This window comes from Phyllostomus discolor, chromosome 1 (genome assembly GCF_004126475.2).
Source record: "Phyllostomus discolor isolate MPI-MPIP mPhyDis1 chromosome 1, mPhyDis1.pri.v3, whole genome shotgun sequence".
Lineage (NCBI taxonomy): Eukaryota > Metazoa > Chordata > Mammalia > Chiroptera > Phyllostomidae > Phyllostomus > Phyllostomus discolor.
The window spans coordinates 42617100-42761278 of NC_040903.2; the positions used below are offsets into that span (position 1 = coordinate 42617100).

The following is a 144179-nucleotide window of genomic DNA, read 5'->3' on the forward strand; positions in this document are numbered from 1 at the left end:
CAGATTTCAATAAGTGATTAAACAGACTCCCACCCAAGATGGAGGCATAGGTGGATGGCACCATACCTCCATGCACAACCAAAATAGGGACAACAACAATTTAGAAATAGAATAACATCCAGAAATGACAGAAAATCGATCTGAATGGAAGTCCGACATCCAAGAAGTTGAATTTGACCTGTGGATCAAGATGGGTAGGAGGGCTGAGATGAGCAGCTAGGCACAGGTCTTGGTGGGGAGAGCAGAGAGTGGTGGGACAGGGTACGTTAGGCATCCGGGGGTGTGTAAGGCATCTGGAGTATGCAAGACCACAGCGGGTGGACCCTGAGTGCACAGGTAGCAGCCCGCAGACCCCGGCCGAGGGGTGGCAACCAGCAGACCAGTGAGGTAGCAATTGTAAAGCAAGGCAGTGCGCACAACCCAGGATCACAGGGCTGGGAAATAGAGCCTCAGGACACTGATTGAGGACACCTGTGGGAGTTGAGGCACACGGAGAGACACCCAGCCTCACAGAGGAGGTCCTTAGAGGGTCCCACGGCATACACAAGCTCACCCACGTGGGAATTGGCCCCAGAGGGGCCCAGTTTGCTTGGGGGAAGCAGCAGAGGGGACTGAGGTCCCACGGAGAATGGAGCAACTGCCATTGTTCCCTCTCGACCCTGCCCCCACATACAAAGTCACAACCCAGTGACTGGGGTGCACTGCCCAGGTGAACACCTAAGGCTCCATCCCTTACTGTAACACATGTGACCAGACCAAAAAAAAAGAGAGAGAGAGAGAGAGAGATGGCTCAAACAGAAGAACAAATCGAAGCCACCAAACCCACCATTTTAAGCGACTGAGAGATGGCCAACCTATCAGATGCACAGTTCAAAACACTGGTGATCAGGATGCTCACAGAATTGGTTGATTTTGGTTGCAAATTAGATGAACAAATGCAGGCTACAATAAGAGAAATAAAGGAAAATGCACAGGGAACCAATAGTGATGGGAAGGAAACTGGGACTCAAAACAATAGAGTGGACCAGAAGGAAGAAAGAAACAACCAAACAGGAAAGAATGGAGAAATAAGAATTCAAAAAAATGAGGGGAAGCTTAGAAACATCCAGGGCTGTGGATGATATTGGCCTGCAGTATCCATCTCAGCTGCAGATGCTCGTCAAAACATGCTAAAAACATACACAGAGACAACCAGGTCCTGTGGGGGAATAGGAACAGCAGGGCCACTCCTCACTTGGGGAGTGCCTTGGCCACCCTCTTTCCCAGAGGGCACCGCTTGGCCACCCTCCCTGGTGGGGAGAGCACCCCATTCCCCCTCCAGAGAGGCTTCTTATTGGTTTTGTTTGCATAAGAATTCAGGTAAAAGCTCATTACTCATTGCTAGGAAGTAAGGATCAAACAATAGAAAACAAGGAAGTCTGAGGGTCTATTTTGAGTCAGGGTCAAAGAGCTGTAAAACTTTAAAGAACAAACTTACTTCTTCCTTGGACCTTTATTGTTCAACTGAGAGCATTCTAAACAAAGAAGGTTTCACAGGAATTTACATATTCTTTCTTAGGCCTGATCACCCAGGCAACACACCCTTTTCAGCACAGAGCTGTACCACCCTGTCATTGTTTCAGGCTTAGGTGGAGCAAGGGAAGTAAGGCAACCAAGAGATAAGGAGATTTTCTCCCAGATGATGAGGACTCAGGCTGTGTCGAAGCCGAGGAGTGAGGGTCCATCACCCCCTTTTGCTGTAGCCCCCAAAGTCCTTTCTTGGGGGCATCCCATGTGATCGTGCCTGTCTTAGATCATTGCCCCCTTGGGGAATATTACCTGTCATTGGCTAATCGACCAAGCTTCGGGGTTCAGTTATAGATGAAGGAGCAGAAGCAGCGCTCCTGCCAGGGAGATAAGCTTTTGTCTCCTTACTGGCTTACAGTCCAAGGCCACTCCCTCAGCCTTAGCCTTGGCGGGGTTACAGCTTCTGATACCAGGCAGGGCAGTTCCCAACACAGGACATCTTTAAATGTTCCAACATCCAAATTATAGGGGTACCAGAAGGAGAAGAGGAAAAGCCAGAAATTAAAAACTTATTTGAACAAATAATAAAGGAGAACTTCCCCATTCTGGCAAAGGAAATAGACTTCCAGGAAATCCAGGAAGCTCAGAGAGTCCCACAGAAGTTGGACCCAAGAAGGAGCACACCAAGACACATCATAATTACATTAGCCAAGGTAAAAATGAAGGAGAGAATCCTAGAAGCAGCAAGAGATAAGGAGACAGTAACCTACAAAGGAGTTCCCATCAGACTGTCAGCTGATTTTCAAAAGAGACCTTTCAGGCAAGAAGGGGCTGGAAAGAAGTATTCCAAGTCATGAAAGGTGAGGACCTACATCCCAGATTGCTCTATCCAGTAAAGCTTTCATTTAGAATGGAAGGGGAGATAAAGTGCTTCTCAGATAAGGTCCAGTTAAAGGTGTTCATCATCACCAAGCCCTTATTTTATGAAATATTAAAGGGACTTATATAAGAAAAGAAGATAAAAAAAACATGTATAGTAAAATGACAGCAAACTCACAATTATTAACAACTACACCTAAAAAAAAAAACACAAAAGAAATTAAACAGACAACTAGAACAGGAACAGAACCACAGAAAGGGAGATCACATGGAGGGTTAGCAACAAGGGAGTGGGAGGAGGAGAGAGGGGGAAAAGGTACAGAGAATAAGTAGCATAGATGATAGGTAGAAAATAGACAGGGGGAAGGCAAGAATAGTATGGGAAATGTAGAAGCTAAAGAACTTATGACACATTGACATGAACTGAAGTGGGGGAATGTGGGTGGGAGAGGGTGAACAAGGTGGAGGGGAGTGAAGAGGGGAAATGGGACAATTGTAATAGCATAATCAATAAAATATATTAAAAATAGGTGATTAAACAATATTACTGAATAATATATCTTAAAATTAGTTTTAAAAAGATTATATTTGAGATTGATACAGAATTCAGTTGCAGGCAGTATAGAAAAGCTACTTTTGATGTCCAAGTATAAGACCTAACTTTTTCCTGTATAGTTCCTTTCATGATTAATATGCCGATATGCTGATTGAAAGCCCAGATTAACGTGTTCCAAGGACATTTGAGCTTATTAATGTGATCTATAATGAGCAATGATAATATCAATCACATAGAATTATGAGCAATTATAATTTAGTATATGAAAATCATGTAACATTTGTCCTGGTAAATTGCAGTGTATATGTAATGAAAGATATTATTAAATCACTGATATAGTATCAGTAGCATATTTGTACATAATAAAGTAAAATATAAGAAATAATAATGTTGAAACTTAGTAGTGCTATTGTTTTTTTCTGGAAAGCAGAAAATGGGGAAAACCCAAATAGATTTCAAAGAGACATTGGTCACTCACCAATAAGATCTTTTGAAATGTAGAAAAAACTACAGTGGATATGAGGGGGAAGTGGAGAGCAAGACATTGATAATATAGGCTCCTTACCTTCACTTATCACAGGAAGTTATTTCTTAGAAAGAAATACTAAATAAACTCATTCCTGAACTGGCCAATAGATGATGTGGTTGGACTAGATAAGATGAACAAAATCAGGCCCAGTGAACATGGAAACAAGAGTGTAGCTGAGTTCATTTGTACCAATTAATGACATGGAAGCAAGGTGGTACCACTGTTTTGCATACTATTAATACTTTGGAAGTAGTCTCTATAAAATGTTAGTTATTTGCACAAATTTGGTTAAACTTATTAGTAAGTTTTAAAGTCACAGGCATTTGATATTTCATTTAGATAGCAACAGAATGGCCAATGTTTGATTGACTAAACCGTCCCCCAATTTATGTAAATCATGCATCTCAAGTAAAATGATAACCATGTTCTGTGCTCATCTGGACCTTAATCAGTGTTTCCCACACTCTACTGCTTATTGAATCACCTAGGAAGTACTCACAAATATTAAATTTCAGCCCAAACACCAGAAGTTCTGCTTTTGTTTGTATGGAAATGGGCATTACATTAGTATTGTTCAAAGCATCCAAAGTGGTTCTAACATGCAGAAAATTTTGGGAACCACTCAGTACCCTAATCAATTTGATGTACAGAAAACTCATTTTATATTGATATCCATTATCTATCTATCTATCTATCATCTATCATCTTAAAAATGTAAATCCTCCTGCTATCCCCACTGATAATGTATGAAAACAAAATGTATTATTAAAAAGTCTTTCCTTCTCTCTTCCCTTCTCTTTTGCTGAAAACTTGAGGCTAGGAGCTCTGTACAGGAGAGAGGCCATTTAGGTAGACTCCTGGTGACAAGAGGAGGTGGTGAAGGTTAGAAAGTAAATATTTGATTAATTTACATTTCTTGAAGATAGTGACAAGAAATAATATCATAATCTTACTTTTAGATTAAATATTTATTTTCTTCATAGTAAATTATACCTTTTATTATAAACAGTGATTATAAATTAGTAATTTTGAATATAAGGAAATGATATTTAAATTCATTTTACCCAGTGTACTGTTGACTAACATTTTATAAAATTAGTAAAATAGTTTTTCTATATTTTTAACAATTACTTCTAAAATAATGTTTACCTTTAGCATATTGTTGATATTTTTTTTCTCTTTGGGAAAACACTGATTCCAGTCACTGTCTGAAGGCAGGAGCAGCGGGAGGGAATACAAGATATAGTGGTGGCCCAAAAGTAGAATGTTCTCCAGGGTTATCTGGCAGAGCTCAAGGAAAATATAGGAAACCCTTCCTACCACTGTGATATCGATTCATGCCTTTATCAATTCCAGCAATTCTGGGCATGTGGAAGGGGTCATTTTTATTGATAAATGGAAATTATTATTTGTCCTAACAAGATAATCTAGGATACTTTCCTGATTTATATGTTCTATTGCAACTTGTGAATTTTGCTCCTCTGAATTCCTTACATCCATTGAATTTAGCCCAAATTTTTGCACTTCCCAGGAATTAGTATGTCACTTAAGGTAAGAAAATGTGAATAATGATATCATAAGTATAGCATTTTACTTATGGTGGTCCTGTACCAGGAGTGTGAGAGGAGGATAAAGACATGAGGGACTTCTAGATTTCTGTCTTCCATGCGATGTGGACTCCACCTGTATAATTTGTAAAAGCGGCTCTGTACTTCACCCAGTTCCAAGATAAAATTATTAGTAACTTTACCGAACATTTTAAATTGGTATTGTGAGAAGCCATGTAAACAATTATGGTAGTAGGATCCTTGTGTGTATGGCATGGAAGATTACACTTTCTTTTCTGAAATATTTTTTTTGTATTATTTTCTAAGTGCTATACTCTAGATAAAGATTATTTTCAAAAGAATATATTATTCATTGCAATAAAATTGAGCAACTGGTTCTTCTCTCTTAATAGAAAAATAATAACATCTTTTTGATCATTGTTCTTACTTAATAGTAAGAGGAACTTCTATTTTTTTATGACAGAATGAAAGAATTAGAGTTGTATATTGTGACTATATGAAGGGTTGGATTCCAAAAATTCCATTTTCTTTTAGAATCTCCCTATTTTATTGGATCCAGGAGATAAAAGAGTTGGTGAGTGTGCTATACCTGAAATAAATTCATTAAATGTAACAGAAAACATGTTAAGAAAGTTAAACATTGGCTATTTTATCAACAAATTGCTCAATTACCACAGCTGCAAAGTTACACAACTTCATTAGTCAGAGGTGGGGGAAGGCATTAGGGGTTACATCGCTGTTTCTTATGTAATGTGTGATACTTATTCTCCAAATGAACAAATCCAAAGGATAACACAGAGCCTTATACTTTATAGTCTCTTATGTAGTAATATTTGCCATCCCATGGCTTGTGTAAATACTTTACTTGCTTTTCCAGTGGCTAAGTGGTAGGAAACAGGTAAGAACAAACAAAATCTCAATATGGACTACAATTAAGAAGATGGAAAAGGAAGGTGTTATGAGTTTTAAAAATGAGTTTATTTTTTATTTTTAATTTTTTTTGGACAAAGCCAAGGGGATTCAGATTAAGGACATGAAGTGGGGATGACTGGGGTGAGGGAAAGTGGTGGGGAGAAAATGGAGACAGCTGCACTTGAACAACAATAAAAAATGTGAAAAATAAATAAATAAAAGGTACATGCTAAAAATGGGTTTATTTTGACAATATTCTCAGGATTATCCTAAGAAAACATGAGATTGCATTGACATTTTAGGGAAGCAGTACGAAAACATAGGATTATGGGAGAAAGTTTGTGTTTCAGTACTCTGACATGTTGCTTGGTGCTCATCCTTGGAACAATAAAACAAAAATAATCCCCGTTTCTTAGGGCTTTTTGTTGTATACAGTATGTAGTCACTGCTACTGAAACAAACCTCTCCCATCACCAGTGAGGGTGGCTCAATATGAAAGAGCAGTGTGACCAAAGATGGAGAAAAGGGACTATGGAGTGAATCACAAAGCCTGGACACACTCCTAATTAAGCAGGGGGGACACAGAGTATACAAGAAAACAAAAGATAAACTGTGAATAGTAACTCCTTCTATATCAATTATCACCCCAAAAGTAAGTGGAGGGAACTTTCCAATCAAAAGACAGAGTGGTTTGATGGATTAGAAAACAAAAGCCAACTTTATGCGCTTTCAGGAGACCTATCTCAGCTCCAAAGACATAGACTCAAAGTAAATGACGGAAAATGATACTCCAAGCAAGTAATATCCAGAGAAAATGGGTGTACCCATACTTATATCAGACAAAATAGACTTTGAGTCAAAAAAGGTGACAAGAGACAAAGTTGTACACTTTTTTTAAATTTTATTTTAATCATTGTTTAAATACAGTTTTCTCCCTTTTCCTCCAATTCCAGCCCACCCACCCAACCCTCCCCACTTCCCTCCCATTACTACCCTCCCCCTAGCTTTTGTTCATGTGTCCTTTAAATTTGTTCCTGTAAACCCTTCCCTTTCTCTCCTAAAATTCCCTCTTCTCTCCCCTCTGGTCACTGTCAGTCTGTCTCCCATTTCAGTGTCTTTGGCTATATTTTGCTTGTTTCTTTGTTTTGTTGTTTAGGTTCCAGTTAAAGGTGAGATCATATGGTATTTGTCTTTCACTGCCTGGCTTGTTTCTCTTAGCATAATGCTTTCCAGCTCCATCCAAGCTGTTGCAAAGGGTAGGAGCTCCTTCTTTCTTTCTGCTGCATAGAATTCCATTGTGTATATGTACCATAGATTTGATCCATTCGTTTACTGATGGGCATCTAGGTTGCTTCCAGCACCTAGTTATTGTAAATTGTGCTGCTATGAACATTGGGGTTCAAATGTTCTTTTCTATTGGTGTTTTAGTGTTCTTAGGATATAGTCCTAGCAGTGGAATTGCAGGGTCAAAAGGCAGATCCATTTTTAGTTTTCAGAGGAAGTTCCATACTGCTTTCCATAGTGGTTGTACCAGTCTGCAGTCCCACCAACAGTGCACTAGGGTCCCCTTTTCTCCACAACCTCTCCAACACTTGTTGTTTGTTGCTTTGTTTATAATGGCCATTCTGACTGGTGTGAAGTGGTATCTCATTGTGGTTTTAATTTTCATCTCTCTGATAGCTAGCAATATTGAACATTGTTTCATGTGTCTTTGGATCTTCTGTATGTCCTCCTTGGAGAAGTGCCCGTTCAAGTCCTCTTCCCATTTTTTTTTTAAAGATTTTATTTATTAATTTTTAGAGAGGGAAGGGAGGGAGATAGAGATAGAGATAGAGAGAGAGAGAGAAACATCAATGTGCGGTTGCTAGGGGTTATGGCCTGCAACCCAGGCATGTACCCTGGCTGGGAATCGAACCTGGGACACTTTGGTTCCCAGCCGGTACTCAACTCTGCCCATTTTTTAATTGGGTTACTTGTCTTCTTAGAGTGGAGTTGTGTAAGTTCTTTATATATTTTGGAGATTAAACCCTTGTCTGAGGTGTCATTGGCAAATATGTTTTCCCATAGAGTTGGTTCTCTTTTTATTTTGATACTGTTTTCTTCAGCTGTGCAAAACCTTTTTATTTTGATGAGGTCCCATTTGTTTATTCTTTCCTTTATGTCCCTTGCTCTAGGAGACAAGTCAGTAAAAAAGTTTCTGCGTGAAATATCTGAGATTTTCCTACCTATGTTCTCTTCTAGGACTTTAATAGTATCACGGTTTATATTTAAGTCTTTTATCCACCTTGAATCTATTTTTGTATAAGGTGTAAGTTGGTGCTCCAGTTTCATTTTTTTGCACATAGCTGTCCAGTCCTCCCAACACCATTTGTTGAAGAGGCTATTTTTTATTCCATTTTATGTTGCTGCTTCCTTTGTCAAATATTAATTGACCATAGAAACTTGGGGTTATTTCTGGGCTCTTTTTTCTGTTCCATTGGTCCATGTGCCTGTTTTTATGCCAGTACCAGGCTGTTTTGATTACAGTGGCCTTGTAGTATAGTTTAGTGTCAAGTATTGTGATCCCTCCTGCTTTACTCTTCTTTCTCAAAATTGCAGCAGCTATTCGGGGTCTTTTATGGTTCCATATAAATTGTTGAAGTGTTTGTTCTATGTCTGTGAAATAAGCCATTGGTACTTTAATAGGTATTGCATTCAATGTGTAAATTGCTTTTGGTATTATGGACATTTTGATGATATTAATTCTTCCAATCCATGAACATGGTATATGTTTCCATTTGTTTGTGGCTTCCTTGATTTCTTTTCTTAGTGTTATGTAGTTTTCTGAATACAGGTCTTTTACCCTTTAGTTAGGTTTATTCTTAGGTATTTTATTTATTTATTTATTTTTGCTATTTCAAATGGGATTTTTTTCTTGATTTGTGCTTCTGCTGTTTCATTGTTGGTGTACAGAAATGCCTTTGATTTCTGGATATTGACTTTGTATCCTGCTGTTTTGCCAAATTCATTTATTAGGTCAAGTAGTTTTTTGGTGGAGTCTACAGGGTTTTCAATGTAACACTATCATATCATCTGCAAAGTGACAGTTTTACTTTCTCCTTTCCAATTTGGATGCCTTTTATTTCTTTTTCTTGTCTGATCGCTGTGGCTAAAACTTCCAGTACTATATTGAGTAGAAGTGGTGAAAGTGGACATCTTTGTCTTGTTCCTGATCTTAGTTGGAAAGCTTTTAGTTTTTCCCCATTGAGTATGATGTTGGCTGTAGATCTCTCATATATGGCCTTTATTATGTTGAGGAATGCTCCCTCTATTCTCACTTGACTGAGTGTTTTTATCATAAATGGGTGCTGTACCTTATCAAATCCTTTTTCTGCATATATTGATATGATCATGTGGTTTTTGTCTTTGTTTTGTTTATGTGATGTATTACATTTACTGATTTGCAAATATTGTACCATCCTTGAATCCCTGGAATGAATCCCACTTGGTCATAGTCTATGATCTTTTTAATGTATTGTTGGATGAGGTTTGCCAGTATTTTGTTGAGGATTTTAGCGTCAATGTTCATCAGTGATATTGGCCTGAAGTTTTCTTTCTTTGTTGTGTCTTTATCTGGTTTTCAAATTAGGATGATGTTGGCTTCATAAAAAGAGTTTGGGAGTCTTCCATCTTTTTGGATCTTTTGAAATAGTCTGTGAAGGATAGGGGTTAGTTCTTCCTTAAATGCTTTGTAGAATTCTCCTGTGAAACCATCTGGTCCAGGGCTTTTTTGTGTTGGGAGATTTTTGATTACTGCTTCAATTTCTTTTGCTGCTATTGGTCTATTCATTCTTTTTGCTTCTTTTCCATTGAGTTTTTGAAGATTATATTTTTCTAAAGATTTGTCCATTTCATCCAGGTTTTCAAATTTCTTGGCATGCAGTTCTTTGTAGTAATTTCTTACAATCCTTTGTATTTCTGTGGTATCTGTTGTAATCTCTCCTCTTTCATTTCTGATTGTGTTTATTTGGGTTTTCTCCTTTTTTTTCTTGATGAGTCTGCTTAAAGGCTTGTCTATTTTGTTTATCTTTTCAAAGAACCAATCTTGGATTCATTGATCCTTAGAATTGTGCTGTTAGTCTCTATATCATTTAACTCTGCTCTAATCTTTGTTATTTCCTTCCTTCTGCTTACTCTGGGTTCTCTTTGTTGTTGTTCCTCGAGTTCTTATAGATGTAGGGTTAGGTTGTTTGATTGGAATGTTTCTAACTTTTTTAGGTTGGCCTTTATCATTAAGCAGTTCCCTCTCAGGACTGCCTTGGCTGTGTTCCATAAGTTTTGGGTTGTTTTGAGTTCATCTTCATTTGTTTCCAGAAACCTTTTGATTTCTTCCCTAATTTCATTCTTGACCCATTCATTGTTTAATAGCATGCTATTTAATCTCCATGATTTTGAGTGTTTTGGGTTTTTTTCCTTGGGGTTGGTTTCTAGCTTCAGTCCCTTGTGATCCGAGAAAATGCTCGGTATGATTTCAATTTTTTTGAAATTGTTGAGGCTTGTTTTGTGTCCTGTTATGTGGTCAATCTTTGAAAATGTTTAGTGTACATTTGAAAAGAATGTGTATTTAGCTTCTTTGGTATGGAGGGCTCTGTATATATCAGTAAAGCCCATTTCATCTAGGGTATTGTTCAATGCCACAATATCTTTGTTGATATTTTGTTTGGAAGATCTGTCTATTTTTGACAGTGGGGTGTTAAAATCCCCTACTGTATTTGTGTTGCTGTCCCTATCTTTCTTGAAGTCTTCTAAGATTTTCTTTATGTATTTGGATGCTCCTATGTTGGGTGCATATATATTTACAATATTTATGTCTTCTTGGTGGATTCTTCCCTTGAGTATTATGAAATGACCTTCTGGGTCTCTCTTTATAGTCCTTTTTTGAAAGTCTATTTTGTCAGTTATGAGTATTGCTACCCTGGCTTTTTTTTCTGTCCATTTGCTTGGAAAATTTGTTTCCAGCCCTTCACTTTCAGCCTGTGCAGGTCCTTAAACCTGAGGTGGGTCTCTTGTAGGCAGCATATGTGTGGGTCATGTTTTCTTATCCAGTCAGCTATTCTAGGTCTTTTGATTGGAACATTTAATCCATTTACATTTAAGGTTATTATTGATAGTTACTTATTCATTGCCTTTTATGTATGTGTGTTCCTCTCTCACTCTTTCTTTTCCTTTCTTTCCTTAAAGCAGTCCCTTTGGCATCTCTTGAGGAGCTGGTTTAGTGGACGTGTATTCTTTTAGACTTCTTTTGTCTGAGAAGCTTCTTATTTGGCCTTCTATGTTGATTGAGAGCCTTGCTGGGTAAAGTAGCCTTGGTTGCAAACCTCTGGTTCTCATTACTTGGAATATTTCTTGCCATTCTCTTCTGGCTTTGAGTGTTTTCATTGAGAAGTCAGCTGTTAGCCTTATTGGGGCTCCCTTGTATGTTACTTCCTGTTTCTCCCTTGCTGCCTTTAAGATTCTCTCTTTGTCTTGAAATTTTTCCATTTCAATGATGATGTTTCTTGAGGTGGGCCTCTTTGGGTTCCTCTTGATTGGGACTCTCTGTGTTTCCTGGATTTGTGTGACTTTTTCTCTCATCAGATTAGGGAAGTTTTCCATTATTACTTTTTCAAATAGGTTTTCTATCCCTTGTTCTTCTTCTTCTCCTTCTGGTATCCCTATTATACGGATATTATTACGTTTCATATTGCCTTGCATTTCTTTTAATCCCTCTTCATTCTTTCTGAGCCTCTTTTCCTTTTCTTTCTCTTTCTGGGTGTTTTCTTCTATTTTGTCTTCTAGCTTGCTGATCCAATCTTCTGCTTCATTGATTCTGCTTTTCATTCCTTCTACTGTGTTCTTCAGTTCAGAAATTGCATTCTTCATTTCCTCTTGGCCCTTGTTGAGAGTTTCTATTTCCTTTTTCATGGTGATGTAGTTTTCAGTGAGTTCATTGTAGCTTCCCTGTAGTTTCTGGTAGCTCATTGTGAGCTCATTTAGCTTCCTGATGATCATTGCTTTGAACTCAAAATCTGAAAGTTGAATTGCCTCTATTTCATTTAGCATTCTTTCTGAGGCTTCCTCCTTTCCTTTCATTTGGGGATTATTTCTGTGTCTTCCCATTGTTTGTGAGACTCTTATTGTTAGCTTCAGCTTCTTAAATTGATCTGTTCTGGCTCCCTGGGTTTGTGGTGTGAACTTCTGTAGTAGAATAGCAGTGAGTTTCAGTGGTGCTGTTTCCTTGATTTCCCAAGCTCACTGGTCTTGGGCTGTCATTTAAGTTGGCTTTGTGTTTGCCTTTGGGTTTTGATTGTTGTTGAGTTTTTCTTTGATGGTTCCTTCCCAGCAGCTGGTTAAATGACAGTCACTCTGTCCACCACGTCTTGTATTTTGTTGTGCTGGTGAGGGCAGGTTGTGTTGAAGCTGGTTCTTCCATGTGTATAAGGTTTAAAGAATTCTCTCTTGCTCTTGTTCAGTTGTTTGTATTGGGTACTGTCTCTACTGTTTAGTTGTATATCCATATAGGTCCTGGATTGAAGTTTGTTTGGTTACTACTCCCTCTTTCACCTTCTTCTGTTGTTATCTATTAGTTATTCCTTTGTTGTTGGGTTTCGTCTTCCAGTGGGTATCCTGGTGTTCACCACCTCCACTTACTCTTTTTTGTGATCAGTTGGAAGGGAGAGGCAAAATGGTTTAAGAGAGCAACAGAGAATTCTATGATATTTACAGTAGTAGCAAGTAGGAAAGAGATAGGAGATCCTTTGACTATGTATAGTGTTTACCATGATCTTCCTCCCAGCTAGCTGATTTTTAGAAAGGGTGGAAAGAAGATAAGACTCTCGTTGTGGAAGGAAGGATTGTGAATTGGATCTAGAAAGCAGGGAGGTTGTGGGAGGTCAGATTGTGAGGTAAGGTGAGAGTAAAGGATAGTAAATAGGTGTAGTGTGTGAGAGAATAGAGTTAACCACTACAGTAATAGAGTTCAGGAGACTTTGAAATGGGCTAAGATCTGGGGGGGGTGGGGGGGTGTTGTGAAGTAATTACAATTGCATGGAACAGCAGTTATTTACAATAATATTTTGGCAACAATTCATATGACAGAGTCTACGAGATCTAGGTAACAAGAATAGGGAGTACAGAACCTCAAGTAGTATGCTAATGGGACACAGGTGAGTTAAAGGACAGTAGATTAGCAATACAGTATGGAAAGAGATATCAGGGGAAAGCTGTCAGGTCATACAATATATCCAGCCTAGCAAAGCAGACTATACAAAAAGAAGAGGGATACAAAAATACTATTAAAAAAAGATGTAGGAATACTGGAAAAATAATAATAATACAAATATGCAATAATTTGTAGGTTCTCTGTAATAGCAGAGTGACATTTATCTCACTTTCCCAGCTGTTGTGATGCCCCTTCTTTGGGTTCAACTTTGGTCTTTTCACAGATCCAGGATTTCGTCTCACTTGTAGGTATTTAGAAAAAATTTTAAAAAGTAAGAATAGAAAAGTCAGATGAAGGAAGGAAGAAGAGATAAAATAGGAGGAAAGGAAGGAGGAAGGAATAAAAGAAGAAATCAGGTAAGAGAGGAAAAAGAAATCAAAAGAGAATAAAAACAAAATTAAAAAGTTAAAAATTGTTAAAAAATATGATAGAAACAATCCTTCAAAAAGGCATAATATTTGTTAATATGTATGCACCCAACATGAGCGCCAAATTATATAAAGCAAGTATTAATAGTCCTAAAAGGTGAAATAGACAACAAAATAATAGTAAAGTAGTTTTATACAGCACTTACAAAAATGGATAGATTGTCCAGATAGTCAACAAAGAAATATTGGCTTTAATTGACATATTAGATTAAATAGCTTCATAAATATTTACATAACTTTTTGAACCAAAGATGAAGAACACACATTCTTCTTAAGTACACATGAAACATTCTCAAGGATAGACTATCTGTTTTGTTTGTTTGTTTGTTTGTTTTTTAAGGATAGACTATCTGTTGGTACACAAAACTGGTTTTGATAAATTTAAGATTGAATTCATATCAGACAAATTTTCAGACATCAATATGAAACTAAAAATCAACTACAAGAGTAAATCTGGAAAAATCACAAATATGTGAAAATTAAACATGGTCCTTAATAATTATCAGATCAATGAAGAAATTAAAAGATATATATAGGCAACTGAAAATGAAAACATTACATACCAAAATTTTGATGGTACAGCACAAGTAGATGTAAGAGGGAAATCATAGCAATACAGGCCTACCTCAAGAAACAAACAAAAAAATTAAATAAACAGTCTGATGCTACACCTTAAGAAACTAGAAAAGGAACAAATGAAGCCCAAAGTCAGGAGAAGGGTGAAAATGAATGATATTAGCATGGAAAGAAATAAAATAGAGACTAAAAATGTAGTAAAAAATATTAATGAAATACAGTACTGATTCTCTGATTAAACAAAATTAACAAACCTTAATTAGATTAGTAATTTAAAAAAGGAAGACAAATCAATATAATCAGAAATGAAAGAGAAGTTACAATGAATACCACAGAAGTACAAAGGATCATACAAGAATTCTATATAGTACAAGAATACTATGAGAGGCTACATACCACCAAATCTAATAACCTAGAATAAATGGACAAATTATTATAATCATGCAACCTTCCTAGAATGAATCATGAATAACAGAGTTGAGATTAGAATAAGTAGTTGAGAGGTTAGAATAAACTAATCACTAGTATGGAAATTGAAACAGTAATCATGAATTCTACCAAACATTTGAAGATGATTTAATATCTGTCCTTCTCAAACCCTTCAAAATAATTGAAAAAAGGAACTACTTCTTTACTCAATTTATGAAGCCAATGTTACACCGATACCAAAACCAGGCAAGGATAGCATACACAAAAGAAAATTACATGGCAAATATCTCTGATAACATAGCTGTGAAAATCCTTAAAAATAATAATAGCAAATTGAATGCAACAATACATTAAAAGGATTATAACCATGATCAAGTGGCACTTCTTTAAGGGATGCAAAACTGTTTAACATCAGTTAAACAGTTTTAACAGTATCAATTAATATGATACACCATGTTAGGAAAATAAAATAGAAAAATCATGTGACCATTTCAATAGATGTAGAAAAAGGATATGAAAGATACAACATGGATTTATGATTAAAAAGCTCTCAAAATACAGGTATAAAAGGAAAGTATATCAACATAATTAGGGCCATATATGACAAACCCACAGCTAACATCGTACACAATGGTGAAAAACTGAAAGCTTTTTTTCTGAGATTAGGATAAGGAACAAAGATGCCCACTCTCTCTACTGTTGATCAACATAATACTGGAAGCATTAGCCAGAAAAAATAGGCAAGAAAAAGAACTAAAAAGCATTTAAATTGAAAACAAAGAAGTAAAACTGTAACTATTTGTGTATAACATAATTTTATGTATAGAAAACTCTAAAGACTCCACCAAAATACTATTAGAAACAATTAAAAATGCATTAAAATTGTAGAATACAAATTCAATATATAAAACTCTGTTGTGTGTTTATGTATAATGAACTACCAGAGAGAATAAAATAAACAATTCCACTTACAGTTATGGCAAAAAAGATGAAAATACCTAGGAATAAACTTACCAAGGGAAGTGAAAGTCCTGTACACTAAAAACTACAAGGCATTATTGAAAGAAATTGAAGAAGACGTAAAGAAATGACAGGTCGTCAAGATATTCCATGTTTATAGACTGGAAAAATTAACATTGTTAAAATGGACATATTACTTAAAGCAATTTACAGATTCACTTTAATCCCTATAAAAATATCATTGTTTTTGTTCACAGAAACTGAACAAAAAAGTCCTAAAATTTGTGTAGAACCACAAAATATCCCTAATAGACAGAGCAATTCTTGAAAAAAAGGCAGAAAACTGAAAGTATTATACTTCCCCTTTAAAAATATACTCAAAACTTTAATAATCAAAACAGTATCATTTTGGCAAGAAAAAAAAGGCACACAGACCATTGGAACAGAACTGAGGTGTCAGAAATAAACCACACATACGTGGATGACTAATTTAAGGCAAAGGAGCTAAGAATCTACAATGGAGAAAGGAAAGTCTTTTTAATAAATGATGTTGGGAAAACTGGACAGCCATATGCAAAAGAATGAAGTTAAACCACTAACTGACATTGCACACAAATATTAACTCCAAATGGAGTAAAGATTTGAATGTAAGACCTGAAACAATAACATGTACATAGAAGAAAGAAACATAGGCACTAACCTTCTAGAAAGAAGTGTCAGTGAGCCTTTCAGTGAATTTGACTCCAAAAGCAAGAAATACAAATGGAAAAACATCCAACTGAAAAACTGCGCACCAAAGGAAACCAGTAATAAAACCAAAAGGCGACTAACTGAATTGGAGCAGATATTTGCAAATGATATTTCTGATAAGGGCTTAATATCCAAAGTATATAAAGAATGCATGCAATTCATAAACAAAAAAACCCCCCTAAATCTGATTTTAAAATGGGCAGAGGCTCTGAACAGATGTTTTGTCCAGAAAAGGTAGGCAGATGACTAATGGATACATGAAAGATGTTCTGCTTCACTATTAGAAAAATGCAAATCAAAATCACAAACCTCACACTTGCTAGGATGGCTGATACCAAAATGACAAAAAATGACAAGTGCTAGAGAGGATATGGGGGAAAGAGAACCCTAGTACACATTGGTGGGATTGTAAATTGGTGCAACCATTATAAAAAATAGTACGGAGATTCCTCCAAAAATTAAGAACTGGGCTGCCATATGAATTGGCACTTCATCTTCTAGGTGTTACCTAAACAATACAAAAACACTAAATCAAGAAGATGTATGTATCTCTGTTCTTTGCAACATTATTTATAATAGGCAAAATATTAAAACAAGCAAATGTTTAAGGATAGATGAGTGGATAAAGGTGTGTATGTGTATATATATGTATAAAGTCTGTACATATTTATAAATATATACACATTCATGTACATGTTAAATAACCACATATATGTACACACCCACACATGCATGTACATATTAAACAAACATATTTTCTATGTTTACACATGTAAATATGTATAAGTGTGCACACATATTTATGTGTGTGTGCATATATGCACACACATATAAACATGAATATATGTACAAATTTATATATGCACAGGCACAAACATGTATGGGTATGTGCATATACACATGTGTTGTGTGTATGTATAGACACATTTGACATGAATACATATTGTGTCTGCGTCAGTGTGTACATATTTATACATATATGCACACATGCATGCATATAAACATATGTGTATACATATATACACACATGCCCATGCACACACAATGGAATAATACAGATTAAATTTTGTCACTTGAAGCAGCATGTATGGATTTTGAGGCTATTATGCCAAGTGAAATGAGTCAGATGGAAAAAATAAAAGCTTCATGGTTTCATTCATATGTGGAAGGTAAAACAAAAAATAACAAATGAACAATCATAACAACACACAAAAAAACACATAGGTACAAACAATAGTAATTACCAGAGCTAAGGGGTAGGGTAGGGCGAAGTGGTAAAGGGGGACAAATATATGGTAACAGATGGAAACTAGATTTTTGGTGGTGAACATGTAATAGAGTACACAGATATCAAATTATAATGTACATCTGAAATTTATATAATGTTATTAATGTTATCTAGAAAAGTCAAACCCATCTCTTATGAGGGATTAGTTGGGAAGGAATACAAACACTTTTTTACACATCAAGTATTTTATTGTATTTTCCATTACCATTCATCCCCCTCATACCCTCTTCCTCTTAACAGTTACCACCCTGTTGTCCATGTCCACAATTCTTTTTCTTTTCTGCTTAATCCCTTCACCCCCTGGCTTCCCCCCATAACTCATGTCTTATTCTCGGTGAGTGTGTCTTTCTTTTGCTTGTTGGTTCAGTTTGTTCATTAGATTCTACATATGAATGAAATCATATGGTATCTGTCTTTCTCTGACTGGCTTATTTCACTTAGCATAATGCTCTCTGGGTCCATCCATGCTGTCTCAAAGGGTAAAGTTTTCTTCTTTCACATAGCTGAGTAGTAATCTTGGCAATGGTAAATAATGCTGCAATGAACATAGGAGTGTTTATGTTCTTTCAAATGATTGTTTTGGGTTTCTTTGGATATATTACCAGAAGTGTGTATGCTGGGTCAAGAGGCAGATCCATTTTTAATTTTTTGAGGTATCTCCATACTGGTTTTCACAGTGGCTGCACCAGTCTGTGTTCCCACCAAAAGTGCAAAAGGGTTTGGACAGTTGTTTGTTGAGCAGGGGAGGAGCTGCCAAGGATAAAGGGTGAATAACATGTTGTAGAAGGGAAATGTTAAGTTATCAACTATAACCTGTTGTGCAGCTCTAGGAGCTGGGACTGTAAAGGCTATGCAAAAGTACTGTGGCTGATAAGATACACATTGTTAGAGATGAGAATTTTGTCATATGAACGACTGTATGAATGTCTGCTGAGGGTAGTCCATTCTCATCCTTTTTCCTCTTGCCATTTGCTCCAGGGACTCTGGCTAATGCTGTTTGCAACGCCCAGGAGTTTTATGAGGTTGGTTTAATGAGATTCAGCCATAGGAGAGGCCTATTGACAATCACAGCAGAAGGAAAGGAATCAGGTACTATCTTTCCTACTCCCCTGTTTTGGCCTGACCTCCCTAGTGGTAACTGTGTCCCTCTATGATCCTCTGTCTGTGATGTGGTTGTCTTTTTTTCTGGGATTTAATTATAATATTATTTTTCCTTGTCCTTTCCACACTGGGATTGATAGAGAGTTTTGTCTGGACACCTATCATCCCTGGTTTATTTCTTTGGCTATGCCAACCTTTCTGGGAGTAGTCACATCCTAATGTCTTTACAGTTGGGTTATCTTGAGTAAATACCTACTATTTACTCCATAATCAATAGGCAGACCTTCTTAATTTCTCTTAACGTATGATTTCATTCAGCCCCATGGTAGACTACTTATGTGAATATCCAATTCAATTTTATGAATATCCAATTTTATATTTATAGACTAGAATGCCTTTCTAAATTCTACACATGATCTGCTGGAACTTCTAATAGGCATTTCAAACTTAGTGCATAGCAAAAGGAGCTCTTTTTATTCCTTCTGTGACAGACTTAATTTGTTGACAAAAATAGAAGGTACAAGGCCAAATCAAGTGTGATTTTTTAACTGAATTCAAAAAGAGAGGAATATGAACAACAGCTATTGAGAGGCAGCAAGAAATAATTCTGTGCCATGATGGCCGGTCTCAGAGTTCAGAGGATGCCTTAGTGTATATGCAAGGCTTAGCCTCAGGGATGCCAGACAACCTCTGACTGGATCTCAGCCATTTGTTACATTCTATTTGCAGAGAACAGAAAGCAACCTGAAAGCAAATACAAATGGCTTTCCAGGATACAGTAAAATTATGAAAGTAGGTTTATAGTTGTGAGTACATGAAATAAAGTTTATTTTTGTATTATTATTTAAAATTTTATTTATTTATTTATTTATTTTTTGGGAGAGACTGTAAGGGAAGGAAAAAGACAGGGAGAGAAACATCAATATGTGAGAGAAACATCCATCAGTTGCCTCTCACATGCCACCAGTCAGGAATCTGGCTCACAACCTAGCCATGTGCCCTGACCAGACACCCAACCCACTGAGTCATACCAGTCAGGGCTATTTTTGTATTATAATTTATTAATTATACCCATTTTTCATGCAAACAACTGTAAACCTATGTTTTCCAGCTCTGTATATCAAATATAAAAAGTAAAATGTTAAGTGCATGTGTCATTGAGATTATGAGAGGGTAAACTTACTGCAATGTTTAATATGTTTTTTAAAGTAATGGGTAGCTGATTAAATATGAATATTAATGTTATATTAGAGTAATGCATTGATAAATACTTAATATACCAAGTCTTCTAATATCTGATACTCTTAAATAACAATTAATTAATAAACTTACATTTATAGAATTTAGAGATTGAAAAAATTGTAATGATTTTATAATCAGAGTATATGGCTTTTTCTGTAGGAAATTATTTCTTTGAGTCATTATTTAAATAGAATTATTTATATAATAGAAATTATTTTCTATAATAGAAATAAATAATTCTATTTCTTAAATAATTTATTTCTTAAATAGAATTATTTCTATAACATTATTATTTAAATTATGAATACTAGTAATTTTTAATTATAGTGAATTGACATTTAAGATTATCAATTTTACTCATCTTTAAAAACCTTATTAAAATTAGCCAAACAATTTTTCCATAATTTTAAATTTATTTCTCCTAATAATCTACTTACTTTTAAAACAGTGCTAACATCTTCACTTATTGAAAAAGCAATCATTCTGTTAATTATCTTTATTATCTAAGAAAATGCTGAGAATTTTCCATTGTATATAAAAGGCACACAAGACATAATTGTCCATTGAAGGCAAAAACAAGCATAATGGTTTGGTAGAGTTTGTTGTGGGCTGAATTGTGTACCTCTCTCAAATTTATATGTTGAAGATTTAACTCCCAATATGACTATGTTTGGAGAATAGGTCTTTAACAATATTTTAAGATTGAATTAGGTCATGAGAGCAGACTCTAATCCCACGAGACTTGTGTTATTATAAGAAGAGGAAGAGATATAAGGCATCTTTGTCTTACCATGGGCATAGAGAGAAAAGGCTGTGAGAAGATGGAAGGGTGAAGGTAGCTGTCTGCCAGTCAGGAAAGAAAGCCGTACCAACCCTGCTGATATCTTGATCTTGCACTTGTAGCCTCCTGAATTATGAAATAATAAATTTCTGTTGCTTATGCCACTGACTCTTCAGTATCTTGTTATGGCGCCTGAGCAGACTAATGCTGAGCTTTATGGAAACTTTTTAAACATTCCAAGGCAGAATGTCCCACTACTATTATTTTCAGTTTTGACCTAATCCTAATAACACTGGGCAAGTGGAGAGGCTTATTTTTATTTAAAAAGAAAAACATAGTTTTATAGCAAGCCAATTTTTGAGGCTACTGCCTTGATTCTATAATCTGTTGCAACTTGTGAACTGTATTATTCTAAGCTTGTCATATCCATGAAATTCAGCTCATATTTTGTTCTTTCCAGCAATCACCATATCACTTAATGTTATAAAATTAAAATAGTGATATCATGAATATATCATGAATAGGACTTTTAGAGTTATTAATGTCCCTGTGTCAGAAAGTAGGCAAACAGGAAGAGGATAACTACAAACTGGGACTGGAAAAAGGAAGAATGGGACATGCTCACCAGTTAATGCTCTTGTGAAATTCTAGGCTTTTTTTTTTTCAGCTAAAAAAGGGGAATGGGAAATTCGAAAACAGGAAACAGGAAAGAGGTACAGGAATAAACAAGAGTTTTCACTCAGACCTTTGCTAAAGTTGGAAAGATTTATCCTCTTTTATTCTTCTTTTCTGGTTTACCAAATTTTAGACAAAAAAATAAACAACATTTGATGATCAAGAATATAGCAGATACTGTACAGGCCAGCAGGAACCCAATCACGTCCAAAGAGTGGTACTGGAACCAGGTGAGGTCATGGGAGGCTGGCCGCAGGTGTTTGGCTCCTTTGTGATGCATGACAAACTCGATCCAGAAGACCGCTCGATCCAGGGGCTTTACAGGTTGATCATGGTGAATCTTTGATAACCTCATCACATTCTTTTTATAACTAGAAGGAAAATAAGAAAGAAGGCAAAAAGAAAAAGACATTAATGAAATTTTGTTTCTGTTAGTTACATGATACATGTTATAAAAATTGATCTAAGGGCCACAGAATTGTTACACAAACACTGTTCTTATCATAGAACTTTAACATGTATAGTGGGGAGATTGTAAAAAAATATATATCCATAACAGAATGTGGTTAAATGCACATAGAAAAAAAATAAGAATAAAGGAGTTGTTAATTGAAGCCTATTTTTCCAAGCAGGAAATGTGACATTGTATGAACTATACATTCCAGGAGATTTCCAAGACCCAGATAATGAAGGGCCCAAGATTATGAAAAAAGAGCTATTAAAAGGTCGGTGAGCATGATCTTTAACATTTTCTTGTATGGTGCATGATGCAATCAGTGGTATTACTTTCAAAAGCAGTAGTACTTACGAAGGATTGTTAATGACTGTTCTCAAGGCATTGAGCAAATCTGCACTTGTCATTGTGTTTATGTTCACTTCCACAGCCGCTCCTTTGGCCTTCATGTGAGCAATGTTATCATACTGATCAGCAAACATTGGGATTCCTACCATAGGGACCCCATGATAAATGGCTTCATAGATCCCATTTATTCCACCATGAGTGATAAAAGCTTTGGTTTTGGGATGACCTGGTTTGGGGATAGAATAAGAAGTGGGTGAAAATGTCATTATAACATGTAAACAGAAATTCAGATACAGAAAAAGAAGATCTATGAGATAAACTACTGAAGGAGGCAGTATTTTGCAGTATTTTCTGTAGGGCACTGCTACCATAGGAAATTGCTATCCTAGGAAATGAGACATTGGTTTTTTCTGTGTCACCTGAAATTCTTATTTGAATTATAGCAAGTATGAATTTATAACATTAATGGTCAAATCATCAATTATATCTTTTAAAATTAGAGCTAACATGAGAAACACTTACAATTGTTAACTATTTGTTGATATTAGTTTTTACATTAATGTTAGCTATTAAAGAATTAACAACATGTCCATCAACCAATATACAGTTTTCTTCCCCATAGTTTTACCGAGAAGATCATTCTGGGGTATCCAGTCATAGAGCTGAGTATTGGCTCCTAATGTAGCTGGTTTCTTTCCACTGTGTCTCCATAAAACCTGTGGAACACAGTGCATATATTTCACTGGATGATGACATTTTAAAGTTGTAGAGTTATGAACAAATCATGCATTTACTCTAAGGTTGCAGTTGAGAAGGGAGTGTGAAGGTGTATTTTGTAAACAGTGAAAGAAATAGTGGGATTGTTTACAACCACCTTTTTAAAACCATTTGTGGTAGTTGTATATTAAGTATACTATAATGGTTTTGTCTGTTATCATTTAAGAACTTTTGGGAGTGAGAATGTAAGCAAAGAATTAGAAAATAATGTGTATTAGCCTAATGAATCAGAATTTGAAAGTTAAAATTTTTATGGCAACCTGACTTCGGTATAAAATTATGTCACTGGCATTCCTAGCTCTAATTTCAAATTAGTGTTTCTTACAAATATTTTTGCTTTTGATTTTCTCTGCTTATTTTTGGGGTGACTGATTATCTTTTCATCCTGAATTTCTTTCTAGCTTCTTTTTCTCCGATAATTCTTTTTATTCAAGTAAGAATAAGATAGTGTTTTTGCTTTATATTCCTAAGTTCAATGAAGCATCCAGTTTGGTTTTGCAATGATCACGTTCACCTTCATATAGGATTTTTAAATATAATTTTATAGAGTTTAACCAAATATACAATAAAAAGAGCTCTTAGATCTTTTATAAATAGAATTATGTAAATAACAGAATCTAGAATGGTGATAACATTAAAATTAATTAAATATAAGAATTAGGACATGCAAATTGCTAGACTATAATATTAAAATTTCTATGGCCTTTTAATTCTAGAAAACTCTCACTAAAAAAACTAAATGAATCTAGGCTTCTACTTCTATGCTCAGCTATGATGAATCAACTCCTAATACAAATAAAGGTATGAAGTATATTCCTGTGTATGATGTATCTCTATTTTTGTCATTTCAATTCTCCCTTTTCCTGGTCTGGGAGTGAATGTGCTTCAGAATTACTTTAGGAGTAGTCAAAATAGGCCTTAAGATTTTTTTTTGGGGGGGGGAGATTTTTTTTAATTTTAATTGTTGTTAAAGTACAATTTTCTATCTTTTACTCCTATCCCAGCCCACCTACCCAGCCCCCTCCCTTCCTCCCTCCCATTTCCACCCATCCCTAGTTTTTTATCAATATGTCCTTTATACTTGATTTTATGAACAATGCACTTAATGTTTTCATCTCTATTTCACTAAAACAAATGATTCTAAAAAGAGGTGTTCCATAGGAACAGCAAAGTTCAGCAGGCAAAGCTCAAATATGTTTAAACTCACTATTTAATGATTTACAAATTTTTATTTAGTATGCTACCTGGTATGTTAACTGTAAAATGAAATTTGACTTTTCTTTTGAAAGACACCCAGTCACACTCTCCAATTGGTAAATAGCTTCCCAGCAGGATTAAAAGTACACTAACCTTCTGTGGAATCTGGGCAAGGGCTGAGGCAATAAGATTGGCCTTTTCTTCTGTGATATAGTGGACAATAGAACCCAAAGAAAACACCACAATACCATCTTCACCTGAGTTCTGAACAAATTTTTCTATTTCCTGTAGAGAAAATAATTTTTTGTATTAGAGGTACAGCATCACCGGGAATAAAATAAAATTCAGTTACAATTCTAAAATAAATATTCAAAGAATTGTCAGAAGCATAGTTAGATTTTTTTTTATACCTAGAAACACCTAGGCCCTTTCAGAGAGGGTATACAATGCAATGTAAAAATGAAGTATCATAGAATTGTATACTTGAAATTCATATAATTTTATTAATGTCACTGCAATAAATTTAGTTTAAATAAATAAATAAAGTCCATGGTTTAAGTGCATAATCATTGATTAGTGAATTTCCATGGAGTCAACCATTATACAAGCAGATTAGGTGATAAGAATATTATACTTTTTATGGTTGATGGACACTGTTACTCACCAGATTTAATTTTATCAAAAAATGAGTAGTTTGCAAACTCATAAAAATATTCCTCAAAAGAAAGCCCCCAAATAGGTCTGAATTTGGTATCTGACAGTTTACATCTAATCAATCATAACTGTGTTGATGTGCCTATTTTTTTACATACGCATTCAATGGTAATTTTCTCATGTATAGGTGTCCTTTCATGTATAGTGCTAAACAGATATTTGTTAGAATTGTGGTACATAGTAGTGTATTACAGAAGGAGATAACATACTTAAACTATTCTATAATCACAAATTACTTTCAGGAGGCAGTGATTATGTCTTCCTGATGCATAAAACTCTCACCTAAGTGGACACTAGCTGCATGTTGTTAATTTGAGTCTTAGCACAGAATTGATACATAGTTAACTTCTGTAAATTAAACTGCCTCACCATTTAGAGTTGTGCAAATTGCCATGGGAAACTCTGGGTTTGGGACCAGTCAGATTGTGTTCTAAGAGAATGACATCATGTAGACATGCAGCATGCATTCCTTGTGAAATCTTTTGTGGCAGATTTGGACTCACATATTCCCCAATTAATGGCTATTAAATGATCAGAAAAGAGCCAATGTCAAACTTGACAATGTCAGCTTCAATAATGTTGGAAGAACATATCTAACATAACAGAAATTATTGTGAAATTATTTTGATTCACCTTCCCAAACACATGGAGTTTGAATAAATGTTTATCTGTGTGTGTGTGTGTGTGTGTGTGCATGTGTGTGAATAAAATGCTCATGTGTGAATGTTCTTGATCTGAGGACTGCTCATCATGGCTTTTAATACAGTAACAGTTTAAAGTGAAAGTTATTTTAAAAACATTAAAAAATCTGTGAAAATTGCACAGAATATACTCATTAAGTATGGGGATTAAATCAAAATAAGTGAAATGTTTTGTTTTTTAACTCCAATAATAAATTGTTATCCTGAATTTCCTTACATTGCCAAAAAGTGGAGTGGGGGGGAATTATGCCAATTAAAACTGCCTCTTTGAGTAGAAGGAAGGAAATAACCAAGATCAGAGCAGAATTATATTACATAGAGACTAAAAGCACAATTCTAAGGATCAATGAATCCAGGAGCTGGTTCTATGAAAAGAAACAAAATCAACAAAACTTTAAGCAGACTCATCAAGAAAAAAAGAGATGACCCAAATAAATAAAATCAAAGTGAAAGAGGAGTGATAACAACTGATACCACCAACTTGCAAAGGATTGTAAGAAATTGTTATGAACAAAATACGCCAAGAAATTTGAAAACCTGGGTGAAATGGACAAGTTTCTAGAAAAGTATAATCTTCCAAAACTGAATCAAGAAGAAGCAGAAAGCCTGAAAACACCAACAACAGCTGATGAAATTGAAGCAGTAATCAAGACACTCCCAGCACACAAAAGCCCTGGACTGGATGGCTTCACAGGAGAATTTTACAAAACGTTTAAGGAGGAGCTAATCCTTATTCTTCTCAGACTATTTCAAAAAGTCCAAGAAGAGGGAAATCCCCCCAATTCTTTTTATGAAGGCAGCATCATCTTAATCCCAAAACCAGATAAAGATATAACAAAGAAAAGAAAACTGTAGACCAATATCGCTGATGAACACAGATGCTAAAATCCTCAACAAAATATTGGCAAACCACATCCAAAAATATATTAAAAAGATCATACACCATGACCAAGTGGGATTCATCCCAGGGATGCAAGGATGGTACAATAGCCACAAATCAGTAAATGTAACACATCACATAAACAAAAGTAAAGACAAAAATCATATGATCATATCATTAAGTGCAGAAAAAGCATTTGATAAGGTACACCACCCATTTATGATAAAGCCACTCAGTAAAGTGGGAGTAGAGGGAACATACCTCACCACAATAAAGGCTATATACGAGAAACCTACAGCCAACATCACTCAATGGGCAAAAACTAAAAGCTTTCCCACTAAGATCAGACACAAGACAAAGATGTCTGCTTTCACCACTTCTATTCTACATTGTATTGGAAATCTGAGCCACAGTGATCAGACATAAAAGAGAAATAAAAGGCATCCAAATTGGAAAGGAGAAAGTAAAACTGTCACTTTGCAGATGATATGATAGTGTTACATAGAAAACCCTGTAGACTCCACCAAAAAACTACTCAACCTAAGAAGCAAATATGGCAAAACAGCAGGGTTCCAAGTCAATATTCAGAAATCAAAGGCATTTTTATACACCAACATTGAAAGACCAGAATCAGAAGTCAGGAAAAAAATTTCCAATTCCTATGGCAACAAGAAAAATAAAATATCTTGGAATAAACCTTTCCAAGGTGGTGAAAGATCTATATTCAGAAGATTACACAAAACTGAAGAAAGAAATTAAGGAAGACAAATAAATGGAAGCAAATACCATGTTCATGGGTTGGAACAATTAACATCATCAAAATGTCCACACTTCCTAAAGCAATTTTTAGATTCAATACAATCCCTATTAAAACCAATGATGTTATTCACAGATATAGAACAAATATTTCCAAAATGTATATGGCACCATAAATGACCATGAATAGCTACAGCAATTTTGAGAAAGAAGAACAAAGTAGGAGGGATCACAATACCTGATATCAAACTATATTACAAGTCCACAGTAATCAAAGCAGTCTGGTACTGGCATAAGAAAAGACACGTAGATCAATGAAACAGAACAGAGAGCCCAGAAATATATCCAAGTCTCTACGATCAATTAATATCTGACAAAGGGGACAGAGCTATAAAATGGAGTAAAAATACCCTCTTCTACAAATTGTGTTGGGAGATCCAGATAGCTACATGCAAAAAAATTAAACTTGACCACCAACTTGCACCATACACAAAAATAAACCAAAGGTGGACAAAAGACTTAAATATAAGTCACAACATCATAAAAGTCCTAGAGGAGAACATAGGCAGGAAAATCTCAGACATTTCACATAGTAATATTTTCACTGATATGTCCCCTAGAGCAAGGGAACACCAGCAAAATGAAGAGTGCCAACCTAATAGGAAAATATATTTCTTAATGATAGCTTTGGCAAGAGTTTGGTCTGTAAAATATTCAAAGAACTCATACAACTCCACTACAGGAAGACCAACAACACAATTAAAAAGTGGGCAAAGGGCCTGAACAGATACTTTCCCAAGAAGGACATACAGAGATCCCAGAGACATTTGAAAAGATGCTCAGCCTCACTAACCATCAGAGAGATGAAAATTGAAGCTACAATGAGATACCACTTCACATTGGTCAGAATGATCATCATAACCAAATCCGCAAACCATGAGTGCTATCAAGGCTGTGGAGAAAAGGGAACCCTAGTACACTATTGGTGGGAATGCAGACTCGTGCACCACTTTGGAAAACAATATGGAATTTCCTCAGAAAACTAAAAATGGAACTGCCTTTTGACCCAGCAATTCCGCTGCTGGAATTATATCCTAAGGACCCTGAAACACCAATTCAAAAGAACCTACACATCCCAATGATCATAGCAGCACAATTTACAATAGCCAAGTGTTGGAAGCAGCCTAAGTGCCCATCAGTAAGTGAGTGGATCAAAAACTGTGGTAAATTTACACAATGGAATTCTATGCAACAGAAAGAAAGAAGGAGCTCCTACACTTTGCGACAGCTAGATGGTACTGGAGAGCGTTACACTAAGTTAAATAAGCCAGGAGGTGAAAGAAAGATTCCGTATCATCTCACCTATAAGGGGAACCTAATCAACAAAAGAAATAAACAAGCAAAATATAACCAGAGACATTGAAATAAAGAACAAACTGACAGTAAGCAGAGGGGAGGGAAGGAGGAGAGGGACAATGGGGGAAAATAGGGGAAGGGTTGTCAAGGAACATGTCTAAAAGACACATGGACAAAGCCAAAGGGGGCAGGATCAAGGGTGGGAGGCAGAGGTGGATGGGTCTGAGGGGAGTAATGAGGGCAAAATGGAGACAACTGTACTGAACAACAATTAATACAAAAAAGCTTAAAATGAAAATTCACACTGCCAATCCTTCATCTATTTATTAACATTCTCAAGTATAGAACTAACCAGAATTTTATCTATGCTCAATCCTAAACTCTATCACTGAACTAAACTTAAATAAAAAGCTTTACACACACACACACACACACACACACACACAAAGCTGCCTCTTAATCGTGTAAATCTACAGTAGAAATTACTTTTTTCCTGTCTTTCCCAATAAGTCTGTTGAAATCTTTACACTGTGCCTTATTTTTTTAAAGATGCAATGCTAGAAATTCAATGGAATTCGGTGGTTTTCCCTTTGCCAGCACAGTCAATTCCTGTAACCAGATAGGCAAAACAGTCTGATCCAGGTAGGCTCAAGGTAGCAAAGACTGGAGATCCACTTTCTCTTTTGATGAATTTTCCCTATTAGTATTCTCATTTCCTACTATCCTCTCAGCATTATCTGTGAGATCATACTCAGGGAGAGGATTTTCTGCAATCTGCATATGTCCCTCCAGCATCTGCTCTGGCTCCATGACGGACCCTGCAAGTCTGGACAGCAGTCTCTGTTCAAGCCTTCCTTTCCTAAGAGCTGTTTGCCACACCTCAGACATTCAAAACCAATGGCTTTTTACCTCACCATTGTTTTTCAATCTATATATTCAGTGACTGGAATAAGTCTTCCATAACAACCATAAGCCATGATTGGTATTCATACTGCACAAACTCCTTATCAATAAGTAAGTTGAATTTAAAAGGGTATAAATTTCCTCCTTTCATTTTATCTGAGATGATTTTGTGAAATCATGCAGCTTTGTGTGTGTGGCAATGAGTGTGTATGTGTGTGTAAAAGTGGGAATGATAGGGTAAAAATGAGTTTGGCATCAGAGATTATCTAGAGAGCCATAGAAATTGCCACCTCTTTTGTTTTGATTTCTCAAGTTAGATATTGGTCCATTATACCAAGTCTTAATAGAACTTGATTTGCAACTATACTCATAATTTTATTGGTAAGAAAAAGGATATTTATGATTCTGAAATGAAATATCATTCATCAATATATACTTTACCACAAAATAAATTAAGAATTCCCCTGGGAACACCATGTACCCTGCAAACTTCCTAAAGGGATTTTGTTAATATTCTCACAGTAAAAGTAAATGAGGGCTTTCTTCCCCATTCCCTATTGATAGTTCGACACAGTGCCTGTGTAATACTTACATATTCCCTGTTGGGAACCGCCCTGCCTGGTATCAGAAGCTGTAACCCCCGCCTAGGCAGGGGCTGAGGGAACGCCCTTGGAACCATAAGCCAGCAAGGAGACAAAAGCTTATCTCCCTGGCAGGAGTGCTGCTTCCGCTGCTTCATTCATAACTGAACCCCAAAGCTTGGTTGGTTAGCCAAAGACAGGTAAGATCCCCCAAGGGGGGAATGGCCTAAGACAGGCATGATCACATGGGAGGCCCCCCCAAAGAAGGACTTTGGGGGCTACAGCAAAAGGGGGTGATGGACCCTCACTCCTCGGTTTTGACATAGCCTGAGTTTTCATCATCTGGGTGAAAATCTCCTTATCTCTTGGTTGCCTTAGTTCTCTTGCTCCACCTAAGCCTGAAACAATGACAGGGTGCTGCAGATCTGTGCTGAAAAGGCGAATTCCCCAGGTGATCAGGCCTAAGAAAGAACATGTAAATTACTGTGAAACCTTCTTTGTTTAAAATGCTCCCAGCTGAATGAGAAGGGTGAAAGGAAGAAGTTAGTTTGTTCCTCAAAGTCTTACACCTCTTTGATCCTGATTCAAAATAGACCCTCAGACTTCCTTGTTTTCTATGGTTCCTTACTTCCTTGTGAGGAGTACTGTACTTTACCTGAATTATTATGCAAAACGAGCCCAATAAAAGCAGGTTTGGACAGTAAATGGGCTCACTCCCCACTAGAGGCTGTGGTCATTCCCTCCCTACTTCTCCACAGAAACTAGTCTGTCTCTGTGCATGTTTTTTCTCGTGTATCATCGAGCCATCCGCAGCGTTTCATGATCACTGCTGGCTGGTGACCCACACATCAATTACCCATTTGTTTCTCAATGCTGTTTCCTTCCAACATCCCCAACACTCTACATTTTTTCTTTGAAGCCTTAAGAATGTGGTATACAATTATCTTTTTCATAAAAATAAAAAAAAAAAAACACCTGTCATTAGGTTGTAAAGAATCAGGCCAAGACTAGGTCTCTCATTTTCATGAACTCTACTTTATGCTGATGACCTCCAATCTTTCCTGTGTTGTATACTGACACTGAGACCTTGTATTACCTGAATGACTTCTAAAAAATTCTGCTTGCTCCTTTAAGTGAGTAGTCACAATATAGACTCATTGTATTAGTTTCAAGTAAATTTCACTTCATGTTTCTTATTTCAATAGAAGGCATCACTATCAAATAAACATGCAGACTGGAAATCAAGGGGTCTTCTTTATTGTATTGTCTCATGAAGGCATGTTTATCTCTCTACCACCATGAAAAATGCCTTAACTTTATTATGCTTGTGAGGAAGACTATAGCAGTATCCTCAGTGATTTTCATAGTTCCAACTTCCTGTCACTCCTATAAATTATCCATACTACAAACACAGTAATATTTTGAGATGTGCTTCAATCATGCCAATTTTAGCTTCATTTCCCAATATAATGCCTAAAATACACATAAATATCACAAGAACCTTTCTGACATGGAAAATGAAAATGGAATTGGCCATACAAAGATATTCTCTGTTATTAAGATTGTCTCTGTTATTAAGGTTGTAACCTTTAAATGGAAATCAGGTATCATATCCTAAGGTACATAAAATCTTTCAATGTTATAATCTTACCTTAGGTAATGGTTTGGGAGGTTTGCAATGCAGTCCTCCAACAAATTCAAAATTAGGTAGGTATGGACGAGGAAATTCAAAATCCCAATATGTTCGAATTAGCCAAATTTCAGCTTTCCCCAAAGTCTCACATAATGTAGTGCGTCTTCCTGGAAAAAAATTTGTTCAAAGTTGAGTACAAGGAATTAGACTATAAGTTAAATGGAAAAATTGCACCACCAATTTGATGATTAGTAATCAAGGGAAAAATGAGTTTAAGTCTTCTAGAATAATGTAGCTTCCAAATGTGAAATGAAAAGGGGCATTAATACAACAACACAGTATTAAAGAAAGAAAAAAAGAAATAAACATAAAAGAAAGTAAAAAAAGGCAAAATGGGGTTATTACTTTATTTTCAAGGTAAAATAAACCAAACATTTAACCACAACTCCAAAGTACTGTATAAATGAATGTATTACTAATTTTCCTCTCAAATGGCAGATGATGGATTAATCCTACAATATCCACACTAAATCACTTCTCCATGATTTCTAGCCTTCCAGTCAGGAATATGTCCAAGCTTCCTCCCTCCCCTACCCAAAATGTTTTAATCTCAGGATTACTCATGTTATTGTAGTATCCTATCAATATGAATCCACCTTATCCTTGAATTATATTTCATTACTTCAATTGATGAGCCACTATTTTTTCAGCATCAGGAAATTTATTTATTAAGGGGTTCTGAGAAAAGCCATGCAAAGTACTGATGTGGACATCATTTTCTCTGTTTCTTAGCAGATTTCTGGCAAGTAGACTGATGACATCATTCTTGTCAGCCTGTAGCATGGAAGACACATTCTTCATGGGAACTCCACAGAGCTGGATTCAGCGCTGTGTTTCATGGTTCAGCCAGTGAAGGACTGCTTGCCAGATGGGAGCAGCACTCACAGCATGGCCCCTTCTGAAATAAGGGGATGAGAGGCTGTGGAATTCACAGGCTCTCTTTGCCAAGTTCTAACAGAAAGCTGAGTGATTGGTCATATGCACCAAGAAATATGAAACTTCCCAGACTAATTGCTTCCATTCAAGGGAAGATACCTGCAAATATTCCTGGCAGTCCCAGTATCCACCAGACCCCATACAGGGCAGAGATGACATTCCTACTAGCAGTGCTAGAACAAGCCTTTGCCAATATGATTCTTGTTTTTACCACATGCAGAGGTGTGGTTACTGCAGCTGAGAGTCCACCTGCAAAAGCTCCACAGACTGTTGACTACCAAGGATCCACCATCTGATCCTGCCTCCAGGACAAGAGGGATTTTAAGGACAACTGTAAGGGAAACTGAACCAAAGAGAAAGGAATCTCTCTCAAAACTGTACTGTGTAGCCTCAATACAGTCCTTGAATGCCTTTTTGATAAAAGATGTTAGATAAAATTTGAAATGTTCTCGAAGAAGTAGAAACCTGTGGCCTCTGCCTAACTACTTCAGAAGGAACTCAAATCAGGCATGATACCACTTTTCTGGCAGAGGTAGCCAATGTGTGCTTCGCAGGCATCAGATATGAAGATGAATCAGCATGCAAAAACCATTTCACATATTTGTAAGTGATAATAAAGGTAGCTGCATCACAGAGGTCATGGACCCAGGCTGGTCCATAGCTCCCAAAACACCATCAGCACTAGAATTCAAAGCTGAGCAGAGGCAGGCCACAGCCTCATGCAATAGGTGCCACCATCTTGGAGGCAGGGCCTTAATGGGCCACTATTTTATTAGTAAGAACTTTCTGAGTAATTCATATTCAGGATGTCCCTCTTTTGAGGGTATGTGGTACATAACTATATACCACAATTATCACTCACTGCTACACTGTTGCCTTACTGAAGTGTGTTCAAGGAGACACATTGAAGGTATTAATTTTAGGTTTTTATGTACAATAATGACTGATTTCAAATAACCAACTCAATACTTTCTATTGGCCAAAAATACTGTTTTTTTGTAACTGAGAGAAGGGAAAACACCAAGGTGAGAATCCTTTTCACTTTAGGATCCTAATCAAAGTTGGTGGTGACATACACCCCGGGAGTTAAGCCTCACTTTAGAGTCATCGCTTTTTAGTATTTGATATATTACTTAATGCCATATAGTCCAATGGCTATAATTTGATAATAAAGGAACTGCACAAAGACACCCAGTTTGAAATTGCCAGAGATTACGTTAGAACTCCATTTCTTAATTTCTGAATTAATGTCATTTTGCTGTCTAGATGCCTAAGTTTTTGAGATTCAAATCCTGTATGATTACAAACCTTAGGGTGATATTTTAATTAGTCATTCCCTTATTTCACTTGAAATCATTTTTCTCACTAGGTGATATGGTTTATATGACCTTAGCTTCATTTTAGAAAGAAAGAACTGAAAGCAGTTAAGACCATTCTATATTTAAAGTAATGATTCACAATAATGAGTATAGATGGGATAGAGGGAAAGAGAATGAAAGTGAATTTAAATATAAAATTAAATAATTTTATAAATTATATTTGAAATGTTACATATGAGGAATTACAGACATAAAACAGTAAAATAAAATCAACAAATACCCCATTTAGTTATACAATTTGCATAAAATTGAGTTATATAATCAGAATAGGTCATTCTAATTATATTGTGTATGTATAATATATATACATGCATATATATTTAATTAGTAAGTTAAATATTTTGAAAACATTTTATTTATTTACTTTTAGAGAGAGGGGAAGGAAAGGAGAAAGAGTGGAAAAGAAACATCATGTGGTTGCACTCATGCATCCCCTACAGGGGACCTGGCCTGCAACCCAGGCATGTGCCCTGACTGGGAATTGAACCAGTGACCCTTTGGTTCACACGCCAGCACTCAATCCACAGAGCCACACCAGCCAGGGCTAAAGGGTTAAATTTTAGTTACCGAGTAGGTATTATTATCATATGAACCTACTATGTTAAGCTACTCAGTGAGTCAAGTGAGATGGTTTTTAATTTTAAGGACTTCTTAGGGATTACCTAAATGCATGGCTGATATAATTTTTGCTTAATAGAAGATGCTCTTTTTCTCACTTCTCCTTAGATAATGCTTCTGTCCTCTTTTTCTAAAGCTGAGATTTTTCAAAGGTCTTTACTCATAATCCTGTTATACCAAAATGTGACAGTGACATATTACAGTTTACAATTACCTCTGGTGGTAGAATTGAGCCAATATTCTTGTATTTTTTACTTAAATCTAAATACCGTATGATCTTGCCTTTAAGTGGAACCTAATCAACAAAACAAACAAGCAAGCAAAATATAACCAGAGACATTCACATTAAGAACAAACTGACAGTAACCAGAGAGGAGGGGGGAGAGGGATAAAGGGGAGAATAGGGGAAGGGCCATCAAGGAACATGTATAAAGGACACATGGACAAAGCCAAAGAGGGGTTGGTTTGAGGGTGGGAGGTGGGGATGGATGGGGCATGGGGTCTTGGTGGGATGAAAATGGAGACAATTGTACTTGAATGGCAATCAAAAAAATAAAGTTTATGAGAGGGATAATAATGGTTGGCACCTGTTCTAGTAAAAATGGTATAAGAATGAGGGTAATCATCACTAATTATCAAAAATGTTTGGAGCAGATTCAGGTAAATTAAATAATTTGTTTATTAATAATAACATTTTAGTTTATTACTGGTGTCAGGCAAGTATATTATCTTACTCTTAGAATAAACATTATCTTCTCTTTCCCAAGAGTGGCTATAACTTCCTCTAATATGGAAACTTAATGTACTGGACTTATATGTAATATCCAGATAGGACAAATATTCCATCTAGAGGATTAACATTTTTGTAAGTTTTAAATTATTTTGGGCAGGAACCTAACAAGTATCAAGTAATCTTATGAGAAATGGTATGATGACTTTAAAGACAGAGCAATCATGGCAAAAGATTTCTTATTCCCATTTCTACTCACCTTTTTTGATAGCCAGTTGATTATTTTCACTGGTAGAATTTCAATTGTAAGACAAATATTTTAAAATATACTCCTTTCATCTACTTAGATTTCTAAATTTATTTTGATAACTTTAAAATAAAAAGCAGAATCTCTTACCTAATGCCTTGCTATAAAACTGGTCCCAAAAATGAATGTCATAATCCCGGATCCAGAAGTCAAAGAAAACTGAAAGCATTGTGTTTTTCACTCTTTCCAGAAAGGTCATCTGATCTGTTAGTGCCACCATCTGAACAGGAACATAGGAAGGTGGAGCTGGCAGTTTCCCACAGTGTTTCTCCTTCATGCCTCCTGTAGATATTCTTAACGTGAGCACAAAAGGGACTTTGAGTAATTCGGCAATCAGCTCTCCACAGGGCAGCACAGGGTCTATAAGCATTACGTCGTAGTTGGTCTCCTGGAGCTTCTTCATGAATGTCTGATTATACACTGCACCCTCACACATGATTTTTAAAATTTCAGTTGTTTCAATAAGAAAATTGTTCAATTTTATCGTTGATTGCCAAGGTTCTAAGTTTGGCAAGACATTAAGAATTAGGTCCAGAAACTTGTCATGTACATTATCCACTGATTCTTTCTGAACTTCTGAAGGCAATACCTCGAAGTTCAGAGGGGAGGGTTTCCTGTAATCAATGAGCTTAGTATGTGGAAAAGTCAGCACTGTTACCTCATGTCCTTTCTCTGTAAGTTCCTCCAGAATGACCTTTATATTAAGCCAATGGCTCATGTCACAGGGCCACACGAGGACCTTCCCACAGAATCCACAGCCAGCACTACAGAGTTGCAGCAGCAGAACTGCCAAAGCCCACTTCTCAGGTACCATGGCAGCAGCTCTGCCACAAACTGGTCTGCAGAGGTTTTAGGGTATTTCTACTGAGTGCAGAGACCAAACGGCAATTAAGACACATAGTAAGTTAAAAATTAACTTTAAAAGTAAAATGTTCATGCGTTGTGTTCAAGGTTGATATTTACTGAGGTAGTAAAACAGAAATAAAAAATACCTGGGGGAAACTATTTTAACTTCTAGAACTTAAAAATGAAATACATTAAATAAAGATGAATTTATTTTCTAGACTGTCAATAAGGAAAATAACAAAAAAACCTAAAGTAAATATTTCACATGCAGAAACACACACACACACACACACACACACACACCAACATTCATTCTACTCTGTTTGCAGGTGCCAAGTGGTTTTTAAGTGAGGACATGGTACACATCTTTTTCCCTGTGTGAAACAGCAAACAATTTGCTTTGATACACATGGGAAATACTTTGATAAGAGTAATATGAATAGTACAGGGTGTTCAGAATTCCTGAGGGAAGACACAGTCCTCTATGGCATAATTGGAAATAGCTTTAGTGAGGTAGATAACATACAAGGTGAGATGAAAGCCTTGATAGGCAGAGTGTGGCAAAAGGACAGATTTCGAATGAATAGAGGAATGAGAAAAATTCATGGGTATTTGGATAGCACTCTGGTGGGTAATGACCACAAAGAAAGTTGTGGCAGTAGGTTTTCGAATGAAATGTGGGATAATAGGTGGTCTTGAATGGTTTGGATTTTAATTTAAAGGTAAAATTTATTTACTGAAATTTAAAAAAAGGGCAATCACAAGATTATTATTTTTTTTCACAAACAGTTCTGGTTGCTAAACATAGAATGGCATATAAAGGCAAGAACTTGAAAGAAGGGAAACTGATTAAAAATGTGCATTCAAGCTCTGGCTGGCGTAGCTCAGTGGATGGAGCGTGGGCTGGGAACCAAAGTGTCCCAGGTTCGATTCCCAGCCAGGGTACATGCCTGGGTTGCAGGCCATAACCCCCAGCAACTGCACATTGATGTTTCTCTCTCTCTCTCTCTCTCTCTCTCTCTCTCTCTCTCCCTTCCCTCTCTAAAAATAAATAAATAAAATCTTTAAAAAAAAAATGTGCATTCAGTAACTTAAACATGGGACCATAATAGCCTGAAACATGGACTGAAAATACTAAATGTGAAGAATATAGTAGAAATTTGTAATTAGTGATTAAATCTGAGACTGAAAACAATGCATAAGAGCAAAGACATACTTTTGTACAAAGATGTAAAGAAATATTATTTCTGCCTGAAAGACCAAAAAGCTGAAAACAGCATAAGATAAAAGATACACAAGATTAGCGGCAGGTTTAGGAATCAATTTGATCTATTACAGGGGCCCCCAATTCCTGGGAGCCAGGCTGCACAGCAGGAGATGAGCAGTGAGTGAGCAAGTGAAGCTTCATCTATATGGACACCCACTCCCATTCCTCACATTCCCGCCTGAGCTCTGCCTCCTGTCAGATCAGCAGTGGTGACAGATTCTGGTAAGAACAGGAAGCCAACTGTGAGCTTTACAGACGAGGCTGCAGTTCCTTATGAGAATCAAATGCCTGATGATGTGAGGTAGAGCTGAGGGGTGATGCTAGCACTGGGGAGTGATTGCAAATACAGATTATCATTAGCAGAGAGGTTTGACTACACAGAGACCATAATAAATCAATTGTTTGCAGATATATATCAAAACCCTTTTAGTGAGTGGCAAGCGTCAAGATGCGTCAGGTGGTAGGCTTTATAGTGGCAAGTGAGTTTATATATTTCAACTGTACAGATGCATCTGGTGGCAGGCTTTAAGTCAGAATCCAACACTTATTTTGGTCTGCACGTGGCCCACCCATTATTTTCATCCACATCTCTTCCTCACTGCACACTTGTCTCAGTCACAGTTTTGGCAAGCCTACATGCTAACCCTAGCATGTAGTGAGTTGTAGAATTATTTCATTATATGTTACAATGTAATAATAATAAAAATAAAGTACACAATAAATGTAATAAGCTTGAATCATCCTGAAACCATCCTTTGCCCCATCTGTGGAAAAATTGTCTTCCATGAAAGCGGCCTCTGATGCCAAAAACTGTGGGGACCACTGATCTTTCAGATTTTTTCTGAAGTGACTGATTTAGTAAGACAACTCCATGAAAATATTTATATGCCCCTTGGATACACAGATTTAGGCAGATTATAATGTTTCAAGATATGAAGTCATTATTCATCCATCTACTCATCTATCTATCCCTCTATACTAATAATATACATCAACATAATTCCTTTTACATGAACACATTCAGTAAACAATCTGTACCTCCTACATTATCAAAGTTTTTTCAGAAGAGCTGTAACTCATGATAGGCACTCATACTGCATGAGCTTTTATATTAATAGATGAATTTTGGAGGAAGGGGACAATTTTTTTCCATCTTGCATCACTTATGTGAGATGACTTTGTGAGAATTATGGTTCATTGTGTTATTTGTGTCTGTGCACGTGTGAAAAGTGAGAATAGAAGAGTAAATATGATATTACAAACTGGGATATTATGTAGAGAGCCAGGAAAAATGTCATGTCTCATTCTGTATGTCTAATACACATTGAGTCATTATAACAGCATCTCTCAGTAGAGGTTGGGTTGCAGGTATAACTTGACTGGAATAAAAAGGATATTCAGAATCTTGAAGAAAATTTCAAACATCATTATACATTTTTACCATAACAGAAATCAAGTGCTCTTCTGGGAACATTTCACCTTGCAACATTCTTAGAAGCGATTTTGCTCATACTCCTGCAACCCAAGTAAAAGATAGTGTTTCCCTTTAGTTCTTATTGATTTGCTAAGTACAGTATTGTTACTATATTTATCTATTACTGTCTTTTCCTCCTTACTACTGTTTCCTTCAAAATCCCTACCACTCCACATTTCTTGGAAGACTTAGAGTGTGTTATGCAATTGTCTTTATTACTTCCCCAAACTGGCCATTATGCTGGCAAATAATTAACATAATGCTTGGGTCTCTGTGGTCTCTTTTATGCCGTTGATATATTTCTTTTGTTGTTTGCTGAGATTGAGACCTTGTATTACCCAAATGATTTCTTTTTTAAAATCATATTTTTTACTCTTCAGTTACCATTGGCATACAATATATTAGCTTCAGATTTACAACATTAGATTTACTACAGTGATTGGACATTTATAGAACTTACAAAATGATCACCCTGATAATTGTAGTACCCATCTAACACTGCACATAGTTATTAAAATATGACTGACTATATTCCAAATGATTTGTAAAGCTTTCCACGTAAATATTGCTTTGATTTCTTGAAATAAATAAAGCTGAAAGAGAACATATTCATCTTACTTAAGTTGTCCCTCTAAACTGTTCCCTATTTCATTAAAAACCATCAATATTCAAACAAACACACAAGCTATAAATCCAGTAGTCCACCTTAATTCCTCCTCTTCTCTGAATACTTAACTTCTTTTATTTACCAGACCTTTGAGTCTACCCTAGAGTGTCTCATGAAAGTGTCTTGATCTCTCTACCATAATGGCAAATACCTTCCTTCTGACCTCAGCCGTGCTTGTCAAGATTACTAAAGTAGTCTCCCTAGTGATCTGTGTGGTTGTACTTTTCTATGTCTACAATCTATAATCTAACTTTAATCCCACTGGCATTTATAAGATGCTACTTCATTCATGTCATGCTTCAGCTAAAATTTTTGATATTATGTCCATCTGAGCTAATAATACTTAGAAGATCTTCTGTGCTGTGTAAGATGGTTTGGAGATGCAAATCAAAATTTGTAGTAGCATGTCACTGTTACCAGGTTATATTCTTTAAAGGAATATCAACAAGTTGTCAAACAATAAGTGATATTAAAAACTCCACTGTAATAGGCCCACCTTCAGTAAAATTTTGGTGGGTGTGCAGTTCAGTCTTCCAACAGACTGAAAAGTATGTAAATATAAATGAGGAATTTAATATCCCAATATGTTCAGATTAGCCAAATTTTTACTTTTCCCAGGTCTCACATAATTCAGTGGGTCTCCCTAAAGAAATGAAAAAAGAGTTAAGTGGACCCAATTAGCATATAAGTTAAAATGGGAAAATTTTACCATTAGCTTACTGCTAAAGCTATTAAAGTAAAACTAAGTTTAGTTCTTCTAGAATAATTATGGTTATAGATGTAAATAGAAAAGAGGCATTAACAATAATAGGACAAGCAGAATCTGATCAAACAAAACAAATAAGCAAACCAAATATAAGTCAGAGACATTGAAATAAAGAACAGACTGATGGTGACCAGAGGGGAGAGAGGAGAGGTATGATGGGGAAAATAGGAAGAGGGCCACCAAGGACACGTATTAACGGACATATGGACAAGGCCAAAGGGGGTAGGATCGAGGAGGGGAGGCAGGGGTGGATGGGGCGGTGGGGAGGGGAGAGGGGAAAATGGAGACAATTGTATTGAAAAACAATTAGAAAATAATAGGACAGAAGGAGGGAGAGATAAGAGCATGACGGTAGGGAAGGTAGAGACGGATGGAAGGAAGGAAAGAAGGAGAACTAATGTGAGAGAGAAATAAAAATAAGAAAGAGGAACGAAAGAGGGAGTAGGTAAAGTAAGGAGGATAGAAAAAAAATAGTTTACCGTATTTTTAGGACTATAAGATGTACCAGACCAAAAGACACGCCCAGGTTTTAGAAGAGGAAATAGGAAAAAAAATTTGAAGCAAAAATGGGGAAAATATTTAATAACCTGTGACCCCCACTCCACCATCACCCCCCACAGCAAGCCAAGTAAGCTACATTTGGACTATAAGATGGACTATAAGAGCCATTTTCCTCCCAAATTTTTTGAGGGGAGTGCATCTTATAGTCTGAAAAATTATGGGTACATATTATTTTACTTTCACTATGGAATGACAACCAAAAATTTAACCACAACTCCAAAATGTTAATGAAATGAAAGCACATTTCCCCACAATTAAAATTAAAATAATAAGTTAGTCCCACCATATTTGCAACAAATCACTATCAATGGTTTCTGAGTGCAATAAGGGGTTGTATTTCTGTCTTCATCTTGTATAGTCTCTGACTGACTCATATGCTTGAAGGTGTTTTTTTAATTTCATTTTTAGTTGTTGTTCAGTACAATTTTATATCTTTTATTTCCCATCCCAGCCCACCCACCCAACCCTCCCTACATCCCTCCCATTTCACCCACCCCTAGTTTTGTTCGGATAAAAAGGACATATGGACAAAAGCTTGAAGGATTTCGAATATCAGACTATTCATTCTCCTGAGTCCAAATCTCCTCAATCTCCTGATGGGCACTATATTTATAGCAAGTATTCTAAAAGTACCCTGGCTGGCATAGCTCAGTGGATTGAGTGCAGCTGTAACCAAAGTACCACAGGTTTGACTCCCAGTCAGGGCACATGCCCCCAGCAACTGCACATTGAGTTTCTCTCTCTCTCTCTTTCTCCCTTCCGTGCCCTCCCTAAAATAAATAAATAAATCTTTAAAAATCTTTAAACAAAAGTTATTACATAAGGTTTATTTGAAATGTTATACTTGAGGTAATTGTGGATTAAAGAATGAATTAGAGTGACCTATAATCATTTCCTTTAGTTCTTATTTGCATACAATTGAATTATAAGTGCAATGTACTAATCTATAAAAATAGTTAATAATCAGTAACTTATTTGTTTGATATACCAAGTGTATATTTTATTTAATGACTACCATTCTCTAAGATTGCATAATAATTTTAATGAGTTGTTTTAATTTCAAAGAATTTTTGGAAATAGCGCTGAACACATGGTGAAATGCTTTGCTGTAAATAAGGCAAAAGCAACAGGAAAAGGGGCTTCAGTGGTTAGTAATTACTAATATTTTAGATACTAGATATTAGGTAGATGGGGATCTAGAGAAAACTTTTACTAGGCTTTTTAGGTGTGCATGTTACTAAGTTCTTTTCAAAAGGCAGGTGCGCACTCTTTGCACAGTATCTTGATCACATGATTTAAACAGGAAAATATTCTTAATTGCCTTAATATCTTGAGTTAGTTTATAGGTGTCCTTGCCTAAATAATAGGCAAGAAAACATCCTAAGTGATGAAGGCACATCAAAATGAGATAATTGTTTCCTTTATATGTGGATGCACTTTTTGGTAGGAGCTTTCTTCCTCCTTAAGACATTAGATTAGAAATACACTTCTATGCAACATGAAGCATGATAGTTGTACCTATCGTTGTACTGAAGCTTATACTGCTGTGTCTATCGTTTATTCCAGGTGAGAGACAAAGGTACTTTCAACCAGGGAAAAAACCATGGCTGAGCTGAAGATAGGGTTGCAAATTCTAATATACAGGAGGGGCAAAAGTAGCTTTACAGTTGTGAGTATGCAAAATAGTTTATTCATGTATTATTATTTATTAATTATTGTATTATTTTCCATATGAACAACCATAGACCACTTTTGCCCCACCCTGTATTGTGAGGTAATGCTGACAGATATTGTTGGACAATTCTAAAAGAAAGAGATATGAGCCCAGTATTTTTTTACGTGAGTACCTGGAAACACCGAGTTGATTTTTAACTGAAATAGGGGTAGTTTCAGGAGGAACTTGTTGGGGGTGGAGTAAAAGCAGATCACTTTCAAATATCAAATGTTTAAAATACATGTGAACTCTGACTAGTGTGACTCAGTCCTGCAAAGTGAGAGTTCGCTGGTTCTGTTTCCTGACAGGGCACGTGCCAGGGTTGTGGGTTCTGTCCCGTCAGGGCTCATATGAGAGGCAACCGATGGACATTTCTCTCTCACATCAGTGTTTCTCTTCCCTCTCATTCTCCCTCCCTCTCCCCTCTCTAGAAATAAAGAAACCTTAAAAAGAATAAATGAATTAAAATAATATTAAAAATGTGAACATCCTAACATAGATGAAAATATAGCAGTTGGAATTGTAAGTCTGGAGTACAGTATAGATAAACATAAGAAATATAAATTTTACAGTATTTACAGTAAAATTTAGTATGACTAAATTTTATAGTCATACAAATAATTATCAAAATGATTTAATTAGGTGAGATACTCAAAGGAATAAGTGTGATATTAAAGGTGAAAAACAAAAAAAAAAGGAAACTGGCCCAATTCAAGCCTAGAGGCATATAAATTTGAATGTGGCATGGTCTTAATATATTTGAACATTCTTCTCTTGTTAAGTAATATGGTAAAAGTAGTTTGATTTTTAAAACTATGTAACTAAAATAATAGAGATATGTTTGAGTGTTTTCAATCAGAAGAACAATGAAATGAAAAAAATTATAAAAAATAATTAAAATTTCAAGTAGCCTTTGAAAATATATTTAAAAAAGTAAAATAAAAAAGAATTGAAAAAACAGAAATAGAAATAGGTGAAGTAATAAAACAAAATATGACAGTTTTCCTAGCAAATATAACTCTAAAAGATAATTTGTCAAGTAAAAGACAATTTGTAGCATTTATTTGAATATTCAGTATGAATATATTGAAGAATACTTTTATGCTGTGATGATACACTTATTTTTAAATTAGAAGTAATTCTAATGTACCATATTGAAATAAGAATTTCACAAATTTTCAGTAATCCAATAGATATCATTTATTTATCTCCTTAATTACATATCAAATATTGAAATTAAATCTTTAGTTAGACATGTCATTAGGTTTATAAAGGGGAAAGTTCAATCTTTAATATATTGTTAAATTAATGCTAAGCTGATTCAAATATGAACATTTGCCTTTAATTAGTTTTTTGCATTGATAAATTATTACTATAATATTTTGAGGCAAGGAGATCTGCTAATATCTTATTTTCTTATGATAACAATTGATCAATTTAAATTTATAGATGGTAGAGACAAAAAATAATATAATCTTACATTCCAAGTAAAGAGGTATTTGTTTTTTGACAAAAGCTAAATCTTGATTACAGTAATTATATATTATGAGCATTAGTGATTTTAAAGATAATGAATTAGCATTGGAAATATAATGAATTAACTTTATTAATTGTACCATTAACTAAAATTTTATAAAATTACTAATTTCTTTCTATATTTCATATTATTTTCTCCAAAGTATCTGTTTACCTTTAATTATTGCTACATTCTCTGTCCTTGAGAAAAATAATGACTTAATTGTTCACTTTTGTTTGAAGGTAATGCCCAGACCTTTGCACTAAAGGGTACCCAGGTGGAACATAAGTCATGATTATGTATGTGTTCAATGGAAATTTGTAGACTTGTCTGAGTGTGATGTACTATCCAGTTATCAATTTATGGTCTGACCCTAGTAATATTAGGCAAGCAGAAAGGCTTAATTTTATGAAAAAAAATAACTACCATTCTTATAACATATTAATCTTCTATGATGTTTCCCTGACTTGTATGTTCCAGAGGACTCTTGTGAATTTTAGTTTCCTATGTTGTGTCCTTTATATCCATCTAACTTAACTCATATTTATTAAGTTCCCCAGAATGTAGCATATTATTAGTAGCATATTGCTTAGGGTTAAAAATAAAGTTTTGATATTTTGTATAGAATATACATAAAATTATTAATGTCCCTATGCCAGGAAAGTGAGAGGAAGGGGGTAATACCATCTGACAAAAGAAAAAGGAAGAATGGGACATGCTTGCTAGTTAATGATACTGTCCAATTCTTGGCTTTTCCTGTGGACTAAGTTAGAAAAAAATAGAAATTTTGAAAGCATGATATATTTTCATTAGGTCATTGTGGTGAAACTGAAAAGGATTGCCCATTTAGGCCTTCATCACACTGGAAATGATGTTATTCCCTCTTTTTTTTCTTTCCTGTTTTAACCAACTTTTCGACAAGAAAATAAACAACATTTTGTGACCAAAAATACAGCAGCTGCCACACAGGTCAGCAGGAACCCAATCACATCCAAGAGTAGTATTGGAACCAGGTGAGATTGTGAGCAGCTGGCCGAAGGTGTTGGCTCCTTTGTGGCGCATGACAAACTCGATCCAGAAGACCGCTCGATCCAGGGGCTTTATAGGTTGATCGTGTTGAATTCTTGATAACCTCATAGCATTCTCTTTGTAACTGGTAAATAAAGACATAGACAGAAATCAGAGCTTTTGTTTTCATTGAAGGTATATAACACTTTTGCATAACATATTATATCATGCAAAGGCCATCCACTTGCTGAGAAAACATTTAATTCTTGCTGTGACATGAACTTTGCTACTGTATAGCATTTTAAGAATTGTAAAGGAGAGAGAGATTGTGAAATACATTTTTGACAAAATATAAAAATATAAACATATAAAAAGGGAATGAGGCTAATTTTTAAAGAAGGAATCTTTATTTGCTTGTGAAGTATGATTATTTATTTTTAATGATTATTTTGAGACGAAGATTGTAGCTAACCCCTCTTGCAGGAAAATATCCTTTAAGAATTCTGTAAGCATGGACCCTAATGTCTGACTAGTAAATAATGATAGGGCCAGGGCATTGCTAGTTAACATTGATGAGTCATTTTTTCAGTGTCTAGGATTCCTTCATTGCACGTACTTGTGTTTTTGTGACGAAAGGACATTGTCCATATTGGCAATGTCAAAACTGGATGGAGGTACTAGGATAATTTTAGAAATAACAAGGAGATAGATTTTGAGTTTTCATGGTAAATATAAATATCTCTTTAGAATTTGAGCCCCTAACTATTGTGGCATCATGGGGGTCATAGTTATAAAGCTAATATCTCTAATAGTCTCTCAAACAACAATGGGTATAGGTATATATTTGAAAGGCAAGTTATGCATTCACTTGACATTTGGTGGCTGAGGCAGAATTAGTACATATATTTTCTGGGTCAGGTTTGTAATAGAGTTAAGTCTAGGAAGCTCACAGAGTCCCAAACAGTTGGTCTGAAGAGGCCTACAACCTTGACACATCACAATTAAAATGACAAAGCTTAAAGATGAGGAAAGAATCCTAAAAGCCACAAGAGAAAAGCAGGTAGTTATATACAAGGGAGCACCAAGTAGACTGTCATCTGATGACTCAACAGAAACATTTCAGGCCAGAAGGGAGTGGTGTGAAATATTCAAGGAGACAAAAAAGTAAGGACTTACACCAAGGCTACATCACCCAGCTAGGTTATCATTTAAAATTGAAGGAGAAATAAGGAACTTTCCAGAAAAGAAAGTGCTAAAGGAGTTTGTTAGGATCAAACCAGTAATTACAACAAATGTTAAAAGGCTTTCTTAGAAAAAGAAAAAGAGAAAGGAAAAACAGAAGAAAATAGTCTAACATAAAATGGCACTAAATACATATCTATCAGTAATCAGCTTTAATGTAAGTAGCTCAAATGCTCCATAAAAAGACATAGGGTAGCTGAATGGCTTAGAACACAAAAGCTATATATATATGCTGTCACCATGAGACCCATCTCAGATCAAAAGAAACACATAGACTAAAAAGTAAAAAGATGGGAAGAGATATTTCATGCAAATGGAAAGGAAAAATAAACTGGAGCAGAAGTACTTATAGCTGACAAAATACACTTTAAAACCAAGGCTATATTAAGAGATATTGGACATTACAGAGTGGATAAAGGGAACAAGCCAACAAGAAGATATAATATTAGTAACATTCTGCACCCAGATGTAAGAATACCTGAATATGTGAAGCAAATCTTGAGCACATAAAAGGAAGATATTGATAGAAAGTACAGTCAATAGTTAGGGATCTTAATACCCCATTGACTTCAATGGATTGATCTTCCAGACAGAAAATCAACAAGGGGACAGTGGGCCTTAACCACATACTAGATCAAATGGATTTAATTGATATCTTCAGAGCATTCACTCCCAAAGCAGCAGAAATAACATACTTCTAAGTGCACATGGAATGTTTTCTAGGACAGACCACATGTTAGGGACACAAAACAAGTCTCAATAAATTTAAGAAGACTGAAATCAGATCAAGCATCTCTCTGAACACAATGCTAATGAACTAGAAATCAATCACAAAAAGAATATTGAAAAACATGCAAACCATGGAAATTGAATAACCATTTTAAAAAATTAGTGGGTCAAAAATTTTCGCAATCTATATTACAAGGGGAGAATAAAAAACAGAGATTTATTATACAACAATTGTATAATTATTCTTACATGTTTAAACTTCAGTTGCCTTCAAAATACTCTTTATTTGATACAATACACCTAAAGAGACTTTTTTCCCACTGCTCAACACAGTTGTTGTAATTGCTGATTTTGATGCCTTTTAGTGCTTCTGCCATTTTTCCTTTCCTTTCTACCACATGGGCAAAACATTTCCCTTTGCAGACTTTTTTTTAATCCAGGGAAAGAAAAAAAAATGTCACTGTGGGCCAAGATCAGGTGAATGAAGATGTTGGGGTCAAAACTGTCAGGGGTCATCACAGTTTTGGTCAAAAGCTTCTAAACATGCTGTGGGAAGGTGTGCTCTTAAGTCACCCATCATGAAATGGGCAACTACTTAGAATCTTCAAAAAAAAATAAAACTCACTGAAGCTGAACACAGGCTTTCACACAACGCAAGCTGGTGCACTGATACATATGGGTTTCTAGAATACTCATGTAGTCAGGGAAGCCTGTGCTATAAGGGTCCTGCCCTCCAGAGATAATTCCAGTTTCTTTGGGTCCCCCCATATAAAGTTATAACTGTTCTAATCTCCCGTATTTATTGCATGTGCCAATGATGGTATGCACTCAGTTTATGATGGTTATTTTTGAGTGATTAATTTTTAGTATTTTTATATCTATTTTATATTTACTGAACACATAATATTTAAAGAATGTGTATGTGTATATTCATGAAATAAGCATAGGATTCAGAAAATATCTGAGAATTTATGTCATCATTACATTATTTTTTTGCAAAAAATATTGATAGGTATTTGGAACTTGAAGGTTGTTTGCAATTTTAGCAAGTGACTTTCATCAATTTGGGGAATGAAATAATAAAGTGTTTTCTATATTAGTCCATGTTATGTTTGTATTTGAAAGTATACTAATTACAAATACATGAAACATTGGCATCCTTCAATATGATGGATAACATAACCAAGGACAAGCCTTTCAAAGCAGTAGTACTTACGAAGGATCATTAATGACTGTTCTCAAGGCATTGAGCAAATCTGCACTTGTCATTGTGTTTATGTTCACTTCCACAGCTGCTCCTTTGGCCTTCATGTGAACAATGTTATCATACTGATCAGCAAACATGGGAACTCCTACCATAGGAACCCCATGATAAATGGCTTCATAGATTCCATTTGTTCCACCATGAGTGATAAAAGCTTTGGTTTTGGGATGACCTAGTTTGAGGGTTGGGTGAGAAACAAATGAGGATTTCATTATATGTTAACAGAATTCCAGAGAGAGTTGGTGAAAAACTACAGAATAAATCAATGAAGAAGGCAGTATTTTCTATAGAAGCTGAACACAGAGGTTATTGCTGCATCAGAAAACTGACCTCAGAGAATGGCAGAGTTAATGCCCTCAGCATTGTATGGAAAGAGGAGATGTTTACTGAGGAGTTGTTTTCTGAACTGAGATTGAAATTTAAAAAGTGATGAGAGGCTTAACTGAAGATGCACCTTTGTCAACCAAAGGAAGCCAACTCTATAAATGGCCAATTCTTCAATTACATCTGCTTTAAAATTGGCAGTAAAATTTTAAATTGTTAAATGTTGCCCTTGATGGGTAGCTCAGTTGGTTAGAGTGTTTTTCTGATATGCCAAGGTTGTGGATTTGATCCCTGGTCAGGACACATACAAGAATAAACTAATGAATGCATAAACAAGTGGAACAACAAATCAATGTCTGTTTGTCTGTCTCCCTTCTTCTCTCTTTCTAAAAAGTCAATGAATAAAATTTAATCTGATTGAGTGTTGATTAAATCAGTTGCTATTAGTTACTTAACTTGTTCATCATCCAACTATACAGCTATTCCCCTCAGTCTTACCAAGAAGATCATTCTGGGGCATCCACTCATAGAGTCGGGTATTGGCTCCTAATGTGTTGGTATATTTCCTGTGTATCTCCATAAAACCTGTAGAAAGAGTGCTTTAATTTTGCAAGTAAAACACACAACTGAGGAATTACAGTGCTGTAGAGTTATTAAAAATTATGTAGCCTATTCTACATGATATTTGAGAGGAATGTATGAAAGGGGGTAGTTAGAAAACATTGAGAGATACAGTAGGAGGGGCATTTACATCTACCTTTTTTGAAAGAGCTTGTACTAGTAATTTACTCATATAGTAATTATCACTTAAAAATGATGTTTATCACTTAAAAGCTAAAAGATTGTAAGGTGAGGAATAAAAAATAAATATAACTCATTTAGTCAACCAGAATTGTGGACTAAAACACATGAAAAGAAATATGAATGCTGTGTAATTTATCTTGTCAGGATGCCAAATAATGGGCATCTTAGCTCTCACGTTTCAAATGTAATATTTTCCAAAATATAATTAACTTTAGTTTTATTGTCTGGCTTTTGGATGCTTAATTGTATTCCTTCCTTCCTTCTTTCCCTGTTCCTTCTTTTCTTTATTCCTTCCTTCCTTCCTTCCTTCCTTCCCTTCCTTCTTCCTTCTTTCTTTGAATTTTGGAGGAAGGATGAAATAGGAGGTCTACTTATATACCATTATTAAATGAAGTATCTTGTTAGGATGTTAAACTTTCCTTACATAATTTTTCTTTGGGGGATTCTGTAAAACAAATTCCAGATTATTTACTAGTAGGTGGCAAACTCTTAAGAAAAGTTTGTTAGCAATCTAAGTGCCCATCATTAAATGAGTGGATCAAAAAACTATAGTCCATTTACACAATGGAATACTATGCAGCAGGAAGAAAGAAGAGCTCCTACCCTTCATGACAGCATGGATGGATCTCGAGAACATTATGTTAAGTTGAAATAAGCCAGGTGGTGAAAGACAAGTACCATGTGATCTCACCTATAAATGGAACCTAATCAACAAAACAAACAAGCAAGCAAAATATAACCAGAGACATTAAATAAAGAACACACTGACAGTAGTGAGAGGGGAGGTGGGAGAGGATAACAGAGGAGAAAGGAGGAAGTGTCATCAAGGAACATATAAAGACACATGGACAAAGCTAAAGGGGGATAAGATCAATGGTGGAAGGTGGGAATTGCTGAGGTTGGGGAGGTGGAGGTAGGGAAATGGAGACACCTATACATGAGCAACAATAAAAAAAGAAAATTTTAATATACTTAAAAACAAACAGAAAAGTTTGTTAGAAATAAAAATAAAATGTTTTTAGAAATAAAAATCCAAAGATTTAGCAGGCCTAATTAGCATGCAGATTATCACAGTGATTTTTTTACTTTAACTAAAATGCAAATATATAGTATCCTCAGATGTTTCATGAATAGGAGATGTTAAAAATAATATAAATGAGACACTTCAAGATGGAGTCAAAGCTGCTGTTTCAGAGCAATTGTCTTGCCTGTCTTCTTCAAACATTTTGAAGCTTTCAACTGGGCAAAATAATGTTTAGACTATACCCAGAGCAGCACTGTATTCCAAACAACTGTTTTCAAGCAGGAAAGCAGATATACTTCTTACTAAACTGAAAAGGCAAGTTCTATTTTTATAGCGTTGCAAAGGCTCAGTTGACAAATTATCAAATGTGCCCAAATATAACATTTTAATGTTTTAAGAAATTTTTACTTCAAGGTGGTACCATCTATGCTCAATGTATAAAGAGTTTCAATTTTCATCTGGAAAGAATACTATTGACCACACTCTTTCTGCAACTGGGAAGTGGCTGCTCACTAGGATGGCATGTTGCACTGACCTTCTGTGGAATCTGAGCAAGGGCTGAGGCAATGAGACTGGCTTTTTCTTCTGTGAGGTTTTTGACCATTGAACCCAGAGTAAACAACACAAAACCATGTTCACCTGAACTTTGGACAAATTCTTCCAATTCCTGAAGAGATAAAATTATCTTTATTATATAAGTATAGGATTACAAGTAATTTTTCACCTACTTTTCTAAATAATCAGGGTCAAGAGAAGTGTGAGAGACATTGTGAGACTGCTTCTGTGTTCTACTATATACCATCTAGATCTTTAAGAGAAAATATGTTTCTGCAAACCGAGGCTAAAATATTTAATAAGAGATTATAAACAAAGGCATGGAATCAAACAATTGTACCAGATTAATAGATAATAAAAGTTACCTAAGGTTTCTGGGTTGTGCTGTGTATAATATGCACCCACATTTTTTTGCTTATCATACACGAAATTATTAGATCCATTATTATACTCATGGTATGTAACCATTATACCCGTGTATAATGTGCACCCTCATTTTTCCCTCAAAAATTTGGTAAAAAATTGTGCATTATACAAGGCAAAATATGGTAATTGTATAAACCAAAAGAATTGTTTGCAAGCTCATAAAAGTATTCCTTGGAGGAAAGCTCCCTCCATAAAAGGATTTAGAACTAGGCTTTAATTTTTGTTTTAGTATTCCAGTTTACAGCTAATAAATCTTAATGAATTGACTTAATTTTCTGTTAGGTATTTAGGATATTTTTCTTGTATTTATTTATTCCTTGACTCATGGGGCTACAAAGAGTTAATTTTAAAAAATGGGATATTTAGTAATACGTTTAAAAGGTGACAACACAAACTTATGCTATAATTATGAAAATATGTACAAGACAGTGATTCTCTTTTCATGCAAGGGTGATACTAACTGCATGCCCTTAATGTGAGCCTTAGCACGGAAGTAAAATAAAATTTTCTTTGCAAAATAAAAATTTTCGTGTATATTGCTTACAGTCAGGCAGGTTGAACACTGCAAAGTCTGGGATTGGAGTCTTTTACATCAGAATCTACGTGCATGTCACCCTCTAGATATGCACCATGCTTCTCTTTGTAACTATTCATGGTTGTCCTGAAATCACTGATGTTTCTCAATGTATGGCTAGTAAAATTAGTAGGGGAAAGATGATGCCATAAATGTAGACTATTGTTTTTAGCTTAGTTACTGTTAGGAGAATATCTCTGAAGTCCCAGGATCTGGTAGTTTTGTCATTTTGATTCATCTCCCTAAATTGATGATTGAATAAAAAAAAATAGAGCACACACACACACCATTTAAAGCTTACATACGTACCTGTTTAATTTGGATTCTTGATTTGATTGCCTCTCAGATTTTTTTATTCTGTGACTGGCACAATTCTTTCATCAGATAAGCCATGATTAGTATTTATGTTGCTCAAACGTCTATATTAATAATAAGGTTTGAAATGGAATAATTCTCCTCTCTTGTAATTAAGCAAGTCTGAGTTGTTTTGTGAAATTGTGAAAAACATAATAGTGTGTCAAGATTTTATGTAGTGAGCCACAGAATATGTCACATGTCTCTATCTTCATTTAGATATTAGTTCATTATCTCCTGTAATAACACTCAATAGAGTTTGCCTGAAGCTATAAATGGCTGGTAAGAAAACCACATTCAGCCCTGGCCAGTGTGCCTCAGTTGATTGGAGCCTCATCCCATATACCAAAGGTCATGGATTTAATTTCCTGTCAGGGCACATACCCAGCTTGTGAGTTCAATCCCCAGCTGGGGAGCGTGAGAAGACAACCAGTTGGTGCTTCTCCCTCACCAATTGATGCCTCTCTCTCTCTCTCTCCCTTCTCTCTCTAAAAGCAGTGAAAAAATGTATTTGGGTGAGGATTAAAAAAAAGAAGGAAAACCATATTCAAAGTCCTGAAATGAATTTTTAAACTTAAATATGTATGTTACTTGAAGCAGAAATCAAGAACTCTACTGGGAACAACATTTAACCTGCTACCTTCTATAGAGATTATGTTATTTACCTAAAAGCCAAGCAAACGAGTGTTTCCTCACTTTCTGTTAATATGGTTAAATACAATGTTATGTTTACCTATTAATCTCTTTTCCTTTTCAATATAGTTTTCTTCCAACACTTCTGACAGTCTACATTTATTTTTTTATAACTTTGGAATGTGTCACAAAATTTTCTTTTTTCAGTAACCCCCGCCCCTGACATCATGGTCATAGAGAACTGATTCAACATTTGGGCCTCGCAGTTCTATGACTTCTGCTTCATTTTGATGACTCCTAATCTATTTCTAATGCTCTCTGCTGGGACAGAAATATTTATTACCTACACAATTTCTAGAAATTTCCACCTGAAAATTCCTTTGGATCTTTAAAATTAATTTGAAATTTAACTTAATTGTCATCTCAAAAAGTGTTTCCATTATTGCTTACTTCAGTAAAACTCACTGCTGTGCAAGAAGCCATATCTGATTCTGTGTCTTCTGACAATACTTATTTCTACTGACCAGATCTTGTGAATCTACTCAACAGTTCTTACAGAAGCCTCTTTATTACTCAAACAACCATGGCAAGTTTTCCTAGTCATAATTCCACCATGCTGGTTAGGATGACCACAGCAGTTTCCTCAGTGACACTCAAGGCTTTAGTTTCCTATCCCTTCAATCTAGTACCCCACAGTAGACATGCTCATATGTTTAACATGCTTATATCACTTCATTCTTCAGCTGAAATATGAAAGTCAAATCTACAAAAGGAATACCACTCATAAGAAACCCATATGATTTAGAAAATTGATTTGGAGTAACAACCTGAAGATGCACAATAACACGTCTCTGTTGTTGAGGCTCTAAAGTTTAGAGGAAAATCAGCATTTATATCATAGGTACAAAAAACCCTCCAGCATAATAGACCTACCTTAGGCAATGGTTTGGCAGGTTTACAATGCAGTCCTCCTACAAACTCAAAATTAGGTAAGTATGGACGAGGAAATTCAAAATCCCAATATGTCCTCATTAGCCAAATTTCTGCTTTCCCCATAGTCTCACATAATGTAGTGGGTTTTCCTAAAGAAAATAAAGTTGGGCGGATATTATTAGCACGTGTTTGTTAGGAAAATAAAGGTACCACTAATTTTCTGAAGTGCTATTAAGGAAAAATAAATCTAATTTCTCGAGATTACTTATATGTCCAGAATTTAAAAAGAAATTTGAAGTAATAGTTAAGGAAAGGAGGCAGGGAGGGAGGGAGAGAGGGAGGGAAGGATAAAATTTGGGTAGCAAAAAACCCCAATAATATATAAAATAATGCATTCAATAACATAAATTTTATAAAATCAAATAATGAATACAAATAAATTCACAAAAATGAGATCAATAAAAAATTTAAGTACTGACTCCAAGTACTGATAAATTTAATACTCATTGTTTCTCTCCAATTAACTGGCACAGATAGAAAATTCCCATCATATTAGCTCCAAATAACCTCTCGATGGTTTTCTAAATTCCTGTCAGGAAAGTGTTTCTGACTTCCAGCTTGTTATACTTTCTCATTCACACATATTGTTGAAGAATCCCACCAATGTTACCTAATCTTTCTGAGTCAAATCCAGTTATTTCAACTGATTTCCCATTTTTTTTTCCCTTAAGCAGTAATTTCCTGAATAACTCATACCCAGTACAATTCCATTTGGAACGTGAAGTACACATTACACATCACCAATATCACACACTTATTTTAGTGTTACCTTTAAATGATGTTTTTTGAAAGGCACACATTCTAAGTGTTAATTTTAAGAGATTTGTGGAGATGAAGTATTTCTATTTACACACAGAGAACATGTTTTGCATTGAAGTAAAAAAAAAAAACTCAGATGACATTCTTCTTTTTTGAGGATTCTAATCAAAATTGGTTATCATATATATCCCAGGTTAGATAGCCCTTTTTAGTCATTACTTTGCAGTGTTTAAATATGTGTCTGAGGTTATATAGTCAAATGTCTTAATTTGGTAATAAAGAAGCATTTCACAAAGACACTCAGCTTGAAATTGCTCCAGACTGGATGAGAGCACCACCTCACAGCTTCCATGCCAAAATGTTTATGTCCTTTAGATGTCTTGTTTCATTTGTGTGACACCCTGCTTTGATTGGGTGAAATTCACTAATGGGTAAAATTATTATGCATAACCTGTAGACCTCATTTTAAGAAAGTCATACTTAAAGTATTTAGTAAAATTCTATATTTGCAGCAGTGATCCACAGTATAAAATATAAAGCCAATCAAAAGTGAAGAGAATAATATTGAGCTAAAGTATGCAGAATTCATAAATAATTTCAAAAGACATTTTTGTTACTGGAGAAATCCTGGTTCTTCTTGACAACACAGTAGAGAATTATAGATCAGTAAACCTGTTGGCGCGCACCCAGTTTATTAGTGTTAAGTTCTAAAGGGAAAGCAACAAAAGCAAGGGTGGCAAGAGCAGGGGTGGGGAAAGCAGGGTGGCCAGAATCTGGGTGGTCAGCACCTAGGTGGCCACAGTTCCCATGGCCAGAGGCCAAGTGACCAGGGCACCCCTCTCCCCTATGTGGCAAAAAGAGCCAAGAGAAGAGGGGATCCTGTGTCTTTGGTTATAAGGACTTACATAGTTGACTGGGTGGGGGTGAAGAAGTTATATAGTGATTGACAGGTAAAGGTGGTGCCAGCTTCCCCAGGGGAGACATGACTACCCAAACACAGGTATGTGTGGGGGTCTGTTAGCTCAAATCCTTATCTTGCTCCAGGCTCTATTTGTTCATTTTGTAAAAATGACAGGAAGCAGACAGTTAACCAACATTGTTTTAGGGGCTTTTCTTTGGGCACTACAAGCCCCTTGCCTTCTAGGCCTTGGGATGAACACACAGTCTCAAGGTTATCCTTTTCCCAGCTAGTGGGGATGATACAAACAGACTTTCAAGGGCTCCCTCTCTACCTTCCATACCCTGATAGTTTTGCTTATGTTGTTTGGAATGCCTGCCAGCCTTATCCAACCAGGATCAGGTCTACTGGACAGACATGTCTTCTTTTTCTTTTAGCTTTCAGTATTAAGTTCCTTGTTAGATTGCAATGATGAGGGCCCTGCCTTTATTTCCCTTGTGGCCTCTCATTCCTAGCTGCTACCTAAGTGCTGAAAGGTGTTGCCTGGCCAGCAACAGCAATGCAGTCTCAGAGCTCTTCCTGTGCTACCTCCTGCAACATTTTAAATGTCATTCTGAGCAATTATGAAATAAAAATATAAAATGAACATTCACCACCAATCTTTTCCCCATAATTATATTACACAAAATTAGTTATGAATACTGGAGAATTATGTAAATAACATATAATTAATAAGTAGGCTGTTACATTTGAGTTACCATGTTAATATTGTTATTGTTTCAATGTATTATTTTAATTCTACATGTGAATCTACTGAAATGCCTTTTAAATTTAAAGAATTCTTAGAGATAACCTCAACTTATGGCAAAATGCCTTCATGTAGTTGAGATATACAGGTGAGAATATCAGTGGGATACGGCTATGGACTTCTCAAAGGTAAGTCGTGTTTGCTGTGTTGATATTGAGAGACAGTTTTTCTAGACTCCCTAAGTTGTTAATTTCTTTTCAAAGGTATGAAAGAAGTCTAATTGGTACAATTTATGAATTGCTTTTTAAAAATTAATGCTTTGCAATACATTTATATTTATTATACATAAATAAATTTATATTTATAACTGTTTTAGGAAGGGATATTTATAACTGTTTGTCGAGATATTTTCCACATACCCTTGTTTTGGCAATCATGCATGAAGTTGCTATAACCATACATGTCCAAGTTTTTGTGTGGACATGTTTTCAACTCTTATGGGTCCAGGTAGCATGATAGTATAGTAAGAGCATGCTTAGTTTTGTATGAAACCTCCTGTCTTCTAAAGTGGCTGTACCATTTTGCATTTGCACTCATGAAAAATGAGAGTTTTTGCTCCATAACTAACCAGTATTGGGTGTTGTCTGTGTTCCACATTGTGGTCATTCTAATAGATGTGTAGAGGTATCTCAATGTTTAAATTTGCATTTTGTTCATCAAAAATGTACAGGAACGAATATAAGGACACATGGATAAAAACTAGGGGTGGATGGAAATGGGAGGGAGAAGGGGAGGGCTGGGTGGGTGGGTTGGGTGGGAGTAAAAGATAGAAAACTGTACTGCAACAACAATGAAAATAAAATTAAGAAAAAGAAAAATAATATAGACCATTTTTATATGCTTATTTATTTGTCAACTATATAGCTTCTTTGGTGAGGTGTCTGTTAATGTTTTTGGCCCATTTTTAAATCAGGTTTTATGTTTTCTTATTGTTGACAACATTTAACCCGTATTATTCCATTGTGTGTGCATGGGCATGTGTGTATATATGTATACACATGTGTGTGGATGCATGTGTGCATATATGTATAAACACGTACACATCAATGCAGACACAATATGCATACATGTACAAATGTCTATACATGCACACCATACGTGCATATATACATATTCATACATGTTTGTGTCTGTGCATATATAAATTTGTACATATATTCCTGTTTATATCTGTGTACGCATATGCACACACATAAATATGTGTGCACACTTATCCATATTTACATGGGTAAACATAGAAGATATGTGTTTCCTATGCACATGTGTACATATATGTGCTTGTTTGTGTGATGTGTACATAAATGTGTATATATTTATAAATATGTACAGACTCTATACATATATATACACATACACACCTTTATCCACTCGTCTATCCTTAAACATTTGCTTGTTTTAATATTTTGTCTATTATAAATAATGTTGCAAAGAACAGAGGTACATATATTTTCTTGATTTCTATTGGTCTACTCTTTTGCTAATACCTCACTGTCTTGATTACTGTGGCTCTACAGAATGTCTTGAATTTGAATAGTGTTCATCCTCCAACTTTGTGTTTCTCCTTAAATACTGTGTTGATATTTGGAATATTTTGCCTCTCCATTAAATATGAGAATCAGTTTGTCAATATCCATGCAATAACTTGCTGAGATTTTCATCAGGAATTCATTGATTCTTGGATCAATTTGGGAAGAACTGACATATTGAAAATATTGAGATTTCCTGTCTATGGATATGGAATAACTATTCTATGGATATGGAAATGGAATAACCATTTATTTTGTTCTTTGGGTTTTGCTCATCAGTTTTGTAGTTTCCCTCATATAGATCTTGTATGCACTTTTAGATTTATATTTAAGTATTTCATTTGGGAGTTCTAATACATATGATAGTGTCTTTAATTTCAAATTCCAGTTGCTCATTACTGGTATATAGGAAATGATTGGATTTTCTTTTTTTTATTTATTTTTTATTGCTGTTCATTTACAGTTGTCCCCATTTCCCCCCATTATATTCATCTTGTATACTGTAATCCTGCTGTGATTTCTTTTTTAATTGAATTTATTGGGGTGACACTGGTTAATAAAATTATACAGGTTCCAGGTGACTTGCTATCATTCTTATTAGTTCCAGAAAGGTTTTTTATCCATTCTTTCAGATTTTCTACATAAGTCATGTGTCACTTAATGATAGAAATATGTTCTGAGAAATATCTTGTTAGGCAACTTTGTCATTGTGCAAACATCATAGAGTTCACTGACACAAATCTAGATAGTATACCGTACTACACACTTAGACTACATGTTATAGTTTATTGCTTCTAGGCTACAAACCTGTTATCATGTTATTGTAACAAGCATTATAGGCAGCTGTAACACAGTGGTAAGTATTTGTGTATTAAATAAATCTAAACATAGAAAAGGCACTGTAATAATATGGTATAAAGATAAAAATGGTATATCTGTATAGGGCTCTTACCATGAAAGGAATTTGCCAGACCAGAAGTTGCTCTGGGAGAGTCAGTGAGTAGTGAGTAAAAGTGAAGGCTTAGGACATTACTGTCCACTGTTGTAGAATTTGTAAACACTGTATACTTAGGCTATGCTAAATGTACAACAATATATTTTCTTCAATAATAAATTTACTTCAGCTTATTTCAATGGTTTTACTTTATAAGCCTTTTAATGTTTTTAATTTTTCTACTTTTGTAATAATGCTTATCTTAAAAGGAGCACATTGTATAGCTATACAAAAATACCTTCTTTATATCTTTATTCTATACATTTTTATATTTAATTTTTAACTTTCTAAACTGAAAAAAAGCCTAAGACAAACACATACATTAGCTTAGATCTACCAGGGTCAGGATGGTCAACACCACTGTCTTTCATCTCCACTTCTTGTTCGACTAGAGGGTCTTCAGGAGCAATAATATGCATAGAACCTTGTCTTGGACATGTTAGGCCTACCATCTAAATGAGATTCCCTCAATAGTTCAGTGTTTAGTTTTTTTAATTTTACACAAATATTTCTAAGCATAGATTTCTACTTAGGTACAATATTCTTTTGGAGATGCAGTTATGTATTTTTTCCTTTTTCTTTTTCTTTAAAGCTCTGTAGGTATTGTTCCATTGTGTGACAACACTGTGACATCTGGGCATGAAGAAGTGGCTGCTACTATGAACATTTTTTGATTAAGACCAATAGTATCAATTGAGTAACTATATATATTTTTCTCTTACTAGGTATCTTAAGACTTTTCTCAAAAATGTATACTTCATCCAAGATCATTCAAATTTATACTATAACCAGCAGGACATTTTAGTTTCTGTTACTACACATTCTCAGTATATCATTGGGTGATTTTTATTAATAATTGTATTGAGATATAACTGATGTACTATAAAATTTATATATTTTAAGTATACAATATTTAGCATAATTACAAAGTTCTGTAACTGTCACCATATTTTAATTTTATAATATCAAAAACAAATAAATGATTTTTAAAGTTTTGTTGATCTGTTAGGTCTGAAACTATATCTTTGGTTTTATTTGGATATCCTTGATTTTTATTGAGATTGAGTAAATTTTAAATTTTATGGGTCATTTTACTTTGTTTTTCAGAGAATATTATGCTCATGACTTTTGTTCAGTTTTTCTAATGGATTTGCTTGTGGTTTTTATTACTGATTCAAAAAATTCCTTACACATGTGTGTTCTAAATAAGCCTCATCTAGTTTGTGTATTGCAGATATCTGCTCACAGTTTACCATGTGCTCCTCATTCTCAAATATTATGGGATGACTTTCAGGCTTTAAATTTGATGGAGTTGAATTAGTTAATCATTTTCTTTATTTTTTTCTTTATGAAAATTCTTAAGTAAATTCTTTCTTACTATGAAAGCATAAAGATATTTTATATTGTCTTCAAACAAGCCGTGGCTATGCTTCTTTTGAAGGTATTAATCTCTTTAGTATTTTGTTTTTGTGTATTTTTTCAATTGGGACAGTTTCTTTTCTTTTTACTTTTCTTCCTTTAGGGTTTCTCTTTTTTCCTTCTCTCCTGCATCCATCCCTTACTACCTCTTTTCTCTTTCCTTTTTCTTCTTACCCTTGCCCAGGAATAAGGAATTATACCACCACTATTTTTTCAAGGCTCCTCTTCACTACTTATCTACAATGCTTATCTATTTCTCAACACTCAGGTAAGCACGACTGCTTCTCGTGGGTCACTTGGCATGTAGAACTGGTGACAGAACTGAAGAGTAACAGGCTGTAGCTGAGTGCTTAGAGGTACAAAGCTGTTTTTGTGTTTATAGCCAGGACCATAGTCTACGAGTCAGCCACTTGGCTGCCGCCTGCTTTCAGAAAGGTCTTTTCTTGGTCATGGACTGCCCTGGGGTTTCACAGTCTCTTACATGGACCTCACAACTCCCATAAAGGCACATTTATCTGTGAATAAATGCCAAATTATTGTTGTTGAGGTGGGATATATACAAAGGACATCTTATTCGGTATCTTGCTAATGATTGGTTCTTGATATCTGAAAGCATAATACTCTCTTCACTTTTATCTCTTCCTCTAGAATACCTGATTATTCTTAGCTCTTTTCTCTTCTATATAGATTTTAAAATCACATGTAAGATTCTAGAAAATGTGTCATTTCATGAAAGTTAAAATTTGAGATTTTAAAGAGAATTACAATGAATCTATAGATTTGGCAAGAATGGACATCTGTATACATTTTTATTTTCTTATTAATGAAAATGATAGCTTTATTTACTTTTCTATAATATGTTTTGATAAGATTCATAAATGGTTCATACAACACTCATAAAATTATTCAAAAAATTAAAGTAGAAGTGTACATTTTAATTAAATTTTATTTATGTAATTTCAGTTGTATCTTCATATTGTTTTTTATCCATCAAAATTCTCAGAGTCCCCTATTCTTTTTAGTGATATATCTATGTATTCTTTTGGACTATAAAGGGACTCTGACCTTGCCTGAGCAGGAGCTCAGGAGCAGAGACTCAGGAATGGAGATCACTGCAGGAGCCAGTGTCTGGGTAGGAAAACCTGACCTGTAATTGACAAACTGCTGGAATTTCAATGTGAACAAATCTGAGTTAAAAGCTCTAGGGGGACCCAGTCATCAGGGGGGTCTTCACAATATTATGTGGTTACTTCAAGGAGCTTGACCAATTTTCCACAGTAAATATTAATCTAAAAATCAGCTTTTAGCTGGAGGAGGTAAAAATTATTTTTCAATGTGCCAGAGCACTGTATTATTAAAAAGATCTGCCCTTGGGGCAAATTAGCTAACCACAGCATATTATGCTGGGGTTTCATCAGCCTAACTGACCTGGAGAAAGGGAAATACTCAATTTCAGCCCTCCCTATACTGCAAGGATAAGGAGATGTACTCAACTCCAGGCCATCCTGCTCCACATAAAGTGAAAGAAAACATTGAGAAACATTTGTGAAGTTTAAAATCTAGAGGCACAGTCACTAAGTAGCAAATAACTTTAACCTGGGTTTGGATGAGTATAACATCGAGGAGCTCCAAGGGATGGTTCCTGTGGAACCTGTAACAGTGGGAAATTGAAACCCACCCCACCATTCTTTTGACATTGCTTCTTGATGTGCTGACTTTGATATGTGGCTTATAGATGAGCAGCATGTTTGTATAAGGATCCTCCTGGGAACTTACATCAAAAGATACAGACTCTGACCTTCAGGCATCCCAGCCCTGGGCAATTTGCTGATTTTCTACCATGTAGCCAGGATGATGTGAAGTCAGGAAGACGTGAAGCCAGGATGACTAAACCAGGATGATGCACACCTTGCCTTATCAGAATGGGTTGTGCTGGTGTGCATATAGAGACCTTTGCACCTCCTCCCTTGATCTCTTTGTTCTGGTCCCTGCTCCCTCCATATGAAAACTGCCGGCACTGAGATGAGGAAATGGGCTTTGTGACATGAGTCCCCCATCTTCCAGGAGATGGGCTTTGAGGTGTGAGTCCCCAGTCTTCCAGATGGCCAGCATCTGCAAATAAAGCACTGTCCTTTACATCAGCACCTGCCTCGAGTATTGGCTTTCATAGCGGCAGGCAGCTGGACCTGCCTTCTGTTACAAACTGCTTAATAAGGAGTTGTCGGAACTGGAACGGAAGCCCATATCTGAGGAAGAGGCAAGAGAAAAGGGAACTCCAGGAGAAGGAAAAGAAGAAAACTCCTAAGAAAATTCGCAGTGAGGGGTTGTAGCAGAAGCCTTTTCAGACTTCAAGAAACTCCTTAAAAAGTTTTGAAAACATGGACCCCCAATATCAAAAGGTTTTCATTAACAGAGAGGAATGTTCATGTTACATTATCTGCTATAAGCAAATCAGTGATGAAAAACAAACAAGAAAACTACCATGGACATACTTCTGAAGAGTGATACCTCCTCAAGCACAGCTACAGGCAAGGCCTTTCGGGAGGTATTCCAGAGAGGGCTCATAAGTACAATAAGTTTGGTGAAACATTTCTTGTAATACCTGAGTTGGAACAACCCAACTAGCTCTTATCATTATGCTAGTTCAATGACTTGATACATCCATTCAAATCAATATTTCTAAGTTACTAAAAACAACAATGTAGATTTTGGAATGTTCTGAGGAAAGATGTCAAACCTATAATAGGTGAAAAAAGAGCCAAAAATGAATGTTTTGTAATTGTTCCTATTGGTTAAAAGAAAGAAAAAAAAGACATATATATATATATATGTCTTATTATTTATATATATATACTAATGTATAATAACATAGATAATATAATGATGCAAATACAAGTTTATCATGCTTATGTAGAAATATTAAGCCAGTTATCATTAATTATATGTATTTGTTCCATTTGAACTTTTTAGCCATTTTATCAGTTATTTTTATTATAACATCAAGACTGAAATTATAATCATAGTACATTCAGAATTGTCTAATAGAGAATATGAGCAAACACAGATGAAACCAGTGAAGGTACTTACAGCAAAAGAAAAACCTGTCAAAAATGATAGTTAAAATTTGTTATCATTCTAAGGACTACATTTATTCTGCAATATTTTATATACAAAATCCTATATCTTTTCTCTATTAATGCATAATATGACAAACAACTCTACAAAGTTATTAATTGGAACTACAAAAATATCACTAAATAGAGAATATGTTTACAGTTCTATGTTTTGCATTTACTTCTTAACGGTAGAACTGAGTCTAAGATCAGGTCCTATTTACTTTGAATCCATAGCGCTTAACACACTGCCTGCACCCAGATAGTGCTTATTGATTGTTAAATTGTTTACTGTGAAATAAATAGAACATAAATTCAAGTCATATGTAAAGCTAAGGATTTCTAAGGTGAATTTCTTTAAATATCAGTTCTGTGAAAAAATTATGTGTTGGAAAATTAATATTATGGACTAAATTGTATTCCTCTACCATTCATATGTTGAAGTCTAACTGCATTTGGAGATAGGTCCCTTAAAGAAGTAACTAAGGTTAAATGAGGTTATAAGAGTGGGACCTAATTCAAGATGACTGGTCTCCTATAAGAAGAGGAAGAGACACTAGGTTTGTTCACACACAGAGGACAGATGATTAGAGGACATAGCAAGAAGGTAGTCATCTATAAGTCAGGGAGAAAGGCCTCAGAGAAATTGGCCTTAACTACACCTTAGTCTTGCACTACTAGTTTCAAGAACTGTGAGAAAATAAAATTCTTATATTTATATCACCTAGTCTATAGTATTTAGCTATGGCAGCTCTGGTAAACTAATATAGGCAGGAGTTAAATTAGTTAATATTCCTAATACTTAGTGCAATGTTTTCTTTGTTAATTCATGTTCCTTATTGGTTCTCAAAAGTAGTTGAAGTGGAAGCCAACCTCAGTTGATGGAATTAGATGAGATGATTACATGTGAAAATTGCACAGCAAAGCTATTTTTATTTAAAAGATCAAGCAATCAAAATATATGCAGTATATGTGATCAGTGAAGTAAAAAAATGCTATCTTTCAAAAACTCAAACTTTAATGTCTTTTCAAGTTTTAATTATTTTATTCAGGTTCCTGTACAATATGCCCACAAGATGTATAAAACATCCTAGGAAACTTTTCATTATCACTAGCTATTATAAAACAGTTTGCATAGGACTTACTGAAGTTTTATCATAAATTTATGAGAGAGACAAGAATAACAGTTACTCTGGTCCAACAAAAGAATGATACAAATTTTGAAAGTAATGATCTATAATTCTCAAAATTTGTGCACTAAAATTCAAAGTAAAATACATTCCAAACTTAATCCCAGAGTTAATACACCTCAAGCTTTAGTTTATTGATGGAGTCAAGCAAAGTGAAATCACCTTACTATTAAGCAACAAACATTATGCTCTTTTTACTGGTAAGAAGTCAAACCTCCTCCACTATAAACTCAGTGTATGACATTTATTTATGATATCATACATCTGACAAAAAATACATTTTCCATTAGATTGACATTTATTAGTATGTTTTATATAATTTTTTGTTTTGATAACAATCCATTAAATATCAAGGTATCTTGCAAAATGATTAGATGACTGTAATGAAAAAGTAACCACAATAAGATATTTCTTGCTTCTCCTTGCCCATTAATATTGATAATAGTTTGCTGCTACAAATGATAGACTTTTAACTGGAAATTAGTTTTAATTCAAGTTAAAATTCAAGTTCCAGTTAAAACTGAATTTCCAGTTAAAAACTGAAAATGTCTTAAAATACAGTTATTCCATTTTCCCAGAGTTTTCTTAAATGTTCTAAGTTTCTTTTAATAACTACTTTAGAATGAAAAGCAACTGCTTACCTAATACTTCACTCTAAAATTGGTCCCAAAGCTGAATGTCATATGGGTGGAGCCAGAAGTCAAAGAAAATGGAAAACATTAAATTTTTCACCCTTTCCATAAAAGTCATTCTGTCTGGTAGTGCCCCCATGACAACAGACACATGGGAAGGTGGAGCTGGAAGTTTTCCACAGTACTTCTCCACAGTGCCACCCATAAAGAACCTCAGTGCGTACACAAAAGGGACTTCCAGCAACTCAGCTATCAGCTCTCTACAGGGCTTCACAGGGCCTATAACCATTATGTCATAGTTGGTTTCCCGGAGTTTCTTCATGATTGACTGGTTGTAGACTATACTCTCACACAGAAATTTTAAATTTCCACTCATTTGAAGAATAAATTCTTACAATTTCATTGCTGCCACAAGCATGACAATATTGGCATGACGTTAATAGCCAAATCTAAAAAGTCATTTAATGTATTTGCAGCAACCTCTTTGTCATGAGGCATAGGTATCACCTCAAAGTTCAGCGTGGAAGGCTTGCTGTAGTCAATGATGATAGACTCTGGAGAAACCAACACAGTCACCTCATGGCCCCTTTCTGTGAGTTTTTCCAGAATAATCTTTAGATTGAGCCAGTGGCTCATGTCACAGGGCCATACCAGGACCTTCCCACAGAACCCACAGCCAGTGCAACAGAGCTGCAGCACCAAAACTGCTGAAATCCACTTCTCAGACACCATGACAGAGTTCTTTCCCACACTGCTCTGCAGAGGCTGAATATTTGCTGGGCACAGAGGTGAAGCGGCAATTTAGATGTAAGGTTAAAAATTAATTTCCTTTGTTAGTGACACATGCAGAGAACTTTGTCACTGTTCACTGGGCATAGTGCTGCATGATACTTGTTCAGGAGGAGATACGAAATATTATTTAAACATTTTGTAGGAAATGTTTGCAGCATTCTTAGAGTTTGTTTCAAATATGTTAAAAGAGAAAATATTTTTATTTGACAATTTTTAAATACAATAGAGTAACTCATTTAAGTATGTTCAGTAAATAATATGATATATCCTATGGAACAAGGTGATTGATAATTTGGGGAAACAGTGAGTTTTGTCATAAAACTGGTTACATGCTAGCATTGCTAGTATATAGATAAGACACATGCATTACATAATGACAAGAAGACTATACTACATATTATACAGAGGTATAGTGTTTCAGGGCAGCAGAAGATACTGTTACTCCAATGTGAAGACAATTAGACAAAGGTTCAAGTTGGAGGAGGCATTTCAGCTGAGCCCAGACACAAAGGTGAGAGACGGAAGTTTTTGAAGGTAAAAAGAAGAAAAGGAGAGAAAGAATGACTATATGGAAATCATGGGCATTTAAGTACAGAGCTTTCAGTTCAGTTTGTATAGAGTGGAGGTTTACACAGTATACAAAAAACATTAATTAAAAAAAGACATTATAGAGAGCCTTGAATGATATACTTTGGGTTCAGTTTTGACCTCCATGAAATGAGGACTACTCAATTTTTCAAATCAAGTTCAGAATATAATCATATGTACCTTTTAATAATATAATTCTAGCATCTAAATAGGAGTTTAGTAGTAGAGAAAAAAATGTCTAAGGTGTGAAAAATTTTATATAAATGGCTTCTTCAAAATAGAGTTGGAGCCACCATCCCAGAGGAAAGGCCTTGCACATCTTGCTCCTTGAATTCTTTGGAATGCTTGAACTGAACAAAAAAACCTTTGGACTGAGCCAAACATAGTCTTATAGACAACAGTTTACAAAACTAACAGGAAGCATATATCCTGACAACAAGAACTGATAATAATGGCCATTTTGGCAGGTAAGTGTTTATAGTTTTGTGGGGTTTTTGAATTTTATAAATTAAATTTATTGAAGTTACATTAGTTAACAAACTTATATAAGTTTTATGATGTACAATGTACATCATCTGTATATTGTATTGTGTGTTCTCCACCCCAAGTCAAGTCTCCTTCCATCACCATTTATCCCCCATTTATCCTCTTTCACCTCCCCCACCTACTTTGCCCTCTGGCAATCACCCTACTGTTGTCTATATCTATGAGGTTTTTTGTTTTATTTTTCTTAATCCTTAACCTTTTTCAACCAACCTGCCAAGCCCCTTCCCCTCTGACAGCTGAAGTTTGTTCTCTGTATCTATGAGTCTGGTTCTATATTGTTTGTTAGTTAATTTTGTTAATTAGAGTCCACATTTAAGTGAAATCATATAATACTAGTCTTTCTCTGACTGATTTATTTCACTGAGCACTGGATCTGGTTTACTAATATTTTTTTGAGGAATTTAGCATTTCTGTTCAGCAGGAATTATTGTCCTATAATTATCCTTCTTTGTATTGTGTTTACCTGGTTTTATAATTAGAATAATACTGGCCTCTTAAAATGAGCTTGAAAGCCTTCCCTCCTCTTGAAAAGTTTGGAATAGTTTGAGGATAGGTGTTACTTCTATGAATGTTTGGTAAAACTCAACTTGTGAAGCCATTCATTCCATGACTTTTGTTTGTTGGGTGTTTTTGATTACTGCTTAAATTTCATTAGTTGTAATCTTTCTATTCACATGTTTTGATTCTTCTTGATTTAGTTTTGGAAGATTTATACTTGTAGGAATTTATCCATTTCATCCAGATTGTCCTATTTGATGGCATATAATGTTTATAATAGTTTCTTACAATCCTTTGTATTTCTTTGGTGCTTTTCTGACTTTAGTTGGGTCCTCTCTCTTTTTTTTCTTCATGAGTTTGGCTAAGAGTATGTCAATCTTACTTATCTTTTCAAAGGACTAGCTTTTGGTTTCATTAATTTTTTTTGTTTTTAAACTTTATTTTGTTTACTTCTGTTCTGATCCTTATTATTTCTTTTATTTAATTTGGGCTTTGTTTGTTGTTCTCATTCTAATTCTTTCAATTATTTTAAGTGTAGAGTTAGATTGTTTTTTTAAAACATTAGTTAATTCTTTTTTTTTTAATATTTTACTTATTTACTTTTAGAGACGGGGAAGGAAAGGAGAAAGAGGGGAGAGAAACATCAATGGGTGGTTGCCTCTTGTGCGTCCCCTACTGGGGACCTGGCCCACAACCTAGACATGTGCCCTGACTGGGAATTGAACTAGGGATCATTTGGTTTGAAGGCCTGAGTTCAATCCACTGAGCTACACCAGCCAGGGCTAAAGTTAGATTGGTTTTTTGTGAGATTTTTTTTTGAGATAAGCCAGTAATGCTACAAATTTCCCTCTTAGGACTCTTTTGTTGTGTCCCATAGATTCTGGGTCATCGTGTTTTCATTTTCATTTGTTTCAAGATATCTTCTGATTTCTTCTTTGATCTCATTCTCAACCCATTAACTGTTTTCTGCATTTCTTTTTCTTTAAGATCTTATTTATTTTTAGAGACTCCTCTCTAAAGTGGGGGAGAAAGAGAGATAGAGAAATATTAATGTGTGGTTGTCTCTTGAGGCGCCCCTACCCTGGCCCACAACACAGGAATGTGTCCTGAATGGGAATTGAACCCATGACACTTTGGTTCACAGGCCAGCACTCAATCCACTGGGCTACATCAGCCAGGGCTTCAACCCATTAATTGATTAGTAACATGTTATTTAGAGCATTTAGAGAAAATGCTTAATAAATATTATTTTAATGTTTTTAAATTTACTGAGGCTTGTTTTATGTTCTACTATATTAGTTATCCTTGAAAATGTTCCATGTGCACTTGAAAAGAATGTATAATCTACTGCTTTGGGGTAAAATGCTCTGAAAATATCAGTTAAACCACCTGATCTATTATGCCATTTAAGGCCATGGTTTTTGTTAATTTTATGTTTGGAAAATCTATCTATTGATGTCAATAGGGTGTTGAAATCCTTTACTGTGACAGTATAACTATCAATCTCTCCCTTTATGTCCATCAAGATTTGCTTGACATATTTAGGTGTTCCTATGTTGGATGTATAAATGTTTATAAAGGTTATATCCTCTTGTTGGATTGCTCCCTTTATCATTATGCAGTGTCCTTCTTTGTCTCTTATTATAACCTTTATTTTAAAGTCTATTTTGTTAGTTATATGTATTACTATCTCAGCTTTTAAAAATTTATTTGTATGAAATATCATTTTTATACACTTACTTTTAGTCTGTGCGTATCTTTCATAGTGAGGTGATGTCTTGTAGACAGCGTATATAGGGGTCTTGTTTTCTTATCCATTCAGCTACCCTATACCTTTTGATAGCATTTACATTTAAAGTGATTATTGATAGGTATGTATTTTTTGCCATTTTATTCTCTTAATTATATTCCTCTTTTCTTCTCTTTCTCCTTCTCTTCCTTCTTTTTCTCCTTCACCTCCTTCTCTTTCTTAAAGAAGACCCTTTAATGTTTCTGGTAATACTGTTTGGGTGGTAACTAACTCTTTTAGTTTTTTCTTGTCTGGGAAACTATTTCCTTTCTAATTTTATATGATATCTTTGTTGGATATATTAGATCCATAATTTGTGTCTGCCTCTTTTGGGCTTGGTTGTGTGTATAAAGGACCAAGGCTGGCATTTATCAGAACCAGGTCTAGGAACCAGTCAACAAAAGTCTCAAGGTACCCTGAAATCCACCTCTGCCTGCCTCTGCCTGCAGGTTGCCTGTTCCACTTAGTCACTGAAAAAGCAGTGACTAAGCCAAACAGTACTTGGGTTTTTTTTTGAGGTAGGTTCTCAGTGAGTCACTGGTTGGGGCAAATGGTGTTCACCAGATTCATACTGGTTCAAATTTGGTACCAGTGATGTGTTTGAGGCCACTCAACAAATGCTCCATTATATACCAGTCTAGTTGCCACCCGTTGGGTAATCATATACATTTATGGTGCAGTGAGGTCTCAGGGAGTTGTCAGGGTGAGGCCAGCAGAGTTTACCATACCCAAACAGATCATGATTTGGCCAAGTAAAGGAAGGGCTCTGCACCTAGAACCACACAACTCAGTCTGGCCCAGATTATGCCCAGAGCTCAATCTCAGCAAGGAAAGACTGAGAACTGGGATGTTGGGGCTAATGGATCTCCTGTGAGGAAGAGGCTTTGATTAGGCTTCAGGACAAGTAGGGGGAGTGGCTTTGCCCCAGAGCCTCACAACTCAGCCTGTCCTGAATTCTGCACAGACTTCAGCAGATGGAACCACCAGGATTTGGGAGGGTGGGGCTGACAAGAGCTCAGAGTGGAGCTAGCAGATCTCCCATGATAAAGGACTCACCAGTCAAGTTCATGTGAAAGTAGGGGAAATGGCTCCTGCCCAAAGACACACCACTCTGTCACTGACATCCCATGAACCTGCCCAGACCTCTACACCCTGGGCCAGCCAGCTGACTCCTCAGTGGGGCACAAGATCTACAGGGTCAGACAACAGGGAGTCCAGAGAGTAGGGTTATTGCATTTTCCCAGGCTGATGCTGTAAAGAGGGGAATGTTCCACCCAAGAAAGATGACATTTGCAGTGTGGGAGAGGAACTCAGCATAGCGATCTTGGCTGCTATCCCTCCAGCTCTCTCCCTAGGCCAAAACCTCAGTGCTTCTCATATGACTCTAGTCTGCTCTGCCTTCCCTCCACCAGAGCCCAGGATGAATAGCTATGAGTGAGATTTTGTGCATTGGCCCTTTAAGAAGGTGCCTGTGTCTCTGGCAGACTCTTGTCTCTCCTTCAAAAGCAGAATCTTTGCTGGTTTTCACAGTCGGATATTGTATGGCTACCTCTCTCTGGCTGTGGAACTCTGGGGTGGGGAGGCTGGCTTGGAGTTGAGAACTCGTGCTTTAGGAGGAATCCCCTGCAGCTGAGATATTCCTTGGGAGTGGGGCCAGCTCCTTTCTCATCTCTGCCCTTCCTTCCAATCTCAATGTGGCTTCTTCTGTAAATCCTTGGTTATGAGGATTCTTTTCTGCTAGTCTTCAGTTTGTTATTCAAGTTGATTGCTCTATATTATAGTTATAATTCTAGTTTTGGCCTGGAAGAGTATGTATAATATCTACCTACTCAGTCACCATCTTGGAGTCCTTGGGAGATTCTTAATCAGTAACCAGTCATGTATAGCTAAAGAATAACTTAGTTTATTAACACCAATAAAATTCTTTTTTCTATTCATGTAATTATTTCCTTTACCTTTATCACAAAAGTTCACTTTCCTCACCTCGTAATTGCGAGACACAGTTTGGGTTTCTTCCTGACCCTATGCTCCCAGATTTCAATTTTAAAAAATATCTCAAATAAATACTTGTTGCCTCTTACTTTGACTTTTTATTTTTATGTTAACAGGTTAAAAATAAATATTAGGAAGGCAAGATTTGATAGGAGCCTCAGGGAGAATATAATACTGGTTTGTGAGTAAAAAACATAGAATGAAAGTCTTATGATGGATGAGAAGAGGTGACCAGTAGCTAAAAAATAAAGTTTTCAGTTTATAACTCAAGCAACCCCAGTGTGATAATGACTTTAGCAAAAACCATGAAACACTAAAGAAGGAGTAGCTATGGGAAGATTTGTGACCTGCAGTGTATGAATTAATGATTGCAAAAGTCTGTGGAGATAGCAATTTAGCCCATGAATCTCAAGGAGGTGATAAATATAGAAATATACATTTTGTGTCCAATCATCCACCTACTCAAACCAATTCCTCTTCAAATCCTTTAGGATTTCATACTTTTAGAAAGCAGTTTTAGCATTTAACATGGGCCAGATTCTATATAAAGTGCATAGATTACAGAGATAGGTAATGCTATTACAATTCAAAGTGAGTTTAGATGCTATTACAGAAAATAATTCAGTTAAGCCAACACTTATTGGAGACCTGTAAGTGAGATGAATCTTAGATGGCAGAGATGAACTGAGGAGGGGCAAATCTCATGATGGAGGTTGCTTGGTAGAGGATGGAAATGAAGAAATGATGCTTTAAGTAAGTCTTTAAGAATGATGGTTAGCAGGTTAAAAAGTGTCATTTGGAAGTAAGAGAGAATATTAATATATTTGTGTTTCAAGTTATATCAAGGGTTATATTCAGTTATAAAATTATATTAAATTCAATAATTTGAAAGAGACAATATTATTGAAATTTTAAATTCCTTGAGAGTGTTTCTGTTTTGCTATAAAACAAAAGTCCAGAGTGGATTTGTTTGGGAGATACAAAGGTAAATCTAGGGTCAAGGATTGGAGAGAAGTACTCTGTTGCGTAACTAGGCTTTGAATAAGTTCTGGTGGAAACTGGTAGAAAGCAAAGACCAAATAAGAGTCAGAAATATGAAGAATCAACAAGGCCGTACATCCACTAGAAGAAAATTGATGTAACATTATACTCCTAGAGTATGAAAGTCCTTTTATACAAGATAAATAACCCAGAAGTGATAAGATAAAAGAAAAGCTGATAAAGTTATCTACTGACCATAGGATAAGGTTCATGATATTTTATAAACAGTACAAACAAAGCTAAAGAACAGAGTGATACATAACACAGCTCAGATACTGACCTAAAAAATGTGTTATTAGAGAAATATCCCTCATTTATTTTATTGCATGAGAAAACTAAGATAGAACATAGGTTATGTAGAGGATTATTTTGAATACTTTTAGAAGGGTAGGCATGTTTTTATTTATGTCAAACTGAAATATTTAAAATTCTGGATGAAATATAACATCATTCCCCCCCCTTTTTTACACTTGCTGAGAAAGTAAAAAATCAGCAGACTCCTTAAACAAAGTAAAAACTGAAATTCTGATATACAAGCTTTCACTAAAACTTGACTTATTTCTTCAAAAAAGAGCATGTAACAGGAGTAGGAGAGTGGGAAAATCTGAAGACTTGGCAGACTCTCCACCCCACACATATGTTCATGTAATGCTAGATTTCTAAGATCTCTGCTCACCTGTACAAGTTAATTCCTTTACACAGAAGTTTACAGTAAAGATAATTTCTGGTTTTCACTTGGCAATTTTTCTTTAAAATTCTTAACACAGTCAGCTGTCATATGGATTTCCAACTAAAATTCAAATTAGAATGACTTCTTTGAAGAAACTTTGATGGCTTCAAGGGCTTCTCAAAGAAGAAATTCCAAGGTGAATAAACCATCAGAATAATCTGAATGTTTAGAAAAATGCTTCCGGGGAAGTTAAATCATAATAGATTTTAATACAAAACTGAAGATTGCATCAAAAGGTAGGTCATCATAAATACACCATGTAGACATCAATATTGAGAAATAGCATAGTGACATTTCCACATTTCCAAATATAACATAATTCATACTATTATTTTGATCAATAGTATTAATATGATCATAAAATCAATAAAAATTGACATACAAGAAAAATGTAATGCTTAGTATGGAAATATGAATTAAGAATGAAAGTTAGAAAACTAGAAATGGAACTGTCTTTTGACCCAGCAATTCCACTGCTGGGATTATATCCTAAGAACCCTGAAACACCAATCCAAAACAACCTATGCACCCTAATGTTCATAGCAGCACAATTTACAATAGCCAAGTGTTGGAAGCAACCTAGGTGCCCATCAGTAAATGGTACATTTACACAACTTTCTATGCAGCAGTAAGAAAGAAAGAGCTCTTACCCTTTGCGGCAGCATGGATAGAACTGGAGAACATTATGCTAAGTGAAATAAGCCAGGCAGTAAGGGCAAATGTCATATGATCTCACCTTTAAGTGGAACCTAATCAACAAAAGAAACAAGCAAGGAAAATATAACCAGAGACATAGAAATTAAGAACAATCTGACAGCAACAAGAGGGGAGGTGAGAGGAAATGATGGGGGAGTGGGGGAAAGGTTTTCAGGAACAATTGTAAAGGACACATGGACAAAACCAAGGGGGGGGGGGTGGAAGCAGGGGAGGGAGGTGGGAATGGCTGGGGTCAGTGGGGGAGGCAGTGGTGCAGGGTAAATGCAGACAACTATAATTGTACAACAATAAAATAATTTTAAAAAGAATGAAAGTTAAAGGTTGCTTTTTATGTAGCTGGCTGTGTTTGAAAAGGTAGACTAAATATCAAGAATAACACACAAAGAAGTGGAGTTTAAAAGGTGCAATAAATGAGATGATTTCCTTGAAATGAAAATTCTTTTCTTTATACTATGAGCATCCAAGTTTGTACTAAGTGAAGTGAAAGTGGAGATTGTGTGGCATTACAGAATGTATTTTTTGAACCAGACAGGTATATTTTCAAAGAATATACATGAAATAAAGAGAAACTTACTTAGCTTTCTGTGAATAAAAACAAAATTTTTAATTAGAGTAGTTTAAAAGAATTAAGTTGATTATGATTATATATGTTGAATATATCTAATGGCAACAAGTAGTTAGAAGGTACTCAAGATATGGTGCAAGGAGACTGATTGAGAGAGATTTAGAAAACAAGATGCCTGTTTTAAAAACGTGAATGTGTTATAAGGCATGAGTAGAAGTTTCCTAAGAAATGTAGAGGACTCTATGAGGTTAAGGGTCTTAACCCAAATTAGTGACATTGATGTGTGTTTCAACCCATCAAGTGAAGGGAGGAAAAGAGGGTGAATATGGGCATTGATGGATGCCTGAAGAGTGAGAAATGATGTATATTAAAATGCATATATTGATAATATACAGAGTGGAGATGGAACATGCTGTACCTCTCAAAAATGAACTGCAGGGTATTGCATTTATTTATTCCCCAAGATTTCTCTTGGGGGGTAGATATCTTCAAGAAAGAGTAGCTTCTGTTTTGCTAAGCAAAAAAAAAAAATTATATGCTTATATTTGTTATATTATGAAATATATGGGTCTAATATTTATAGGCCCAGATATTAATCTGCAAAATGTGTTGGAGAGAAAATTGTCCTGTATAATAAAACTTGCGTTCATGAACTTTGACATAAATCAATCAAGGTTGATGTTGTAACTGGATCTGCCAGAGGTTATCTGGGGTTGACTACCTCAGGTTCATGAGAGTTCGTTGTTAATATTTGGGAGTTTTTCAAAGATGGCTATCATAGTACCAGTAGCATGAACTTAGTCCAAGTAGGAGAATTTACACCACAGGAGAGGTTAATGCTACTGAAGAACTTTTTTACTTTACTTTTTAACCACAGAAAGACAGTTAGACATCCGTAGCATGGCACTGCTTACTAATGTGCAGAAAAGAAAGTGCTTATATAGACATGAAAGCAAGGTAGAGTTCTAGGATTTAACAAATAGAGTAAGTCAAGATAGAAGAATTTTTTATTAGATTTATATTATGGAATGACAAACTTCCCAAAGCCTTATTGTCTTAAAATAACAACGTTCTATTGAGCTCATGGTTCTGCTCACAATTCGGATGAAAATAAACAGAATTGTTCTGGGCTGATCTAGTTCATGGTCATGTAAATATGGATCACAGAGGGCTACTTGATCTTAAGGGGCATAATTTGCAGCAATGTTTGGCAGGAATCTGGCTAATATCTTTGTGGGTGAAGATCTTGGGGACTATGTGTACTGGACCATTTAGTATGCCAGATAAATTAAATCACAAAACAAATGAATCACAAAGCAGTGAGAGTAAGCTTTAATTTTTAATAGACTTCTTGTATTCCATTCACTAAAGTCACACTTGCCAAAGCAAGGTAAATAATCAAGACAAGGGTGAATGTAGAACATGACTAACATGTGAGTGAATATAACAAAAGTGAGAGAATTCATAATAGAAAACAACAAAAAATGTAAAGACAGTAGATATAAAGAAGACTTTTAAAAGATAATTCTCAGAATTCTAAATAATATATTTTACAACTTAAAGATAGCTAACATTATATGTTCTACCTATCTATTCTATCTAACATTAATTCTAATTAACGGAAGTAGAGAGATAACTCCTAAATTTTAGGAAATATAGAAATAGCCAAAGATTCCTTTGCAATGAATTGCCCAGACCAAGATGTTATATAAAAATATATCAAAAAGCCCCCAGATAATATCATACTCAATGGTGAAAGATTGAAAACTTTTTTCTTTTTTAAATATATAATCTTTATTATACATTTTTTATTCATGCCCACTTTTACCACTCCTATTCAACATTGTACTAAAAGTCCTAAGTTGAGCAGTCAGGCAAGAAAAATAAATAAAATGTAATATGAATCAGAAAGGAAGAAGCAAAATTATCTCTCTTTGCAGGTGACATGATCTTATATATAGAAAATACAAAACTCCACCAAAAATCAATTGCACTAATAAATGAATTTACTAAAGTTGTAGCTGCACTACTCAGTTGCATTTCTATAAACTAAAAATAAGATAGCTGAGAAATAAATAAAAATATTTTCCCATTTACCATAGCACCAAAAATAATAAAATACTTAGGAATAAATTTTAACCAAAGTAGGGAAAGCTCTAGAAAAAAATTTAAAAATTAGAGAAATTAAAAAAAAACACAAATAAATGGAAAGGTATCTTATATTCATGGATTGTAAGAATTAGTAGTGTTAAAATATTTATACCATAAAAAGCAATGTAGACATTCAAAGAAACCCCTAAGTAAGATTCCAATGTCATGGACATGGACAACAGTGTGGTGATTGTGGGATGTAGGAAGATATAAGGGGACTAAGTGGTAACGGAAAATAGAATAAAAATTAAATTAAAAAGGATTCCAATGGCTTTCTTTACAGAAATAGAAAACATTCTGAAACCTATATGAAATCACAACAGACCCTGAATGGTGAAAGCAAACCTGAGAAAGAAGATCAAAGCTGGCATAACACATCCTAATTTCAAACTATATTACAAAGCAATAGTAATCAAAACAGCATAATACTGGTATAAAAACAGATGCATAGACCAATGAAACATAACTGGGAGGTCAGAAATAAACATGTAGTCCACAAACATTTGACAAGTGAACCAACAATACTCAACAGAAAACTTCAACAAGCTGCTCCTTCAACAACTGGTGTTGGGAAAACTGAATATTCACATGCAAAAGAATGAAATTGAATTCCTAGCTTATATTATTGACAAAAATTACTTTGAAATGAATTAAAAACAAATGTATGGACCAAAACCATAAAACTCCTAGGAGAAAACAGGAAATCTCCTTGATATTAGCCTTGGCAATAATTTGATGGATATAACACCCAAAACACAAACAACTAAAACAAAAATAAATAAGTGGAATTACATCAAACTAAAATGCTGCATAGTAAAAGAAATGTTCATCAAAACAAATAAGAAACTTAAAGAACAGGATAAAGTATTTGAAAACCACATATCTGAAAAGGTGTTACTATTCAATATATGTAAAGAATTCATACAATTCAACAGCAAAAGAAGAAATCAAATAATCCAACTAAGTATGATTGTAGGACTTAAATATGTATTCTTCCAAAGAAGTCATAGAGTGGCCAACAGGTTCATGAAAAAGAGGACATCTCTAATCATTAGGAAAATGCAAATCAAAAGCAAAATAAAATATCACCCCACACTTGTTACAATAGTTATTATCAAAAAGACAAAAGCTCAGTGCTCCCATGTTCATTGCAGTGTTATTAACAATAGCTAAGGCATGGAAACAACCTGAGTGCTTATCAATGAGTGAATGAATAAAGAAGTTTTGGTATACATCCACAATGAAATATAAATCATCCATAAAAAGAAGGCAATCCTGCCATCTGCAACAACATAGATAAACCTTGGGGGCCGTATGCTATGCACAATGAAACAGAGAAAGACAAATATTATGATCTCACTTATGTGTGAAATCTAAAAAAAAAAAGCCAAATTTATAGAAACAAAGACTAGAAAGTTGGTTTCCTTGAATGGGGCACGTGGGGTGGCAGAAATGGGTGAAGGTGGTGAAGAGGTATAAACTTCCAGTTATAAAATAAGTAAGTTCTGGAGGTGTCATGTACAACATGGTGGCTATATTTAACAATACGTGTAATATCTTTGAAAGTTACTATGTGAGTAGCTTTTAAAAGTTCTCACCACACAAACAACTGTAACCACATGAGATGTTGGATGTTTTAACTAATCTTATTTTGGTGATCATTTCACATTATATTCATATATTAAATCATTACTTTGTACACCTTAAACCTGTACTATATTATCTGTCAATTATAACTCAATAAATAATGAGAACACCACCAAAACAAATTGGCTAAAATTAACAAATGTGCAAAACCTATATTAGAAACATTGGTGAACACTCTAAAAGACACAAAAGATGATTTTTAAAAATGAAAAGAAACTATATTTTTGAAGCAAAGACTCAATGAAAAGTGTCAGTTTAAACTAAGTATCTTCACTTAACTATAAGAAAAGTAACAATAATTCTTTCTCTCCTTGGGAGCTGGTTAAGAGTACAGTAAGTCACTTAACTTCATCAGTAGGTTATTGGAAACTGACTTTAATTGCAATGATGTATAATGGAAACAATTTTACCATAGGCTAATTGATATAAACAAAAGTTATGTGCATATTTCTGGTCACAAAAACATAAAAAATCTTCTAAATGAAGGCCCAAAATGCTCTTAATATTAATAATTGAAATAAATGTGAGTTATACATACATTTAAGAAAGATTAATATAAACAAGTAAGATAATTATTTCCAATCTACTTATTCCAATCAAGGTCATGGTGGCCGGAACTCATCACTACAGCTCTGGTCACAGAGCAGAGACATGCCTTGGACAGGAGAGCCCTCTGACGCAGGATGCACTGGTACACACACACACCTCACTTAGACTGGGACAATTGAGATGCACCAATTCACATAACCTGCTCATGTTTGGGATGTGGGAGGAAAGTCCATGCAGATGAGGGGAGAATGGGCAGACAGTGCCCCTTCTGGGAATGTAAAATTTTTTTCTCATCAACTTTAGGACTACATTTCTATGGCAATGTAAACAAGCAGGAGAGGCCAAAGGCACCTGGGCCTTACATGCTCTTCTCTGAGGATGCAGCCTTGTAAAAGGCAAATTTCTGCAAATTCAGGACCATACATTCTTCTATGAGAGTGCAGACAACTCATACCAAAGTATTCAAAAGATTTTTAACTTGGAAAACAAACCATGTCAAGTTAAGAGGATGTCACAGCAGTATCCTCAGGATGGCTGGATGAGAGAATACTAGTAGAAGCCACACTAGATTGCCAAGCAAAGGGTGGGAGGGAGCTGTGCAGCCTTGCTTCTTTCTCTTCCTTGTCTATGACTTCTAAAATTCAAATCCTGGAAGTTATGGAGTGGCTTATTCCTGGAAATCATACTTTTTTTTATGTTGTAGATTAAATACTTTTAGGTTCTCATCTTGTTCAATTACATATTTTCTGGACTCTGCTATTATTTAATCTTTCTGAGTTTCTAATGCATTGTGTCTAAAAGGTAGATAATAAGTGTTCTTGGAGGTTTTGGGCATGGATTAGCAATAATAAATGCAATGTATCTATCAAAGTGCTTGATACCAATTAGATGTTTAGTTAGAATGCCTATTCCTTAACAATAAAGATGGCACAATTATCATAGACATTAATTAGTCACAGAATCATGGAATAGAGAACTAGGCCAGGAATACTTGGTGGATCACAAAATGAACATGAATGACAATATAATCATGTCACTTTTATAATTAAAATAACTAGAAGATGAATTTTAAAAACCAAAAAAAAAAAAAAAACCAGAAGTAAAAAAAGACCAAAAGCTTAGTTATTAGTTTTCAGGAGTTCTTCTGTCTAACAAGTATCTAAAAAAGTCTGGGGAGTAGCTTTGTTAGAGAGGGACCCAACAGATTGATAGATGTGCTAGTGACAGAGGAATATACATTTGACAAAACAAATCACACTGTATATTTATGCACTTTTTAAGCCATTGGTCAATTAACCCTTAATAATAAAAAAATGGGATAATACTATCTATCAACATCATGGTTAAAATTTAAAAAATTTCCAATTGTTGGAAATAATGGAGAACAACTAGAATTCCAGTGAATGACTGGTGGGGTTATTAACTGGTACAAGCACTTGGGAAACTAGATTTTAGCAGTACCTATTAGAGCTAGATAGGCATATGCTATAACCTAGTAATTTCACTCTTATGAATATACCCAATAGTATGGCACATGTATCTTTACCAAAAGACATGTACAAGAATGTTTACAGTGATGTTTATCATAAATAGCTAACACCAAAAGAGTCTAGATGTCCGTCAACAGTAGAATGGATAAGTAAATTGTGGTTTATTAATTCAATAGACTCTGCATAAACTATGAGAATGAAAAAACTATATCTACATGTAATAAATTGGACAAATATAATAAACATGATGATAAGTAAAATTAGCAAAATATAAAAGACAATATAATGTGCCATTCATTTATATAGAGTTTAAAATCAGACAAAATTAATCTACTGCATTAGATGTTAAGAAAGTGCTCACCCTAAGATGAGAGTCATAGGGGTTGGTATGAGGAATGAAGAGGAGTTGTGGGTTGTAATATTTCATTTCTGGATTTGGGTGCTGGTTGCATGGGTGGGTTCACATTGTGAAACTTCAGTGAGCTGAAATGTTTGATTTATGTTTTACTTCAAAAGAAAGCTTGCAGGAAATTTGAGGACACCTTGTCCCTGACCACACCAAAGCTGCATGTGACAAGGAATTAGAAGACTCCTCATAGAAGATTAACAGAGAGATTCAAGTTTTCCAGAAAAGGATGGGAGGTTGGGAATGGAGCCTTGAATGGGAATGGGACACAGAAAAACTAACAAACAAAATACTGGGCTCCAAGAGGGAGCCAGACATGAAATATAAATAATACTGTGAGTAATCTACCCCAGTTCTAGGCAAGTGGGTTTGAGAGGAAATATATAGAGGCTTATATTTTTTTCCATGGGCTAGAAAAAAAAGGCAGCATTAAATCTATCTAACATAGATGGAAAGAAAAAGCAACTTAGAACCAACATAGTGCTGACAGGTAAAAGCAGACTACACTGACCAAGTGGTACTTCAGTTAGTACTAAGCTTTCTGTTCTCCTGATCTGCAGTGCCTGCAGAAAGATAGACAAAGACTGGGAAACCAAGACACGGGCAAAATGGGGTCATCCAAGTTGCCTCACCTGTTTATCTATTTTCACTATAGCATTCATACCATTGTCTTCCCTACAGCTGCAGCACAGGCTGGTCCTAAACACTACCCACATTATCTACACTTTGTACAGCATATCTCTCAGTTCAAGTGTTGGGGGAGAAATCAGGCTTAGTGTAATTTGAAGGTGCCCTTCAGGACACTGGACCCGGGTGAGATTTGTTAATAGATTTACTCCTGGAAAGAAATAGCAATGACTGTCATATTCTCAAATATTCCTGTTTTATTAGGTGTTAGAAGCATTTTTAAAATTGAGTTGATAATCATCTTTGTTTGTTTCATCTATAAAGTTTAGGACCTCTTCCCTGACAAATAAAACAGGATTTTCAACCAGTAGGATTAGACATTTCCTTGTTTTTTCCTTAAATACAGATATTTGAAGTTTTTCTTTGCCACTGTTAATCATGCTATTTTTCTGGTCTTTTTCCCAGGGAATTGAAGAACAGCCATTGAAATGGAAACTTGGTTAAAATCATACATTATTATATCTCCTGTTTTCAAAGATAATAAATATCAAATATAAAGTACCTATCCTATTTCAGTATCAGTTCATAGTTACCCTGTGGGCTTAATATTTTAAAAAATGAATGGAAAACAAAAGACAAATTGGATTATACCAGTTCTTTCTGACAATCATACTGCACTTTGAAATGAAATATTTAAGGTGCTATTTGTTCAAATAGGATCAGTAACATGAGGAGTATGAAGGATTTAAGTAAATAATACACTTAATTTCTCAACGTGTATTTTTCAAGATCTATTTCTCAAGAGTTCTGAAACAGATTGTCTTTTGAAAATGAGAAGGTGAGAACATTCTTTTCATACACTATATAATTTTTCATGTCATTGCCTGAGATCACACAGTTAGCAGGTGGAACTTAAACCCAGAATCTCAAGACCCTTCACAATCTTACCTTTGTTTTTTAAAGATTTTGTTTTATTTTATTTTTTTAGAGAGGGAAGGGAGGGAGAAAGAGAGAGAGAGAGAGAGAGAGAGAAACATCAATGTGTGGTTGCTGGGGGCCATGGCCTGCAACCCAGGCATGTACCCTGACTGGGAATTGAACCTGCGACACTTTGGTTCGCAGCCCGCGCCCAATCCAGGGCACAATCTTACCTTTTGTAATCCCCTTACTTAAGGCATGTAGACTATCATTTTATTGAGTACCTTCAATAATCAGTGTGGGATACATATATGGAGAGTGATTATTATTGAAAAAATTTTGGATGTCTTAGAAAATGATCATGTGACTAACATCTAAATTTACAGAAAAAAGTATTTTTGAGGCATATGAAACTTGGAATTCAGAAATAAAGAAAACATGGTTAAGTGGCATTATAAACAATATTAAAACAGATGTTACTTTCAAAATTCTAAATGCCATATCTTTTTTTTTAAAGATTTTATTTATTTATTTTTAGGGAGGGAAGGAAGGGGGGGAGGGAGAGAGAGAGAGAGAGAGAGAGAGAGAGAAAGAGAAAGAAACATCAATGTGCGGTTGCTGGGGGTTATGGCCTGCAACCCAGGAATGTACCCTGGCTGGGAATCAAACCTGGGACACTTTGGTTCCCAGCCGGCGCTCAATCCACTGAGCTACGCCAGCCAGGGCTTAAATGCCATATCTTTAAATGCATGTGCAAATTTTAATTAACTTGCACATTTTATTTGTATGTGTGATATGTTTAATATCCTCCCTCTAGGCCAATTCTATCAAGAATTTTTAAAGTTTAAGTGATGGAAAATAGAATGAAGAATATTTTAGCATGAAGGAAAGAAAAACACACACACACACTCATATATATATATATATATATATATATATATGAATGTGTGTGTATATATATATTTGTATATATATATCAAATTGTACTTGTAAAAGATAGGATTAATATCAAGTTATAGTAAAAATATTCCTGCACCTTTTGCCTCCCACAGGTTTTTGTGCTTGTTCTTATCCATGCCTTAAGGGCTTTTCTTCCAGAGAGTCTTGGCTCTTGCCATCACTGCTTGAGGGTCTTTGTTTGAACACCCTTTCACTTGAGACTTTTCCTGACCATCCTATTTAAAAGTATAATTCTACTTCCAGAACAATCCAGCTTTCTTACTCTACTATATTACATATGTCACACTTTAACATCCTATCTATTTTTCATATTTATTTTATTTATTATTTGTCTCTTACTAGAATGTAAGCTGTATGGGGGTAGAACAGATTTTTATCTGTTTTGCTAATTGTTGTATTCCCAGTACATACAAAAGTTGTGGATACTGGGTTTTTGTTCAATAAACACCTTTTTTACGCAAAGAAAACAAGATGGAAGGAAGGAAGGAAAGGAGGAAGGAAAAAGGGAGAAAAGTGAAGGAAAAGAGGAAGAGAGAAAGGAAAAGAAATGGAGAAAGAGGAAGGCCAAAAGTTGTATAAAAGCACAATATTTTGTGTAAGAAAGTACCATTGATAGCATCAACTATTAATTCATACCCCTGACACTACTGATAGATCTAGAGAAAAAAACATGCAGGGAAGAAAATAAAGGAAAGAAGGCTCATAAAGGACAGAAAGAGAAGTAAACAGCCAATCAGAACTGGCCTTGACAATTTGCATTATTTTGTTTTATCCTCATAAGGAATCTACAAGGCAAGGAGACTCAAGTCTTGCCAAAGAACACTGAAAAATTCAGTTGAAGACAATACTAGCCAAACACTCAGAGGAGTCTAAGAATGGAGAGACAATGGGAGGCAGAGGGGGGCAACAACTCAAATTTCCCATATTCAATTCTAGGTTTTTTAAAGGGTTTCTGCAAAGAAAAGAATGAAGAACCAATGAGGGAAAGTAAATCAAGTATGTTTGCCAAAGTATTTTTGGTAGTGCCATAATTTATCCTAGTGAAGGTACTTTTATTTATATTGGAAGATTCATTTATGCATTGAAAAGCTATTTCTTAAATAGGCACAAGTTTATCTGCATTAATGGCATACATAATACTACCATTTCATTTTTAAGAAATTTATCCAAAGATAATGTGTGAAGGACCTGTATGACCATCAAAGGCTTATGTGAATATATAATTGGCATATTCACTTGTATGAAGATATAATAAGTATATTTACTTCAAGGACTTGTATGAAGAAATAATCAATATATTTACTTCCGTTTGTCATATGCAGTGGGAGGAAAACCTTTTGCTTTGTTAACAATAAAAATAAATAGGTCATCAAGAGCTATTAATAAGAGAACATTGTAGAGACTTACCTAGAACTTTGCTGTAATACAAATTCCATTGTCCCCAGTAGGACTGAAATATATAGTCTTGCAGAGGATAAGATATGGTATTTTTGACCCTTTCACCGAAGGTCATCTGGTCAGTGAGCTCTGACAAGGCTGCAGGTACGTAGGAGGCAGGTGCGGGGATTTTCCCACAGTGTCTCTCCACTGTCGAGGCTGGAGAGAATCTCAATGTGTACATAAATGGGATTCCTAATTTCAGAGCAACCAGTTCCCCACAGATTGTTACTGGGTCAGCTACCAGCACATCAAAACCACCTTTCTGAAGCCTTGACATTAACTTGGGGTTGTTGAGGACTCCATCACAGATTTGTAAATTAATTTGAAAAAAAGTATCTAGGAGTTTTCCTAGTTCTTTGTAGAAAGTCCAGAGTGTGAGAGGAGTTGGTCTATGGTCTATCCACAGCATTATCATCTGTTCAATTAAGGAATCTATATAGCTCTTCATGAAGGAAACAGGTATTACCTCAAAATTCACAGAAGAATCAGGATAAGAGTTGATAAATAGAGTTGCTGATGAAGTCAGTACAGTCACACTGTGATTTCTCTGAGTCAATTCTTCTAGAATGATCTTAATATTCAACCAATGGCTACCATCGGTTGGCCAAATTAGCACATTTCCACTTTGGACAATTTGAGTCAGAGTCAAATTGAAAACCAGCAGAAAGACAAATTTCTTAGGCATGATGATGCCCATTCTGGAAACCAACCTACTGTAGCTCTTTCCAGATGTAAATAAACTTTTAAAATATACTTAGGTAAGTTTTTTCCAAATAAAATAATGTTTAGTGTAACAGTGACACTTATTCATAAGTCAATTGATCTATAGATGAAAAGGAAGACAATGTAATTAAAATTATTATGTGCACTAATATGATTATTTCAACAACAGAAAGAAATACAGTTCTCTATTAAAGAAAAAAAAAAACAGGCAGGCAGGGGATAAGCCTGGTATCTATGTACTCTGTGATAATAACTATTATTTATACACTGTGTTGCCAATTTACTATATATTTTCAGAATTAGGTTAAACTGAAAGTAACACATGCTGAAGCCACTTTGTCAAACATATAGTCCCTTTAAGTTGTATTTCTTTATTATAAGTTGCTTTTATATACAAAGTGGATTAAGCATAGAAAATTTTCACCAGTGAGAATAATGTCCTTGTACTTTGAATCAAGTTTTTATTTTTATTCCCATCTGTTTATTTTAAAGGGAGGACTGCAAAGGGGAATAAAACAGACATAAAGTACTAGAATCATATTTAATAAAATTTTATGTACAACACTTGCAGAAGAATGTTTAGTTCATCCCTTTAAAATTAAATTAGAAGAAAATTTCTTAAAATATATACAATGCTATCATTTGAATTGAAAATCCTTAAAGCAACATTTTTGTAAGGAAGTTAGTTCTTACTTGCATATTTTCATCTCAAAGCCATGCCCTGACTTGAAGGTCTCTCCTTCCTGTGTGCCTCCTAAGCATTGCACAGAATGGCTAGGATTTGACTGTGCTGATTCATTTCTCATTGCCTTTCAGATCTGGAGGTGGCTCCAGCAGCCACAAGCCTGGAAACCAGCCTGGAAATTTACAGTGTTTTAGGAACATGAGTAATCAACTCATGTGTAACTTTAAAGTTTTAGCCTCACATGAGTGAGGCTTCAATTTTTTTTGAGTTCCTTGATTAGCATTTAGTTATTTCTTTTGTTAGTTATTACATTTAGATAAACACTTTTCCCTTTGTTTTCTTGTATATAAACTATCTTTCCAGAACTTTCATTCTAGCCCCAGGTCTACCATGAAATGTTTCCCCACTTTTGTGATTATAACCTCAGGCAAGTTATGCAGCTTTCTCATTACAAAATGGGGGGAGAATGGTGGGGCCTAATTCCTACAGTTGAGAGCACTGAATGAAACAGTGCACACCATTCAGAACAGCATCTGTGTGCAATAAATGTTGGTTGTATATGATATGGTAGGAAGAGAATCTTACTTTGTCTCATCACCCCCTCTCATTTCTCTCACTGAGGCACCTGAGCTTTGGTGCCGTGGGGAAGCAGAGTTTGCCACCTTAACATATGCCTTTGGGATATTAATTATTTTAAGCAGGCTATTTTCAAGAATGAGAGACTGAAAAAAAAAACCTTTGACTTCTCCCTAAGTGCCTAAAAGAGCTTAGATAGACTACCTGTTCCAGGAAGGGGGACATCACCACAGATAACTATAATTTAATATAACTAGTGTGTGATAGGGAGGAAAAGGCCCTTTTGACCAAAGTCTTCTCTGTGTCCTATTGCTAAATATGGCTCAGCAAACATTTATTTACCAGCCCTGGCTAGTGTGGCTCAGTAGATTGAATGCCAGCCTGTTAACCAAAAGTTTGCTGGTTCCATTCTCGGTCAGGGCACGTGCCTGGGTGGTGGGCCAGGTCCCCAGTTGAGGGTGTGCAACAGGCAACTAACCCATGTATCTCTTACACATTGATGTTTCTCTTCTTTTCCTTCTCCCTCACTTCTCCTCTCTAAAAATAAATAAATTCTTTAAAATAAAAAAAAAAAAATTACCTACCAAACATTTGCTTTTCTATCTCCTACCTTTGGAACAACATGGCATATAAGCCCAACTGCCTGATTTGTCCTCAGTCTCATAATCTATGGAAACCTAATATGTACCTACACAAGAATTTTGGTTATTTTCTGCTGTTAATCTGATTCTTGTTAATTTGATTATTAGTCCAGCCAGAAGAACTTAGAAAGGAGGAACATTTATTTTTTCACCCTCACCATGCAGATGTCCCCCAGGACTGCATACTCTTCCACAAGTTTCAGTCAAGCTCAGTCTCCAGTACCAAAGTTCTCAAATGACTTATTTTAACAAATATATAACCTCCACTTTAAAATGATGAGTCAAAGCTGTCATCTCATGCTTCAAACCTTTGGAATATTAAAACGGGGCAAAATAACCTTTGGATTAGGCCTAAAGCAGCATTGTGTCCCAAAGAACTATTTGTAAGTATAACAAGAAAGCAGATATTATGACTACTGGACTGAAAATTAAAAATATTGTTTAGATTTAATGTCACTATGTTAGCTTATTGGCACCAATAGAAATGCTTTCCTTCTATTCACATTTAGTTATTTCTTTTGAATTAATAGCTGATGTGCATGTTTTTGCAATGGGTTTTATGAGGATCAGAGTAATCTAGTCAGCAAATGAAAGCCAGTAGCACCAACTACTGCTACCTATGAGATTTTCACACTTTCCATTAAGTAAGTTCTCTCCAATACCATTACTCCCCTTCCCTTTCTCATTAATAATACCCTTTGTCTTTGTCTTCTACTTGGAACTGTTTGGATCCCTTCATCAATCAGTCCTTCCCGAATAACTATTCTTCTTGATATCAAATAAATGTCTGTTGCCTCTCACTTTGGCCTTTTATTTTTAGGTTAACAATATAAAACTCAAGATTATAGCCATAAAAATTATAGCCTCTACTCTCCTTCATTAAGAAGGAGAGAAACAAAAGAGTGGCAGCTCTCTCTGGGAACTGTGCATGTCCCACAACAAACTCCACCTTGGATGTTGTGCCTGTGGTTGTTATGTGGCCCATGGGGTCATCTTGGAAAAGGTCATGCTGTCAGCAGTTATTTGAAAGGTTCTAAAAATTCAAGATTAAGTTAAATTTAAAAATAAGGGGAAAAAGAAATGAAGAAAGGAGAGGAAGTAGCAAAAGAAAGACTAGGAAGAAAGAGTTAGAAAAAAGATTCAAGCCAAAATACATAGCTCTTCGGGGAAAAGAGTCCAATACATTTTTTTCTCCTTTAAAATGTCTACTGTAAATTAAACACTATGGAGATAGATATACTCAAATTTGTTTCATTTCTATCACTTTATTTTACACTAATTACCTGTGTTCTATGTATAGTTAGTTCATGCAAAGATCTAAATATTATGGTCATAAGTTTTTCTTTTCTGAAGATCTGATGATTTTTTCTCTTTAATATATTTGCAAGATAGTTTATTGTCATTACAGATGACATTAGTTCTTAAAGATCACTCATCTGATTTTTATATAGAATACATTATATATTTATACAAATCTAACATGTAAAGATTACTCACACGGCCCCACACACTCACAACCTGTTTGTTTTTATAGTGGCCCAAGTAGAAAACTGTTGGTAGCAACAGCTAATGTTTATGGATTATAAATACTTTTTACTGGCATTGAAATGCTGCATCATTCTTTTCTTAAATGTTTCCCTAACTATGTGGCTTTTTAATTGTTAATATGAATATAAAAATAAACTTTACCTGGTTCAACATTAAACAAATATATTTGAAACCTGCAGCAGGCTTTTCTTTCTTTTCCTTAAAGAGAAGCTTTCTTAAAACCAGAAAGCTATCCTCAGGCTAATCTCCCCAGGCAACAGTCACCTGGAGACTGTGCGGAAAGGAATGGCAAGTTACCTAGAGATAGTATGGCCTAATTAAATTCTATTCGGCAAATTCATATAAGTGAGAAATACAACAGCAGATTTCAAAAGCCAAATACACTGAAAGGAAGAATGAAGTAGGAAGAAAGTTTAAGGCTAAAATATTCTAAATAATTGCTAGATTTGTACCTGAAATTTTAAAATGAGAAAAAAATTTCCAGAAGTTTTGGTGTCAGAAAGTCTTCAGTTTGAGCACTACTCTCAAACTGGTAGCCATCTGATTTTATCTTCATGTGTTTGATAGTAGTTTTTTCTTCACAATTATATTGCAAGGATTAAGAGATATAATTAATAAACATGAAGCACTTATCACAGTGCCTAGTGCACAGGATATCAACAGACGTTAACTGCTGTTATCATAATGATATCCATGAGTATCGTTTGAACCAAATACCCATGACTTGAAATAAGAGAAGCAATATTGATATTGATATTATAATATCCAATATCTAGCAATTAGCAAAGATTAAGGATTCACCTTGAGGTTCTCATTGCATAACACTACCGAAAACTAACCTTACAGAAAGTTGTTCTGTTTATTTACACAGGTGTGACAATTTGAGACCTGACTGTACATAAATTCATGGCAATGACTTTGATTGGAGCATTCAAGCTGAAGTGAAAGATAAATTCAAATTATAAATTGGAAATGTCATTTTTAGAAGTCAGTTCTATTTGTCATTCACATTTATCACACATACAAAGGCTTGCACCAAAATAAATTACTCTGTCATATTAATACTTTTTCTTCTTACCTGGTGTTTTGAATAGGAATGTTCATGTCCCTGGGCATCAATAAGAATGTGTTTTAGTAAAACAAACTTAAATAGTCGTTGTAAGTCAGAAGAGGATAATTTGATCAGAAAGATGATATTATCAAAATCAGAGAGCAAGGACATTTTTAGAAATCTTCATTACATTCCCATGAACAAATTGCTAAGAAGCATTAGTCTCAGGTGGGATTAGTGGAATAGTGTGGCTTTTTTACTAGCATTGACTTACAAGCACAATACAATGGAACGTGTAACACTGAGACTGCCAGCATGGAGGAAGTTTATCTGGGGATAATCTCACCAATATGAATAAGGAGCATTGTAATCATGATAATTATTATTCCAAGGTTTAGAAGGGGCAGTTAACAAAAATTTAAATAACAAGATAAAAATGTGAGCAAGGAACTCTCCAGTTACCTTCTTCTATTTTATGAGCTGAGATGCTGCACACATTCAGATGTCGCTGTCAGCTTACTGCATGCGTGAAGAGATTAAAGAGTTTTTGCAGGTCTTAACAGTTTCATTACCTGATAAAATGGTCATTTCTTCATTTTCTGTTTTTCACTTTTAGCCCCATGATGTTGCCTATTTACTTATATCATCACAGGATAGTTTATAATCCTCATGGTAGCTATGTTTATTTTCTCTGAATGACACAATACAAAGGTCTTTGTTTACATTGCAAGAGATAAGATCAATTTTTTATTTGGGGACAACTATTTAACAGATCCAGAGAAAATAATGCACCAATTATAACTAATACTTCTCTTAACACTGCTCACCAATGAAACCCAAACCTATATGGTCAATTCATTTATAAAAATGGGTCCAAGAATATACAATGGGAAAAGAAAGTCTATTAATTAATTAATTTATTTTAAAATTCTCACCCAGGGAGATGTTTACTGATTTTAGGGAGAGAGGAAGAGGGGAAAGAGAGAGAGAGAAACATTGAAACATTTATGTGAGAAACATCAATTGGTTGCTTCTCATATGTGCCCCAACAGGGGATTGAAACCATAGCCTTGGTATGTGCCTTGACTGAGAACCAAACCCACAATCTTTTTGGTGTATGGAACAATGCTCCAACCAACTGAGCCACCCAGCCAGGGCAAACAGAAGTCTCTTCAATAAATGGTGTTGGAAAAACTGAAGAGCCATATGCAAAGAGTAAAACTGAACACTATCTTACACCATATACATAAATTAACTCAAAATGGATTAAAGACCTAATCATAAGACCTGAGACCACAAAATTCTTTGAAGAAAACATAGGCAGTAAGCTCCTTGACATTAGTCTTAATGAACACTTTTTTGGGGATGTGTAATCAAGAGCAAAGGCAATAGAAACAAACATTAACAGTGGTACTACATAAAACTAAAAAAGCATCAACACAGCAAGGGAAACCATCAACAAATAAAAAAGGCAACCTACTGAATAGGAGAAAATATTTGCCAATCATATGTGTGATAAGGTGTTAATATGCAAAATATATAAAAACAGATACAACTCATTACCAAAAAAAGATCTGATTAAAAATGGGCAGAAGATTTTATACATTTCCAAAACAGACATACAAATACCCAACAGGTGCTTAATATTGTTACAGGGTGCAGCCAAGAGGGGGGGCTCCAAATAGGCATTTGAAATGGGGTCCAGAACTTAAGGTGTCTAGAGGTGTCTAGGAGATTTTGGGATGTCTCCATCCCCCCCCCCCCACCCCCGACCCAGGGTGTGGGTTGGGGCAAGGGACAAATGGAGCAGGGCCATTGAGAGCCCTGCAACAGCCTTGCAGCTAAGCTCTGGAGTGGTCGTTTGGTGTATCTATAACCTTTGACTGATTGCATAGATATGTTAAGTAGCTGTGATCAGGTCTAAGCCAGGGGAATGGAAGTAACTTCCCCACCCAGATGTAACTGGGGGGGCGGGTCCACTGAGTTACAGCACCTGCGTGGGAGCTCAGAGAGGACTGGCTCTAGGACATGGGGCCACGCCTGCCCAGACTCATGATGGCAGCCCAGTAAAGCTGGAAGGATACGAGTTCTGGCACGTGAAGCCGAGTGTGGGAGGAGTCGGAAATGGGGCTGCAGAAGAAAATTGGCGCGGGGGTTTTAAACCCAGACATGGCAGCCATTGGGGGAGAACCTGCGCAGCCCTGAGAGGAGAGAACCATGTGGTTGTGGAGGTGCAGAGAAGATCACAGCCATTGGAGAGAGAGCCACACATCTTTAGCAGAGTGAAGACTCCCACAGCCCTGAGAGAGGGAGAATCATGCGGCAGCCCTGGAGGAGAGAACCATGCAGTTTTGGCAGAGTGGGGACTCTCCCTTCCTGCAGCCCTGAGAGAGAGAACCACGTGGCCTGGCAGAGTGGGGACTCCCGTGGCCCTGGGAGAGAAGACCACGTGCCTGTGCCAGAGTGGGGAGCCCCGCTTTAGAAGAGGGAACCACCACCTGGTTTTAGCAGAGATCCCGGTGACTCAGCTGGGGGTGCCAGGAACCCAGGGAGGTCTCCCAGTCGAGATGGAGGACTAACTGGGAAGAACCACAGGACTGCCTGAGCCATGGACTTCTATTTCCTTTCCTGAGATACGGTACTCTAGACTGGGCAAAGGGGGAAGGAAGGAAGGACTGTGTCTGTTTGTGGGTGTTTTAAGGGACTTTGGGATTTTGGTGAAGACATTAGGTCACTACTTTAAGTTTGTATAGCATTAAATAAACATTTCCTTTCCTTTTCACAAATCTCTGGCATTGAAAGACGTCTTTCCTAGGGTGGCGGACATAACGGACCCAGGGCCTTCTTTCAATAATAGTATATCGTCCCAGGCCCCCCCTTGTTTTGTTCTGTAACAATATCACTAATCATCATGAAAAGGTGCTCAGTATCACTAATCACCAGGGAAATGCAAATTAAAGTGGCAATGATATATTGCCCCACACCTATCATCAAAAAGACACGAGAAAATAGGTGTTGATGAAGATGTGTGAAAAAGGGATACCTGTCCTTGTGCACTGTTGCTGGGGATATATATTGGTATAGCTACTTTGGAAAATAGTACAGTCATTCACCACTTAAGGACAGGTATAAATTCTGATAAAAAATGTGTTATTAGGCAATTTTGTTGTGCAAACATCATAAAGTGCACTTAAATAAACATAGATGATAAAGTCTACTACACACCTAGGCTATCTGGCATAACTTATGGCTCCTAGGCTACAAAACTGCACAGCATGCTACTATATTGAATATTGCAGGTAATTATTAAAAAATGGTAGATATTTGTGTACCTAAACATATCTAAAAGTAGAAAAGGTATAGTGAAAACAGTATGAAAGGTAAAAAGTCAATGGAGTTTGCAGGATTGGAAGCCACTCTGAGTCAGTGAGTGAGTGGTTAGTGAGTGTGAAGGCTTAGGATATTATTGTACACTACTGTAACTAACAAACAAAATAGTGACCGATGCACAGCTAGGGAGCAGGATGAGAGCTGTTGGGTGGGGTTGTGTGGGGGAAAAGTGGAGGGAAGAAAAAAGCTGTTGGGCGAAGAAAAAAGGAGAAAAAACTGATGGACATAGACAATAATGTGCTGATTGTGGGATCGGGGTTAGCAGGAGGTTGGGAGGGTATAGGGGGTATAAATGGTGATGGACAGAGACTTGACTTGAGGCAGTGAACATACAATACAGTGTACAGATGATGTGTTTTAGAATTGTGCACCTCAAACCTGTATAATTTTGTTAACCAGTGTCACCCCAATTAATTCAATAAAAAGGAAAAAAAATAAACCCTACATTTTGGCTATACTAAGTTTACACAACATTATGAGATTAAATCAAGCACAAGGGAAAATGATGCAATCAAGAGATACAGTAAACACAAAATGTAAAAGTACTGGTAGTAGCTACACTAGCAGCAGAAGCTGCTGCTAGTTTAACATGGTGTGTATTTTACAGCACAATTTTTAATAAGCAGAAAGAGTACACTCTAAAATTAATAACTAAAAGTATTTTGTAATTACATAAACCAGTAACAGAGTTGACTATTATCAAATATCATGAACTATACCTAATTGTATGTGCTATTATGCTGATAATCCTGTAAAAGGATTATGGTTTGTTTAAACCATCATCACCACAAACACAGAGTAATTCATTGCATCACAATGTTACAGTATCTACTACTGTCATTACTAGGTGATAGGACTTTTTCAGTTTCATTCTCATTGTATGGGGCCATCCTCATATTTGTGGTCCATTGTTCACTGAAACATTATTATGTACTGCACGACTCTGAAGAGACTACTCCAAAATTTAAAAACAGAAGTCCTGTATGACCCATCAATTCCACTTCTTGAGTGTACACCCAAGGGAAAGAAAATCACTATTTCAACAAAACGTCCAGACCACCACATTTATAGCAGTATCATATATGACAGCCAAGATGTGGCAACAACCTAATTGTCCATTGATGGGTGAATAGATACTTAAAATGTGATTTATATACACAATGGAATATTATTTGGCTATAAAAAGAAGGAAATATTGTTATTTGCAATAGCATGGTTGTAACTTTAGGGCATTGTGCTAAGTCAAATAAGTCAGACAGAGGAAAAAACACCATTTGATTTCACTTATATACGGAATCTTAAAAAAAAAGAAACATAAAAACAATAAAAAACAAACGAACTCATAGACACAGAGAACAGATTGGTATTTTCCAGAGGTGAAAGTAGGGGGTAGACAAAATGGGTGAAGGGAGTCAAAATGTACAAACTTTCAGTTGTAAAAATAAATAAGTAATGGGATGTAATGTATAGCATGGTTACTATAATTAATAATACTGTACTGTATATTTGAAAATGCTAAGAGAGTAGATCTTAAAAGTTCTCATCACAAGAAAAAAATAGGTAGCTGTGACAGGTAATAGATGTTATCTAGACTTATTGTGGTGGTCATTTTGCAATATATACATATAACAAATCATTATGTTGTACATCTGACACTAAAATGTTATATGTCAATCACTTCTCAATTCAAAAAGAAATAATCCTTTTCCCCCCTTAAAACATTCTCACCAATTAGCCATTACCTTTTCATTAATTTTATCTGATAAACAGCTAACATTAATTGAACACTTTCTATCTTCCAGATACTACTCTGATTTTTTAAAATATGTTAACCAATTTAGTTCTTTCAGTAGCCCTGTTCAAAATAGGATAAAGAAGTGTAGGTGCAAAGAAACTTAATTACTCCTTATGGTCACACATGAAAGCAGAAATTGTTTTTCAACAGCCTGCTCTCCTGACTGTGTTAGAATATATTCCCATCTACATTATTTTTCTAGTTCATAAGCTGCTTCACTAGTACCTGCTCTTACCACATATTTCCCGGAGTGATACAGTAGCCTACAGTCTAACATTTATGCACTCTAGGTCCACATCTATACCTGTTTTTTATATAAGATGGAACATTGTCATAATACATCCCTTTAAACTTTTTCCAGTTACAGGTTAGATACAGACCAAGATGCTTAGCATGACATACAAGATGCTTTGAAAATATTTATTTAAGTCATTCTTTCTTGCAGTGCTGACATCTTCAGCACTCTTTCCCATGCCTTCTTATCTTACACTTTGACCTTCCTAAGTTTGATGCATCAGTAATACCCACAAGCACATGCATTATTTCTTCACTCCACAAAATTGGACACACTGCTTCTTTCCCTACACTTAACTTTCAGGAAAATTCATATTGTTGAAAAATGTCCTTGGGTATCAACTCAACTCTAAAGTTTTTCAGAAAACTGCTTTGTCCTGTCATATGCTGCCTATCTCCTTTATAGTATTTCTGTTCTTTATACACATTTTCATTATCCACATCCTTCATATTGTAAATATTCTCTTTCATGTCTAACTTCTCTGTTTGATGATAGTAAAATCTTTGAAGCCAACAACTTCATCTTAGTCTCTGTTGTAACCTCCTTATCCAAGAGAGTGCTTACTAAAAAATAGGAAATATGTGGGGTATGATCAGAGATTATGCACATATATATGTTTTTAAACACACACACAAGGACACAAATGTCTATGTTAGTGACTGGTTTGTAGAAAGATTCTCTCTTTCAGCTTTCCCCCACATACCACTAGAGTTTCTAGGCAACTTCTATTTTCAATAATGTGTAAATGAGAATCAAGTTCTAATTTTACACTAAGGTATTTATCTCTGTATGTTATGCATAAAAAACTTAGTTGGTACCTTTAAATCCATAAAATTAGAAAACAGCACACAAAAATATTGTATTTTATGTTTTTTCTTGCTATCACATGACAATAATAGATAGTAATCAATATGTAGGGTCCAAAACTACTCATAGTAAAAAAAAAAAAAAAGTCATACAAAGCTATGCTTGCTTAAATTCAAATAATACAAAAAGTTGTTGCTTACCTAAAGCTTCACTATAGTAGGAATCCCATGATTTCCAAAGACTGTCAAAGATGTAGTCCTGTAGATGGTAGGAGATGAAATTTCTTATTCTGTCAGTAAAAGGCATCTGGTCAGTGAGTTCTGATAAAATGGCAGGAACGTAGGAAGGAGGGTATGGTGTTTTCCCACAGTGTTTTTCCACTGTCGATGCTGGAGAAAACCTCAAGGTGTACATAAATGGAATTCCAAGTTTTAAAGCTATTATATCACCACAAGGAAATACTGGATCTGATACCATGACCTCAAATTTGCTTTTCTTCAGCTTTTCCATCAGCTTTTGGTTTTTGAGAACACCATCACAGTTTCCTCTACACATCCTGTGGAAGTCCTCTAAGACTTTGCCAATTTCATGATAGAATCTCCAAATGGTTGAAGGGGATGGTCTATTTTCCAACCAGGTCAAAACAAAGTTCCTGAGCACTTCTGCATTTTTTTCTGGGCCAGAGGCCACTTTATATACTTCAAATGTCAGAGATGGAGTATGGGTGGGCTTGATGTAAAGTGCAGCAGAAGAAGCTAGGACAGTCACATTATGCTGTTTTTTAATCAGCTCATCTATAATTATCTTAATATTTAGCCAATGACTACCTTCCGTTGGCCAAATCAGAACATTCCCACCAAGAGTGATTCCCACGAGACTCATCTGAAGAGACAAGAGTAGAGTGTTTTTTAACATGATGCAGTTTGATGTAGAAGATTTGATGAGACGTGACACAAATGAATTTCTGTTCAAACAAAAAGGAAATGCAAATTATTCTTTAGTTTGATTGAAACAAATGATATCCTTAAGAGCTTTCTCTCTACAAAATAATGTTTGCCATGGTAGCTTTGTATTTGATGATAATTATCAGTTTAGGGACAACATGTATTGTACCGGTCAACCTGCTGTTTTACCTTCAGTTGTGATTCTTTTCCTTGTTTCTAAAAAATATCTTATTGTATATATTTTTATTTTTTTTCCATTACTAGATTCCTCAACCCTTTCTTTACATCTCATCATTATTAAATTTTTACTATTAGATTGTTTGAAGCCACTGTATATCTGAAGTCTACACTCAGGCCTGGGAACTGAAACCTCAGATATGACCCAAAACATAGGACGCTAATTCTGTAGTTAGTTTGGAATGCAGAGATGCTAATTCTACAGGTTTTTCAATATTTAATAAATTTTATATAATGTCATTAGCAACAATTAATTATGATCATAGTTACTAATTAATAGGTAAGATTATTACAAAGAGAATACATAAAATGTGAAGTACAAACATAGTATAATAGTTATTGCTACTTTATCTTAATAAATCACTGAGAAAAAATTTCAAGTAAGTAAATAAACTGTGTGCAAATGTATATGCAGGAGACAATGGGTAATGCTACTAGTGAATAGGAGTTCTTTGAAGAAGATTGTGAAGTGAAGCATGCTGCTCAGAAAGCTAGCTAGCCTGTGTAAATAACAACTACTTTACATCTAGAGTCTGCCTTTCCTAATTACTAGCATTTATTAACTGCTCACTATGTGCCAGACATTGTGCAGTATGTTTTATATATATTAATATCATTTACTTTGCATAAAAAAGAGGTCCAATGTGGTAGATATGGTAATTATTCCTATATCAAAGAAGGAAGCATTGGTCAGAGAAAGGAAGTAGCTTGCCAAGTTCATAGAACAAAAGAAGAAAGAAACTGATGGTAGCAGTTGCCTTAAGGCTTTTCGGCTCCAAAGCCTATTGTACTGAGAAAATTGATATAAATAGAGCCATTGAAAAACAGAGCCACAATCCCTTATGCATCTTGTTCCTTGAACATTTGTAATGTTTGAAAGGAGAAAAATAACCTTTGGACTAAGCCCAACGAACATTGTCTTCGAAAGCAGTGTTTATGACGGTAACAGGGAACCAGATCTCCTGATCACAAGGACTGATGATTCTGGACATTCTTAACCGGTGACTAGCTATGTATAGCTAAAGAGTAACTTAGCTTGTTAACATCAACATAAATTCCTTTCTTCTATTCATATAATAATTTCCCTTCCCCTTTTTCATAAAAACCCCTTTCCTTCATCCCCATAATTGGGACATAATGTGATTTTCTCCCTGAACATATGACATACATTGCAATGTGTTTTGATTGCAAATAAATGCCACTCACTTTGGCTTTTTATATTTAGGTTAGCAGTATTAATCACTAAGACAGACTGCCCCATTAGAATGTACCATGTCACATTATCAACTATAAAGTACCTATCTATGTGAATGATAAATTGCCCAAAACATACTGACACAATATACAATGTACAACATAAGTTTGTCTAACCCATGCTGGATAATGTAGAATCAAGTCATCTGAGTAAAATAATCTCTTTGACCATTGTGCATGTCTCTCTCTATAAGTAAGCAGAGGAGGTTCTTTTGTTTTAATAAATCTGTTAAAATTAAAACTTCTAAAATTGTTAGCAATGCCTCTTTTGACCTACCTTATTACCAAAAATAATCTGTAGTGAAACATGACTGCTTCATTGCAACACTTACTTTTACAAAGTACTACTCAGAGCTTAGCAGAGCAAAAACCATATCGTTCATGGGTGGATTTCCATTCAAGGTTCTGTGCAGTAAGATTTTATAGTATACACAGAATTTCTGCCTGCTAGAAGGAGACTTTTAAATAGTGGTCATAATCCATTAGAACAAATAGTTGATCTCAGTTCATTCTTATTATGTTTATTGTATTTTCTATCAGGAAATTAGTTCCAGTATTAAACAACTAAAATACAGTCATGCACCACAGAACAAGGTTTCCATCAATGATGGACCACGTATATGATGATGGTGCCGTAAGATTATGGTGGAACTGAACAATTTCTATTGCCTAGTGACATTGTAGGCATCATAACATTGTACTACAGTGCATTACTCATGTGTTTGTGGTGATGCTGGTGTGAACAAAACTACTGCTCTGCCAGTCATATGGAAGTATGGCACATACAAATACGTTCAGTGCATACTACTTCATAATGACATAAACAACTATGTCAGTGGCTTGTGCATTTACTATCCTAGAGTTTTTATTGTTATCTTAGAGTGTACTCTATTTATTGAAACGTTTTGCTGTAAATGATATGCCATGTTACACCAGCTGCAACCTCATATGTAATACATTTACTTGTCTCTTGATTGCATAATTTTCTCTTGTGTTTAATTTAGTCTCATGTTTTATAAATTTGGTGTAGCCTAAATACAGTATTTTAAAAATCTGCAGTAATTTAGAGTAATATCCTAGAGATTTGCATTCACTTACCACTCACTCACTAATTCACCCAGAACAACTTACAGTCATGTAAACTCCATTCATGTTAGTTTCCTATTATGCACATCTTAATTCAATATACCGGCACAACATAATCGGTGATCAAGAGGATAGGATTGTGGGTGTGCTGTGTTTTTCTATACAATGCCTTTGACTGCAAATGGCTTACTAACTTTCTGGGATGAAATCACTGCTTTCTGGTGACCTGTGGCATTGCATTGTGTTCTGATTATTTGCTGCTTCCAGATGTTGCCCAGAATACCCACCCTTAATTGTGGGTGCTATAAAAGATCAGACTACTCTGCAGAGACCAACCGACACGCCTCAGTTTAAGGTGGGTGTATTTCTCAATAATCTCTAAACAAGACCCTCCTGAGTGTTAGTTCTGGAGGTGATTCACAATAATCATACATGAAAGTCTGGTGTTGAGACAAATGAGATAGATGGGACACTAGGGCTTTTCCTCTTTCCCTCAGGAAGGGACCAGAGATAGTCTATCACTTGGGAGCCAAAGGGAGTTCCCCTATACTAGTAGTGGAAGGGAGTAGTAGGGAGGCTGGCTGCTGGGCCTAGAGAGGGGTAGTTAGTTATGACCCTGTGGCCATTGATATTCCTGGTCTATTAAAAGAACACTGACTCACTATGCTACTGCTGGACCTCACCTCCAAACTATAGTTGCTTTAATGGATGACTCATTTTTCTTAACCATAATTCTACAGCAAAAGTGAAAATAATTGTACCTAAACCACCAGGGGAATGGCGTGGATCTCTAAAAGGTGGGAAGACGCAGGCAGGTAGGTTGGTTGACATCAGTGATAATTAGATGACACCATGGTGATACAATTACAACACTTTTAACACTACCACATTCTGGAGGAGGCACCAACAAACTGTTGACCCACAGTCACCCCAAAGTAAATCTTCACATGAGGCACACAGTAGACTCAGTTGCCATGTGCTATATGCATCATGGACTTTCAACCCCAGGCACACAACACTAGAAAGTTGCTGGAACTGCACAATGCTCACCTTCCATGACATCCCAGGGTGGCAAGGATAATGAGTATTTGAAGCTAGCCCTAGAGTGGCTATGCCCAAAATGCTACCAGCTGTGAACACTATCTCGGTGATTCAAACCCTTTAGCTTAAATGTCACCAATGGCTCAAATGTTTAAAATCCACCAGCCCTGCCCAGTCACTGATATCCTGACCTCTGGGCACTAGCCATTACATTGTCTAATTTCAATCTGATTTGTCTGATAGGTTTATGTAATTCAGACCCATATCTGGTGATACAGGGCCAAACATTAAATTGTCAGGAACACAGAACTAAATTTGTTCTAAACCTAGGTCACACAAGTGCCTCCAACTTTAACTACTTATGAAGGGAGTCCTCCTCTGCCTTGGAGGAAATCACCACCCAGTTGTTTGCAAGCTGCACTCCTGAGGATCCCCAGAATTACTGAAAATTTAGGATACAAGTAAATGCTATCAAAGTGCAAGCAAAACTTAATGAGAGTGCCTCAAATCTATGCAACCCCACTGGACTGCTTGGAAACTCAGTTATCCTCCTGGGATGGTTCCCTCCACCTGCAACAAAACTGGAGGTGGCAATGCCCTAGCCCATGACATAAGGGGACACAAGCTCATCCCAAATGCTGCCTCCAAAACCTTCTACTATGGCAGAGATGTCACCAAGGGAGACTGGGTGGATGATGGTGAGCTCTGCCAGAACCTGGGTGCTGAACTGAACAATTTTTGTTTAAATTTCCTGTTCACAACCCTGTAAGTGGCATTTTGCAGAGTTAACTGTGCGTTTACCCCAGAGCCCCCTTGCTTACTACAGTGCATGCTGCTCGAGTGTGAGGTGGTGATCTAAAAGCTTCTTTTCACTTCACCTTTGAGCTCTGGAAAGCCAAGGTATATGTGTGAAGTCACAACCTTACAGGAGCCCACAAACATTTTATTTAGTTTCCTGCCTTCACTACACCCACTGGATTGCCACTGAGTTGGCCCACATTATACATCCTACTGGGAGTTAGGGAATTTAATTTTTGTTGGGAGGACCCTTGCTGGCTGTGCTCCCACCACCACAGTACCCCCCACAGTTCTCCAACATCATGATCATAGGGTCACCTCCCTGCAATACCTCATGGGAACCCTTTCCCATAGTCACTGCTCAGGGCTCCACACTCCTCCCATTCACAGCTCCAAGAATCTTAATATTTTTATACAATAGGAAGAAACCAGAACTCATTTAGGGGGGTCTCCTGAATTGCAGGGATCAACAAAGGCTGTATCCAAAAGTTAACGGTTTACTCAATTGATTAGTTGACCTTCTTCCCATTTGCTCAATAGAAGGCATCCTGGGTGATCCTGTAGCTTGCTCTATGCTCTCCGTAATGCTCAACAGCTCCCACATAGGCCACTTGCCTTATAGTATGTGGCACCTGAAAGGTGTCCCCACATGTCTCTCATAGTCCCCCATATCTAACCAGGCACAAACACAAATGAATATGACTTATACCTTGTCTAGAACAGCACAGTCCCTGTAGTCTTGGGCCCCATGATCCAGTCACCTGGAGAAAACTACAACTTATTCTGGCCCCCATGAGCACACAGCCAGTGTCCAACATAAACCCAACACCCTGGGGCTATCACACATACCTGGCTGTCCAAATGTGCACTTCTCCTGCTCTCCACCTCCAATGTCTCTGCCTGTGTACTGGCTTCCAGGTAATACTGAATGTCCACTCTGGTGTACTTTAGTCTCTGAGGGACTATATTTACAAATTACTGAGCAGGACACCCAATCAACTCTCTTTCTGCCCTCTCATGTCAAAAGCATGCAGTATTCATACCCAGCATTATTTTGAGAGAGAGTGGTACTTTCCCTCACAGAGGCAGTTGTGCATCAAAGCACAGTAGCACAGTCAGGAATGCAGTAGCAACTGATTAAGGTAAACATCAACTTGTCGGCCATCCTTGGTAATTATACTGAGCTGTTACATCAGAGCCTTAATGTTGCAATGTAGGGTAAGTGGAGACAGTATGGCTTCTTTACCTAGGTGTCTGGGTGACTGAGAGGCAGTGTTCCCCTAGCCTTGAGAGGGGCCTGATAAGTAGTGTTTCATAGCCTTGAGATTGGATCTGATAAACTGTTCCCATAACATGAAGAGGGCTCGCATGCACAGAATTATGTCATGTTACATAATTTCTGGCATCTTGCTGGCTTTGTTCCCTTCTAGCACTTAAACAGGTAGGGACTCCCTGCTGGGGGTGATGATGATGAGAGATATGCATGGGTGCCATAATGGGTGCCAAGCTGGGGAGCAAGGGCTGTGACATGAGACATACAGATAGACACACAGCTTGCAGCATTCATGGCTCGCCCACCCATGAATAAAGGCATGCCAGACATCCCAATGGCTCTGTGAATATTTTTCCATCTGCACGAATACCATGAACCTGCCTGGCCTTGAAGGGTGTCAACACAAGCAATGATTCTGCAGTAGAGATAGTTTTGGATAACTACTTAGTTTTAGATTACTTATTTTTCAAGGAAAGAGGTGTGTGTACTTGTAAAGGATGCCATCCTTTATGCATATTAAAAACTCTGAATAAATCCATACACACATACAAAAGATGACTCCATTAGTATAAGTATTCCTTAATCTCACCCATGTTTTGATCAAATGCCTACCTTAACCTTTTCCAAGGGCTTTGATTTATTTTATTAGCTGGACACCCAAAAAGGGAAGTAGGTGATGGCTAAGGACAGGATTTCAAACTGTCATTTGTCTATGGATATTAGTGATTGTCATTTTTGATTTGCTTAAATATTCCTTGTGTTGGGTAACCAAACCCCTGCAACAGGCCTTTAACATTTGCAATGTCCAGACAGTGCCTATGATTTTCCTTGAAGTTTAGTCCCTAGGCATCATGAAGTCAATTGTAATGAGAAAAACAACTGTTGTGAAGGTGACTTTGTTTTCCTGCCTAGGTATTTTATAGTATTACAACCCAACTCATAGCCAGAAACTGGACATTTAGATAAGAACTTAAATATAGGATGCTTGCCATAAATTCTATTTTACTTTTCCTGGGCACCTTTTGAAATAACCATGGCGAAAGAACAAAATTGATACAGAGGAAGGTATACAAGGAACAGATTGACAGCTGTCAGAGGGGAACCTAATGAAGGCAAGAGAACAGATTAGCTAAAGAACATATATGCATAACTCATAGCCACAGACAACAGTGTGGTGAAGGCAAGAGGGGGTGAGGGCGTGGGGGAGGTGGGTAAAAGGGAGGGGTAAATTGGAACATCTGTAATACTGTGAACAACAACAACAACAACAACAACTAACCACTTAGAGTTAAGTTAGTGCATGGGAGAGAAGTTAGTGACCTCCACCTAACTACTTTATATGTAACAGGTACTTCTTGTTACCATGCTCCCTATCTCCTGCTGGCATGTGATCTGGGATGGTGCACTGCCTGTCCCCTGGCTTAATTGTGTCCCTTACTTCTGGGATCTGTAAGTAATAACTTTTATAACTCATTTCCATTGTGTGGGTGTATTGAAACTGCACCTTCAATGCAAATGACCCAATGGATTTCATCTCCCCAAAGTGGGAGTTTGGATGCTGAAGGTGCTGCCTGCCTCCCTTAGGGGGGTGGCTGGTGTACTCATTCAACAGGCCATAATTGCAAATTCTTAATTCAGTACACCAGCTCCAGCTTCCTATCACAATCATGTGACCAGGATTGAGAGATTTCTAAAAGTACTGAGATAACATTTAGATTTGATTGTATTCCTAAATTTAAGATTAAATTTAAAAATTAAAATAATTATAAAATTAAGTGAAAAATTATTGACCATAGAGCTTTAAAGAGGTTGTAAACAACAGATTTTTCTAAAACGAAGGTCCAAATTTGTGATTTTAATTATTCTGGTCTTAAAATCACTGAAAAACTAATCTATTCTTTTTAGAAACTTTTGAGAAACTATAGCTAAAAAATGATACATATATTTGTAAAATCAGATGTGTTCAAAGAAAATTATCATATATGACAACAAGCTAGTATATACAAATATTTTCATCATAGATGATAGTAAAATGTATACTGTAATGAATTACACAAAAAGTCAGTAAGCATAGTATTTATTATCACAGTTGGTTATTGATACTATAAGAGTATTTTCTTGAGACATTTTAAGTTTCCTATTTTTAATGAATAGATTTGATTTTGCATAAAACTTATTTTATATGTAAAATATATAAATTTAAAAATATATAAATATAAATAATCCATTAGACAATATTCAGAAAATTAAATGCTCACAAAGGATGACATCCTGATTTTTATGCTTGCTGTTTTGAAGTCTATTGTCACTGTAAGAATCATTTTTATATTCACCATACATTAATACAAATCTTATTTGCTATTTTGTGCATACCTAATGAAGAAACAAATGACCTGTCTACTGCGAGGGGGTAGAGGCAATAGATGAACTTTTAAAAAGGTCATTGAACTCACACATAGACAAAATGCTCAGTTGATTGCTCTATAATACACCTCCCTCAATATCTATACAATTATCCTGAAGTGTAACTCCCAGGAGGGAGTTATTTCAAAATAGAGCTAAAAACTTTTTCAAAAGGAAGTAATAATACAACCCAAAAGTCCACCTACAATTTAGTCAAGGTTAATACTGCTTTTTAGAAGAAAATACAAAGTAAATGCAAATGCTTATTACACAAGGCTTTATGTAGCTCACACATTGCTTTGATTTTCTTACCTGAAGTGTGTCGCTGGACCATTAATAACAGCCACTTGCCGTTAAGTACCTGAACTTAAATAACCTTTAGTTGGGTAAGTCTGGTATGATGAGAAATATAATCCTTAAATGGGGAAAAAGATGATACAGATTTGTTTACTCATAACATTCCTCATACATTACATTATTAAGCAGATTAACCTTTGTTAAAGGCATATCCTTCTATCGTTTCCCTGGTAAGTGTTTGCATTGGATATTGCCTTTGCTATAATGGTCTCCACCACTCCCGTCAACCAAGAATGTCCAAATGTGTCTGAAATAATCACTGAATGATGAGTAATCTTGGGTTCTTATTAAGAAGTATGTAAAATTAATATCTCTCAAACTCATGCAACATAAAGTTATTATTATTATTGATTATGAAATAAGTTTTTAATTGAATTTTTTCCTGAGTCCTATAATGATGAGATTTGGTTATGTTACAGCAAATGTAGAAACTACAGCAGAGGTGAATTATTCTGAATAATAAGGAAATATCTCCAAAAAATCCTGGTGGAATTTTTTATCTTTGAAATTATTTCAGAAGGCACTAATTTAGATAATTAAATATGTTTTAAAGCTTTGTACTTTCATTATATAATATCCCTGTAAATAATCACCATTCCTTTTTTTTTGTCCAACCATTTTGGCTATTGTTTCTGTATATAGTTTCTGTACATAAAATCATAAATTCTGTCAGGTATATTTTAAGAACACATTGCGTCTATATTTTATATTCTGTTGCTTTTGAAACCATTTTTGATACTGCATATTAATGCCAAATAGATGAAAAAAATCGCATAGAAATTTTTTCTGAATCATCACTTTTAAAAACTTTATATTGCTTCTTTGTATCTATTATTCAATTAAAAATTCAGTATGCATCACCAAAGAGAATGTTAAAATTACTTTTTAATCATGATCACAAAGTCTGTGAAAGTTAAAAATCTTAACACCTCATCAAAGTAAGGTGTCTTTGGGTGTTGTTCCAGATACAATGAGCAACGATAAGCAATGTTCTGTTTATAAGAATGGGCATTAGATCTGTGAAACTATATTTAATTTAAAAGTTCAACCACAAGTAGCATCTTCTGACATTCTCATTAAAATAATTTTTACTGGATTTAAGATAAAGAGTGTAGAAAATATTAATGTCTTGCAAACAAAATTCTTTCTTTCTTTCTTTAATTTGTTATTTTAGTTTGAGTTAATGAACAGTCCTTCTTAGTCTTTTGTTGTCTTCAGACACCATGCTCAAATCTAACTCAATATATTTTCTGTCCAATAATATTTAATTTCTTCTTTGTGCCATTGAAATGTGCTTATTTTCTCAGCTACATCTCCTGCAGAAAAAAAAAAGAAAAGAAAAATCCTTGTTGTATTGTGTCTAATTCATATATCTCTCAGAAATGACAAGCTTAAGAGAAGGTGAAGCATGTGTTGGGATGCATGATTCTAAACAAACAGTGGGTGTGTCTCCCGATTGAAATACATGCAGCACTCAAAGGTGTTGAAACTATAAATAAGATAATACTGTAAGATCCCAGTAACTCAAACCTGAGTCAGCTAACCTTTAAAACATAAATATTTTGCTAGAATAATATAACAATTGCTAACAATATAATAAAGTCCATACTTTACATTAGAACATCAGTAGAGAATTGCTCTATTTTCTATGACATCAGCTTAAAGTAATTACACAAACAATGGAAATAAACAAGGAACACATAGCTAGGAGGTAAAGATATAAAATGAATGATTGTAATGAAAAGTATCTAGAATAAAGAGATAAAAGTTTATGTCACTAAAATATTGAAATGTGATCATAATATATTAATATTTGATGTAAAATACTTGTAGACATAACTAAATAATACCACATTTATTATGTAATAAATATATTCCTGAGCCTTTCCTTACTTTAAATGTCAACCTATTAATTTTTAAGAAAAAATTGGAAACTGAACAAAGTTATTTCTCTTAGCTTAATGGCCTCCATCAGTAGGCCATTTTTCTAGGTACTTGTCAGGGCCTGGAGAGTACTGCTTGATATACAGGGAAAAATTACAAGATAATCTTGTACCCTTCTATTAATCTAAGGTTACAAAAAAAGACTTGGCTATGCAATAAAGAAAGAGATTGATTTAATTTGGAAAACTTAAAAAAAACTCTAAAGCTATGAAAATTATATCTTATGAAATAATATTAAATGTTATTTAATAACTTTATCTGCTTTCTATAGAAACACAACTAAATTTAAAAAAAAAAACTTCAAAAGAAGACAAGCCTGTAATACAAGTTTCAACAAGAAAAATAATACAATTTGATAAAGTGGTGTACCATTATCTGATAGGAAATATGATCTGATAGGGCAACATAATTTTTTTTAAGTAGAATTGTGAGTAGTTATAAATGTAGATTTAAAAAAGCCCTATGGAAGGTAACCTCACAGGGGGAAGTAACCTCACAGGGTGATCTGAGTATCTAGAATAAACAGGTGATTTAGGTGATTTAGAAATAATTTATAATAGTGGACTGGTATGGCCCACATAGTCCCATAAACTGAAAAGTTGCTGGTTTCATTCCTGATCAGGACACATGCCTGGGTCATTGGCCAAGTCCCTGGTTGGGAGCATACAAGAGGGAACAAATTGATGTTTCTCTCTCACATTGATGTTTTTTAAAATATTTTATTTTATTTTTTAGAGAGAGGGGAAGGGACGGAGAAAGAAGGAGAGAAACATCAAAGTGCTGTTACCCACCACATGGCCCCCACTGGGAACCTGGCCCACACCCCAGGCATGTGCCCTCAGTGGGAATCTAACCTGCGACCTTTTGGTTCACAGCCCATGCTCAATCTACTGAGCTACACCAGCCAGGGCTCACATCAATGTTTGTCTCCCTCTCATTCTCCCTAACCCTTTCCCCCTTTCTAACAATAATAAATACAATCTTTAAGAAAAGAAAGAGTTTATATTTTCCCATTCAGAGTGGAAAAACCTCCAGATATTAAGTAGAGTCTGTAAATGTGTATTGTTACAGTAGCGGTGTAAAATTTACTCCAAAATACAATGTTTTGTGTATGACTTAATTAACCTGACAGCAAGCTTCTAATGATTAAATTCCAAATATCTCTTTATTAGAACAAAGATCTTATATCTCTGTTTTTTTAAATCCAGCACCCATCCAGGTAAAATCATAATGAAATGTTATTAGGTATTCAAGAAGGACCCAAGATGGCAGTGGAGAAGGTAAAAAGTATGCCCACATCCTCCTTGGACCAAACTAGAATCACAACTAAGACACAGAGCAATCAACCTGAAAAACCAACTGAAAACTAACTGAACAGAATTCTATCTTATAACCAAGGATTTACAAAATAAGCCATATTGAGACTGACAAAAAGGTAGAGGCATGAAAAGGGCTGGACCCTCTTCTACTGGCAGTGGATAAGATTCTGGAGGGATATCTCAGCTACAAAGTTTGCCTCTGAGGAGCACCAGGCCTCAATCCCATCCCGGGCTTCTCAGCCTAGAGCACCAGAGCTAGGAAGGAGCACCAATGTAACATCCGTTGTGAAAATCAGTGGGGATTCTATCTGCCAGAGAGACAAGAGTCTTCTAGAGGTGCAGGTGCCCTCTTAAAGGGCCCACCCAGAAAGTCTTATTTGAAGCCACTCACTTGGGCTCTGGTGGAAGGAGGGAGAAGGGGGTTAGAGTCCTGTGAGGAAAGACTGGAGTTTGTGTCTCTGGGGAGAGAGCTGAAGGTATAGCTACAAAAATTCATGTGCTGAGGTCCTCTCCCAAACCAGAAACCATCTTTCTCGAGCAGAGAACTTCCCACCTTACATTAGCCTGGGGGGAATGCAATACCATCACTCTCTGGACTTCCTGTTGCCTCACCCTGAAAATCTTACACCCTGCTGAGGAGTCAGCTGCTTCAGCTATGGTGTAGAAGTCAGGGCAGACTCAGGGGCTGTCAGTGACCGAGTCGTGTGGCTTTGAAGGGGCCATTCATCCCACTTCCCCATGGACCTTACTCAACAACCCCTTAAAGGAGATCTGCTAGCACCACCCTCCTGACTTCTGATAGCCCTGCCCTGCTGAGAGGTGTGGGCAGAATGCAAGACAGACTGAGTGATGTGGCTCTGAGGCAGGAGCCATTTTTCCCTTGCATACCCAACCAGTATAGAGCCTTCCCTTCACACAGAAAATCTTTGTCTATTTGAGCCTGATAAACTCTGTTGGACACACCCTGATGACTCCCTAAGACCCAGCCCCACTACAAAGGTCTGTGAGCATTTGGTAGGGGACAGCTAGGCTTGGTATACCCTGGTACTTTTGTTAAGTGGCTCCAGACAGCACTGGCACAGAGTTTGAACCTTCATCAAGCTGATGAACACTACTCACCCTACCAAATGACTCACTCAGAACCTATGTCATACAACTTGAGTATCACAAGAGGCTTCTTCCAGTGACTGATCCTAACAGGCAGCCAGAGGTAGGCAGAGGTGGACCTTGGGGTGCCACAAACCTTTGCTGACCTGTCCACAGTCTCTGTGCTTGTGGAAGTTGGCCTTGGTGCTCATCTTGATTCTTCCCATGTACATGAAGTGAGGGCCATCAGAGGCAAACACAAACTGAATCACTTTGTAGTTACAAACAACTTGCCTGGGCCAAGGCATAGGCAGGATGTGACATTGACTTGCAACAGAATCCCTTTCAAAAAGTCCCCAAACAGACACACCCAGTGACCAACTTCAGGAAAAATTAGAGCAGGGTGCAATTAGCATCATAACCAATGCATACAAAGGGAGATCTCAGTAGGCACCAGACACTGAGAAGATTAATTCCAATTTGTGTGGTCAGCAGCTGTGGTTAACATTAACTCTCATAGTCAGGAAGCCTGAGGGTCAATCCCACAGATGAATAGGTTAATAGCAATCAAGAGTCAATTACAACGTGAGGGCTTACATAGCCCACACAAGGCACATTCCTGGAGCACCCAGCTCAGATAGTCAAAGAGACTGTGCCACCGAGTTACACAGGACACCTAATATATAAGACCACAACACTACCAAGACTGGGAGACACAACAAATCTACCCAATATATAGATACAAACACAAAGAGGCAACCAAAGCAAGGAGAAAAAGAAACAGGCCCCCAAATAAAAGAACAGGAGAAATTTCCAGAACAAAAAGAGTGAATTGGAGGCAAGCAATTTACCAGCTACAGAGCTCAAATTTTAAAAAAATGATTATAAGGATGCTCAAAGAATTTAATGAAAATTTGAAGGAACTAAAGAACTTCAACAACATGAAAAAGCACATAGAAACAATGAAAAAGAATGAGTCAGAAATGAAGAATATAATATCTGAAATAGAAAATACACTAGAAGGAATAAACAGTAGGTTAGATGAAGTACAAGGTCAAATTAGTGATTTAGAAGACAAAGTGGCAGAAAACTCCCATTCAGAGCAGCAAAAAGAAAACATAAATAAAAATTAATGAGGATAACATGGGATATGTTATCCTTTGGGATAACATGAAGCATAACAACACCCACATAATAGGAGTACCAGAAACAGAATCAAGAAATCAAGGTATAGAGAACCTATTTGAAGGAATAATTACTGAAAATCTTTACTAACCTGGTGAAAGAATAGACACACAAGTCCAGGAAGTTCAAAGAGTTTCAAATGAGATGAATCCAGAGAGGTCCACACCAAGACACATCATGATTAAAATGGTGAAGGTTAAAGACAAAATCTAAAAGCTGAAAGAGAAAGATAGTTATCAAAAAGGCAGTTCCTATAGGACTGTAGTCTATTTCTCAACAGAAACATTTTAGGCCAGAAGGGATTGGTATAAAATATTGAAAGTGATGAAAAACAAGGACCTATAACTATAACTACTTTACACAGCAAGGTTATCATTTAAAATTAAAGGACAAAGAGCTTTGCAGACAAGAAAAGCTAAAGGGGTTCACTACCACCAAACCAGCATTATGAGAAATGTTAAAGGGCCTACTTTAAGAAGGAGAGAAAGAAAAAAAGGGAACATAGTTAAAATAATAAAATGGTAGTAAATATACCTATTATAATCACTTTAATTGTAAATGACATATGTTCCAGTCAAAAGATATAGGGTAGCTGAATAAATAAGAAATCAAGACCCATACATATGCTGTCTACAAGAGACTCATCTAAGAATCCCAGACTAAAGATAAAGTAATGGGAAAAGATAATTCATGCAAATGGCAATGAAAGAAATAAAACTGATTAGCATTATTTATATCTGACAAAATAGACTTTAAAGCAAAGGGTATAATAAGAGACAAAAAAGACACTACATAATGATAAAGGGATAAAACCCTTGTAACATTTATGCACCCAACATAGGAGCACCTAAATGTATAAAACAAACCTGGATGGCCATGAAGAAAGAGATCAATAATAATACAGTCAGAGTAGGGGATTTTAATACTCCATTGACATCAATGAACAGATCTTCCAGACAAAAACCAACAAGAAAACTGTAGCTTTAAATGACACACTAGATCAGACGGATTTAATTGATATCTTCAGAGCATTTTACACCAACACAGCAGAATACACATTCTTTTCCAGTGCACATGGAACATTTTCTATAATACACCCATATTAGGACACAAAAGTCTCAATTAATTTAAGAATATTAAATCACATCAAGCATCTTTTCCAACCACAGAGGTATAAAACTAGAACTCAATTACAAGGAAAAAATCAAACAAAACACAAATACACGGAGGATAAATAACATATTACTAAACAATAAATGGATCAACAATGAGGTCAAGTAAGACATCAAAAGTTACTTTGAGACAAATAAAAATGAACACACATAATCCAAACCTATGGCACATGGCAAAAGCAGTCTCAAGAAAGAAATGCATAACAATATAGCTACTTCTGGCCAAGATGGAGGTGTAGGTAGACGCACTATGCCTCCTTGCACAACGAAAACAACAGATGGACAACAACAATTAAAAAACAAAAACCAGCCAGAACTGACAGAAAATCACACTGTATGGAAGTCTGACAACCAAGGATTTAAAGAGAAAACATTCATCCAGACCTGTAGGAGGGGCAAAGACAGGCAACTGGGTGGAGAGGACTGCAGCAAGGCAGCAGCTGGAGGATCAGGGCAGGCAAGGCAGTGGCTGGCCAGCAAGGTAGCAGCTGGTGGATCCATTGAGGTGGTGGCTAGCAGACCAGCCAGTCCCACATTTGTGTGCAGATAAACTGGGAGGAACAACTAGGGATCAAGACAGACCTCGCAACCCAGGGTTCCAGCTCGGGGAAATAAAGCCTCAAAACCACTGACTGAAAAAACCTGTGGGGGCTGCCACAGTGAAAGAAACTCCCATCCTCACAGGTGAGTTCGTTGGAGAAACCCAAAGGCTCCTAGAATGTACACAAAACCATACACCCAGGAATCAGCACCAAAAGGGCCCAATTTGATTGTGGATAGTGGGGGAAGTGACTGAAAACCAGCAGAGAGCTGAGCGGGTACCATTATTCCCACTCAGAGCCCACCCCCCGCCATGCAGCATCACTACATAGCAATGTCCGTTGCCCCACCCTAGTGAACACCTAAAGCTCTGTCCCTTACTATGTAACAGGCACTCCGAGACAAAGAAAAAAGGGCCCAAATGAAAGAACAGATCAAAGCTCCAGAAAAAATACAACTAAATGATGAAGAGATAGCCAACATATCAGATGCACAGCTCAAAACACTGGTAATCGGGAAGCTCACAGAACTGGCTGAGTGTGGCCATATATTATATGAAAAACTAAAGGTTATGCTAAGTAAAGTAAAGGAAAATGTACAGGAAACCAACAGTGATGGGAAGAAAACTGGGACTCAAATCAATGGTGTGGACAAGAAGGAAGAAAAAGTCAATCAGAAAAGAATGAAGAAACAAGAATAAAAAAAAAAAAAAAAAAAAAAAGCGAGAGAAGCTTAGGAACCTCCAGGACATCTTTAGATGTTCCGACATCCAAATCATAGTGGTACCAGGAGGCAAAGAGGAAGAGCAACAAATTGAAAAATTATTTGAACAAACAATGAAGGAGAACTTCCCCAGTCTGGCAAAGGAAATAGACTTCCAGGAAGTCCAGGAAGCTCAAAGAGTCCCAAAGAAGTTGGCCCTAAGGAGGAACATGCCAAGGCACACCATAATTCCACTAGCCAAGATTAAAGATAAGGAGAGAATCTTAAAAGCAGCAAGAGAAAAGGAGACAGTTACCTACAAAGGAGTTCCCATCAGACTGTCAGCTGATTTCTCAAAAGAGACCTTACAGGCAAGAAGGGGCTGGAAACAAGTATTCCAAATCATGAAAGGCAAGGAACTACATCCCAGATTACTCTACCCAGCAACACTTTCATTTAGAATGGAAGGGCAGATAAAGTGCTTCTCAAGGTCAAGTTAAAGGAGTTCATCATCACCAAGTCCTTATTATATGAAATGTTAAAGGGACTTATCTAAGAAAAAGAAGATAAAAAATATGAACAGTAAAATGACAACAAACTCATAGTTATTAGCAACCACACCTAAGACAAAAACAAAAACAAAGCCAGCAAACTAGAACAGGAACAGAACCACAGAAATGGAGATCACGTGGAGGGTTATCAGCAGGGGAATGGGAGGAGGAGAGAAGGGGAAAAGGTACAAAGAGTAAGTAGCATAGATGGTAGGTAGAAAATAGACAAGGTGAGGGTAAGAGTAGTATAGGAATATAGAAGCCAAAGAACTTATATGTATGATACATGGACATGAACTAAAGGGGAGGAATGTGGGTGAGAAGGGGTGTAGAGGGTGGAGGGGAATAAATGTGGAAAAATGGGACAACTGTAATAGCATAATCAATTTATATACATATATATATACACACACATATATATACATATACATACATATATATTCATAGCAATATAGGCCAACCTTCTAAAACAAGAAAAATCTCAAATATACAATCTAACCTTGCACCAAAAAGAACTATTGAAAAAACAAAGTCAAAAGTGAGTAGAAATAAGAAAATGATAAAGATTAGAGTGGAAATAAATGATATAGAGATGAAAAATATCAGTATAAAATAGCAATGAAATCAATAGCTGGTTCTTTGAAAAGATAAACAAGATTGACAAACCTTTAATCAGACTAAGAGGAAAAAGAAACAGAAGGTCCAAATAAATAATATCAGAAACAAACAATGAGAAGTAACAACAAACACCACAGAAACCAAAGAATAGTAAGAAAATACTACAAATAACTATGTGACAACAAATTGGACAATCTGGATGAAAAGGGTAAAATAAGAATGAATCAAAAAATCTGAATAGACTGATTACAACTAATGAAATTAAAGCAGTAATTAAAAACTCCCAACTAACAAAAGTCCTGGACCAGATGGCTTCACAGGTAAATTTTTCTATACATTCAAAAAACAACTAACATTTATCCTTCTTAAACTACTCCAAAAAATCCAAGAGGAGCGAAGACTCCCAAGTTTATTTTATGAGGCCAGCATTATCCTAATTCCAAAACAAGAGAAAAACACTACAAAGAATGACAATTATAGGCTAATATCACTGATGAACAGAGATGCTAAAATCCCCAATAAATATTACCAAACCATATACATTATTGCATAAAAAGATCATACGCCATGATCAGGTGGGATTCATTGTGGGGATACAAGGGAGGTACAATATCTGCACATTATTAAACGAGATACATCCCATAAATAAAATCAGAAATAAAAACAACATGATCTTATCAATAGATGCAGAAAAACATTTGATAAAATACAGCACCCATTAATGGTAAAAACTCTCAGCAAAGTGAGAATAGCAGGAACATACCTCAATGTAATAAAGACCATGTATGACACACCCACAATCAACATCATACTCTATGAGCAAATAATAAAATTCTTTCCCTTAAGATCTTAGTACTGGAAGTCCTAGCCACAATAATCAGGTAAGGAAAATAAATAAAATGCATCTAAATGAAAAAAAAAAACAGAATTAAAACTGTCATTATGTATAAATGACATGATACTGTATATAGAGAATCCTAAAAGGTACCACCAAAATAAGTATTAAAACTGGTAAATGAATTCAGTAAAGTAGCAGGATATAAAATTCATATCGAGAAATCAGTTAGATTTTTATACACAAATAATGAACTATTAGAAAGGGAAACAAGCAAAAATATTATTTATAATTGCATTAGAAATACCTACAAATAAATTTAATCAAGGATGTAAAAAAATCTGTACTCAGAAAATGTTGACACTAAAAATAGAAACTGAAGATACAAATAAGTAGAAGCATATACCACAGTCATGAATAGTAAGACTTTATACCATTTAAATGTCCATACTACCCAAAGCAATCTATGGATTCAATATAATTCCTAACAAGCTACCAATAGGATATTTCACAGAATGAGAACAAATATTCCAAAAATGTACACAAAACTACAAAAGACTCTGAATTAGCAACAGGGATCTTTAGGGGGGAAAAAAAACAATGTTGGAAGAGTTATGCTACTTGATGTCAAACTATACTGCAAGGCCATCATAAACAAAACAGCATAGTACTGGTGTAACAGGGTGCAGCCAAGAGGGGAGCCTCAAATAGGGATCTGTAATAAGATCCAGAAGAGCCTGGAGATAATTGGCTCCACACCACAGGGCCACACCTGCCCGGAATCTGGCAGCTGTAGCCAGTTGTGAGAGGAGCTGGAAATGGGGCTTCAGAGGAAGATTGGCGCCGGGATTTAAACTGAGACGCAGCAGCCATTGGAGGGGGAGAGTTATGCGCAGCCCTGCAAGAGAGAACCCCACAGCTTTGGCAGAGTGAAGGCTCCCTTGGCCCTGAGAGGAGAAGGAGAAGCACGCGGACTTGACGGAGTGTAGACTCCTGCAGCCCTGAGGAGAGAACCACGTGGCCTGGCAGAATGGGGCCCCCACAGCTTTAGAAGGGGGAACCACCACCTGGTTTTAGCAGAGATCCCAGTGACTCAGCCGAGGGTGCCGGGAACCCAGGGAGGTCTCCCAGTCGAGATGGAGTACTAACTGAGAAGAACCAGAGGACTGCCTGAGCCATGGACTTCTATTTCCTTCCCTGAGATACGGTACTCTGGACTGGGCAAAGGGGGAAGGAAGGAAGGACTGTGTGTTTGTGGGTGTTTTAAGGGACTCTGGGATTTTGGTGAAGACATTAGGTCACTACTTTAAGTTTGTATATAGCATTAAATAAACGTGTCCTTTCCTTTTCACAAATCTCTGGCATTGAGAGACGTTTTTCCTCTGGCGGCGGACATAACGGACCCGGGGCCTTCTTTCAATAATAGTATATCATCCCAGGCCCCCCTTGTTGTGTGTTCTGTAACACTGGTATAGAAACAAATACAGATCAATGGAACAGAATAGAGAGCTCAGATACACACCCACAACTTTGTAGTCAGTTCATATATGACAAAGGAACAAAAGCATACAATGAGGTAAATGTGGTCTGTTCAATAAGTGGTATTGAGAAGATAGATTAGATGTGTGTAAAATAATGAAACTAGACCACCTTCTTACACCATATACAATAATAAACTCAAAATGATTAAAGACTGAAGTGTAAGACTTGCAACCACAAAAATCCTGGAAGAAAACAAATGCAGTAAAATCTTGGACATTTCTGATAGCAATATTTTTTCCTGACATATCTCCTTAGACAAGGGGAAAAAAGTGAAAATAAACAAATGTAACTACAACAAACTAAAAAGTTTTTGCACCACAAAGGAAACCATCAATAAAAAGAAAAGACAGCCCACTGAATGGGAGGTCATATTCCCTAATGATCCATCTGATAAGGGGTTAATATTCAAGGTTTATAAAGAACTTATACAACTGAACACCAAAACCAAGAATTCCTATTAAAAATGGGCCAAGGACTTGACTTGACACTTCTCTAAAGAGGACATATAGATGAACAATAGATATATGAAAAGATGCTCAACATAACTAATCATTAGAAAAATGCAAATTAAAACCACTATGAGTTATTACTTCACACCTGTCAGAATAGCTATGGTAAATAGATCAACATACAGAAAGTGTTGGCGATCATGTGGGGGACCCAGGAGGGCAGGACACTGTTGGGAGAATACAGAGTAGTGCAGCCACAGTGGAAAACAGTGTGGCATTTCCTCAAAACATTCAAAATGGAACTGCCTTATGACCCAGCTAATTCACTTTGGGGAATATATCTGAAGAAACACAAAATACTAATTTAAAAGAATATATGCTTATAATGAGAGTTAAATAAATAAAAGGACAAATAAATTAGAAAACCATATGCAAGAAGAAAGGGTAAATCAATTTGTCCCTATGACTATATAAGAAACTGAATCAATTGTTAAATAAGTTCCCACAAAAACACTCCAGGTCCAGAGCAGATGGGTTCCTGAACGTGGTTTAACAATTTTTCAAGAATAGGTCATTTTAAAATTTATCCTATGGATGTAGATAACCATATTACCAAAACATAATTTGGAAAGTACAAAAAGAAATTACAAAAAATTACATTAATATCTTCAGGGCAAATAATGAATATTAGCACAAACTTTTCAGTTACGTATAATAAACTTTATGCATAAATCAGGATTATTCTAGGCATTCAAGTTTTATATTTAAAAAAACATTAATATAATCTACAATATGAACAGGTCAAAGGACCCTTTTCTACATTTAATAAATGTAGAAAGTCCTTAGTAAAATTTAAACATCACTTCATGATTTATAGAAACTATAGGATACTATGATGAAAAACCTGACAAAAAAAACCAACAAACTTTTCTAAAGAATAGCTCCTTAAAGCTTATAAAAAAGAGCAGAATTAAACCATTTTCTCTAGTCATAAATTATGTGCTTAGTCAAACTATGGAAAGAAAACAACAGGATTTATCATCAGAAAGTGAGGATTGTGGTTAAATCTGAAGTTGAAGGAGAAAGTGATTGGTAATGATGTAATTTTCCAAGCTACCAGAAGTTTTCCAGTTCTGAAATGAAGGATGGTTACACAGATGTGCGCTTCACTGTTGGAGAAGTTATCTGTTTTAGCCTGTTCTCATGTACCAAGTGTCCCTTGCCTCCCTTTACAGTGGAACCTCTCACTAGACTGATTATCTTGATTTTGTGGAGCTTCTGGCTCTATTTGTTTTCATATTCACAATAGATTTCCGAGACAACTATAACCACTGCCATCACATTTAATGCATGCCCTCCCACCACACACATATACACAATTCCTCGTGGGCCCATTTCTGTATGTAGCTGTCCAGTATATCTTGTCTTTAATTTGTACCACAGAGTAATGAAACGAATAATATGTCGTAGACGGTTGATAAATGTCCACATTTTAATTTTACTACACACACACACACACTCCCCCGTAGACAAGGTCTTAACATGAGAGATTTGGTTCCTTATACATGAGATATTTTTCTCATAGAATTATACAGTTTATGTAAGTGTATATTAAATTCAGATACAAGAACATTCAATCTAGTTTTTCTGAAATTTGAATCTATTTAGACTCCTGCTTGAACATTTCTAAGATTTGGAAAATTTCTCTCTTATTAAACTGCTGATGTTAATTATTTCTAAAAAACATATTAAAACATGATAATGTTAAAATAATGACACCTTATCACTGTTGTTTTGTTATTATTCTTGCTGTTGGTTTTGTTAATTTCTTATGGCATCAGGGAATGAAATTCTGTTGGTAAGACAAAACTATTTTCCAGCTGTATTTTAAAAACTAGCCATATTTTATTTCAATAGTTATGAAAACTGCATCAGACAATATTTGTTATTAACTAAATGGTGATGATAGTATTTTTAGAAATGTTAATAGCTAATCATAAATAAGTTATATGATTTTGCTGTTCTAAGTTATTTTAAACAGCATCCCATTGGGTCCTATATTTTGCTAATGCAATCAGCTTTAACTTTAGTATACTTAGATTATTGTTTTAATTTATAATTAACATTGGCCATAACCTGGACAGGTACTTCTTATTACATATGAGGGAAACTAGTGATTAGAGAAGAGCCAAGACATTTCCTCTTACTTGCTGTGTGTGTTCATATTGGTTTTGTATATTTGTGTATACATATGTACACATAATTTGCTTTATATCAAATATCTGTGTTATATTAGATATATCCACACATTTGTTACATATTTATATAAGTACAACAATGTGTCTAAGTACACAAGCATATCTAGATGAGCTTTATTTTTACTTCATGAACAAAATCATGAAAATGCTAATAGTTTGGACTCCTCACACCTAGCCAGCATCATCTGCTGCCATCCACGTGGGGGCAGCATATCCTAAAGCCAGATAATCTACTGCAGGGGAAAGAATGCACAAGTGAGATCAGGGCTTCACCTGGGCCTAAATTTACAGCTGTCTCATGACACACACACACTTGTACATTATAGTTGTGAAAATGCTTTTACAATTTCTTGTTGTATCCTCACAAATTTCTTATTCCTTCACTTGATTTGACAGATGAAGATATTAAGGTCAGGGAGTTGAGAGTTTTCTGACAATATTTCACATTCCTCTACATTTTAGCTACAAAATAATGATAATAAAATCATGGGTAGAAAACTCTTTAGATTTTTCTCTACTTCATTGTCATTAATTTGAGATGCTGCCTAGACAGAAAGTGGTTACTAAGGGTAATGAAATTTAGAAAGCACTGTTAAAAATATTTAAAAAATAAAGCTTGGCAGTGAAATGCCAAGGTGTCATTAGCTTTTCCGCTATTTTATTTTATTTATTTTTATTGCTATTCTATTACACTTGTCCCAATTTTTCCCCATTTGCCCTCCTCCTCCCATCCCACCCCCCACAGTCAATTCCCACCCTGTTGTCCATGTCTGTGGCTCATTCATATATGGTCTTTAACTAGTCATTACCTTTTGAATCTTGATTTAACTTGCATCTCAGCCAAATGCAGAAATGCGTAGCTTGCACTTTTGCATTCCTTACCCTTCATAATAAGCCTCTCATGTTCCCTTTGGAAGGCAAAAATGTTTTCTGGCTTCATGTGTCTCCTAAATTCATTTGCGTGGACACTCAAATGCTTTTCCAAGAAATTTAAACTAGAAGTACTAAACTCTTGAGTCTCGTCAACTCCTGGGAATTTTTACCATCCTTTGGCTAAAAATATCACAAGTAAATAATACTTCTATTCAAACCTCCAATTGTAGAAGCATTTTGGATGTTGTGGTTATATCAAAATCAAGGTAATGATGATTGCCAACAGTTCAAATTAAAACAGCCCCAAAATATTCAAATTAATTGTTCTATGTAGCAATCATCTATAAAGGACTAAGTTTCTTATGGAACTCCAGATTGAGAAGACAATCTACAGGTCATTCAGGAGAAAAAATAAAGAAACTTCTATTACTAATACACTTATTTCCAATATAATAACAAAATCAATTTTATTTCATATTTCCTATGCATGTAATTATAGCTATCATACTTACCAACTTTTGAATGCATTTTCTTATATGTTCCAGAAAAAATATATTTCATCTGAGCCTGGAATCTGGAAGAATATAGGTGCAACAGAATGATATTTTAAAGTTAGTACTTTGATATTTACAAATCTGGAAAACACATTTGGGGAGAGTAATTTTTTAATTAAATTTCAAGGTGACTGATTTTACTTTCACTTTTAAGAATGAATTTCTAGTATTGCACTTTTCACAAAAATATTGTCTGTATGATTGCTTAATTTGGAATATACATTTTATTGTATTACATTTGATTGTATTTTGGGATTATTATATATTAACTTGGTAAATGCCTTACAAATAAATGAAAGGACTGCATTCACTGTAAGAAAGTTTTATGCCACTCAATTGTGTCAAGCACATTAATGATAACATTAAGATCCCTAACATCTTTGTTTTAATATGTTTTATTTTACACTATCATTTTAGACTTAACATTTTCTGTTCATTTGCTTTATATTGCATATCACTTACACATGTTATTCTGTTTTGTCATGAAAAATACTCATTCTATGTTTTTATGCTAATTTTTTTATTTTCTTCCATTTTTCCTTTCTTTTCCTTTCCTTTCCATTCCGTTTCTTTCCTTTCCTTCCTTCTTTCTTCCTTCCTGTCCACTTTTTAAATTCGTTTAGATTCCTCAAGATTGTTAACATTTGACTTAGTATTAAAAAGTACTATAGTTGTACCTCGGTGCTCATTGTTAAGTCATTCCAGAACTCATGAGGGGTGCCAAAACTGACAACTTTTGAACATTGAAGCATTTCCTCTTGCAGGGCAGTGTCACGACTCTGCGAGTTCTAGCAAGAGTGACGGGTCCCAAGCAAGCACTGAGAGCTGCAATATGATTTTATCATCAAAATGAGTACAGGGTTTGACAAGTTCTGAAGCCCATAGGTACCATGATATGATTGTATTTATTGTTCAATTCCTTCTATTCTCCCACGTCATTTGCAAATTTTAATATCTTTTATATTCCTGCCTATATATTTCTACAAAGTAAAAGTTTTTCAAGTTTATCAGAGACGTACAATTCCACACATCAGAGAAAGTATTATCCTCCACAAGAGGAAATATTTACAAGAACTTTACTTCTTTATTCATAGCTTGCTTTCACACAGCATGTGCAAGGAGAACCTTAATAAAGTTTTTCCTTTCTACTTTCAACTCCTGGATTTTATTGGAAAACTTGAGGATTCCTGGTCATAGGTTATGCTTAAATGATTCCTCACGTCTTTATTTTTAAAAATTTTTAAATTTTTTAAAAAATTTCTTCTTTTTTTTTCAATGTTATTAGCTTTCACATTCAGGTTTACAACTATTATATATGCATGATGATGGCAACCAGGAAAGGACTTCAAAGTTATTTGATAAAGAATTTGATATATTTCTTTTTTCCATCTCTCATGTTTTTCTTATCCTATCCTCCTGGCTAATGTTAATCATTTGGTGTGTATTTTTCCCAACTATGTCTATGCTCCTACATATATATACCCACATATACTCTAAGATGTATGTATGTGTGGGCTTTAGTGAACTTGGCAAGAGTACTCTAATGAGATGGTAGATGTGAAAATCTCACTGCAGTGGACTCAAGAAGAAGAGAATCTGGAGATTTTGAATATAGTCAACACTTTCTAAGAGTTTGTTGTAAAGGAGCAGAGGAATGAAGTGATTGCTGGAGGTGTTGATAGGAAAGAGATGTTTGTAATTTGTTTTTAATGCAAAAGAAATAATGTTTATGAGATGATGGAATTATTGTGGAAGAAGGAGGGAAATATTGGTGTAGTGATATCCTTGAAGGGTCAAAATATTGCGTAGTAAGTGGGCATGGGAGATAGTACAACCACAGAAAAAGGTGAGAAGATCAGAAGGGATGGTTAGCATAGGTAGCTACCTGGTTATTAATGAGAAATGAAGCAAAGAGAATCAGACATTGAGCTTAATAAACTGGGAAGCTGAATCAGGTACTGGGCCTGCTTCATTAGGAAGCTAGAGAATTTTATTAAGCTAGATTTACTAGGAAGCTATAGTATTCACAGACTCATTCATACATTGAGAGGAACCACTGCATCCTCCACTGAGGACACTTAATCCTTGAAATATGCAGGAATAAACTCCCCAGGGGACTGCCAGTCACATACCAGACCATGGGATTTGGGGGGAAGCAGGAGGGGAAATTCTCCTGCTGGGCACATGCACAGTAGAAACTAGATGATGCAGTAGGACTTAGGACATGCACAAGCCAAGATGGGGCAGGGGGAAGTGCTTCTACTTTGTGCCATGCATAGTGAGAAAGAAGAAAAATGGTGACGTAAAACTTGGGGAAATTTGGGGAAAGAATCAGATTAGATAGGAGGTGCAGAAGCCCTGTAGGTCTAGGAATGGGGAGGGACCAATTTTGGCGCAGGGAAGAACCAGAAGTGGGTTGGATGGTTTAACAACAGTTTGCTCATTACAGAGAATGAAGAAACTATGTGGAAGTTTATCCGGAATCTCAGGGAAGCTGCTGCTAGAGCCTGCCTGCCCTCTACATCCCCAAGGGTGTATAGTAAGTGGTATATTATCTCCCTCCACCCCAGTAAATCTTCCATGCATGTATGCTTTGAACTTCCTTTCCCGAGACACCACAAAAGAATTCATTTTCACCAGCAACAAGGTCAGACACACATAAGCTGATTGGCAGGAATTTGTGGTAATTCTCTTCTGATTGCCTTTTTCTTGTGAAATGGAAAGTGGTTTTGGGGGGTTTGAGAATGGCAGAGAAAGTGTGAAATAGTCTCAGAAGAGTAGAAAAGTGGATGAAACCAGACTGCAGGAAGGGTAGTGACTATATAATCATAAATATAAATGGTACTAGTCAGAATGACTACATGGATTTCCCAGCCACCTTTAGCTGCCAAGATTGAGGTTTTGGCAGACAAATATGAGGAGGGACTAGAGGATATAGGTTGTGTGATTAATAAAACAGAGTGATTGATGTACAATCAAAGCTCTGCTGGGTAAAAAGGTAGATAAGAATGTGAGACGAAATGAGGGACAGTGACAAGGGGCAAAATCAATGGATTCTTTGTTCCACTGTGTTAAAGGATTGCTGGCAGATAAATACCATTTGAGTTCAATTATATATGGAATCTAATGAACAAAATAAACAAAATAGTAGTAGATCCATAGATACAGAGAACAGACTGACAGCTGTCAGAGGGGAGGTGGGGTGTGAGGCTGAGTGAAACAGGTGAAGGGATTAAGCAAACAAAAAAATCCTCCTAGACACTAACCACAGTAAGGTGATTACCAGAGGGAAGGTTGGGTGGGGCAGGTGGAAGAGGGTAAGTGGGGTAAGTAGTGATGGAAGGAGACTAGACTTTGGATGGTAAGCTCACAATGCAATGTGCAGATGAGGTGTTGTAGAATTGTACACTTAAACCTATATAATTTTATTGACCGATATAAGCCAAATAAATGCAATAAAAAGACTACTCGAACTGTCATACTAGAATGAGTGAGTTTAATGGACATTTATATATTTCCTTCTAAAAATTTTTCTACTCATCTTCACATGTTTTTAAAAAGATGGTTGTTTTTGTCAATTTTTATATTTTGAGTAATAGCATATTGTCTCTCATATTATAAATATTTTTATGAATAAGTTATAGTTTCTTTTCTATTTTGAAAATCCTCTGCAAGCAGTTTCCAAGCACATTAACAGTGGGTACCTTTTACTACTCATTTTACTAGTTTCTGCTCAATGCTGTTCAGGTTCATTTCTTTTATTTGGGGATCTCTATACTAGTTAAGTTATTTTTGGTATAAATACTTCTACTAATTTTCTCAAAATGTAAATGAATGGAATACTGTATGAACCATTAAATGTTCTCAAAATATTTTACTTTGATTTTTCTACATTTGTAATATTTTGGCAGGAGATTCTGAGGCACAAACATTTATTTTTCTCAAAAGCTATAGATTAGTTTCCATTGTTACAGATGAGAAATCCAATAGTGGTCTGATTTCCCTCTCTTCAAAATAAAATAAAACAATGTGTTCTGACACATTGGCTAAACTTTATTCTCTTCAAACGATGAAATCTTTCCGGTGTGAGCCTTTTTAACTTAAAGACTGGCTTGGATTTACTGGGCACATTTCATCTAAAATATTAATTCATTCTTCAGCATGGTAAAACATTTTCCTATAATCATTTTTGTGGTTATTAATATTGTTTTCATATTTTTCTGTCTCTCTGAATCCCTTATTGTTCTGTACAGGGTATTCTTGGCCTCTCCTCTCTTTCTCTAATACACAATACTTTTCTCTTTTTTTGTATTTTTATTTATAGGATAGTTCTTTCATTTAACTTTTAAGATAACTCAATTTCCATGAGTATCTATTTCTGTTCCATTACTTAGTTTTTTTTTAATTTGGAAAGTTTGATATTTTAAATGTTCTTTGTCATATTTCATTTTTTTTGCATTCTTTTTTTTTATTTCAATCATTGTTCAAGTACAGTTTTCTCCCCCCTACTCCCGTTCCAGCCCCTCCACCCAACCCTCCCCCCTTCCCCTCATTACCCCCCACCCTTAGTTTTTGTCCATGTGTCCTCCAAATTTGTTCCTGTAATCCCTACCCATTCCCCCCTGAAATTCCCTCTTCTCTCCCCTCTGGCCACTGTCAGATTATCCCCTATTTCAGTGTCTTTGGTTATATTTTGCTAGTTTTTTGTTTTGTTTTGTTTTGTTGTTTAGATTCCTGTTAAAGGTGATATCATGTGGTATTTGTCTTTCACTGCCTGGCTTGTTTCACTTAGCATAATGCTTTCCAGCTCCATCCATGCTGTTGCAAAGGGTAGGAGCTCCTTCTTTCTTTCTGCTGCATAGAATTCCATTGTGTAAATGTACCATAGTTTTTTGATCCATTCATTTACTGATGGGCATCTAGGTTGCTTCCAGCACCTAGCTATTGTAAATTGTGCTGCTATGAACATCGGGGTGCAAAGGTTCTTTTGTATTGGTGTTTTAGTGTTCTTAGGATAGAGTCCCAGCAATGGAATTGCTGGGTCAAAAGGCAGATCCATTTTTAGTTTTCTGAGGAAGTTCCAAACTGCTTTCCATAATGGTTGTACCAGTCTGCAGTCCCACCAACAGTGCACTAGGGACCCTGTTTCTCCACAACTTCTCCAACACTTGTTGTTTGTTGCTTTGTTTATGATGGCCATTCTGACTGGTGTGAAGTGGTATCTTATTGTGGTTTTAATCTGCATCTCTCTGATGGCTAGCGATATTGAACATCGCTTCATGTGTCTTTGGATTTTCTGTATGTCCTCCTTGGAGAATTGTCTGTTCAAGTCCTTTGCCCATTTTTTAATTGGGTTACTTGTCTTCTTAGAGTGGAGTCGCGTAAGTTCTTTATATATTTTGGAGATTAAACCCTTGTCTGAGGTATCATTAGCAAATATGTTTTCCCATAGAGTTGGTTCTCTTTTTATTTTGATACTGTTTTCCTTAGCTGTGCAAAAGCTTTTAATTTTGATGAGGTCCCATTTGTTTATTCTTTCCTTTATGTCCCTTGCTCTAGGAGACAGACAAGTCAGTAAAAAAGTTTCTGCGTGAAATATCTGAGATTTTCCTACCTACGTTCTCTTCTAGGACTTTAATGGTGTCACGCTTTATATTTAAGTCTTTTATCCACCTTGAATCTATTTTTGTATAAGGTGTAAGTTGGTGCTCGAGTTTCATTTTTTTTGCACGTAGCTGTCCAGTTCTCCCAACACCATTTGTTGAAGAGGCTATTTTTATTCCATTTTATGTTGCTGCTTCCTTTGTCAAATATTAATTGACCGTAGAGGCTTGGGTTTATTTCTGGGCTCTCTGTTCTGTTCCATTAGTCCATGTGCCTGTTTTTATGCCAGTACCAGGCTGTTTTGATTACAGTGGCCTTGTAGTATAGTTTAATGTCAGGTATTGTGATTCCTCCTACTTTACTCTTCTTTCTCAAAATTGCAGCAGCTATTCGGGGTCGTTTATGGTTCCATATAAATTGTTGAAGTGTTTGTTCTATGTCTGTGAAATATGCCATTGGTACTTTAATCGGTATTACATTGAATGTGTAGATTGCTTTTGGTAGTATGGACATTTTAATGATATTAATTCTTCCAATCCATGAACACGGTATATGTTTCCATTTGTTTGTGTCCTCCTTGATTTCTCTCCTCAGTGTTATGTAGTTTTCTGAATACAGGTCCTTTACCTCTTTGGTTAGGTTTATTCCTAGGTATTTTATTTTCCTTTTTGCTATTTCAAATGGGATTTTTTTCTTGATTTCTGCTTCTGCTGTTTCATTGTTGGTGTACAGAAATGCCTTTGATTTCTGGATATTGACTTTGTATCCTGCTGTTTTACCAAATTCATTTATTAGGTCAAGCAGTTTTTTGGTGGAGTCTATAGGATTTTCTATGTACACTATCATGTCATCCGCAAACAGTGACAGTTTTGTTTCCTCCTTTCCGATTTGGATTCCTTTTATTTCTTTTTCTTGTCTGATTGCTGTGGCTAGAACCTCTAGTACTATATTGAATAGAAGTGGTGAAAGTGGACATCCTTGTCTTGTTCCTGTTCTTAGTGGAAAAGATTTTAATTTTTGCCCATTGAGTATAATGTTGGCTGTAGGTTTCTCATATATGGCCTTTATTATGTTGAGGAATGCTCCCTCTATTCCCACTTTACTCAGTGTTTTTATCATAAATGGGTGCTGTACCTTATCAAATGCTTTTTCTGCATCTATCGATATGATCATGTGGTTTTTGTCTTTGCTTTTGTTTATGTGATGTATTACATTTACTGATTTGCGTATATTGTACCATCCTTGCATACCTGGAATGAATCCCACTTGGTCATGGTGTATGATCTTCTTAATGTACTGTTGGATGCGGTTTGCCAGTATCTTGTTGAGGATTTTAGCGTCAATGTTCATCAGCGATATTGGCCTGTAGTTTTCTTTCTTTGTTGTGTCTTTATCTGGTTTTGGGATTAAGATGATGTTGGCCTCATAAAAAGAGTTTGGTAGTCTTCCATCTTTTTGGATTTTTTGAAATAGTCTGTGAAGGATAGGTGTTAGTTCTTCCTTAAATGCTTTGTAGAATTCTCCTGTGAAACCATCTGGTCCAGGGCTTTTGTGTGTTGGGAGTTTTTGGATTACTGCTTCGATTTCTTTTGCTGTTATTGGTTTGTTGAGGCTTTCTGCTTCCATTTTATTGAGTTTTGGAAGGTTATATTTTTCTAGAAATTTGTCCATTTCATCTAGGTTTTCAAATTTCTTGGCATACAGCTCTTTGTAGTAATTTGTTACAATCCTTTGTATTTCTGTGGTATCTGTTGTAATCTCTCCTCTTTCATTTCTGATTGTGTTTATTTGGGTTTTCTCTCTTTTTTTCTTGATGAGTCTGCTTAAAGGCTTGTCGATTTTGTTTATCTTTTCAAAGAACCAACTCTTGGATTCATTGATCTTTAGAATTGTGCTTTTAGTCTCTATGTCATTTAATTCTGCTCTGATCTTGGTTATTTCCTTCCTTCTGCTTGCTCTGGGCTGTCTTTGTTGTTGTTCCTCGAGTTCTTGTAGACGTAGGGTTAGGTTGTTTGTTTGAAATGTTTCTAACTTTTTTAGGTGGGCCTGTATTGCTATGATCTTCCCTCTCAGGACTGCCTTGGCTGTGTCCCATAAGTTTTGGGTTGTTGTGAGTTCGTTTTCATTTGTTTCCAAAAACCGTTTGATTTCTTCCCTAATATCATTCTTGACCCATTCATTGTTTACTAGCATGCTGTTTAATCTCCATGAATTTGAGTGTTTTGGGTTTTTTTCCTTGGGGTTGGTTTCTAGTTTCAGTCCCTTGTGATCCGAGAAATTGCTTGGTATGATTTCAATTTTTTTGAAATTGTTGAGGCTTGTTTTGTGTCCTATCATGTGGTCAATCTTTGAAAATGTTCCATGTACATTTGAAAAAAATGTGTATTTAGCTTCTTTGGGATGGAGGGTTCTGTAAATATCAGTAAAGCCCAGCTCGTCTAGGGTATTGTTCAATGCCACAATATCTTTGTTGATGTTTTGTTTGGAAGATCTGTCCATTTTTGATAGAAGGGTGTTAAAATCCCCCACAATAATTGTGTTGCTGTCCATATCTTTCTTGAAGTCCTCTAAGATTTTCTTTATGTATTTAGGTGCTCCTATGTTGGGTGTATATATATTTACTATGTTTATGTCTTCTTGGTGAATTCTTCCCTTGAGTATTATGAAATGACCTTCTGGGTCTCTCTTTATGGATCTTCTTTGGAAGTCTATTTTCTCAGATATGAGTATTGCTACCCCGGCTTTTTTCTCCTGTCCATTTGCTTGGAAAATTTGTTTCCAGCCCTTCACTTTCAACCTGTGCAGATCTTTTATCCTGAGGTGGGTCTCTTGTAGACAGCATATGTGTGGGTCATGTTTTCTTATCCAATCAGCTATTCTATGTCTTTTGATTGGAGCATTTAGTCCATTTACGTTTAAGGTTATTATTGATAGGTACTTATTCATTGCCTTTTATGTACGTGTGATCCTCTCTCACTCTCTCTTTTCCTTTCTTTCCTTAAAGCAGTCCCTTCAGCATCTCTTGCAGAGTTGGTTTAGTGGAGGTGTATTCTTTTAGACTTCTTTTGTCTGAGAAGCTTCTTATTTGGCCTTCTATCTTAATTGAGAGCCTTGCTGGGTAAAGTAGTCGTGGTTGCAGGCCTCTGGTTCTCATTACTTGGATTATTTCTTGCCATTCTCTTCTGGCTTGGAGTGTTTCCATTGAGAAGTCAGCTGTTAGCCTTATTGGGGCCCCCTTGTATGTTACTTCCTTCTTCTCCCTTGCTGCCTTTAAGATTCTCTCTTTGTCTTGAAATTTTGCCATTTTAATTATGATGTGTCTTGAGGTGGGCCTCCTTGGGTTCCTCTTGATTGGGACTCTCTGTGTTTCCTGTATTTGTGTGACTTTTTGTCTCATCAAATTAGGGAAGTTTTCCATCATCACTTGTTCAACTAGGTTTTCTATCCCTTGTTCTTCTTCTTCTCCTTCTGGTATCCCTATTATACGGATATTATTACCTTTCATATTGTCTTGCATTTCTCTTAATCCCTCTTCATTCTTTCTGAGCCTCTTTTCCCTTTCTTGCTGTTTCTGGGTGTTTTCTTCTATTTTGTCCTCTAGCTCGCTGATCCGATTTTCTGCTTCATTGATCCTGCTTTTCATTCCTTCTACTGTGTTCTTCATTTCAGAGATTGTATTCTTCATTTCCTCTTGGCCCTTGTTGAGAGTTTCTATTTCCTTTTTTATGCTGATGTAGTTTTCATTGAGTTCATTGTATCTTCCCTGTAGTTTCTCGTAGCTCATTGTGAGCTCATTGAGCTTCCTGACAATCACTGCTTTGAATTCAATATCTGATAGTTGAATTGCCTCTGTTTCATTTAGCATTCTTTTTGAGGCTTCCTCCTTTCCTTTCATTTGGGGAGTATTTCTTTGTCTTCCCATTGTTTGTGAGACTCTTCTTGTTCACCTCAGCTTCTTATATTGATCTGTTCTGGCTCCCTCGGTTTATGATGTGAACTTCTTTAGTAGAGTAGCAGTGAGTTTCAGTGGTACTGTTTCCTTGACCCCCCAAGCTTGCTGGTCTTGGGCTGTTGTTTAAGTTGGCTTTGTGTTTGCCTTTGGGTTCTGATTGTTGTTGACTCTTTCTTTGGTGGTTCCTTCCCGCCAGCTGGTTAAATGTGGGTCACTCTGTCCACCACCTTCTATATTTTGTTGTGCTGGTGAGGGGAGGTTGTGTTGAGGCTGGTTCTTCTGTGTGTACAAGGTTTAAAGAAATCTTGTTCAGTTGTTCGTATTGGGTACTGTCTCTACTGTTTAGTTGTATTTCCAGATAAGCCCTGGATTGAGGTTTGTGTGGTTACTACTCCCTCCTTCACCTTCTTCTGCTGTTATCTGTTAGTGGTTCCTTAGTTGTTGGGTTTCTTCTTTCAGTGGGTATCCTGGTGTTCACCTCCTCCACCTATTCTTTTTTGTCATCAGATGGAGGGGAGGGCAAAATGGTTTAAGACAGCAGCCGAGAATTCTATGCTATTTACAGTAGTAGCAAGTAGGGAAGATATAGGAGATCCTTTCACTATGTATAGTGGTAACCGTGGTCTTCCACCCAGCTAGCTGATTTTTAGAAAGGATGGAAAGAAGATAAGACTCTTGTTGGGGGAGGAAGGATTGTGAGTTGGATCTATAAAGCAGAGAGGTTGTGGGCGGTCAGATTCTGGGGTAAGGTGAGAGTAAAGGGTAGTAAATAGGTGTAGTGTGTGAGAGAATAGAGTTAACTACTACAGTAATAGAGTTCAGGAAACTTTGAAATGGGCTACGATCTGGAGAATAGAGTTAACTACTACAGTAATAGAGTTCAGGAAACTTTGAAATGGGCTACGATCTGGGGGGGGGGTGTTGTGAAGTAATTACACTTGCATGGAACAGCAGTTATTTACAATAATATTATGGCAACATTCATATGGCAGAGTCTATGAAATCTAGGTAATAAGGATATGGAGTACCGAACATTGAGTAGTATGCTTATAGGACACAGGTGAGTTAATGGACAGTAGATTAGTAATACGGTATAGAAAGAGATATCAGGGGAAAGCTGTCAGGTCATACAATAAAACCAGCCTAGCAAAGCAGGCTATACATAAATAAGAGGGATATAAAAATATTGTTAAAAAAAAAAGATGTAGGAACACTGGAAAAATAATAATAATACAAATTTGCAATAACTTGCAGGTTCTCTGTAATAGCAGAGTGACATTTATCTCACTGTCCCAGCTGTTGTGATGCCCCTTCTTTGGGTTCAACTTTGGTCTTTTCACCGTTCCAGGATTTTGTCTCACTTGTAGGTATTTAGGAAAAAATTTAAAAAAGAAAGAAAATAGAAAAGGCAGACGAAGGTAGGAAGAAGAGATAAAATTGGAGGACAGGAAGGAGGAAGGAATAAAACAAGAAATCAGGTAAGAGAGGAGAAAGAAATCAAAAGAGAATAAAAACAATAAAACTTAAAAAATTAAAAATTGTTAAAAAAATAGAATCAAATTAAAAAGTCTCTTGATTTAAAGTGGCCAAACCAGTTTTTCTGCTCTTGCTGGCTGAGGCAGTCTGAAGGATGACTTGTTTGGCTTTTCTTCCTAGGCCCGTGGGGTTCGCACTGGCTCCGAGGCCCGTCTGCCACCCGGTGTGACCGGCTGCCGCACGCCGTGCCCCCGCGGGCGGGCGGGCGCGGCCTGTCCGCAGCCTGCGCGGCCTGTCCGCAGTCTGCGCGCTCACAGCTGGGGAGCAAACAGGCCAGAGCCACTGATCACTTCAGGAGAATTCCCCAAACAGTGTCTGTGTCCATTCACTCCTTCCTCTTGGGAAATTCCTCCCGATCGAGCCTGCCGCTCTCCAATGGCCCGGTTTCTCTCACCGCCAAAGCTCCAGCCAGAACGGTGACCCTGGGAGTCCGGGTCCGCAGCGCGACTCGGCTCTGGCGTTCACCGCCTCCAAAGCTGCTCACCACCCGGTGTGCCCGCCAGCACCTGGACTCCTCCCAGAGCCGCCCAGACCTTGCTCGGGTGGGGAGGGAGCAGCCGACCTGGCTCTCTTCCACTAACCCTACGGCAAACCCAGCCGCGGCCCCCGGGCCTGGGGCTGCAGCCCTGGTACCACACGCCTGTCCCGGGAGCCTACCTTGATGCAGCGATCTGTTCTTTGTTCTTTCGGTTCTGCCACAATCCTTGGTCCTCCGTTCTCAAAAATGCTGAAATATGTTGGTTGCTTGCCTTTCCACTCCAAAGATCGGTCAGGACTCTCTCCCCTGAGCAGAGGAAAGCCAAATCTGCTCCTTCCTACTCCGACGCCATCTTAGAATGAGCTTTTTTTAAAAAAAAAAAAGTTAGCTTTCTTTCTTGGCTGTCATAGTAGATGAGATGTAATGAACAGGGGTCTCCCAGGGCGCTCTCTTTATACCCAAATTATTTGGAATAAAATGTGTCTTTGTAGCAGATGAAAGATATCCCAAGTGTGTAGAAGAAATTCATACACATGTACACAGGCCCAAACATGCATTTTCTGAGGTCTTTGTCATATTTCTAATTTTTAATTACATTTAAAATTCTGCTTTTTCTTTAAGTCTATCAAATAGGATCTTTCTGTTTCATGGATTCCTTTTAGTTTTATTTAAATAAGATCTTCCTGTTGGTGTATTTTCATGTAGCCTTCCTGCTTGAAGAATGTAAATTTCCAAAAGTGTTTTTTCATGTCAATTTATTTATTCTAATCAGGCTGCCCACTTTCTTCTATATCCCTCAATAATAACTGGTTGACTGGTTCCAAAAATATTTTATTCCATTCTAATTTTGTACCCTAAGTACTGCTGTTATTCCCTGTATTCCACAGAAAGATCTATCTTACCGGCCCCCAAATATTATGTTAATTAATTATTTATTTTAAAATTTCACAGTATTGATTTCATCTTTGTATTTCCTGTAGGGTTTTTATGACTATGTCATACTTAATAGCTAAGTAAATGAGTTATATGATTGAGAGTATATAATTGCTCAGTCTCTCCATTTATTTTTTACTTTTATCTTTTACAGATTTTATTTTTTTTATTTTAGAGAGGAGAAAGGAGGGAGAAAGAGAGGGAGAGAAACATAATGTTTGGTTGCCTCTTGTGTGCCTTCTACTGGGGACATGGCATACTACTCAGGCATGTGCCCTGACAGGGAATCAAACTGGCAACCCTTTGCTTCACAGATTGACACTCAATCCACTGAGCCACACCAGCCAGGGCTAATTGCTCAGTCTCTCCATTTATAAAATGAAGTTAATAATGGTGCCTATCAAAAAGGGATTTTTAAGATTAAATGTGCTTGACACATAGGAAGTAACCATGCTAGTTATTATTGTTACATTTGTGATTTTCAATAGCGGTATCCTAGAGAATGTATTCAGTAAATACTTGGTGATAACTCATTCTGGTTACCCCCTTTTTACTATACAACTTTGTTGCCTCTGCCAGTCCTCATCTTTTTGGTTTTTCAAACCTGAACCCTGATTAAATTAAACATTCTACCTAGTTTGGCCTGAAACAAAGATAGAGAAAAAAAACACTACTATGCTGACTGGTCTCACTTTAAATCTTAAGTCCATGACTATAACCCAACCTTTCTGTACCTCCCTCTCACTCTCCTGCTCTCCCAGAAAACCTTCTCACATCTCCTTTTCTGTTTTCCTTTGCTATATTTTCTGTTTCATATTTTAGGCCACCAATCCTGATCTTCATTTTTGTTGAAATATTTCAATTCATGCTATTCATTATATGGTGGGGCAGGTGTCCTAAACAATATGTTTACTCAACTCAAATATGTGGCAAATATATCTACATGGCTTTTGTGGCAAGACTGCCCAGATTCCATTTTTGAGGATTTACTGATCATGTAAAATGACTATAAACATTGAAGCTGTTTGTCAGCACTTTGAGTAACACTCCCATCAAGGTACAAAAAACACCCTTTAACACACTAGATATGTACATATGTCTAAGGTACTCATGTATTATGGTAACAAGTAAAGATGTCCAAGTTGACTTTTGGGGGACTGTTTAGAGTAATTAATTGTGGAAAACCTCAGATGCTAAGACCCATCCTCTTGAATAAGCTCCAGAGCACTAAAGAGAAATAGTTAAAATTCATTATAAAAATAAAAAGTTACATTGTATGCACTGTGACAACAGTGAAAGTTGTTTCCTTTTTGCATTTTGAGTGTTTTATTTTATTTTTTATTGCTATTCAATTACAGTTGTCCCCATTTTTCCCCATTACTCTGCCCTGCCCTACCCACCCCTACCTCTTACTTTCCTCCCCTCTCCCCCATTGTCTTTGTTCATGGGTCCTTTATACAAGTTATTTTTATCAAAGGACACTATATTGTATCAATGTTTATTTCCCAAACAGCTCTTGCATTTTGCAGAATGTATATGATTTGAAATCAAAGATAATGTATTCAACAATTTTATATGAACAAGAAGTAAGCACTGACAATAAAAGTTTTGCAAGCCTCAAGTGCTCAGCCCTTAGAATTCTGTCTCCCATAGAGGACCCCCACACAGCCCAGAGGCATCTGGAACCAGGTTAAATGAGGTAGCTTAATCTGAGTCACTGTTGCTTCATTTTTGTACTCTAGCCTTCTGCAAAGTTTCTATACATAGACAAAATCAAGGTAAATGGACCTATTTTAATGAGGATAATTTTAAATGGTAAACTTCTTTTCCTGTTTAATATAGTGTAATTGACCATTTATAAATTAATTGAGGTCAAGCAATTCACTTATAAATTACATACTTTGGAATACTATTTGTGATTTTACCTGTTCTATAGTTTGCAACCACTCTAAACCAAATACTTTTCCCAGAAATAATTAACTTCTTGAAGTATTGTACACAATAAACTATGGTATATGGCTCAATCACCCTCCAACAATAACCCCATGGAATGTGTGCTCAGAATCCTGACTTGTCATGCCAAAGGGAGAAAGAGTCATTTTATAAATTAATATATATGTGTGTTCATGTATATATAATCTATATCTATATAGATAATATATATCTAGTGTTGGGAACCATTCTGCCTGGTATCAGAAGCTGTAACCCCCACACCAAGGCTAAGGCTGAGGGAATGACCTTGGACTGTAAGCCAGCAAGGAGACAAAAGCTTATCTCCCTGGCAGGAGCACCACTTCTGCTCCTTTTACTTCATGCATAAATGGCCCTCAATACTTGGTCGGTTAGCCAATGATGGGTAAGATTCCCCAAGGAGGGAATGACCTAAGATAGGCACGACCATGTGGGAGGACCCCAAGGAAGGATTTTGGGGGCTACAGCAAAAGGGGGTGATGGACCCTCACCCCTTGATTTTGACATAGCCTGAGTCCTCATTGTCTGCAAGAAAATCTCCTAATATCTTGGCTGCCTTACTTTCTTTGCTCCACCTAAGCTTGAAACAATGACAGAGGGTGGCGCAGCCCTGTGCTGGAAAGGGCGGGTTACCTGGGTGATCAGGCCTAAGAAAGAATATGTAAAGTCCTGTGAAACCTGCTTTGTTTAGAATGCTCTCAATTAAATAATAAGGGTCCAAGGAAGAAGTAAGTTTGTTCCTTAAAGTTTTTTTACAGCTCTTTAGCTATCTGACCCTGACTCAAAATAGGCCCTCAGAGTTCCTTTATTTGATCCTTACTTCCCGGCAAAGAGTAATGAGCTTTACCTGAATTCCTGTGTAAACAAACCCAATAAAAGCCATTGAGGAAAAGGCTCTTGGTCCTTCTCCTTTGAGAGATCAGCCACCTTTCCTCCGCAAACAGATCATGTCTTGGTAGACTTATTCTCATCCATCGTGGACGGGGGGCTCTGTGGACAAAGCTCCCCTACAATCTAGATCTAGAGATAGATAGATAGATAGATAGATAGATAGATAGATAGATAGATAGATAGTATTTGTATTTTTACGAAATAATAAACATCCTGGAACTTTCCCACTCTTAGTATTTATAAGGTCATGAGTGCAAATAAAAGCCCCACAGCCACTCCTAGCTCCATTTATGACCCAAAATAGCCTTATATAAATGTATTTGGACAAATTAAGCCACAGGTTTAGGCTCTTTCCATACCATTCCTTCCAAGCAAAAAGCCACCACTTGTCATTCTTCAAGCCTATGGGATGAACTTGTCTACAGCAAAGGTCTGCCCTGGGGAGGACTGATCTGGGAAGAAACCTTTGTAGATCCAGGAGCAGGCTGAGTCTCTATGGGCAGGGAAGTCCAGGGTTGGGAATCTCCTTTAAGAGTCTTCTAAAGGACAGGCTTCCTGGTTTCCCCAGACTCCTTGCCCCATAGAAAAAGTAATGCACAAACACTCCCACAGTTCTTTTCATCTTTCTCTTGCTTTTATGGTTAGAATTTTTTTTTTGATTCCTAATTCTGCATGTGATTTGGTCATGCCAAACCTCACAAGCTCCTCTTTCATTTCAATGCAAACTGTCTGCTTAAACATCTGAGATATTTCCCTCCCCTAGAGACATTTTGGCTTTTTCCCAGCAGGCACCCTTACTTACAGAAGAGTCACATCTGACTACTTTTAACATTCATCTCAATGAGAGAAGTGATTTGTGTGACTGGGGAGGATCACACTCAGACAAGTTATGATTATTCCCATTGGGAGAACTAGACACACAAAAAATGAAGTTTTCTGTGATTACATAGCTATTTCTGTGGAATTGGAAATCAGGTGGCAGTTCAGAATGTCTCTTCTCAATTCACAATACTCTTTTTAGTCACTTAGACTTTCTAATTTGACTATGCACCCAGTTTTATGTACACACACACACACACACACATCATTCTGGTTAAAAGCTCATTAAAATGTATTTTTAAAAAATTGAATAATCATTTTTTGAAGAAGTAAATTGGTTGTCGATATTATTTATTATAAGATTTTCATGCAGATATTCTCAATTCAAAATTATGTGGAAATGTGGTAAAATTGTTTGGATTATTTTTAACATACGTATAGTGAGATGAAGAAGTACCTGTACTTTAATATTGTGAAAATAAGGGAATTTGAGAGGAAAATAGAAAAAGAAAATTTGTTTTACAGAAACCCCTCATTGAGATGTATTATAACCTGGTAAATTGTTTTGCATAGTCTTTGAATATCAAGACAAAGTGCAAAAATATGCATGAAATCTGTTTGAATATCATCCATACCTCTTTAGTGATCTTGGATTTAGCAAGATTATTTTCACTTCAGAAAAAGAATAACTAACTTCTTTTACCAATCTTCAGGATCCAAGAGGTATTTTTTCTCTAAGGAACAAGCCATGAAACATAAAATTAGATTTTTGTTTATTCTCGGGGGGTACTTATACTTTAGAGGATCCATGTAGGAGTGTTGAAGCTGGCTTGTATAACACTTTTTCGCAACCACATCACATAGTATCTCATTATTACTCATGTCAGAATGTTGTCATATCTGGGAAATTTTACTGGATGAATGCCTTGAACTAAACACACCTGTGGTAGCTGAATGGAGCAGAAGTAACACAGCTAGGAAACAAAGCTTTGCCTGAGGCAATTCATAATTGCCTCCTCGTTCTGGCGTGCCTGTCCTTTGTTCTCTTTTCTGTCTTTCCGTTTCTTAGTATGTTTCTCAGTGAACCTCTACACAATATTCATCATATTTAATTTCACATTCCATAGTAAACATGTGACAGGTGGAATTGATAGAACAATTTAAAAGCAATATACTCTGTATATTTACTCTATTAATACTCATTTTTAATATAGTCATTTTTCTAAGATTTTATTATTTTTAGAGAGGGAAGGGAGGGAGATAGAGAGAGAGAGAGAGAAACATCAATGTGCAGTTGCTGGGGGTCATGCCCTGCAACCCAGGCATGTACCCTGACTGGGAATCGAACCTGCGACACTTTGGTTCACAGTCCACGCTCAATCACCTGAGCTATGCCAGCCAGGGCTTAATATAGTCATTTTTTAAATGAATCATCAGAACACAGTTTTCTGTTAATGACTTTGGAATTCTCATATATATTTAATTAAAAAGTAGCAAATACAATTATGTCCATTAAAATTTAGTAATAATTTATTGATGCAAGACACTATACCAAAACTTCCATAATATTGGGTTGGCAAAAATATTCATTTAGTTTTTTCTTATGTACACTATATTATTGTTTAACTACTAAGCTGTACACCCAAAACCAATACAAAATAAAACTGAAAAAGGAAAGGTCTTGCTATATTGGAGAGAAGTGAATATCTGGAAGGATCTATCTATGCTTCTCCTGATTAAATAAATTAGTAGCCAACTTAAGTCATGTCATGGGAGGAGAGCATCCCTCCAGTTTGTGTTCAGCACCAGATGAGTCCAAAGTTAGCCTTCTACAGCTCCATCCATGGCCATAAGAACAGAATAAGATTTTGGTTAATGGTTCTACTGCTGTCTGGATCCTGCTAAAACCTGCTATCTGTAATACACAGGGAATCCAACTGCTTTGCAGTTTAGAAGCAGCCAGTACTGCCCTGCCTACTAGTGACTAAAGACTTTAAGGGATCTTTTTGCTGTATGGAACTTCGCCTCTGCTACTCCAGTTCAGGAAAAACAGGGCCTGCTAAAGGGACTCAAAGCCACCCTTTGCTGAGGTCCTATTTCTGTTGCTCCTGTGTATCTGTGCCTGTAATGAATCCTTGACTCCACTAAGGCACGGGAGAAAATTCCACTGGGATCTGCAAACTCTTTCATGCAGAACCACTTGCATTCCCTGAGGTCATTCACTTAGCTGCCTTTTGGACTGTGTCCTCTCCTGGCTCCTACCAAGGCCATTCTGATGGACCACACCACCTTCTCTATGACCCCATTTTAAAAGCATCACTCATGTATGGTTAAATCACATGTAAGCTGTACTTACCTCCAAAGCCACAATCATATAATTGATATCAAACTTCTTACCAAGGCTGCACAGGTGAAGACTGGCCCAATAGAATTTTTTTCAAAGACTTTATTTATTTATTTTTGGAGAGGGAAGGGAGGGAGATAGAGAGAGAGAGAGAGAGAGAGAGAAACATCAATGTGCTGTTGCTGGGGGTTATAGCCTGCAACCCAGGCATGTACCCTGGCTGGGAATTGAACCTGCGACACTTTGGTTCGCAGCCTACGCTCAATCCACTGAGCTATGCCAGCCAGGCCAATATAATCTTTATTAAAGCACTAAGGCCAGTAAATATCTCCCTACATACTAGAGTTTAAGGGACAGAACCAAATTCTTTTCCCATGTCTGAAGCATCTCCTTGTGTGTGCTTTCCCTAAAACTGTTTACGCATTTTATTTTTCAGTGTTGTCAGCCCAAGTACATAGGGGGCCTTTGGGGAACCACTAACATTACTCTTTCTGGCCTAGCTTCAGTATAACATTAAGAAATAAAACAAATGGTTAAAAATGGGACCAAATTATTGTCGTTATTATTGTCAGAGGCCAAGCTGGAAAATATGACTTCATGTCCTAGCCAAAGAGAGTTAGGAGGAATTTGTCTCCTCACAGAGAGCATAGGCTCAGTCCCAGGAGAAGAAAGAGGTGATGAGCAGGACATTCAACCATTCTTTTAAATTTACTGGTTACCTAAGGCACTTCACCTCTCCAGGGACAAAGTGAGCAAAGGAGGAAATAATGATTCAGAATTAAAACAACCAAGCCACCTTCACTGTGAGGAAGTCCCAGGAGAAGCATCTTCACTACCACTGGGCAATGCTCACCTGTTTACTTCCCGCACAAACTCACCCCAAAGTCAGTTTGATCATTTTGAGATAAAATGAGATGTTTCCTGGTGCCTAGCTAGAAAGCATCAGAAGCACTATTGTACTGGGACTCATGGGGCTGGGAGGAATTCTGCAGATAGAGATTTCATTATGGGTCTATTTTAGTTTTCCCTTTAATTTTGTGGCATATCTATTAGTGTCAAAAACATTTTCTAACTTAAAAAACCTGATTTTGGACGTTTTATTTATCACTTTCCATTTGGGTTTTCTTTCTGGAGTCTTGCCATACTGAGATTTACTTCTTTTAAAAGTTGAATGATTGGTTATACAGAAAATGTCAATAAACACCAAAGAAAGAAAACCAGACAGAATACGGTATCTGGTCACAGTGGAATTGTTAGAAATCTAATAAAGCACTGGTCATTAAATTATATATTTTTAACTAGATGATAATAAACTATGGTACTTCAAAAGTCATAGAATACAGATATAGAAGTTTTCAAGTGAATACATTTAAATGCACATATTAGAAAATCAATGATCAAAGCTTCCACCTTAAGAATTACCTGATGAGGGGATAGAGAGAGTGACAATGTCCCAGACAACCATGACTCTGAAGTGGCTTTGATTTGCTTGAAAAAAAAAAAAAACCCAGGAAAATCAAAACTTAACAAGCAAGAGTGAAAAGCAGAAAAGAACATGAGTGCTCAATTGACTGTGTTTATTCAATATTGTATTAGATGTTCTAGACAGCACAGTAGAAAATAAAGAAAAGTATATAAGCCCTGGGTGGTATGGCTCAGTGGATTGAGTGCCAGCCTGAGAACTGAAAGGTCATGGATTCCACTGCATGTCAGGGCACATGCCTGGGTTGTCAATCAGGTCTCCATTTGGGGGAATGGGAGAGAATTGGATTGATGTTTCTCTCCCTCTCTTTTCCTCTCCCTTTCCCCAGCCTCTGAGAATAAATAAACAAAATATGGAAAAAAATTATAAGGTTTGTAAAGGAAGAATTAAACATTATTATTCATAAATGAATTGATAATGTATGTAAAAGTACTTGTCAGAATCAACAGAGAAATTATTAAAACAAAAACCAGTTTCATTTCTGTACATCAGCAATAAAAATTATTAAATGAAATTTAAAGGAGATGTTATTTTAAATAACAGATAGATAACATAGAATAAATCTAACAAGATTGCGTAAATTTTTACATTGAAAATAGAAAGTCTTATTAAAGTAAATTAAAGAATTCCCAAATAAAAGAGGGTGTTGTATTCTGGTCATTTCTTGACCAGTACATTACATGTAATCCTAATATAGATAACAGCATTTAAAAAAATGGAAATTGGTGAGCTGAAATGATTATGGAAATGCAAAAGGCCTATGAATGACAGCATGACCTTGAAGAAAAATGAAACTACAGATGTCCCACATATATTTTAAGCTATATTAACTAGAGCAGAATGGTGCTGATGCATGAACAGAAAAATAGAGTCCATGAAGAAACCTGCATATATGTGAAGTGGTTTATAACAAACCTGGCTGCAGAAGAGTGAGAAAAGGACTTGTTTTTAGTAGATTGCACAGGGTCAGCTGGGTATCTCTATGGGGGTAAAACATATCTGGAGCCTTACCATTCAAATACATTATAGATTTACATATTGAAGGTAAAAAGTAAATATTTTAGAAAATAGAGAACATGTTAATCACCTGGTAGTTAGCAAGTATGTCTTAAATAAGATGTAAATTGTTATTATAGAGGAAGTAATGATAAATTGGCATATATTAAGACTAGGGATATCCAAACACCATTAAGAAACCAAAACATAACAGAATCAGGGGAGATATCTGAAATACATACAATAACAAGTACTTATCAATGGAATATGTATACACTTATATACACATGCATACAGGTACAACACCCACATACAAATACACAAAGACACACACTTTCAAATCAATTTTAAAAAGACAATCAAGGCATACGAACATAAGCAAAAAACTTGAATGGGTCTTTACAAAAATAGATATTCAAATGACGAATGAACATGACAAGTTTCTCTACTTCATTGGACAACAAGGAGATATAAATTATAACCATAGCATGATACACACTCACCAAGATGACTAAAGTGAAAACTGAAAAATATACTAAGTGATGGACAGAATGCGGGACTGAAACTTTCATACGCTGCTAGTGTTATTGTAAACCATATAATTACTTTGGAAAACTCTTTGGTGGCATGTCTTAGACTTCTGCATATCATAGTATATAGTAATTTAACCTTTAAGTGGAAGTAAAAAATGAATGTACCAAAAATCCACATACTAAAAATATGAACAAGAATGTTTATAATAGTAGTTTTGGTAGAAACCAAACTGAAAACTCTTCACATGACCATAAAGAACAAATATATATTGGTATATTCCCACAATAGAATACTATATAGTAATTAAAATGAAAAGATACAACTACATGCAATATGGATAAATCTCCCAATTATAGTGTTGAGTGGAAAAATTCAGAGAGTCAAAGAGCCTATCTGTATCACTCCATTAATATCAATTTCAATTAGGAAAACATAATATTTGGTGTTGGAAATCAAGATCGTGGGTTTCATTGTTGGGAATATTGGTTGGAAAGGGGTACAAGGGAGGGGAAGACTCTGGTATTTTGGTATTGCTCTGTTTCTTATGATACGGATCTGGATACCCACATATGTTTATGTGGGAAGATTTATGTGGCTACTTAAGATTTGTGAAGTAGTCTGTGTGTGTATTATACTTCAAAATAAAAGTAAAATCACATTGATAAAAGAAAATTCAGGTATTGGTATAGAAGTTTTGTACCACACAAGTACTGTGTCTTCACCATTAGGCTGTTTTGAAAAGAATTTACTTCATTACTTTATTATATATTCCTGCCATTTTCTGGTTTATTCTCTTTGTGTTTTGGCTTTGTTGCAGTTTTAAAGTGTGC

At 36.0% G+C, this 144179-nt stretch overlaps 2 protein-coding genes, 1 long non-coding RNA gene and 2 pseudogenes across 3 annotated transcripts; all 5 read right to left on the minus strand.

Moving 5' to 3' along the window:
* Positions 1–20637: 20637 nt before the first annotated feature.
* On the minus strand, positions 20638–36694 carry UGT2A3 (UDP glucuronosyltransferase family 2 member A3). The gene is made up of 6 exons (XM_036021439.1): positions 35841–36694; positions 31739–31887; positions 24350–24481; positions 22851–22938; positions 22229–22448; positions 20638–21791 (listed from the first exon to the last, which is right to left on the minus strand). The coding sequence occupies exons 1-6, from the start codon at positions 36562–36564 to the stop codon at positions 21512–21514; spliced, it is 1593 nt and encodes a 530-aa protein (XP_035877332.1). The 5' UTR covers positions 36565–36694; the 3' UTR covers positions 20638–21511.
* LOC114491401 lies at positions 29060–29432 on the minus strand (annotated as a pseudogene).
* Positions 32685–34219, minus strand: LOC114491402 (annotated as a pseudogene).
* Positions 36695–40523: 3829 nt separating the features above from the next.
* Positions 40524–41706, minus strand: LOC118499654. Its single transcript, XR_004902160.1, has 2 exons — positions 41615–41706; positions 40524–40647 (listed from the first exon to the last, which is right to left on the minus strand). It is a non-coding gene; the product is annotated as an uncharacterized LOC118499654 (long non-coding RNA).
* Positions 41707–44724: 3018 nt separating this feature from the next.
* Positions 44725–97717, minus strand: LOC114492463 (UDP-glucuronosyltransferase 2A1-like). Its single transcript, XM_028506768.2, is given in 10 exon segments — positions 44725–45465; positions 45467–45558; positions 45561–45605; positions 45608–45714; positions 48757–48976; positions 49627–49683; positions 49686–49713; positions 51492–51623; positions 54432–54580; positions 96988–97717. Coding segments are annotated over 10 exon segments (1575 nt in total). The 5' UTR covers positions 97703–97717; the 3' UTR covers positions 44725–45435.
* Positions 97718–144179: the final 46462 nt, after the last annotated feature.

What these genes read in the sequence shown, in the direction of transcription:
- UGT2A3 (XM_036021439.1), bottom strand. Translation starts at nt 36,564, where the DNA reads ATGGTACCTGAGAAGTGGGCTTTGGCAGTTCTGCTGCTGCAACTCTGT. An exon ending in TTGCCCAGATTCCACAGAAG is followed by an intron (nt 22,939 to 24,349) that starts GTTAGTGTACTT and finishes TGTGTTCCACAG; the next exon opens with GTTTTATGGAGACACAGTGG. An exon ending in ACAGTCATTAACAATCCTTC is followed by an intron (nt 21,792 to 22,228) that starts GTAAGTACTACT and finishes TTTTCCTTCTAG; the next exon opens with TTATAAAAAGAATGTGATGA.